Genomic DNA, 144,179 nt, shown 5'->3' with positions numbered 1-144,179 from the left:
TCTTTCTCGCTAATTAACCATCCTCATTGATGAGCATACTCATTCACGCTGGAAAATACCTGATGACTTGCTGTTAATATTAAGTCCTAGTTAGACATGTCTCTTCTAAAATGTAGAAATGTTACATTTTGGGGAAGTTTAGAAAAAGCTCAAAATTCTGAAAAGTGTTGAGGTGGTGATGATAATCAAGGAATTTCATTACTTCATTAAAATTACTCAGCACTTCAAAATATCAGATTATTTAAGTTTGTTGGTTTTGCTAAACATTACTACTAGCAGTCAATTGACAAAAATGTTCCAGTACTTCTACCCTCATAATCAAGTTTTAAATTAAGTCTTCAAATCTTTGAATCAAGTCTATGAACATGTAGAGGAAAAGTTTCAACCCACAACACTTTAAATAATCAACGTTTGATTGAAACCACTGCATTATTTCTTTTTTTAAAATTTCACAGTGGTATTGACTTGGTCACACTCAGACTTTGAGAACTAGTAGATTTCGTCTCATTTTCTTCTAAATACACACATGCAAATAGTATTTTACATAACTTTTAATTTTTTGTGGTTATCACCATTCTGAACTATTTGACCTTAGCATTTTTTCACACAACTCTCTCTTATGAAATATTAGAGGAACTAATTGCTCAGAACTGTTACATGTGAAACTGTGAGATAGCACATCCTTTGCAAATCATGGTTGGTTAGCTTGTCTTTGCTTGAAAACTGCATTCTTCATGAAACTCTAAATTAATATCCTTAATTCTAAAGATAATTTGCCACAAACATTAATTTCACTGATGAAAAGTTCCCACTCTCTTTTCAGTATTCCTCTTCAAATCCACCTGAACATCTACAGTAAGTTATTTGGACAATATTGCAAGATTTTAAAAAATGCTATCTATCTACTGTCAAAGAAATTTTTACTAATCAGAATTGAAAGTTACTTATTTTTTATCCTTTGCTTTCAGACAGCTCACATTTAGTGCAATTTGGTACAGTACACGAAACTATTTAAATATTGCTTTCAACTTTTTGGAGCCTTTTGTTTTACCAGACTTCTGTGTTACTTCACTATGCAATTTTCTGAAGGCTAGTAATTATTAGGACATGTGGTAGGCGTTTATCACCAGTAACATCACACAACCCACCCTATGATCAAGATACAATAGGGCAAATGGTACAATTAAAGGCACATTCTTTGGTGCATAACAATAGAAGCCTTGTGACATGGCAAGATTAAGAAAAGACTCAAACATCTTTAAAACTACTCATTACCACCAGTTAAAATGTGCATGTCTGACCTTTATGGTAATCAGTAGTACTCCACTTGTGCACTATAGAGCTAAATAAGCTTTATTTTAGACACACAGAATTCTTTGCGGTGACCTGCAGTTAACTTAGCTGATCTCAGAGCTGACGCTTACAATGAAACAACCCCTCAGTGGTCATAATGATAGGCCATCATCTTTGTCAACCAGTTTATGATGACAGGCAGAAAACAGTACTGTAGGTTTTCCTGCCAAGTGGAGTAGTATTTAAATGTTGACTGCTACATACATCAGATTAACAAGGTTGCAAAGTTACTGAGAATCCCGTTCCCTGAGGTGCAGATTCACCCTGTGATGCTATTATACCATAAGGTATATCAAAGATAATTGCTTAGTTTATTATCCTGTTGTCTTTTATGTCAGCCCCTAATTGTGAATTCAGAAGCCTCTTGATCTCCCAGTTCCTTATGGACCTGTTATTAACCCCAGTCATTTTAATTAGGATTTATTACTATTTTTATTATTAAAGTGCAGAATTTTTAAAAATAGATGTTTCCAAATAACCCACAATTCCTTCATATGGCTTCAGTAAAAGAGAGATTGATGGGATATTCAGTCGGCATTGTAAATACAGGTCTCCCAAGCTCCTTTTCCATCCTCTGACAAAATCAAGGTTCAGAATTTTTTCCCAGAGTTACTTTAATATTCAGTTAAAGAGCATGTAAACATACAAAGATTTCTGTGGTAAAACCAGATTATTACAGTTCTGTATGATTTTATAGAACCATTCCAACAGGAAAGTGCAAGACGGCTATGTCACAGCTGCTATATTCCCTACGGTCCTGAAGTACGTTGGTCAAGCTTTCACAGTTCTTGCGCTGCACTTGTAGAGACAGTTTAAGCACATTCCCCTAAAACACCACATGAAACCTACAGAACCTAAAAACAGTTAAAAAACTATGGCCTGGCTAGTACATATAAGTAGTCATTCATAATTCCTCCTAATGTATACAATATTAATCTGTATGTACCTAGAAAATCTGACTACTTCCTATACTTCAAAGTCATTGCCTTTGCTACGAGACCTAGAAAGTGCTTCAGGATTCATTATGACATGTGGAATATATAAGCAATAAGGCATGACAGGGAGTGTGGTTATCATAAGATAATCACACCCCTGGGTCATTACAAAGCATGAGGTGCAGCCGAGCACCTCTCATTCCCCCTGGGGTGTGATTATATCATGATAAGCACACTTCATGCAGTTACCTTATTGCTTTTATAAAAAGTCTTTGTTGGGAAGAAAAACTGTATTTTTTGCTTAAAGATGATAAAGTTGGCAGTTTACAATGTTGAGCAGTACTTTCTGCTAAGCTCAATGGTTTATATGTGTTAATCTACTCCTTTAGAATGTGCATCTGCCAAAGCTGATCCAAACTTATTAATCAAAGAAGGTTTCCATAATTCAGCATGTGTTCGAATGATCTGGCTGAAAAAGAACGTGTGCATGTCCCAGAGAATCCCATAGCCATTGACTGCTCACTGGACACCCATTTTTCTTGAAAATCACAACAAAACAAAACAAAACCCCCAAACCAAAAAAGAAGACAACAAACTAAGTTGCTTAACTGAAAGCTAAATGATGTTTTAAACACATACCTTTTAAGTAAAAGGTAGGCTTCAGTAGCTGAAAAAGGATTCAACCTGCAAAACAAGGAAAAGTTTCTAACTTGCTTTTGCCCCTGGTAGATGTTCTCCCACAAATTAAGGGTGACAATTTAATTTAGGGTCCTAGATAAACTACAAAATCCCACTGCTGTCATTCAGATTGTAGCCTAAGGGTTCTAATCTGATCTTTTGGATTTACAAACACCTGCCTTGGATTATGCCATATGTCTTCTTAGTGGCTCCAGGGGTGTATGCTCTGTCCAGTATTCGGCTCATTTTGTGCTTTAAGAATGCATAACTGCACATGGGATATGAAGGTTTGCATCCATTTATAATTTATCAAGTGTGATGGCCATGTTCTGATTTCAGAGGCATTCAATGGTCTGGAAAGGGGCATATGTATGGGCTGAATTTGGCCCTGGGCCATTTATGAATATAGGTAACACTTTTCACCTAACATGAGCAAGTCACAAATTCAACTGTTTAATTTAAATAGGTCCTTGTCACCGTAACTTCCAGATTTAAGAGGCAGGGTTAGGAACACTGTCAGTATCCTGGATGAAAAGGAAAAATTCCACTATCCTTCTATCTTCCAATATTTGGTTTGACACAGTACTTTCGCTACACAAAGATGCATAAAATTTTGCTTCTTCCAACAACAATTTGAACTCTACCTTTTTGTTTTTATATTTTAATCGTATAGAGGTACAAAATTTTTATATATTTAATGGATTATTTTTCTATCAAATGTTGCCAGTCTCTCTCTCAACTGGAAATTTGTTTCTTAATATAGAATATGATGTTAAAATTATTAAATATAATATGTATAAAATAATTTATATAAATATATGTATGTAACATGTATTATAATAAAATTATTCCCCCAAATGGAAATTATATCAAAAGATATATTTCTGATGCATTTCTTTAGAAGTCTATAGATTTATGACAAACAAAGAATCTGGCCTTTCAAATAACAATGATACTAATTACAAGTTAATTTAATAATTATAACAGAAAGCAATTGAGAAATAGCAAGTAAGAATGTGACAAACGAATAGTAAGCTAGTAATTTTTTGGCCATTTTACCATTTTTTCAGATGACATGTTTTTATATAATAAATTTTTTATTTGAAGTGATTCGCAAATAACTTTGGAAACAGATTTCTTATCTAGAATAGATGGGTTGAAAGTGAGAGTTGTGGTTACTCACTTCCTTACAATTAAATGGAAACAGCAGATATTAAAACAGTAAAGGAGAAGCAAACTTTAGCTCCTTTGTTCTTAAAGCCTTTATATAAAAATTGCAGCTAGTAAAATTACTATCTGATGGTTTCTAAAAGCATTCCTAGTATTTTATAACTCTAGAGATACTAGAGATACAGATATGGACATCTGTCAAAATATCTGTGTTCAGAAAATAAAATTTTGCTCCCAAACTCTTATTCCACATTTTAGATGAATCCTTCATTAATTAAACGAGAGCCTGAGTACGCAAGGAGTACAAATCTGAACCAGACTAATTTGGAGCGATACTGTTTAGGTTTTTTTCCATTTATTTGAAGCTATAGAAAAGGTAATACAATGCTTGTGTGTGCAGAGTCAACCTTAATTCTGCCACTGTCTAATTTAAGAGTGTTTTACTTATGGCTTATCATTCTTTTAATATAGAGCTATTGTGTATGGTATAAAATATCTTGGTTCCACACCACAGTTAATTATTCATAACTATCATGAAGCGCTTGTTGATGAATTACAGGACAGAAAGAATGGAATGGAGGAGAAAAATCAGGAAGTGGGAATTTGGGAAGAAATATGGTTTGTGTTAATGAAGTACTACATAAAATAAATGCAGTACAAGTGAAATTTATTTATTAATGCAGTTCTACATATTTGATTTGTTCAAGTCTTGATCTGCAGTGAGGACCTTCCACAGAGGGATGAAAATACTAGTATTACACAGCATAAGTGGAGGTACATGCAAGTAACTCTCAATGGATAGGTGACTACCAGCTTGGAAAAAATGGTCATTAGGATGCATTTGCCCGACAGACTTCCAGTACTTTCTGCATAAAAGCATCAGTGGGTATTAGCATATTTAAAATTTGTTCATCCCCTGGACTGGTAACCATGGCTACACTTGCCCGGATTTTCTCTCCTCCTCTGCAGTTGAAACCCAGAACAGCAGGGGTAAGTAGGCTTAGGAGTGGCTAGTAATGGCTAGTCAAGGCAGCCTTACCCCAACAAGTCCAGGGAAGGCTTGTCAGGTAGAAAGAATTTAGCAGGAACACAGGAAACATCTTACTCGATATTAGTTTGCTGAAAAATTCCCTTCATTTACTGCAGCAATTGTTACCTGACACTAGTCAATGCTACATGCCTCCTCAGAAAGCAGCGCAAGAAACTCCACTTTAGTCAGAAAGCAGATCATCTGTCCCCAGGAAAATGGCCTCTCCTTTCCTAATAGTTAAAGATCGGTATGAAGTCTGAATGTGAAGGGTTTATATAATTTCCAAGACTGGATTTTTTCTGATGAGCGGGGTTTGAGTTTTTTCTTCTTTCAGGATTAACTGGTATAAGTCTGGATGCATTTGTTATTCAGATAAATTTCCACCCCTACTGGAATTCTGTTAAACTTATGACCTCCCTAACATGAAGGGGAAAATCAGTTCCTCAGCTCAATCTATGTGCGAAGACATGTTTCTATTTACTAGATTTGAATTCACTGCCCTTTTGAGCATCCTTCTGCTTTGCAAGACAAGAACAGACCATCCCCATCTACCTTTGTTGTTTTATTTGATTCTAAATTGTTCTTTCTTATTCTCTTCTCTAACTTAAGTAACACTAAATTCTCATTGCACAGTTTTAAGATGCCCCTCTTGTTTCTCAGTGCCTTTTCCCACTCTCTAAAAGGTCAACAATGACCCTACACAGTATTTTGGATGGTCATACCGTCGTTTTATACCATGGCACTAGAAAGTTTTCTACTCCTTCTCCATCTAGTTAATATATGAATATTTGCTTCCCTTTTTAACAACAATCATACACTGAGCAGATAGATAACTTCCCTGAGCTGTCCATAAAGTTTTCAAGGTTTCTGAAATGATAATGTTTATTGAGTTTAGTCTGCCATGCTGTTTCCTATCACCTACTTTAAATAGGTCCTCTTGAAATTCCTCACAAGCTTTACTAATTTTCTGCAAAGTTTGCTTCCTTGCTTTACACTACCCCTGAGGCAATCACATCCTGATTCTATAGCAATCTTCTGTTCATTTATAATATATTTTAAATTGTAATTTATTAATAACTATATTACATAATACAGGACCACAGATTAATCCATGAATCGATTGCTAGCCTTTCTTATGGAAAAAAATAATTTCTTCCTATTCCTTTTCCTTGTCTTGTAGACATTTTTACTAAAACAATTCTTGTCTGTCATCCAACAACTACTTAGAGACCTTAATAGCCTACCTCAAGGAAGGCTTGTAAAAGCCTTTTAAAATACAGAATTTAGAATATAAACATTTGTTCTCCTTCTGAAATATCTTCCAGTAATTCTCACAGGTTAGTGAAATAATAGTTTTGCTTTGTACAGCTTGCCCTACTAGTACCTGTTTACTATCTTCCAGTGACTTTGTTACTCTTTTCTAAATTATGTCAGCCAATTAGGTTCATGAAACTTTTACTGGCCTTTAATTCTCTTTCTAAACACAAATATAACATTTGATGCATTTCAAATTTTAGTCCCATAATTGTTTCCTAATGAAAGTAGGAGACAATATATTTGCTAACCATTTGACCAGTTCATATTTAAACTCTTTCCACATTTAAAGGATTACTCCAAATACGGGGCATGCCATTCTCACGTATTCTGGGCCAACCTCAGGTCTGCAAGATATTTAGAGGTGTTGCACGTTCTGTAAGGAGAGACACCTGGTTCCACATAAGGAATAAAAGTAGTTCAAATAAAACAGGTAGATTGAGTAAATACTTACATAGTAAACAAATACAGGATTCATGAACTAAGAAACAAATAATAAATGTATACATAAATTTCTTTTACTAGTTTGAATCAAGACTGTATGGTTCGAGCCCGCTGTTGCCCACTATTGCTCCCAGGTACAGCATCCAGAGTCACTCTGCCTCAACAGCAACGCGTCTGAGAGCAAAATTATTTTTTTTCTTCTCTCAGACACAGTGTTGCTGACATACAAAATATATTCAGATTGGAGCAGAATTGTAATTAGGATAAATATTTGATGTCCAAAGTGCTATCACACTAATATAGATGGGGAAGACAGAGATTTGTGCGTAGGTGGTGTATTGTTGTTGCAGTCTTCTTACGCTTCTGCTATATTTTTAAAGATCAAACAAATAAGAAAGATGGACTGAAGCAGGCAATATCAAAACAGCTTTACTTGAGCTGAGGTGTTAAGAGAGCCTTTCAGAAAATGGAAGCAGTAAAGCAAATAGTTACACCTCGGGAACAATACAATATTGCAATCTACCGGTAATGATGGAATTAGGCTCAGCAGAAACAAATTCCTACTTTTTTACTGAGATCTGGTCTATTCGGAACATCTAGGCTGATTATAGTGGATGATGTGGAAGACATAAAGAGGCCATGAAAGATCCTATAAGGCTAGGGCTAATTTGACGTATCTTGCTTCAGTTTCAAAAACTGAGCCCTATTTCTCTAACTCAGTACTGGTTCAGTCTGGCATTCCTTATGCAGTCAAAATTTCCCCTTAAACTAATAACAGCTTCACCTACATGTGAAGCAAAGGTTTAGTAAACAAGTGAATATTATTTTGTTTCCTGAATATAGATATATTAGCAAAAACACATATCTGTGCTTTAGCCTGTCCATGATAATAAAATCTTAATAATAATTATATATAACAAAATTACAGAAGTGTTCTTAGTGATAATTTTAAAGGCAAAAACCTGCAAAATGAAAGGGTATAGATTTCTCTTTTTACAGGGATTTACAGTACTCATCAACTTGTATAGTTCACATTAGCATCCAGTGACATTGCTTTGTCTGTATATATTTCTAGCTGTCAACAGAATGTCCTGAGGCAATCGCATCCTGATTCTATAGCTATCTTCTATTCTTTTATAATACACAAGGGTCTAATTTTCCATCAGCAAAGCATGAAATCATGTAAGAATGCCACATAACCAGCATGTGCAAACAAGTAGCACTTTTTCTACGCATAAAAATGCTTCATAAAATAACAAATAAATTAAATCTTCTTGTTCAAGTAAAGTGCTTGAAAACCAAGACCCTTTTTAGAAATTAGAGTACTCTGTGCAGAAGTGGCCATGCCACACTGTTCCTCTAAACATCTGCACCACCTTGCAGTGTTATTTTGTGTGGTAAAATCATTCACTCAGGCTGATGGTGGAGCTCTCTATTTCCTGGATAAATAATACAGTTGCAAACATCAGGCATATTAATTAAATTAATATAAATATTAAACAGCTAGCAAGTTAACAAAAGAAGTGTCCTTCAATTTGATGATGCCATCTTATTGTTCCAACAGTAGCAGCCTTGCCCTATAGCTGTGCAGGTTCCTATAAAGTGCTTTTAACAGAATTCGCTGGAGCAAAATGGGTACAGTGACTCTGTCACGTGCTGCTTCCAAGGGATTGCTATGGAGTAGCCAGAGAAAACACTAAGGCTCAGCAGTTAAATGTTTTTAAAATGCACCAGAATACATGTGCATATACACTATGCAGATTCCAACTCCCTATCTGGAACTCACGTCTAGTTCTGCGGCACTGTCTGCCATCACCAGCGACCTTACGCAGCTTGTGTTTGCAGTATACTTGAACCACATTCAAGACATATGTCTTCCTTGCTAGAAGAACCATAGAGACAAAGCTCAGTTTAGCCTCAGTGTATTGACTGCAATTGCCAAAATCATATTCTTCCTCTTTGCCTCTCATATTTCTACAACTTCAGGGGATTTTTAACACCCTTCTCTACATAATGTGCAGTTTATTTAGCACATGGCTTTCAGATGTCTGGCTGCAAAGTAACCCGTTGTAATTTAAGGCAAACATGTCTTGAATAAAGTAGCTAGTGCTTTTAATCTCAACTGCATCTAGTACAATGGAAGCTTTCAGAAAAAATGGATTTTCCAGGATGAAGAGGACCACATAGCCTCTACTCATGAAAAGAACTGACCTAAAATTTACATGTATAACTTTCAACAAATATGCCTTTGTCAGCTCCTCACCATTATAGCAATACCTCCGAGACATGAGCCTGCACGCGACAGACAACATGCACTTGTTTTTCCAATACATTCTTGTTTATGGAAACATTTCCTAAACATTGAGAAGTAAAAGAGAGGCATGATTTTATTTGCCTCTTAAATACGAGGAGATAGGAGCAAGGATAGTTGTTGCCAAAGCATAACAGACGTGACTGAAGCGCTCGGCGATGACTCACTGCAAGAAAACAGCAATAAGCTTGCAGGGGAAAGTCCTGACCCCCCTCCACAGCTGGGGCAGCCCTGCCCACACTGGAACTAATGAGCATGTGAGGCTGCTGGCCAACACAGGTGCAAGGATCAGCTCTGAAATAAATCCTACAGTGCAGCAGTATTGAGAGTTGGCATCACCACAACCAAGACTAAGCACTCATTAATCAGGGCCAGGTTTTCAGCAAGTTTTCACTGTTACTGGTCCACAGAGGCCAAGGGAAAAAGACCATCTGCAACATCTGAAAATCTGTCCCTCCAACGTTCCCCTCCTTAAAAATGGAATTAAAGGAAATAATTATGTAGCAGACAAATACCCTGCAGGAAAGCAAAGTCACCCCATAGAACTGAATTCACCTCAGATTTGCATAAATTCACTTCAGCGCTAGAATTTTTCTAGGCTACATACATTACCTTGTCATCTACAATGAGCAAGCAGTCTGTGCAAGCAGATGCTGGGTAAATAGTCAAGCAAGTAGCCTGTGCCACACACATGTGCTCTTACCATGAACCAAAACACTCAGTTCAGCTGTGCCTACCAGAACTGAGGCAGAGGGATACCTCTGTTTTCACAGTCCTTCTGTCTGTATTGTAAAACGGACATAAAAGTATCTCCCTTTCTCCCTGTGCTACTACAGGAGCTGAAACATGGAAGGCTGAAAGGTTCAGCCACTGTATCTGTGGTCCACTTACCAGAGATCTAGATAAAAACCTGGAAGTGTGGTAATGCACACTGTCTCCTCCAAGCAGAGTCATGCTTTAACTTACACGCTAGGTGCATATATCTTGTCAGCAACAGCAGCAAATGTAATCTTCCTTCAGTCAGGTCAACGACAAGAAAATCAGAAAACTTGTGGTAGTAGTAAGTTGGAGAAAACAAGACAAAGGCAACATATTTACTTATGCAATCCTGTTTCTACTATTTTTCTGTGGTTTATCAGCCCTTGAATAATTTTCCATCACTCTTTAGACTGTGATGTGGGGCATGCATATTCAGAATATGTTCCTTTTCAGGAGCAAGGATTTCATCTGCCTCTGCCATACCTTCCGCAACTAATAAGTAAATGGTGTCTGCATATTCTAAACTTTCATATAAAATCTTTTCCATGAAAAGAAAAATATTGTTTCTCACTTTCATAGTCATGAAGAAAACCTGCAATTGCTAACAGACTGTAAATGGGTGCAATGCCTAAGGCTGGAAACAGATGGAAAACTGGGCTCAGGAAGGCGACAACTCTACTTCTCTTATTAAGCTGCCTTGATGTTGATATTAAAACCTAATGATGTCCTTTAAAACTTAACGTTATGTATTTTGGTGAACATTTAAATAGATAGGCAAGGAAGAGAGTGGGAATTAAGCCCTCATAAGTCATAATGGGAAGCAGAAGAGATACAGGCTGGAAAAAGGGAAAAAAACTAATATTGAAGAAACACTACTGTTTATGAAACACATGAAGAGCAAATAAGAAATGAATTATACATAAAAACAAAAGTTAAAAGAATGACAGGATTAGGAAATACAACGAGGGGAAATGTTAGCCATAAATTTACATTTCAAAATAAGAAATTTAAAATGGCTTAGATAAGCACATTATTTTGAAACATCTAATTTTAATTGTAGCTTCTTTTACAAATATTATCATATCTAAACTATCTTTTTTAAAATAGTGTGTGTGGAAATCAGCTACTTCTGACAAATATTTTCAGTAAATGGGCATCTGAAAGAGTAGGGTGAATTAGCTCACCCAAAAATTTCTAACACGCTGAAAAAATAACTTCAGCTATAGAAGGACTTGTGCAGCTTGGTAAGAGTGGATTTGTGCAGTAACACCACTGATGCTGAGGAATCAACATCAAATTGTATGTGGTTTGGGTTTTTTTACTCTGGCTGGTTGCAATGGGGCCCCAGAGCTTCGATGCCCACTGGCAGGTGGAGAACACCAGTTCCAGTGTTGCTTGTCTCAAATGAACAGAGACTGTGATCCCTGAGATACTCCACAAAGTGAATGAAAGCTCAGTAAGAGAGGATTATTAGGAAACTTGCTCTTGAACTCAACTCAAACACCAAAGTAGGTGCACCTTTGATTTGGCTGTGTAATACCGCACGTGCTGTGTGCTTCCCTGCTGTGTTGCTACCAGCCAGCTCTTCCCGTCTGCTCTTTCCCAGCTGTGAAACTACTGGAAGAACCCTAACCACTTGGCTCAGGTCTTCCGGGGCCGAAACTGGAGGGTGCAACTGGATGCAGATGTTCACTGCCTTGCTGCGACTTGGCTGGACATAGCCGTGCATCCCCAAAACACCAAAGGAACATGGTTATTCTGTGCGTGCCCTCTTCTTTCACTTAGCATACCAGGTTTTTACCCCTGCTTCAGTATCTTCCTTCCCTGTTTTCCTGCACCGACTGTCAGAGTTAGCTGCCTCTCAGAAAACTTCCTCAGCAGCCTCCTGTGTAAAGGCATAAGATCTGCTCACTCAAAGACAGCACATGGGCTACAGTTAGAGCATTAGGACTAGAAAGGGGGAGAGAGTACAGTTAGATTCCCCAAAACGCTGAAAGATTATAGTCTCAGTTCTTCATCTCAGTACAGCATGCTCCCATCCCTACCTCTCCAGAAGTCCCACCACGCACAGCTTGTGGTTTTGCAGGAAGAGAATTAACCTCTTCTCCTGTACATTTACTCAGACTTTGTTTACTCAAACCATTCACACACAAAATTCTCAAGGGCAAAACATGCAGGCAGATGCAATTTTGAGAATAACTTAATTTCAGAATTAGAGCTGGCCAGAAAACAGATTTCACGTGCCAGGAAAATGATAGCATTTGAGACATTTAAAAAAAAACCAAACAAAACCAACAAAAAACCCAGAACTGAGGCAAAAAGGTGACCTTTCAACTTTCTCTCTAAGTCTCATTAAAAAGAATATGTTGAAATAATTTGAAACATCCTATTTAAATTTGTATCTATTTTTACAGAAAACCAAATTCAATTTCAAAACAAAATTGCTTGAAGATAAAGAATTCATTAGTTGAAAAAGAGGAAAAACAAGAGCTCCACCATTTCAAAATGTTTTCTTTTCCCTCCCTGTCACCCTCCCTTCTCATAACAAAATTATCTAAAAATTGTTATGACATTATGAAAGTCTTTGTCTGTCTATATGTCTATCTGTTTATCTATCTATCTATGTATCCATCTATGGTTTTATTTGGCTCACAACCTTTCTTATCATTTACTCTCCTAATAAACCTAAGTGCAAACTGAAATCCAAACTGACTGTACATCACACCACTAGTTTTAGGAAAAACTAAAAAGGTTTAGCTCAACTCCAGGGATTATCAAGTCCCTTGAATATAGAAGTAGTTGAGGACGATTCACAATCTCAAACTCTTCAGGATTTTATATCACAAAGGAGCACAACATATTTATAAACCAACAGTGATGGGTTTCACTTGCTCTGAGTAATAATGCAATTAAGAGTGCTAATAATGCCCAGGGAGAGTCTTTTCCCTAAAACCATCTCATCTTCAGGCTTCCTTAATGATTCTGTTGTATATTTGATTATTATTATCATTCCTGAGACACAGTTTGACAGTGTATCGATATCACTGCATTTTCAAGAAACATACCAAGAAATAGCACCATGCTACCTCCAAACATATTTATTAAATGCAGTGCTAAGCTGACAAGACACCAACAATACAAGCAGATGTTCATTTCTCACCAGGTCTGTGCCATTCAAACCATTCATCCAGAAACAGAGCTGCACCAGTTTTACACTAGAACGTTTTAAAGAGACATTATGCACTTTTCCTCAGAATGGCCTAAAACCTCTTTGCACAATTTTTTATTATATGCAAATGAGCAGCATCTGATTAGGTCCTGAGGCAGCTTCACCTAGGTGTTCACAGGAATAGCAATGGGAGCTGGGGAAGAATATTTCATAACTGAAATATATTTTCCCTTGGGGGACACCACCATTTGATTTTGACATTTATTTGTCCTGTGCTGTAAAGGACAAAACTACAATTACACTTTTTTTTTCTACTGTGCAGTGGGCACAGTGTCAGAAAAAATTAAATCAAAGGTAGTGTGTTCTCACAAAAAAATAACAAGCCTTAAAACCAAATTTAAAGAACATATTCAGAGTTAAGTCACACTACATTAGAACAGCCTATTTGATTGAAAATGCATATCATAAATATGTTACAAAATAGCAGTTAGCATAAAAAGTAATATATAGTCCTGCACTTGCTTTTTGCTTAGTTTATTATTAATACTCTTAGCACTACACATTTTACTTTTATTAATATTTTTCATTGACAGCTTTACAAACAAGATGTATCAAAAATAACTCAGTTGCTTGAGCTAATTTCTATTTTATTTGTTACAATCTTTTTCATATTTGGAGAAAGTTGATGTAAATTAGTTGAATACAAGATTAAATGAATGGTACTCTTGCACCTTGCATTTCAACCACATACAAATCTATTTTTAGTATGTACATTATCATGCAACAAATCTAGTTTTTCATTCTTGAATTCTACTGGTGCAACTCACACATCATGTAATGGAATTTATTCACGTTTTACACAAAACATGCCTGGAAATTACCGATACTGCAAACAATTTATAAGCTACTATCATATCTTTTACTTCAAGGGTTCCCAAACCTAACACACATAATATTCATAAAGGGACATGACGTTTCCAAAAAAATTATAGAGTAAAATTGTTAGACAGTTAATCATAAATTGGCATTTCATCCTCAAATTGGTAATAACTACTTATTTACAAACCTCATCCAAATCTTAGTCCAAACCGGAAGGGTCAAATGCGTCATCCTGTTCTTTCCTCCCATTGAATTTAAATCCAGTTGAACATGAACAGTTCCTAGGGCAAACAAGTCTTTAGTACATAAAAATAACAGATAGTGTCTTAGAATCTTATTGAATGGCATTAGTTGGAATATATAACAAAAAAAAAAAAGCAGGGAAAAAATGAGGTACCACTTGATAAAAATGTGAAAGGTAGCACAGTAAGCAAGTTTCACCAATTTTTATGGAAATTTAAACCTGTATTTGGAGTAGAGCTAGGCTGAATTAGGACACTGTGGTTTCTGCAGAAAGCAGACATGGTCACTTTGACTTGACTATGCATCGAACCTGATATGAAAATAGGGTGAGATAAAACCAAATACATGAAAAATGGGCAGCATTTTATAATTTCATTTGTTGTGGAATCTTACATCCGCTGCCAATTTAAACAGCGGTGGTGGATCAGTAGATGGGAGCGATGACCTAGCTGATAGAACATTTGCTTCCTTCCTGCACTGGGCTCAGTTCAATGAAGAATTGCAGCACATCATTTTAAACACATGAATAGCCCCGTTAAAGAAATAATACTATTTGTATGCTTGAATTACACACTTGCATTGTAAGTGCATAGGTCAACCAGGTCACCAAAAAGAAAAGGACACATTAGTATGCAAGAATCTACCTAAGATGTGGAATATGTATTTTATATGAATGGCATGTACAAGAGACACCACACTCAAGTCATTCAAAGTACATGCTCCTTGTTTCTAGAAAGGGTGCTGTAGTGATAACACTCATAGAAGTTCTCCATGCCTGCCTGTGCCTTTAGTCCAAAAAAGAGGTGACCTCTCAAGAAGTGAAAGGCTGAGTGATTTTTATATCCACCTATTGCTTAGCCTCTGACACTGACTCGGCTGACATTGTTAAGAGGAACACTAACAGAATCTATGGAAATGTGGTTTTTGCAAAAGTTTAATCAGTGATGTTCCTTATGATTGTGTTGGATGGCTGTTGAATTGGTTTGGTAATAAATAACCAGTTTTTGAAAACAACTTTTTTGATGAACATTAGCCTTAATTTTGTTCTCAGCAGTGCAATAGTGTGGAAAGTTTGCTTACCAGGGATAGCTCTCAGTATGGCATTACTTATTATGTGATAGCTTGAAGTACAATCATCTTCAGTTCTGGAACTGGGGAGGGGGAGCATTGCTTGTTGCATACATTTATTTCTTTAAAATTTTTATACTGAAAGAAAGTAGAGCATTATTATAATTTTTCCCATAATAGTTCATGCTTTCTACTGAAGGTTTCAAAATTCCACTGTCTTTTCAAAAAACTGAAAGCTATATATTTTTATGATTTTATATAGCAAATTTAAAAAAAAAACCACATATTTGCTCTTTAAAATGCACTGGTTTATAATAATATATTATAACATTTAGGATTTTAATACCAGTGCTTTAGTGTAATAAAACTTTTAGTGATTCCCTGGCATGTCTTGTTCAGACTTAAGTTCCTCATTTACATATCTGATGTCCCCCAAGAGACAGACAAGCTTCAAGTTAATTATCCATGTAGCTGTAAGAACTCCTGTTTCTTTGGTAAGAACTCTAAAAGAAAACTAACAGTTATTAAATATTACTTTGAGTTTCAAAAAGTAATCGAATTGCATTTAAAGAGGCACTAAAGAGATACTTAAATTTAATATTCTTTGCAGACTAAATAATATATAAACCATGTACAACTCTTACACAATGCACAAATAAAACAATCATTAAAAACTAACAAGAAGCCCAGCCTTCAGTAATTTCAAGCGCTACAAATACTCAGAAGCAAAAAGGCTCTTGAGCAGAGCCTGCGCTACTCCCTAACATGTAGTCATTTTACACGAAGGCAAAATTACACCTGTTGAAAACTGTGACACATTCCCGACGGTTTCTAGTAGAGCAGGATTACATTACTAATAGCTCATAAAAACGTGGAGAGAATCATGCTCTTTACAGAAAATAACATGTGGCAGAATACATACTTCTGAAATGAAATGCAATCATTGTAAAGACACCAACATGTCTCTTGTATCTCACCAAACTATAATTACGGGGAGGAGCAACAGAGAAATACTGTATAGTCTATGTTGTCACTTGTGACCAAAAGCATCTTTAAAAAGCAATTTGATGTGTCATGGAAAAGAGGAACAGAATAACTGGCAAGCATAAAATGGACTTTAATTTTAACTGTTCTACACAGCTTCCACTCGCATAGCATCCAAATGCCTTCAGTAGGGTGTTAGACAATGTACCTAATATATGTCATCTGTGTCTCATTCTCTGTCATCCTCAGCTGCAGCTGGCAACTTACAAGTAGAGATATCAGGTGAAATAATTAATCTGAGTATTTTACAATAAATGAACATGTGCATCTATTTCCCAGAGTCTCATGATGACTTGCATGGGAAGCGAATTCATTGACTGTCTCCAAATTATTACATGCATCCTATAATTAAGTTACAATGACTGAATAGAATGTGGATGCTCTTCTCTCCACAGAAGACAACAATCTCATTCCACAAAGACCTTGGAGGTCATTCAAGAAACAATTAGATGTCCTGCTATCTATACTAAAAAGAAAGAAGGCCAAGTGCAGAAGCTTCTGTTTCCTGAAGCTTCAGTGCTTCACACATTCAAATGAAGGCAAACAATATTAAGTCACAGAGCAACACACAGAACACATATGCCTTGTAAAAAGTTGGTATTATTTCTATCCGGCAAAGTGGGGCAGGAAGAGTCACGTCTGTCATTTTACAGAAAGACATTTGTTCAGAAATTTGTGTTATTTTAGTTTCTCAGCATCACTGTGTAAGAAGTGAAAAGCACTAAATAAAACTGTTGTCATTATTCTGCTGTGTAAAGACAGAGGAGAAAACATACTAATGTCAGCTGTGTACACATTCAGCTCTGGGGGAAAAAGCATTAGCATGAGAACAGAAAAAGGTAAGACCTAACTTTGACATGTCAGCCAACAGTCTTCTATCATATGTAGAAAGCACATCTGATATTTTCTGGCACTTTACATTTGATCAGATGTTTGATTTATCGTGATAAAGACAGTTAAAACTCAGTAATGCTCACAGACTTCGGGAATGCGAAATCTTGCAATCCTTGGGCAGACAATGCTACCACTGACTTCAAAGAAGACAATAGAAGAAAACTTCAAATAGACAATGTCTATTGTCACTCTGAGATGATCCCTTCTGGCTGAAATACGGAACAATGTTGACAGACAACTGCAAAGGGAGTCGTTTCCAGGCCTCCTCAGTCAAAAGGAGGTTCACTGAGTTGCAGACCTTTAAGGGTGTTTGCAGGGCTGTATGGAACTGGTTCCTCCGGGCACCTCATCTAAATTGGGGAAATCTTAGCCTGTGAAGCTTTCCTTCTATCACTTAGTTCTGTAGTATTGAAGTACAATGCAAAAACTTACAGAAAGCACCTTCTAAGATACAAACGGTTCACAACTCATTACCCTGTAATATTTCACCCTTTCTTTCCTTCCTTTCCAGTTTTTCCCCTTGGCCTTCCTATTTCTAACAGAACCAAGAAACAATTATGGGATGAGTGGGGCAAGTACCAGTAATGAGGTAGGCTTTGCAGTTTGATCTGAACAGTTGCCTAGGTGAAGTTCAAAGAACAATGCAGGCCACTAGAAGATTTGTCACTAGAAGATTTGCCACTAGAAGATTTGTCTCAGAAATAATGGCTTGTTTAAAGTACAGCTTTAGACCAAAAATACACAAAATACTAAGAGGCAGGCATAGTCCTGGACTATCAAGGTGAGATACTTTGAAAAAGCCATTAACTTCAACCACAAAAATAAACTAAATTAATAAAGAAAACATGCTTCCAGGGTGTCTTTTATTTTCGAAATCTAAGCATTTCTTCTCTCTTCACATTAAAGTCCACCTATGTGCTTAAGAAGAAGAGTCAAACTTAGCAGGACCTGAGCACTGAATTAAGTAGAGAAATATAGAGAAATTCAACAATACAGAGGTACGTTAACAGATGCTTTCAAACAAAAATAGAAGAGGAACTGTGGTGAATATCTCTGAAAAGAAGATACGAAATTAAGAGCCTTTTTTTGTTTTTTTGGTTTTTTTTATCCGGGAGCCAGAAGAGGACCAAGAGTGATTACCGCTAGCACTGCCATTATCTAGAATACAGATCTCCGGGTAACTAGCAAGGGATAGTCTACTTTAAATAGTAGATGTGAAATAATTTTTCAAAGATGTTGAAACTCTGCCTACTTGCTATGAAGATTGAAGATGGATTTTCCCTAATCTGAACAGTGTGTCATTGCCTTTGGATTCTTGCCATTGTTTTCAGCCCATGCAGTAGTTATTTTACATGAAGAAGCTGAAGCTAAACAGAGCTTTCTATGCCATTGATCGTATTTATGACAGTCTTGATCCTGTAGTGAAATGAGTTCAGACACAGACATAGCACATTCTTGGATCTGCAACTAACTAGCTGGTATGAAAGCTCCTGATTAATAAGCACTAGGTTCCATATCTGTTCCTTTGCGTCATTCCCAACGCCATAACCCATCCCATCTTCCACAGCAAAATAAGATCAGCATCTCAGTTCATACCACAACACTAAATGTTGTGTTTGCCACCCGTTGAGTCTGCCTGGTATAGAGTACTCAACTTCTCTCTCCCGTGCTTAAGGAGAACTGGAACGTCTTACGTTGTTTTTAAATTTACGCAAATCTTGTTGGCACAAAATTTCACACACTTGGTTATAGTATGTGAGATTACTTGGGCACCATACTCAAAAGGCAAAGAATATATCCCGTCTCCTCCCTGTGGCACAGAGAGAGGCGATCAATCAAAAAGGTGCTTGGAGTCAGACAAAATGGCCGTATGGTGCTTCAGTGTTCAAATTATGTGTGTTCTTTAAAAAAATTGAATGCTGGATAATGATTTGCCACACCGCTATACTACAGGTAAGTTCAAAAGCAGTCATTGTCAGTATGCTGATTGATGTAAAGCTTTCAGTCTCTGGGGGGAAGAGTATAGCACTTCCTACTGCTTGATCCATAAAGCAGCATTTACTGCAGCCCACCTTCCTGGTCTGTGCTGCATAATACATTGCCAGATTATGGGAGTTAGGGAATTAAAAGGAAAATAAAAGAATGGATGAAAAAGCCGTGACCCCCTCCTCCACAGGTGAAATATTTAAGTCCCTGCCTCAGGGTATTGGAAGTAGACACTAATTGCCATCCAGATACCCACTACTCACTTTCACCTAAATATTTCCCACTCCTGGCTGTTCAACCAACCTAAAATTTAATTGAAAAAGTTTTCATTTAACGTTTGCATCCTGTGATGACTAGCTGGGACTGGAGGCATGCACTATCAGAGCTACAGTATAAAAAGGGAGAATAGAACGGTGTGAAGGAGCCCAAGTAAAAGGCAAGAAATGAGAAGGGTAAAAATAAAAAGCTTTTAAGGATACACACTTCAAGTTTCTTTTACTAAGAACCAACAACTAGCACTTCAAGTGATACTTCATGTGCCAGGTACTGTGCCAGCTGTTTGATGCTGTATTTGCTACTTAGTGATCACTATCTGGATTTTTGTAGGCATTTTCTCATGGCTGTTGAACAGAAACCTGCAACACTATCCACAGACAGGAAGGGGAAAGTATTATTGATCTGTGTCTGCTTTGATGTGCTGCTTTCTGGGAGTGAAAACCAATCTGTTACAATCAGATGCTGCACAGCCTGAATTATATTGAGGTTCCCATCAATATATAGAATATGTGGGAGCAAATAAACAGTAGCCACAAAAGAAAGACTTGACCAGATTATTAACCAACTGTGGGTGTTGAAAAAGGAAATTCATGTGGGATCCAGACAGGTCTCATTCTTAAAGACCTTTTGGGGACAAAAATACAAGAAAGGAAGCGTTTGATGTTGGAGACCACACAGAGAAGGCAAAGAAGAGGATTTGTGCTTTATGAAGCATTAAAGTGAGTTCTGTAATGATACTCTATTTGGAACAGAAATGCCCCATTTTAAAAAAAAAGGGACGAAAGCAGCTGAGATTCAAAACTTGCAAACCTCATTGGCAGCCTTACAGATATTTTCTGTTACAGTTGTACCTAAAAGGGGGAGACGGAGTACAGAACACCAAAACCCAAAATCCTTGCTCAAAAGTGTTTACAATCTGAGAGAAGGAACATGAGCACAAGCAGTCATGAGAAAGAAAGACTCAAAGGTGATGATTAAAGACAAGGGGAACAAGATGTGAAAGACAAAAGAGTAAATGGATTGATAGTGTTGAGCAGATAACATTCTCCCTATCTCCTTAGAGTTTGCCACCATCTGCCTATCAGCCTCCGGGCAGGGCAGGCAGGCAAAGGGGAATATTGCTTACAAACAGGGACAGATGCCAAAATGAGATTGGCCAAAGGCAGGAACAAATGACAGAATGAAATTTGTTCAGAAACAAAGTCCTTGCAATGATTAAAAGTTTAACAACAAAATTGAAACACAGATGTGTGTTTTACAGATTTAAAATAAGTTTGGATTTGATTATGCGATGCTTTGCACCTTGTTTTCTTCCTTAAACTTAGAAATCATCTGCAAATCAAAACAGTACTGATTTTTGCAGCGTTGTAAACACACAAAGTTCAAGTGTTAGGCTCGTGCAGAAACAACTTCCAGCTGCCTCTCCACATAGAGATTTCTGGTAGGTATCTCACTCTAAATGCAGAGATGGTAGCGTCTTGCCAAGCCAAAAGTATTTCATAACAGTGGTCAAATGTGGCATGAAGGCTGAATTCATCAGTAGAACAGCTAAAATGGCCAAATAAATGTTAAGTACAATAGCTGAATAGAAGCAGAATTACATAGGCCTAAGGGAAATGTGAAAATACTGGAGGATGGAGTCAAAAGGAGCTTAGAGAATATTACAGCATGACAAGTACTAGAGTGACAAAGTAATATAAGGAAGATCCTTTCATTTTGCTTACCTTATCTGATGCATCTTTTCAGCATGCAAAGGTAGAAAACAGAGATAACTGAAACAAAACACTAAAGGCAACGTCAGTACCCTAAACACTGACAATGCGTTAGAATATCTGGGACATATATGTAGGGCACAGATATGACACAGGACCCACAGAAGACTCACAACCTTGTGAAGTCAAGCAGAATACCTTACAGCATGTCAAATGGCACTTGACACCTACAATGAGGCACCTGAAATATTCTGAGAGAGTCAAAAAAGTATTTTCTCTCCAAGGAAGTTCTTAAAGAAGAAAAAGGCAGGTTTCAAAGAGAATTGAGTGCTACTGGACTGATGCCTTTGGACATGGGTTATTTTTCTTGCAAATATCAATGGTCATGACCTAATGAGTTAGATGCAGAACAGTATACTGCATAATAAAGGCAGAGGACTCTGAGGCAGGGTCTTAACTTTAATTATTTGGAGAGGTTTATGAGATTTTTCTGTTCTTGGGGTTTCAATTTCTTTTTGGAAGAGTAAATAAAATTAACTCAATTTCCAGCTGTGGACAGATTGTGGGCAGATAGATAATTACCCTGCCTTACCCGTGGGTAGCCAACTTCCCCCACTGTTCAGCAGCATTTGAATTGTTTGCTTTATCTCTTACTGGTTTTGACTTTGTTGAGAAGACTGGAGGTGACATTTATCTCTTAACACAAACATATATTAGTAAGCCATTTTTAGAGATGCAGGTTAAGTGAGGCACCATAAGGCACACACATTGCCAGACATATTACAGCAATTTTAGTAACAACAAAGACCAGAAGGGAATTGTTACATTTGGAGGGAATGTGATTGAAAGTTAAAGGATAAATTCAGGTATGTGTCACTATTCTCTCAATGCTAAAAGAAAGCAGGAAAATAATGACCTGTAATTCCAACAGGGAGCAAAGAATCAGACCTTCTACAGACAATCACCCCATACTCCTCTTTTGATTTCCACACGAAGCCATACACTGAATAAATTCCTGGCACAGTTCTGTCACATTTCCTATCACTGTAGCCAGTTATTAAATATCTAGGTTTGACAAGAGAAGTGACAAATGAGTATTACGTGAAAAGTAAGTATTTTGGTATTTTGGTGGTTTCTTGACACAGCTGCTGTGTAACGAATAAGAGCTGGATTCATCCAGATGGCAATGACTTAAGGGTAGGACTACACTAAGTGTTACAAAAAGCAGGCACCTGACCCCAATCAGGAGCTTCAGAATGTGTTACCCTGGCACCAACGTGCTCTACAATCAACAGATAGAGTGAAGGTACTTTGAAGAGACATCAGAAAAGCCCAAGGTTGGCTAAAGTTGGCCAGGAACAGGGCTGTGTCTGAGCTTCAGCCCCTCGCAAAACCTCAGGTATGGCTCTGCTTTCAGGCTCCGGCCCCAGAGCTGTTGCCTGAGGCCTGATGCATAACTAAGCATGGGCTTTTTGCAAAATACCCTAGTGACCAGAGCACTCAGAGAAGGGATACCTGCCTTCCAGCTTCTCCTCAGCTTAAAGAGATTTGATCCCCAAAACGCTGTACCCAACAAGAGTGCCCTACCATCAAACTAGAGCTAACTGCAAGAGTAGAAGAGGCTAGTGAGAAGATGCTGTCTAACCTTTCTTTCCAGGCTGGGCCACTGTGCAGTCAAAAGGGCAACAATCTTGAAGTCAAAAGACAATGCAGAATTGAGAGTCTAACTTTCAGGTGTGTGGATAGATGGAGTTAAGTGGAGTCCACCTGCGGATAGATAGGTAGAGTCCACTCCCTAGCCATTTTTAGCATTTCTTAAAATTTATTTATGGAACATACAGTGGATAAAGGTACAAACATCTTGGAAACCTCCTTTTACCCAATTAATGACCAGTCTTGTAGCTTTCAATGTTCTGCAAGATGGAAGATGACAGAAAGAATTGTATATGGTTAGCAAATTAGCCAAACTGACTTTTTTTATATATTTTGAGTCATAAGTGATGATAGAAACCAACACCTGACATGATAATGATCATAGTTTTGGACAAGTTCTTCTGAAAAATTGATTTGATTTCATAATAAGTTCATCGTATTCTGTAACTAAAAGTTTTTAAATTGTATAAAATTGCCGTATGCTATCAGTACATTATTTTGTTATTATTATTATTTTCAATTGATAAACAATGGGAAGGCAACAAAAATGCCTTCACTCTCAATTCTAGACAAGAATGTGGAGGCAGCCGAGAAGAATGAACAGAATAGGAAAACACCATGATGTCTGAGAGCTGGTTTTGACAGAAAGATTTCTAGCATGAATAGTGGCATTGTAAGTAAAATGTGGAAGACTTTGCACAGATTCATAGTCGGTACAGCAGTAATAATCCTTGACACGCATTATTTTTGTGCCACTGCTGCCCCTATGCAATGTGTTAAGACAACGAACTTCCAAACCCAATCAGAAGATGTCACAAACATTACCGCTCCACTCTGTAACACACGGTAGTGAGTCAGGGCAGGCCTCTGGGAGACTTTAAATGAGTGGTGGAGTACAGCATCAAGAGAAGCCCTTGGAGGTTTAAACTCTCCCACTTCTGTCACTGTAACTTGGTCTGACTCAGAGCCAGCAAACGCTGCAGCTGCTGCTCTTTCTCACACTATCTGTAAACAAATGTGCCCTGTGCATTTAGCAGGTCCTTGTTTTTAAAAAAAAAAAAAAAACAAACCCAAGGAAAAAACCCCACCAAAAAACCATAAACCAAACCCCACGTTTTTTCAGATTAGAAAAAATTGTCCATTTCTTGTATTCTTTTTTAACCACAGATTTTACTTCACCAAGCTTCTTTTTTCACTCTTACAATATTGTACACCACCTCAGTTCAAAAGAAAGTGAAATTGATATATACATGTGGCATATATGGACCACAAAATTTCTCTGCATGTGTTCTCTGCTACTCAGTTTACATGGGCAATAAGGATAATAGAATTTCCACAGCTTTTTTACCTTTCATACCCATTCCAGATTCTTTAAGGGTCTCCGAGGGACCGGTTTTAAGCATGCTATTTAATGGCCCATAGAAAATACAAATCCACTAATCTGATTTTAAAAATGCCCACTCACTTTGGTACATAAAGTTATTTGAAAAGTATTTTTTACCAGAATATATATGATACCGTTGCAAATGATCACAGGGAATTTGAAAACACAAATTCAAAATACCTGTTGTATACAACCCCTGTATAAATGGAGCCAGATACTGCTCCCTGCTCCCTATATAAAGTTGCCATTAACATCAACAAAAGGTAAATACTTTCAAATTACTCCATATCCCTTCTATCCTTAGAGAGCCAGAGTCCACAAGCACCTGATGCAGTCCCAGAGAGATCCAGTCTCCAGTAGCACACAACTATAGCAGCAAGTACAGGCACTGCAATATGTTGAATGGTTGAGGATGCCAAGGGGTGCGATTTCAGCCTGCAGTGAATCTGAATTTGCAGACAGAGTTTATCTCTAACATACGCTCAGGTTCAAATATATATTTATTGTAAAAATGGTTCCAGAGTACATATATGCTGAAAACATTTAGGATGCATTATTTTTGCTTTAGCTGTCTTCTGAAGACTTTGATAGTGCTCTTTAACAGACAGGAGCTTGGAGACCATCAGTCACCATTTTGATTCTAGTTGCAAGAGGTGGAGTGCCAAAATTGCAGGTTAGGAAATGCTGGACTGAGTAAAGTCCTGAATATATTTTACCACTGGGCATTAGTGGGCATTTATTACACAATATTACTCATCTCTAACACAGTATTTCCTGTATTTATAGTAAGAAACACTACAAACATGGCAGTAAACAAAATGACATACAAGCCTCACTTTACATGGACCTCAATGTTTGCATACACGAGGACGCCCTAACAAATTAAATCTTTTATGCTTCATTAAACCTAAACAACAAGAAGAACAACAAACTTCAAACAAGTGTTCTTCTGTGGGCTCAATTCTGCAATAGTTGAAGGCCTAATAGGTTTATCAATTGCTGTTTTATCTGAGGCTGAAAAGATAATGACCAAATGCCTTGCTCTTCTGCCAGTCTCACCATAACTCAAAGGAACAGTAAACCAGTTACATATATTCAAAAAACTCCTGCCCTCACAGGTCCAGGCCTTTAATGATAGTTACAGATCAGGGCCAAATTGTGGACTTAAGTGCAGGCGTTTATAGTTTAGGGAATGCCATTCTTTGCTTCTCAGTGTGGGATTTAGCCAGAAAGGGTTTTATTCAAAACAAATGTGATAAAAGGGGGAATGACAGGAGTGAGACGTGGCTCCTCCTCCTTCCACAAAAGATGCTTCCCTGCTAGCAGAATCCTCCTCTCCTTTTCCCTCCCTCAGTTTGACAATTGCAGAGTGCCAAGACGTGGAAATCATCCTTCCACTGGTGACATCTGTCTCCCCAAAGAGCTCCGGAGGCAGTTATTGTGATAGCTTTGGAGTCTGTCATATGATTAGGTGAATATCGAACAGTCTGGGACTTCATTCTCTTAATGCTAGTTCCTGTGACTCACATTTGATTGGCTGGAATTAACGTAATGTAGCATTTTATTGTAATTTTTTTGTGCTAAGAAAGGGAAGAAAAAGGCCTAAATAAATTTAAGCATAGGGCTTGCAGTTTAGGAATGCCTTCTCTTTCATTTATTGTGTGGTATATCCATAACTATCAGTCAGCATTGTCCATTTATGCATCTACTGGAAATACTGAGTTTTCATCGTGAAAAGGCCGATGCTTATGAACATGTAAAAAAGCTGTATGTGCCACTTCTTTGCAGAGACTTCAGAACACTCTCATTAATGAACCATAAAGGAAAAAGTTTTTTTAAAATAACAACTCTCGTAAGAAATGACATTTAAAAGGAGTACTGATTAATATCAGAAACAAGTCAAAACAGTTAAAGAAGTTTGAAGTATTATCCTTTTCAGCATGGCTATCAATAGGAAGCTGACAATAGTATTATTGCTATTTACATATTGGTAACACGCTGGTACGAATTTGCATAACGTATTGTGGTTCTATGCTCTAGGGAGTTGCATTGTAACATATTGGTGCTTAATGAACTCTGAAAAAATTGATTTTCCACAGAGTAAATTAAGGAATGCATTATAGCTGTTAAAGCAATCTTAAGGGAAATCTGAGGCTTCCACTGCAGCACCATGCTTAGTAAGTAATAAATTACATGTTATACTTATTTGCCTTAATTCATGCTAATTTTGTCCAATTAATGTATCACAGTAATTCAGAAGCCTGTCACAGGAGAGCTAATTATTTATTGGATTTTTGTGTTCAGCTCCCTAGGAGTCTACTAGCAAACAAACTTGCGACTGTCTTTCTGTTAGGTCCACAATGACATTTTTATGTCTTACTGTGGAAAGAAAAAGAATGTTATTATTTTCTGGTTTCAGTTATAAAATTGGATCATTATTCATGTAAGTTAGTTTTTTGTTTACAAACTGGTGTCACGTCATGACAGACTGCCATACTGATAGGATGAGATCCAAGGTTTTTCCTCTTCCTGTAAATGCCTGAATATGACATAATTCTTATTAAAGACCACGGCAGTACTTTTCACAACCTGAAAGCTTCTGCTGAGTGTGTGTAAAGTTCAAAAAAAAAAACCTTCTCATTCTTTTCTCTGAAACCTATGTTTTTCAAAATCCATTGGCTTGAAAAATCAAGCACAACATGCCCATAGCAATTGATACTCTTTCACAAAAATAGATTTTTAACTGTGGCAGAATGTTAATTCACAGCAAAAAAAAATGAATTATTTATGAGATTAATTTGTGCAATTCATACCTATAAATAATATGGCAGTTGCTAAATAATTTGCACAGAGTGATAAGATGCAGACATCACAGTTAAACAATAAGAGAGTCACCAGCTGTGAAATACCCACTATCTGCTAGCATTCTGTCATGCACAAGCATTTACAGAAAATTATTTGTTGGGGGTGGAAAGTATTAGATCTGATACTTGGCTTCTTCTCATGGGTAGCGGGAGAATACTTGTCAGTTGATTACTGTCTTCTACCCTACGTGAAAAGAAGTGATATTTCTTTAAATGTATAATGCAAAGTGACGTTACCAGCAGGCTACATAAAATCATGTGATGTAACCTGCCATAATATGATGCACATGACCGACTGTGTCACAAATTTAAAGAGACTTATTTTAGAAGAACTGATGAGAAAAAAAATATTACCCCTACTCCTTTTCAGTCAGTCACCATTGATCTGTGTTTGCCTATAGCCAAATGAATACCTGGTAGTTCAGTAAACGTCTCTGAGCAATACACCGTCATACACTTACTGTAGCTATTATTATCACTTAAAAAATATCTGTCAAATACTTCATAATTTTCTACCATTGTTTTTCAATCTCTTCATTCCTAGCAAGCACACAAAAGCTTGACAAAGAATTAATTATCCAGTCCTTGTTTCCTGGAAAATGGCTGTTTAATCGTTTATGGCATTTAGAATTTGAAATAGTTTTCTTCATTTTCTTCCTTGACTTTTCCACTCCGGAAAATATAAAGCCTACACTTAATGTTAAGCATGTCTTAAATCCCATCAAAGTCAACAGGGATAATGAATGAGTTTTCCCCTTAACTAGGAGCTTTATTTTCAAACTGCACTACCTAGACATTCTGGACAAGGGGACAGAATATAGGCACCCCTTCCAAGGGTAGGAGCACGTGTGGCCAATCATACCATGCAAACATGATGGCTGTTTTATGAATGGTTCAAAAAAAAAGGGTGAACTATGCAAAAGAGTAACAATCAACAAAGAAAACCCAAGAATCAGGAAGAAAAGACATCATGACAATGTCAGAAAATTCTTCCTGGCAGCAAATACATCGGTTTTGAAAGCCCACTTGCCTGAAAATATTCATAACTTTTTCCAACTCTCAATTCTTTTTTCCTATGAGTAGTCTGCATCATTCCCTGTATGGAGAAGTTTAAATAGCCTTTTCTCGTGAGCCAAAACCTGCACAACCTGACACTGAAAATCATCTAAAACACTAATCATATGGAACAGGTGACAGAAGGGTTGCATTGTAAAGATGTCACACTACGGATATACAGAATAGTAAAAGCCTAAAAAGTTAAAACAAGATTTGGAATCCCTAGTTGGAATGAACGTTTTAAAGTGCCCATGTTTACTCTCTTGTTAAGCTAATATGTTTGCTTCTGCTAGATGTAGCAGAAACTTATAAGCTAACTTCTGCGTTACTTTAACCTAATATAGAAACTTCAAAAAACCACAATACGAAAACACCCTTGGAGAGGGAAGGAAGGCTGGCGATAAGGAACTAGATATTCATTAGAGACTCCATTTGTAACAGAGCTTTGACTATGTTTGCTCCCTCCTTCTCCAAGCCACTCTCCTGTAGAGCCCAGCTGCACAAGGAAGGTAGAGAGGAAGGGTATTGTACTTTCCCTCCGCTTCTTTCTGGTTGTGCCATCTAACAAATGCCTCACTTGAAAATCCTCTTCTTTCCATGGAGGCAGCTGCTATTCTGCTAGTTATTTCATTGGGTTCTGTTATGGTCATTCAGAATATGAGAAAAGAAATCAAGTTTCAAACACCTTGTACCACAGAAATGTATGGAAATCTTGAGTCACACAGCAGCAAGTGGCAAAACTGCTATGAACTTCAGCAACCCGAGAGTTCATCCGCAGTCTCTTGTTACACTAAACACCTGTAGACGATAATTTCTGGATCTGTAACTTTCCCAACACCAATGTATTTTGTCATTCCTCCTGACAGCTGACATGTTCTGACATGTCATTTCTTTCCAACACAAAGACAACTCCTTTCTCCACACCTGGAATGCCTTTGTCTCACTTCTTTCCCCTCCCATGCCCTCCTGCCACCTCCCTGGCAAATATCCATCAGCAAAGGGTTTCACATCTCCCTTTTTAGACTGACGAGATTTTAGTGGTCTTTCGTCACCCAATGGATGAAGAAAGGCTTTTTATGAAAGCAGAAGTATGTACTTAAGATCACATTCACAATTCAGATTATTTGTGTAATCAGTGCCTATACAGTGTTTCCTGCCATACAAAATCTGTCCTGTTATGCCAATAGGCTGCCTTTGCCAGTCCATAAAAGATATTTAAAAAAAAAAAAAAAAAGTGACGTTGGAGCACAGTGTAATTTTGGGCAAGATCCCCACTGGAAGCAGTGTCTTCCTTCTTCTTTCAAAGGAAACAGAAAAGTTTTACAGAATATAGAGATTACCAAACCAATCCTGGTCTCGGTGGTTTCACAAAGCGGTGCTGTTCAAAATAGCTGCATCCTTCTTAGCCACAGCTGGATGCAGAGCCAGCACAAATGTCTTTCTGGCAGTTCATATTATCATGGACGAAATCAGTGCAGGTATCACTAGAGAGAGAGAGAAAGATGTGGATACACTCATAAAACTGCAAGCTTATACAAATAGCATTCATCTACTCACTGAGTTCAGAAACAGATTATTTAAAGAAATGGAGGGCAATGATAGCAAGACTTTTAAATTATAACTAAGCAGCACCTTGGCCTCAATTACAACACTAAATTAAAGCAGAAATCATACAAAGAAAAAGGTGACCCAACTCAGCATCAATTATGGAATGACAAAACCACACAGTTGGAAGGGAGCTCTGGAAGTCATCTAGTTCGACCTTCTGCTCAAAGCAGGTCCCTTGGATCAGGCTGCCCTAATGGTGAATGATCAGCTTACTGGGGCACAATGGAAATCGGAGATAGCTAGACAAGGAAGGAGGTTAGTAGTTTGTTAGAGTGAACTGTAGCAATAGGGAAGAAAAGGGAAAGGAAACTCAAAAGTGGCTGTAAAAATGAGGCTGACTATGGCTACAAGTAGAAGTTACAGGTGACTACACACCCTGCATCTTGCTCCCATGTTGCCTGACAACATAGGTGACTGAATGAGTTGTCCTACTGGACACCCACTGCAGATCTTTGCTTTCCTGCCCACCAGTGGTTGATCCAGACTAAGAATACCCACAGCCCCGCTTCCAGGACTCGCTCATGACCAGATTCCTCATCCCAAGCAGCATGAGCTGCTCCTAAGTTTCTGTCCTGTGTTTGTGACTTGCATTCCTCTTTTATGTCTCCCGAACGCTATCAAAATGAATTATAACTATTTTTCTGTAATTCGAAAGGTGACTCTCTGATTTTATCCAGAGCTTGAAAACAAGTTTATTTGTTCCTTTTGATATTATCAAGCCAGTTAGAAGAAATAGCAAGAGTTCTGCTTGCTTATCAGTATCTCATACTACTGTGGATTCCCTTCTTTTCTAGCTAGGGATTCTGGTATACATTTACATGCTTTTGCAAGAGAGAGGAGAGAACGCAGCCATTACTTCTATACTGCTTGCTGCTGCACCTGCAGTTGCCGACTTCCTACAGAACTCTGTTTCTTACAAATGATGGTTGCATGCATAAATACAGGACCTGCAGTAATCAACTTCAGTTGAATAAAATCACTTACGAATCGCCCCATTACACAAGTGATGCCACCTGATATGCAGTTGACCCAGTGGTCTATCGGAGGGTTGCACCTCTCCTGCTGCTCATACAAACCTCCTTTTTTTCAGCACACTACTACAGTTCACTGTTCTATTTTGTAAGTGTTTTATATTGTTCTGCTGGAATTAACAGAGGGACCACTTTGAGATCTTCAGGTGAAATGTATTATAGAAATGCAAATAAACTACTACCTTATTATTTGATGCAGAGGCTGCTGTATAGCTCTACCTAGCCATTACATTTACTTTCCATGCCTATCAGTATGCACTCAGAGATTGATAGATGATGGTTTTATAATTCTTAAATACTTTTTTGATACCCTAAACCTATACAGCCTTCAGACATTTTGTTCAGGAGATTTGGAATACTTTGCTACTTGAAATAAAAAGAGCTTCAATTGGCAGGGTTTTAAATCCAAACATTTAAGGCATTGATTTTACTTAGTTTTTCTAAAGTAACTCCTTTAGGAAATTGAGTGCTACATTGCTAATTTTAACTTTATTCATTTTAAAGTGCTCCAGGATACTAGCACAAAGGGCACTGTAAAAATTGCATTGTGCTGTATTAGGTTTGAATAGGATGAGTTATAGAACTGTTTGAGACTTTGAATTTCCAGAATTTAGTTATTACAATACTTATAATACTAAAGGTTTCTTATGTATGCATTTTATGTTTGGGGTTTTTTTCTTAATAATCATAATTTCTAAGAAATATCTACTATATACAGTCTGTCACTAAAGCTTTGTAATATTTTCTGTTGCGATACAGCTGTACAAAAAGATTTTATAGAACAGTTACTCACACCTACATAAATATCATTTAAAATGCAAATATTCATTGCCTGAATTACAGTGGAAACTCATTTTTCATGCAATAAATCTTTAAAATATTTCCAGTGTTGATTAACCTGCAATGGGATTTTTCTTTTGCAATACGATAAATATACTCACCTTGTATAAGTCTGGGTACAGCATGCAAAAATCTGTCTGAACATTAAATAGTGAGAGTAAGTGGTTGTGTATTTAGAGTAACCAAAGCAAAAAGAAATAATTTTTATGTATTTTGAGTTTTAGAACATTTTTACTATAAGAGATTTGGAGGTTTATGGCCTACTACAGCACAATTAAATATACGACAAAAATACAACAAAGATTGTACTCATTTTCCTTTGATGATTATAAAAATTTATTCAGGACTATATAATTGATTTCAGTAAAAACTGGTTCATACTACTTTAACACAATAATATAGTTTCATAGGTGTATTTTTCCCATAAGTATTCCTTCAAAAAAATAGATGGCATAGTGTGAAAATGTGAAAGATACTGCAAAAAGATTCTGATTTTTCCTATCTGTTTTCCAGTGATTTGTCTCAATCTCAGGTATAATGTAGCATTCACTGCAAGTGATAAATATCTAACACAAGCAGGCATAGAAAAACTTTACTTTCAAAGCAAAATTTGAAAAATACTATGAGTTAAGAGGGAAAAATAATCAAAAGTATCCAAAAAGGTAAACATTGGCTTTGGAAGAATAAATGGAACATTCCCTAATTGCTTTTTCAAGACCAGTGGAAAATATTCCTCACACTCACAGTGGGTTTTTTCCCCTGCCTCTCAACACGGATAATTTGTGAAGGGATAAATTAGTGTAGAAAAAACAAGGTGGATGAACTTAAGCAACATTTTAATAGATATACCACCAAACTTCAGCAGGTCACTGGGGAGACAGATCGATGGAATGTATGTTATCACTAACATCAAAAAGAATACATCTATCACAGAAAAAAAAGCCCAAACTATTTAAAAATTTAAAGCATTATCTATAGCATTTTTATTCAAAGGCTTTTTTGAACAATTGTGTTTGCTTGCACACTTCTTTTTGACAATAGAAAGTTCCCACAAACCCTACCTTCATGGTCAAAGTACTACACTGGCTTTTTAGATTCCATGTGTAACTAGATTTGATACATACTTCAGTTCTGTTGAGACTATGTATGCATTAGTGATTATAAGTCATCTTGGTTTTAAAGAAAGAGGGTAATAGTGCAGTCACCCCAAAGCAAAAAAAAATGATAGAAAAGTCAGGCAACGATACACATTTTTACTTTTATGTTCTCTATATTAAAATACATGTTTATCACAATAAAACATGCACTACATAGCATTTATCTTATGTTATCTGCCTGAGCCATATCCAAAAGAAATTGAAACCCATGGTTATCTTCTCATCTGTCTCTGTATTTCTTGGAGCATGTCTTTTGTATATTTTCAGCGTGTCCTTTATTCTTGTACTATAGATCCACCTTCTTCCTTCCTCGCTGAGACGAACGAAATTTGTGCTTTTATCATCACCCGCTTGTTCAGTGCCAAAGTACAGTAGACTTTTTGAACAGAAAGTGCAGTGTTTGTGTTCAAGAGACCCATTGCCCAGGGCCTCTAAAGACCTCCAGCCTGCAACGTGTTTATGGCAAAACACGACCTGATGTGCCAGGAAGAATGTAGACGAGAGCAGTCAGTAGCAGGGAGGCAACAAACCAGAAGCATCACGCAAAGTTTTGAGCGTGTACGCAACATTCACGTCCTGCTGTTCTTCCGAGGTGGTAAGACAGGGAGACCAGACTTTCTGAGAGAAAGACTAACTGCAAATTTGTTACAATTCCGTGACAACCAGGAGGGGTAATTAAGATCTGTGATGTGTTCCACAGCTTTAACTGTAAAAATAGTCTGATTAATCTAAATTAACTTAATCTAATAAACTACTTTTCCAGTAGTGAAATCTGCAGTGGGTTAGAAAAGAAGAAAACTGTTTCACACTTCTTATAAGCTGTACAATGGCCGCTCTTTGTATTTAGAAAACAGAAATTTACATACAAGTGGGAAATGTTTCTCATCCCTGGGGAGAACGATTTTCATCGAAATATTCTGTTTTTCCAATGAAAAGTCAAAACTTTGTCTAGCAAGGAGAAAATAGTTATTTAAACAACGTCTTGCTTTTTCCATCAAGAGTTTCGAGTAAGTATATTCCGTTTTATTTATATGAGTTGCTTTTCTTGGACAAAATATTTGTACAAAACAAATAATGTTTACAATAAAATCATTTATTTTGGCTGAATTTAGCATGTTTTAATGTATGAATTAGGCTTGAAGTTTCATTCATCACGGTTATTTAGGACTGGATTACAACACATACCATTTTTCCACTTGGGATACAAGGTAGAATACTGTAAAAAATTCACTGAAATATATTTGCAGTCAGAATTAGTCAGAAAATTTCTCCCATGGAAAATTCCAAATAGGAAGCAAAATGTAAGAAATGGAAATATTTTTATTTGGAAATCCTGCCATACTGTCTGCCAAGAGTTGTGCTCCAAGTCTCCTTCATTCCGGGGGGAGGGTTGCATGATCAAAATATTATACATACAGTAGTAGCCTTTCTTAGCTAATCTAACCAAAGAAAATCCCCAGAAGATGTAAGGTAGCTGGGCAATCCAGCTACCCATTTATTAGTACAGAGACAGGGAAGATGACCTACTGCTCTTCTAATCTCCACACTAAAAGCTCCTGACTGGCAGCATTCCAGCTTTCTGGCACATGGTTCTTACACTGGTTTTTAATACAAAAACCAGACCTCTTCCATGAATAAAGAAATGGGTTTAGGTCACAAACCCAGCTGACCATTGAAAACAAAAACAAATAGTGAAATATAACTTTTTGCACTCCTCTGACCCAAGACCCTCTTCATAGCTAGTGAGAGCAGCAGTCACCTCTGAGCCACAATTCATCTAAAATAGGTCAGATAAATTTCACCCCAAAGCACCTGTTTCTCTCCATGGACTCCCAAAAATGTTGGAGTAACCAATTCAGATATGGATCTCCAATACTAGGTGAGATCAGTCCCAACTCTGGTCTTCAGTCACACGCTGTTCTAGTGGAAGGAGAGAAAAGAAAGGAAAGAAAGCCTTCCCTTGGGTTAGGAAGTTACTTCTTCTCTCTTCTGACCTCTTTTTGTCTATGCCTTGATGCTATTTCACAGAGTGATTGTTGGATCTCTTTCAGGAGACTTTCACACCATTTTCTGAAGAGTGATGAAACAGAAATTTTCAGCCCCATTTCTTCTCTGTACTTTCATGTAGCTCCCACAAAATTTCAGCAATCAAAGCTACACTTATGTTTTGTAAAAGAAAACAACACAACGGTCTTGTTCTGAAAAGGGGTTTTGGTTCAATTTCCATGTTCAGCTCAGTGAACTAAATAATAAAATTATATATGTACCTTTTGATATATTCCTGCAATTCTAATTAATTTAACTGAAATCATATGTGAGTTTCAAGAAATGTCAGCCTGTGGTCTGTATTCACATCTGAAGTACAACACTTTAAATTTACATTGACTCCTTTGAAGTCAATGGATTCAGCCCAGTGTAAATGATAACTAAGTCTACTCTGTGACCCTAAAATTCTCCTAGTAGAAGGACCCCAACTGTAATCATACTTTACAGCACATTACAGTGTAGACATACAAATTTGCCGCAGAAACCCACTTTTGAGCTTTGCATTCTTTTCTTTAAACTGCTCTTCTAGTGAAAGAATTTAGGGATATTTTGCCATCAATATATCTAAAGAACAGATGAATGAATGAAACTTCACGAGCATCAGTCAGCAAGTATATTTTAATCCTTCCAACACCACTAATCAGCTATTCTTACATCTATACAATTAAAATCATAGAAAACGGCTGCAAAGATCTGGAGAGATCGTTCAGTTCACCCTTTACCCCAAAGGAGGTGTCAGCACTTAGGAGATTAACTAGGATACACAATATAGCTTTCTTTTGGCCTACCACAACATGAAGGTATTCAGAAAGTCTCTTTTCAATATTTTCAGGAGTCCAGTCCAGGAGCCTAGATATCTAAAGGCAAATGAAATATTAGTTACTTAATTGTTTGTACAATCAAGTTCCAGTTGGCAATTATCTATATCTGCACATAAGGCCTGACCTAACATCCACTGAAATCAATGTGGATTATTTTACTGTTAACTTTCATGGACTTTGAAGTAAGCCCCTATCCAGGCCCCCATGTGGAATAATTATTTGCACAACTGTAAACATACAATGTTTCATACAAATTTGACTACATAAAGCTCACTTATTTGAAAGTTTCATCCATAAATGAACACAAATCAACATAAATGTTAGAACAAAATTTCTCCAGCTAAATTAAAGCCTCATTCTTAAGACCAGAATGTATTAATTAATTAATTAGCATCACCACTAGTGAATATAACAGCATTTCCCCCTCTTCTCACGTACCTTTGCTGGATATAACTTCATACACCTGAATAACTAGCAGTTTCTTCATGCAGCTCTAATAACAGCTCTTAACAAGGCTATGAGGACAACTCACATGAAAAATTTAGATATCTACAGAGAACCTTTAAAAAACACTAAAGCTTTGTTTTACTTGTTGTTTCTTGAACAACCACCTTTTACCATTCTGAGTATTTGCTGTACAATGGAGATGTTAATAGTTACCCTCAGAGTGTACCTTATCTTTTACTGCAAACCTCTTAGGCAGTGCATTCACATTTCATGTCCTTTCACAGCGCAGTTCACTTGGAGACAAAAGCAAGAGGAATTTGTTTCAGTTGAGCTATTCCTATTTAATGGACACTTTCCAGCTCACTTGCAGAAGCTGCCAAATGGGAAATCAAGGATTGAGAATAGCATTCTTTTTTCAAGATTTGAAAGACCAGTAAAGTCATGGGGATTTTAAAATTTATTTGTCATTGATTAAAGTGTCATTAAGTATTTGCTAATTGGTGGGCTTTCAATTATGGGACAGTCCTACACTTCTAATCCTCTAATTGTATAGTCTTCCAAGATGTCATCATCAGATCTGAAACCTGTCCTGTTGGAAACTGCTTCCAAGTTTTACACTTTTCCAACCACTGCTATTGAATTTGTTTTGCTACAAGGACAATAAAAGACTAATTATGTTAGTTAAGTATTAGTCTCAGGCTGGGCATTCTAGACATAGTGGTGAACTTTCATTTGTTTACTTGCTGCTCAAATCTAATGTTATTATAGATGCATATTACATAGGAAATATTTTGGCCAAATATTTTTAAATATACTAGTAAAAATAACAATAGCAAATTTTTTTCTAAGTTTTCGTAATTTCATATGTATGTTGCTTATACATAATAAAGAATGACGTCTCATCCAATCAGAATTTAACCAACTTAAAAGTGTACATGGAATTTTTACTATTTATGTTACACAGAATATAACGGCTAAATTAGATATTACCTAAAGACCTTAAAGATGATTACCACTTTGCAATACGAAATATTGTTTCAAGCAGAGATGGACCCAGTCATTGATTCAAAGCCTCATTATGAGGGAACCTATTTCATCAAGAACTTGTGATGAACCTTTTGGCTATCACTTTCCACTGCAGAAATGCTGGAAAGCACATCATAATTCTGCTATGCATCTTTCTACCCTATTTGCAGCCCCTGCACAAAATCTCACCACAGAGGGACTGCTGTTGTTCATGGAGCCCAAAGATTCAACCGTTTTTCTTGTCTCTAAATGGAGAAGTGAAGTAAAGGTTCTCTCCAACATAGGTCTTAGCACTAGGTAAGCACAGACTAGAAAAAACACTGAGTAGAAAAAACACTGTATCAACTCCCAGTGTGGTGCTACAGCTGTTTTCACATTATATTCTCCAAAGCTCCAATAGAGTGACCTGTCTCCAGGCCCTCTTGGTGGCAAGGGCCAGTTCCCTGGCTAAAAACTGTACCAAGGTCATAACTTACAAAAGCATTTTAGTATTTCCTGGGTTAAAACATACTACAGAAATGTACAAAATTTTCAAAATTATTAAGCAACAACAGGAGCAGAGAGCTAGAAGATTACTTAAAGGTGAAGGACACAACCCTGTTGTGCCTCTGTAGTGTTTTGTCAGGAAGGAGAGTAATAACTGTTCATTCTGTCCATTGTATGGTTACCAAACCTTTCTTTCAAGAGTGAACTGCTATGAACTAATTGTGGATACATTTTACTGTGAATATGTAGATTTAAAAAAAAATTGTACATAATATAATGGTGACAGTATCTGAAAAAATAATGTATTCTTTAAAAAATATTGTAAGTAATTAATACAGTATGTTTCCATAATTTCTTTTAAGGTTTGGGACCAGATCATACAAGAGGGATTTCAGCAGTGGAAAATATTATCATTTGTATCTTCTAAACCGGGCTGTTGTTTTTTTCCTCTGGCAGAGGTCTGCACTAAGCACTACCATCAACATTCCCACCAAGAAAAATACTACCAAAACTGGTTTGGATCATCTAAGACCTACACAAGGGACAAGGCTGCCTATGGGGGTCTTTACCTTAATACTGGCATTGGGACTAAGCCTTGATTTAAGTTCCCAGGCAACAGATCTATTAAAGCTATATTACTAAGGTTCACACTGCCCCTGAAAGCTTTATTAAATGATTATTTCACAGCATGGAGGGAAATCTATTGAAAATTAATATGCAGCATCAGCCAGTCATGGCTCATAGCTGAGATGATACGCTCTTTGTGTCAAAAAAAGTAGAATTTGCCAAATAAGAAAGTGTAAGTGAAATTCCTCTCATTAACTTTACTTGTCTAATCTGACTTCTAGGGCTATAGTCAATGAAGACAAATGGCCATTTGGAGAGTTGATTTCATCTTTCTTCTTTCTGAGGATACCAATCTCGGTAGGCTGCATTGCCCTCTGGCAGTGCCCCTCTGCTTCTGCAGACCACAGAAGGAGCCCAGCTGCCTCACCAGAGTGGCTGAAGTCAAACAACATGATCCCCAGCTTACATGAAAGGAGTCAGGGTTGGTGTATCCATGCGACCCATGGGATTCTGACAGACTCAAAGAAGCATCTTGAATATGTACAGGATTTAGCGTATTAGGTTATCCTTTTTGTAGAAAACAAAATTTGAGACAACTAATACCAAGTAAAATCATACCTACACATATTTCTTCAAAAGAATTGTTCAGAAATAGTTAATTAGCTAAACTTCTACAGTGTTGCCACAGTCAGAATACACATATTTTCTTCTATAAAAACACAATTACATGTTTTATGAAGGTGATTTTTAATGAACAGTTAAGACCTCTAAATAATTTAAATATACAATTTAATCTTAACAAAATTTGTCATTTTACATTATTACATTGCTAAGAAATGTGATAATTCGGATCATTCAGTCCTATAGTTATGAACAATTAAGTAAATGGGCAAGTTCTCTTGCTGACTGCAATTACTTTGGAAGGTGAGGGATAGGAAGAGCCCAGGCAAGCAGCTCCTATCCCTGTGAGCACCAGGTGGCAGTCCGGCGTTGACTGACAGGTCTTAATTTTCTCCTGCACTCCCCAAACCAAAAGCTTTCCTTGTTACAGTACTTGTCTGACTACCTCTGTTCTGAAAGTCTTTTACACTTTTCTATCTGCTAAATAACATACGTTCACCCTGGGGATTTAAGGGCAAAAATATTTCTTGCGGAGAGTAAGATTTGTGTTTTTCATAAACTCATCCATACCACCTCACTGACGCTGAAATGCCAGGGAATTGCCCTTACATAAAGCATATTTTCACGAAATTAAGCTCCGAATTTTGCTGGTAGGCCAGACCACACTACCACCCCCCAAAAGTTTAATAACCTACAAAACCATGTACAGGAAATGAGGCATATAAATCTTTTATCTACTAGGTCACGATGTTTTTCACAGCTTATTATTTTAATAAGTATTCACCAACAAACAGCTCAAGCAATGTTCAAATTACTTGCAAAAAAGCAGGAAGTCTGTGTTCATCAGCTTGACTAGAGAACTGAAGATGTTTACTAGTCTTCTATCATATGTACATTCATTTGGTTGCAGTGGATGTATCAAGAATTTTAGCCTACCTTCCTTGTATACTTTTTCTAAATTCTTCTCCACATAATTCCAACATTTGTGAAATCTCATATTATAAATCTTATGAGATTCTACCCACAGTGGGAATACAAAATACATTTATAGAAATTACATATAATTTGTCTTACAAGGAAAAAAAATTGTTTCTTCCAGAGCACTCTCGTGTGGTTATACTCACTTCAGTGGTGTTTAAAAATTAGAGACCAAGGACAATTTTTTTCACAATTAGTATGTTTGATTCTTTCTTTAAAATACACCTGTGGAATTTTCAATGTGCACAGGCTATTCTCATCTTTTTATGCTGTTGTGACAGCATGGAAGAGCTTTATAGCCTTAGATAACTCTACAAGGGAAAGCCTGTGATGCAGACTGTGCAAGACAACTCCTGCTATAATATACAAATTCTGGTGGAGGACCCAAAGGTAGGGCAGAGTGGCCTCTCATGAAGGGGCAGGAACAAAATCCGGAAGGGATTTCAGCTGTAATCATTCTCAAAGGGAACTGGGGATAGTCTTTAAAGGTCATACCTGCTCTTAAAACCTGATCTTAAATATTATCAAAAGTAATAAAATTAATACTAACTGGTTTTCACTTGTAACCGGGGTGGGATGAAGATCATACATATGGCCCATGACCACTGCTTAGCTGATAGGCAATACCTTGCTATGCCATGGTAACTCCAATGTTTTCAGTTTCTATGTCCATACTCTTAAAAATCAGTAGAGCACAATGGTGGTGTAAAGATTTTTTCTCGCACTCTGGTTTGAAAGTTGCACCTTATTAAAGATACAGCGCAAAATTTCACCTTAGTTATCAGTAAATTGTTTAAAGCAGAAGTCTTCAACCAGTCCTTCATACACAGCTTCCTTCATAAATTTTATAGTAATCACTCCATTAGACAGTATTTTTAAACCCAAAATATAGATATATAAACTACTGGCACTTTCATGTGTTTGGGACAGTCATACTCCTAGTGTGCTGCAAAAACATGACAAAGCCATAGTTCTAGTACCACTAGCTGTGTCCTATGAGGACATAGACTTTGTAGGTTTTGCCTTCCCTGTTTTGAGATAAATTTAAAAAAAGCTCTCTACCAGAGCTGTGAAATGGCTCTTTATACACATTTAAGTGTCATGTTTCACCTATCTATTTTCAGGGATTTACAGCTTTCACTAGAGTAATTACAGTTTATCATCTTAGCAGTATAAACATCTGAGAAGCAGGTATCATAAAAAAAATCCGCTATTTGGTATCAAGGTATTCAAACATTATTTTATAAAGTTCAAATAAATTAAAAAAAGAAAATACCTGCACAAAGAAAAGAAATTAAAGCCAGATATTCTAGAAAAAGATCCTAGTGATGACCAAAAGACTAGAAATTTGACAAACTGTACACTAGCTAACATCAATGAGCCGCAGGTAAAACAGAGTAGTCCTGCACTTCTCAAAAGTCTTTTTCCCTGCCCCTACCCTGAAGTGTTACCATGTCTGACTCATAATAGCATGGTTTTATTCCACAGAGCCAGTCCTTTTGAGCATTCTGAGTGGGATGTGCTGACTCCAGTTAGGAGGAAAAAAAAGTTTTAATGCTTTTTATTGCAGCTAGACCTGCAAAACCAGCACAGCCGAGAAAGATGGATTCTGTTCCTTCTTGTTCATCTTCAATAGAATTCTTTAAAATGCCAATGAAAAAAATGCCTAGTTGTCATAGGTCATTAAATGTGTAAGTTCCCAGGCATGAACTGTGCTAAAGAAGCAGGATTCTGTGCCTGCATATAGGCTTGCAGGACAGGTGCCTCATAAATGACTTGGAAGCAGTATATACCTTCTCTGATAGAAGGGGACGCACATCATGCACTGAAAAACAGCTCACGTTCCCAAAGTCACTTAAGCGTAATCACTGGCCTTTTCCAGCCAGAATCCTGGTGGCTCTGAAGCAAATGAGGCAACCCTATAGTCGAGTCTCCTGCGCACAACTCTAGACCCGGCTTTGTTGTCCAGGCTGCCCCACGCCATCTCCATACCGTCCCACGTCCATATCATCCACAATGCTGAACACAGACTCCCCTTAGTATCAAAAAGAGAGAACTGGTGGCAGAATGCTTTTTCCAAAGCCATGTTGACATGTGAACTGGCTTTTGCCATTGATCCGCCACAGCCTTGACTTCCCAGTCTTTGATATGTAACGAAGCCTGTTTTCTTCTTGGGTCATCTTTAGTGCAACTCTGAGCTTCAGTTAGAGGGCTGTATATTTGTTATGGACTATTTTCTATTATACTTGCCTTCAAATATTTACCCATGGTACAAATTGAGACAATGACTGTTAATGTGGCTATGGAGCAAGCAGTGCATGGAACGGGCACCTATTGAGATTTTTTCACCAATCAAAAATAAATATTTTTCAAATCACACATGCAACACGTGATTTGCTGTGTCTTTTATAATGTGAACTGCTTGCTTGTCATTTTAAAAACTAGCTTTAATTGATTTTCGGATTTCAAGCATCACTACAAGGACCTATTTTCATTTTATTGCACTGGCTTCTACTTCATTGTTTCATTTTACGTTAGTCTGTTGAGATCTCTCTATATGAGGTATTTTCTTCTTAGCCATATTTTATTGAAATGTCAACTAGTACTAGGGATCTTTCCATGGTTTTTTGAAACTTAGAAACAGCTGGGCTCTTACATGATACTTTAATAATGTTGCCAATCCTCTGATAAGTTGTTCACATCAGATATTTAGCCCCAATACCTAATGCTTGAGAATCTACATTGATTCTCTTCACGTTCCGCCTCTGCATTCCAAGATTTATGAATATTAAGTTGTGCTTGCCCCAAAGCAAAAGTATACTCACTAAGATATTTGCTGAGATCAGGAGTCTCTCTGCCCCATTTTTAAAACAAAGGCATTAATAAGGAAGCACTATAAAATGTACGACACTGAAAAAATAAGGAAAATTCAGTATTTTTAATAAACTGAGAAAAAAATCCTCTAGTTCAAAGCACCCTATCTGAGCTACCCTAAATAATGCAATAGAGTAACCATTTATGAGACTTGTACAGAATTATGTCTGCTGAGAAGTGTGAATAAACCCTGATTTCTAAAACTGTTACCATTATTTTTAAAAACAGTGGTCACCTAGGGTAAAAAGATATCCTTCTCTACAATTTAACCCTTACAAATATGTGGGAAGATACTATATACAGCATCTATGGAGGTCAGTTAGACCCAGTGGCAATGGTTGCATCATTACCAAGCACACACATAATTACTTTGTGTACCAAGCACGAAAGTCATAGACCTATGCAGAGGGCACATGTGTACATCTTTCAGTGCTGAAACATCTTTCACAAGGACTCACTGAGCTTTCTAATTTTAAATGCATACATAAACATGTGAACTTTTAAAATTCCTGAAATGTCATCTTTCTTTTTTTTAATAATTACATTTCTTAAATTCTATTCCAAATGCTCTCAGCTTCCTTTGTGATTCGGTTCATTTTTATGCATGCATGAAAATAAGGAACTTATTTAAAACAAGCTGAAACTGGTACAAATGAGAAGGAAAAAAATCACAGAAGAAATGTGAATGAGGTGGTTTACTGGTTTACCAACAGGTGGAATAAACGTGGTATAGCAAAAACATCCCATTGAGATAAGTGCTGAAGCAAACCAATACTAATCATTTATGTAGGCATATATTAAGATACTCAAGGCTCAGCTTCTAAACTGTGACTACATAATATTACTTCTGCCCCTCTGCTTGTAATTACATTCCTTTCAGTTTTATATATTAAACAGTTCCCCAGCTGCTCTTTAGAAAATAATAAATTGCTTAATTTTAAGAGCAACCACATATGGTTAGGATAATTCAAGAGATACAACCCAGTAATGCAATGCATCTTTTTTTTTACACAAATCTTTATATTAAACTAAAAATAGAGCTCTAATGTGTTTATTACTGTAAATATTCTTATTGAAATCAACAGTATATGAGGTGTTCCCAGCAGGTTCTGTATAAGCCATTATTGAAATATCTCATTGCGATTATTTTTCAGCAATTTCCTCCCACTGTTATTCTATATATTACAATATATTGAGCACAAAATAAGATGTTGGCATCTCTCAGTATAGCTTCTATTGTATTATGAATTAGGATGGATATAAATTGGATTGTAAATTAGGAAACGCGAAAAGTCGAGGCACCCCTTGGATATCGAAAGCTCACTCTGGGCGGCAGAGACCTCATCTCCCCACCAGCATCAGGGCTGACACTCGAGACACTTCAGGATAACATTCTTATTGGCCACACTGGCAGAAATAAGAAATTCCCTGGCTTCAAGAAGAAGTGCTAGAGAAATTTATTCTTCTCTTTACCGGCAATTGCTATGTAGGACATTATATGGATTCCCGGATAGCATTAATGGTTCTGGTTTTTGCATGCCTCGGGCCACAGGGCTGTGATTACTTTTAATCAGTTTCAAGACTCCCCACCCTAAGCTGTGCTTTGGTTATCTTCAGACTGGATCAGTACATTGTAGCCTACCTACCCTAACGTTTGAAAGTTTCTCTGAGGCTTTCAGGCTGTGCAGAATGCAGCCAAAATGAAAGTTTAGGTCCCTTTCCTTCCCCTTCCTCTCCCTACAGGAACTTTGCTGGCTGTTCCCTGTTTCCCATCAGTAGTCCCAAGTATTACGCAGCAACCAGAAATCCTGCCCTTTCTTTTGTAAGGCAATACCATAAAACAAAAAAAGGAAAATAAAACCAGAATAGAATAGAATAGATAAAATAAAAGAAACCAAAACATTTTCCTGGAAGCTTGCAATGTTGTTTGTTATTTATAGTACTCTTAAATTCCTCCTGAATAGCCATGCAAATACATGTAAATTCACTTTACACATATTCCTGATAAAAAACAAGTCTCAAAATCATCAGCCTGTATGATCAGAAATAAACTTTACCAGTCTTCAACTCACAAAACTCAGCTTAACGAGTGCAATGAGGAGGCAATCCTTGGTATTTGCCCATAAACATAGTGAAACAGATCCTGCCACTCACACTCAGACTTGTTCCTCGCTCGTTAGCTGCCTTCATTTCAGCGAAACTTATAGCTTAAGTGTAATTGACCTCTGCCAATATAACAAGCACACTTTCTGTTTCAAAAGATCTATAAGATAACAGTCATTGCACCGGGATGCCAAAACCTAACGCAAGTGCTTAAAGAGAGTGAATATTGTTGACAACAGTAAAAAATTTTCACTATCATACGCTAACAATCAGTAGCATAACAAACACCAGATTTTCTGTCATTGTGGTAAAATCATGTCAGTGTAGCGGTTGGGGAGCAACTGGGAAGATATAGTGACAGTACCCTGTGCATATGCAATTCTTATTATTCTGGAAAAGAAAGAAGAGAAAGTTGGAGGAAATGGATTTATAAAAATCCCTGGTGAATAACATATTAATTATCAAAAAGGGCTCAGCCAAACACTCAGAAAATTTATATAGCACATCAGACAAAATACGCTACCGATTCAGAAAACCGAGGCAGATGAGATTAGGCTTGTGCAGGTTGTCTCGCTGACATGCAGCGTTCTAGACAAGCAAGTGAACATGCTACTAGACAAGCAAGTGAACATATTACACAAGGACTTACGCAACTACAAAACAATCAAAGACTGCTTCAATATCATAATGTAAAATTGTAATGGGAAGGCAGACGGAATGATAAAAAGAAGCAGATCTCTTTGAAATGTGAGTCAAGAGAAAAAAAGTGACAGGCTCATAACATTTCAGATGAGGATTTAAGATTATGGCATCTTCTGCAAGAACAACATAGGAAGTGAACACCAAAACATGCAGCTGTTAAAACAACAAGATTAGCATAATTTTTACAAGCTATCTAACTCCACTATTAGAGACCTCAGCTAATTCCAGAAAGGAAGATATCCAAGGACAGAGGGATGGAAGGTCTAATTAAATGGGGAGCAATGCCACTAAATAAAGTCTGGAGTGGTTTTCTGCCTTCAGTACAGAAACTGCAGCCTCCTATAAAATAACAGGGCTGGGCTCCACTGTTTTCCCAGCAGCAATTCCAAAAGCAAGAAGCTGCAAAAGCTCTTTCTCTTTTGGTAGTTTTGTGATGAGCAGCCATAAACTCAAGTTCAACTGAAAGGAGAGTTTTGAAATTGCAAAACCAAGAGCTGCAGTACCACCAGCTTTGAAAAGCTGCCACTTGCAGCACTGGCTGTGGGAAGCCTAATGCAAGATTAAGACTCCAGCTGCAGGAAACCATGTGTTTTTATTTAACGTTGACTACAAAACTTCTCTTTACTCATTGTTGAAATACAGGTTGCAGGAAGAGCAGTTTTGTCCTTCAACTGGAAAAGTACCCAAGTTCCAGTTAACTCCTGCCGGCGAGACTGGCTCACCGGTCATGCTGTGATGAAAAGAATAAGGGCAGAAGCTCTGTACAAATAGACAAGAGCCTGTCATGAACAGCTATGAAAAAGACAGGCCAAAACACTTCACAGTGTGATAAAGGGGGAAAAAAAATAAATAAATAAAGACAAATAAGATGATGAGACACAGCCAAGTTACACCAGAAAAAGCAAAACCAAAATCACTGTTAAACCATCCGTGGGCAAAACGTGCTTCTCATACGATGGGGAAAGGTGTACATGGCTGCCTCACAAGTCTTGTAATTCCTCTGGTTTCAAAATACCACCAATATTCCTGTTAAAATCACCAGTAAAATCAAAGGAGAATTGGGACAATTTCCCAGTTTTTGACAGATTCTTAGTTTGGCTACTTCTTACAGTACTTCTATAATATAAATCTCCATCCTGAGACATAACAAAACACCAGGTAGCAGGTTAAAAATGCTTCTAGAAGTATCAGCCAATTTGGTCCTAGCAAGTAAGATATTCTAATATATAAACACAACACTATAGAACATAAACAGCAAAACGAAGTCGCAGGTTCAGTATTAGGACCTACTGATTTCACGGTACGTAAGAAACTCTTGGTAGTAGACAGAAAACAAAGTGAATAATCACTTTATGATCAAGCTTATGGAGACAGACCAGCAGACAGACGTAGGAATATAAGCTGCTTCCGCACACAGTCTTTTGTGTCCACAAGCACGATTCAAATACTTCAGGATGAGCATTGGCTACTTTTCAAGAAGAAATATTATCTCTTTGATAAGCTCTTTGAATATCTCTTTCTTGCCTTGCTAGTGAACACTGGCTCAAGCCCAAGGTAGCTACAAGAAAACAAAGCAACATAAAAAGTAAATATTTACAAGCACATGTAACAAGGAAGCAAAAGTGGGAGAAGAAGATAAGAGGCAGTAGGTTTTCTCTCAGTGCCAGCTGGTAGGATGCATGCTGTAAGCCCCATGAGGAGGCAGGTCGCCTGGCCCACAGGAGCTCCAGCATCCACAACTGTGATTTGAGGCAGGGAGCAAAATTCCAAACAATTTTGAACAAGAGGATCAAATTCAGCCATTCATATAGTACCAATAACTGAAAAACAGAGGAAAAAAACCCAACAATCTGATGCTTATTCAAAAATTAAATATCTTTTGTTCCAGGGAGAACAGCAATTTACTCTTGCTGTGTATTTCCTTTGTATGAAGGGTGGTGATTTGCTGGTGCGTGCAGGGAGGGGGAGGAAAGAAAAGGTGTTCAAGTTTTCAAAATATACGTTTATCAACAAATGCTTGGCTTTGGTCCAATAGTCTTTTTGTTTACTCACTGTGACCTTAATACAGTCCTAAGCAAAGCAGTTCCTACAGAAGAATGTTGCATTTATAATGCGTAAAACTTGTGTATTTATGTGTTGGTGTGGCAGGTCAAGGTGGAAGGCTTTTTGGAGGCTTGTGGGATCTTCATTTTTCCTTATTTTGAGCTTAAAACCCCCAAATGTTCATAATTCTTCACTTCTGTGGAATCCTTAGAAATGTTTTTCTGCAGTTTAGCTAGTATTATGAATGATTCCCTTGCACAGCTCCACAAGCTACCCCCGTACGAGGAACAGAAGAACAAGTTAAGAAAATGATAAGAGAAGTACCTAGGGAAGACAGCACTGCACTGTACATTACAAAGATCAGAGGGAGCCCAGAAGCAGAACTAGAAAAAACTCTGTTCACAACATGCATCGCAGTGCAGAAATTCCCAGAAAACTCAAATACCATCATTGTCATTTTTTAAATCAAGAAAGCTGGGGAAAAAAATTGCAGAAGGGACGTGATAAAAGTACAAGCTAATGAGTCGCTTCTGTGGGAATATTTTATTGAGACATTTGACCTTAACAGATACAGGAGATATTTAAGTCCAGTCAAAAGACTGTCAGTCCTTGAATCCAAATCACATCCATATCTGGTGAAGAAAGCTACTAAAAATGCATATTTTATTTGCTTCTGTGGAAGGAATTCACTGAAACAACCAACCAAACAAAAAAGCTTTCAGCCTAAGCAAACAAACCAAAATCATGTTAGGAAGAGTTTGGAGCAGCATAGTCTTCCCGAAATATTTATGGTGACTGGGTAGTAAGCATTAGGTGAGAGAAGTAAAGGATGTGTCCATAACACTGAAAGTGACAGGAAACAACCCTTAAATTTGTACACACACAGCAACACTAATCCCTCAGTTTCATTTGCTGTCACCTCTTGCTGACTGGCAACCTCAGTTAATAGAAGAAGTGATAGAACGTGTTTTCCTGGTATGTTTACCAGGTCTATGACTGCAGGAGGGAACACCAAGAACAGAAACCAAGTGACTCATTTCTTAGAAATAGAAACGAAAGTGAGAGAAATGGCATTAGTGCTTTTAATAACTAACTGGAAGAAAACATGGAACAAATAAGGAATCTACCTGGCAACAGACAGAAATTAGAAATCTTCAGGATCATTTAGTGGACTAAATGACTCGGAAGACCATTCAGAAAAGGTGAAACAGACATCCGTGCTGAACCTGATCCTACTCTACATAAATTACCGATCAATAAACTGAGATCCAGTACACAGAAGCTTATTTAAATCATTTTAGTAATACTTATGCCACTCCTCTGAGAAGTATGCTGTGAGTTGGTGCAAAATCTGCTCATCAGCATAACAGGGAGAAGAAGGAGGCCTCAGCTAGTGCAAGCATTGCTAATGAAATAAAGATGAGCCTTTGTGCTGATGACTGGCGTATCATTGTAAGTCATACAGTATCTTGTATTGTCTTTTAAATGTCATCTATTGGAATAAACAGTTCATATAAGAATCTTTGTTTTCTTGACTTCTTTTCAAAGTTGTTTTTGCTACTGTTTTTTAAGGAAGCATTTAGCCTCTGTTGTTACAATGAAAAGCTTGAAAATAAAAACTGTGTTTTCAGGCATCCAACTACTGGTCTGTCATCCAAACTCTAGATAGTTGTAGATCATACAGCAGTAGATCAGTGATCTCTGTGGTTAAAGATATTCTAATATATAGCAATTCATAAACATTAGTACATAGGGATTTGTATTTCCATGTAAAACAATTCTAGACGTCACTCTAATCTGTGATATTCTGACATTTTGTTTATTTGAAGAAGGAAAAATAACCCAAACCCGAACATGAATTATGGTAAGGCTAAGTTGGGAATTACAAGGTCTACGGAAGGGATGATGAAGTCTGTGTCTGTGTCATTTGGGAAGGGCACATCAACATAAATTTTGCTCTTTCCTGGATGGCTAGACTTGTGACGTTACTACCATCCAGAGAAGTCCAAATACTACATGCTTACATGTGATATTCCCCTGATGCAGTCTCCTCCACTAATCTTCTAAGTGTTGTATGTGATTCCTTCTGTGTGCAAAAGCTACAGGGCAAACTGCGATCAATGTGTAATTTGACTTGATGCCCTTTGAGTATCCCAGTACTCTGAAACAGGCAAAATCACTTAGAGTAGCTGATTCAATTTGTCAGGCAGCCCTGTGTGTAACATGTATCGGCCCTAATTCAGCTGCAGCAGAATAGGGTGTCTTGTCAGTCCATCAGCACGTGGGGCTATTCATAGGAGCAGGGCAGAGTAGGATGTGAGCCATAAGCACTCTAAGCAAGAATATTAAGTTAGGAACTCATGTGCACATACAAATATTAACATTTACAGACACACAGCAAAACATTTTACAGAGATAAATTCAGTGATTGTAGATATTAAAAGGAAAGATCACAGGACAGGCACTTTCCCACGTACCTCACCAAAGCTCTCTGAAGGCACAAAGAAATTCTCCCGATGGCTGTATTTGAAGGCAGTTTCCAGTTTTCCAGGCTATCACCTCTCCGGAGGTTTTGAGGGTTTTCTTTGGGTTTTGGTTTCATTTTGGTTTGGGTTTGTTTTTTTTGTTTTTGCTCTCAAACTGCCTGACACCATCTGTCCCAGCACTCTGAGGCACAGTTCTGAGAAGGGAAAGGAAGAGGCAGATGCAGGTTCCTCCATTTAATAGTGGTTTCAGCTGCGAAGTTTTTTTATACAAATCAGCAAAGGCAGAAATTCCTATGCCATAGGAGACTGCTACTTTGCCATCAGACCTTTATATGCAGTGTTTGAAATCAGCTTAACAATAGAAAATTATAATAAAACAAACAACACGTCTGTTGTTTAACATATTAATGTCAGGAAATAATCATTTACACTAATTGTATGTACATGTGAGCAATCAGTTCCATTGTTTATGGTTTAAAAGTCCATTAAAGATGACTACGTGTTGATACAATCCCCTGAATTCCAGGATTTACCTGAAGGCTATGCTAATATTCATACGGGTAGGCAGACAGTGGGCCTATGCAGATGCAGATGCACATTTGTAATTCCCTTTCATAAATAATAGTTTCATAAAATATACAAATGTAGTGTTTGAGTTACATCCCAGGATCTTATCTTATCTTCCATTTGAAATATGCTAGAACACCTTTGGCCTCTATTGAAAATACAAAAAGATCTAACCTGAGAAAAAAAGTGAGATATCCTACATTTATTTAAACCACATACTACACTGAAGAATCTTTTATCAAAGATGCAGGAGTAGTTACCTTTCCTGATACACTCTTTCTTGAAATGTCAGGATCCTAGAGAATTACCATTAAGCCTCCAGACAGCATGTGCTTTCCCTGATTGTCTCTTCTGTTGTTTATCTGAGCTCAGAATTGGGCCCAAATAATTCAACCACAAGGCTTCAACAAGCATATTAACCCAAGCAGCGCTGCATACAGTGTTTTGTATATAATCAGTAAAAAATCAAGCATCTGAAATACAGCCAGTGCAGAAGACTTCACAAACAAATTGCGCCCTTTCCATTTTAATTTTAACAAAAGGCTTCCAAAAGTCTTTACACTTCTGTGCAAATTGCCTGCCCTTTGTGCGCCAGCATCCTCGCTGGGGTGCTGATAGCCTACTCAGGGCACCTACAGTCAACAGGATCTTGCTTTTCGCTCCCCTGATTAAGTAAGTAATGTTCGCTTCCCGGGAATCCCCCACGGAGCAGCAGCGTACCTACGTGCCCGGCCGTAACACCAGTAATGACTGGATTCTGAGAGAATTTGAAAACCTTCCTCGACACACTTATTTCTGTTTTTCAACCTATATTCAAAGCGGTACTTTGGCATTGTTACGTGATTTTTGACAGGGTTACAGTAAATTCATCATGCTAAACTGAAATGTTTCTGGCAGATGTCTACTCTGCAACAATCAAGCTATGTGTACAGTAAAATGTGACAACTGCAGTGCTACTTCTAGTTGTAAAACTTACGCATATAATACTTTATTAATGCTAACTGGGAGCACAATTATGCAGTATATTATTTATTGTTTCATTAGAAAATTTTTATATGGAATTAAAATTTTAAAAATTTAATCTTGAGTCTAAAGTTGTAACTGGTAAAAAGAAAATAAACAAGCATGTGTGCTAAAAACCCACAGTTTCTTTTTCAACCCTTCAGACTTTTTTTCTTAGCCACTATCAAATTATTTTTTCAGTCATTTCTAGTTTTCGCCATAAAGGCTACCCTGGAACAACAGATTTAGAAAGCTATTTGGTGGGAAAAAAACCCTGAATCACTGAAGGGGAATACCATAACTTTTCCAAAAGCAAACATTACAAAACAGGAGACCAAGAAGTAGGATTTATTTTGAAAGCAATTTAAACTATTCATATTTACGAAAGTCAAGCTTAAATCATGCAAAACAACTTGTTCCATAAGTAGCAGAATTAATTTTCATTTGCGTGATTTCAGTATCCCAGCTTGACTCCCTTGCATTTAATAAAACGTGAACTTCAGCTGTAGGTTTTTCCACAATTAAATATTTTCAGTAAGTCTCCCTTCTGTGGTTTCTCTGACAGCTTGTAAGAGCTGAGCAAATTCTGCAAGTGCACCCTCAGTGGAGTAAGAATAGGCCCACTCTCCTTTGTTAGGTTGCTTTTTTCTTTTTTTAATTGCTCTCATTTTTCACTTGGTTTAAATGGGACCTACAGGCTTAAAAGTTATTAGTAGGGAATAAGGAAATGGACAAACACACATGCAAGCATATACATCACAGTGGATTATAAAGCCCTTTTCTCTCTGGAAACCAGGCTAAGAAAAGGGGAAAATTCATTTCTGTCACTGGAGAAATCCCCACGTCTTACAATACAGTCTAACAAACTACTTACGATTTCCACAGGGGTCAATTTTCATTTTATCATTTGACTCCCTCAAGAACACCACAGAACCAAGGAAGTAACCTGAGGGAAATAAATAAATAAATAAATCTAATGGTATAGTTTGTGAGTTAAATTTCTCCTGAAGTAGGGGAATGCAAAACTATTGCTGCATCAACGTAACGCAGCATTGTATTAACCTCTAACTAAAGAGCAGGGAAGCGAAATGTGCAGTAAAGTCTCTACACACGCCTGACCTTTCCACCTGCTCTATAATTTCCTGCATTGCAACACGTGGAGGGATAGCGTACAAAAAAAGAAGCCAGTACCCACTTCTTTTCCCTGGCTCAGAGGAATTGGACCTTCTGGCTCTGTATTTTTGCTCTTTCAACATCTCAGAGCAGATTTGTAATGGTTATGATGAGCTTACAGACAGCTCACAACACACAAATCCCAGTGGTCCTTTGTTTAATACACCGGAATGCATTTTGTCTTGTAAATTTTCCATAAACTTCTATATCCAGGTGAACTTTCATGCTTTATTTCAGTGTGAGTGGACTATTTATCTTAACACTGCTGCTCATCTTCCTTTCACAGCCCATTTTATTAACTTTTTCATATTAAGTAAATTCACTTTTTATCTATGATGTTTGTTTTACAGGTAATTCATCTAATTTAAAGTATTTTCTTAGGGACTTCAATTTAGCTTTGCCCTTGAAATTAACATTTAATGTGTTTTACATTTTTGCAATAGAAATTAATCTTTATTTGAATTATTAGTCCAGAACTATAACCTACATTCACCATATTTGAATGTTGGTATGGGAAACATCTGTGACGGCCACATTATCCCAGACAGCTACCGCGAGAGAGGACAGACATCTTTGTGTTGTGGAGATCCTGCACTAGCAAAAAAGCGCCCTATTTCAAGTCCATTTCAATAGATTAAACACATGTACTGGTACTTCTCATGCTCCCACCAGTAAGGGTAAGGAAGGAAATAAAAAAAAAACACCAGATAAAACCTCAACCCACAGAGAAGTTATAGAACCTGTTACAGGGAGACAGTCAAGGAGCAGTCCACCTTGTAGACCCCGGAGACCTGTCCCTGCTTTATCTGATGCACGTATCTTACTTGTACACGAGCACAGGTAAGAAAACGTCTCTTCCTCATAGAGAATCTCACTGAATACAGGTGATAAACAGCCCAGAATACTGCTCCTTTTCTTATACACCTAGAACAGATAGAGATATTATGCCAAAGAAAGTTTTATGGAAAAACATTTCTTTCTATTCTTTTTAATGTTTGACAAAAGTAAGAATTCTACAAACCCCATTCAAACGATTAAAATAATCGTTTACTGCCGCTAGACAACAAATTCGTGAGGTGCACCACCTCATCTAACCTCTCTAACATGAAAGGAAATAAAATTCCATCCAGTTCAATATTTATTGATTATATATATATATTTTTTCTATATATATGTATGTATGTATACATATGCACACACAGCCTTTTAAAGGTAAGCGTATCTTTCAGAAAAGCATTCAGTTGTGAGCTAAGACTATCAGGAGGTGGGTAATCAAATCCTGGGTTTGGTAGCTTGTTCTACTCATTACTATCTTCACAGTTACATTCAGGTAAGAAATTGGCCATCAGTTTTTGTTTGGCTTTAGATTTTAGCTCTTTCTGCATCTCTGGCAGAATAAGAAAAGCTTCAGAACACAGTAATTTGTGCCTGTGAAGATAGCGGTACAGTGTGGTGAAGTCACATCTTGGTCTTCTGCTGGATAAACCGCTGGATAAGCTCTGAAATTCTCTCTTTTTAAAGCAATTTTATGTCTCTAAATCATTTCTGTGACTCTGTTTTGGACTCTTTCTGCTTTTCAAAACATGAAGGTCAGAAAGCAGTGTTCCGAAACTGGTTTCCTAAGTACACACTCCTCCCTGCTTCCACTCACTGCATTACCCATTTAAAAATCGAAAGGTCACCATGAAAGGCCACAGCATTTCAACTGAAAACCATTGTTCAGTACTACTTTCTTCATCATGACCCTCCAGTCTTTTCAAAGTGTTTAAAATTAATCCTTTTTTCTGCGAAGTAAATTCTAAATATTTCCTTTCCCTTTCATAGCATGGAAAAACATTTTCTCAGAGGAAGAGGTCTATCCTACCAGGTCCTGATTGCTCTAAATAAGCACCTTGTAACAAGATACGTATTTAATTTACTGTTCCATCAACTATCGATTCATCTACAAATTCTGCTAGAAATGCTTCCACATCATTGATGAAAATGTTGAATAGTGGCAGGCACAGTACCAATTTCCACAGAACCTCTGTAAAATCACCCTTTTTACAACGATTTCATTTGACAACTACTGTTTGAGACCTATCAGTTACTCAGTTTCAGTCTACATCATCTGCACATATTAAAGTATAATCTTGCAAATCAGGATGTCATATAAGTCCTAAATCAAATGTGTTAAGAAGTATATTATGACTATACAATTAGTTTTTTCAGCCAAACTTTTATTCTCATTAGTGAATAACAATCAAGAAGTATTTCCCATAAAACTATATTGATGTGCATTAGCATTTCTTCCATAATTTAATTTGTCATTATTTCCAGATCAAGCTTCCAATGATTTTCCACAAGAATAAAATGAGCTTTCCCCAAATTCTAATTACCATTTTTGAACATGAAGAATAGTAAGGTAGCATCAACCTTTTGAAATGCAGTTTATGTTAAAATCCACTCTCGCCTAAGGTCTTAAAACCACATTGTAAGGCTACCACAAACTTGCAGGTAAGTTTAATAAGCAAAACACCACTCTTCAGTAGCAGGGTTTTTTTTCATAGATAAATATGTATTAGGCATCAAAGAAGCAATGAGAACCAATAGAACTGCACAGGAAGTTTTAGGGAAAACATGGATGATGCTGGATTAGTACACAGAGTGCTGAACAGAAATGGCAAGAAGCTGAAAGCTGAGACAGAGCAAAAATACAGAAGTAACAAATGGAGATAAGGTTTAATGACATGGTAGATTCATTTTCTGTTTGTTTGCTAAGACAACACTTGCAGGCCTCCACCCTGGAAATTTAAAAAGTCTTCTACAAGTCCCATGCAAATCTTCCAAGTGTTTATGTAGATTCTTTGGACTGTTTCCTTTACAGAAGTTAAGGTGCAATTGAAATACTGTCAACTTTCTTGCCACAGAAATCCATGCATGTTACAGACATGAATATATTTCTTTCCTCGATATACCATCCAACAACTATGTTTCTCATTAGCAGAGAAAGTCCCTTCACAAGTTGTTCCCTCAGTCTTGTGATACTTTGAAATGAGAAGCATAGCTCATACTGTCTATAATGCCCGAAATTAATGCCGTATTGAAGAAGACAGGTTGAAGAAACTGGACTGGATTTCTTTGGACTAGGTAAGAGAAAACTAGACAGAAGTACACAAACTGAATGAAAGGTTAATATATGAAAGGTTATGACAAGAGAATGGTGATTGTTCTACACATCCACTGGGAATAGAACATGGATACATCAGTCTTACTTGCAGAAATAAGATTAAATGGGATGTTAGAAAAAAGCTTTCTATCTGTAAGACTACAGTAGCGCTAGTGCCGACTATCCTTAAGAGTATCCAAAATTCCCTCCATCTGAGGTTTTCAAGAACATGTTTTTAGACACTGTTTCAGCTTGGACTGCTGAACTGGAAGTTCTCTAGAAGTTCCTTCCAACCATGTACTTCTGTGTTTCCACAATATTTGTGTGTGCATTTTGGAATTAATATCTTTCACAATTAGCCTTATTTATACAAATGATTCTGCAAAGCAATTTCCAGCAAAAGTTGGAAGTTAGTATTACTCAGAAACACAGTATATTTTTGTCCTTTCCAAACAATGTGTGAGATAAAAGTTCAGTACGATATAGCCTTTTTTCCTTTACCTGTAGATACACTACAAAAATATTACAGTTCTGCTTTCAGATGCTATAAAAATTAATACCAGCTTTAAAAGGATGTGAAACATGTAAAAACATCATTTTAACACCAAAAAATACATTTTCACCACAGGTTTTTGTAACAAGACTTGCATATGCAATACATGGAAGAATTTAAAAATCATTTTGATGCATTATGAATCACCTGTAAAAAAAATAAGTGAAAACATTCTCAATTTTGGTAAATATTTATAGAGCCAAACAATATGAAGTATATGTAACAATCAAATTTCTAGTGAAAATGTGTGCAAGTAGGTTTATTTTGAAAGGAAAATTCCTACTCCCAGTGTCATACCCAATTAAATTCTCCAGGTAATGACCCCATTTGCATAGAGAGCTGAACCCACAAGTGGGAATTTTAATGGGCACACCACCTGAGTACATTAATTGAGAGTGACACTACTTGAACTAGTTTTGTGCTTACCCCACTGAAAATTCTACTCATATTATTTTTAATGTCAAGCTACAAGTCAAATTTCAAGATGATGGATTTGTTCTTTTTTAAGCATTGAATTTGAATAAAAGAAAGCTTTAATTCTGTTATGCATTGCATAGCTTTAACTAATCTGTAGTTCTGATTCTCACCACTGCTTCATTTTTTCAGTGATTGGAATTTAATTTTATTCATTAATTTGTGAATAATTAGATAGAAAATAATGCCTTCAGCAGCTAAATTGCTTTTGGATTGCTGTTTAATGTACTTTTACCAGAATATGTGTTACAGTTAAGCTGGCATAATAGTTTACTAAAATGTAATTGTGTAAATATGCCTAATTACTCTTTCTGAAGAAACAAGACTGAATATAAAATTTCAGTCATGGACACCTTAATTTTCTTAAACTTAACCCCATGAAAGCTTGGTAGTTGCACAGCAGATTACTGATGCAGAGACAGCAGTTGTCAACAGCAGTGGAATCCTTGCACTGCGTTTCCCTTTATCCTTCACACGCTACTTGTAATGACCTTGAAGTTATTGTGGATTCTAAACCACTGCTGTTAGTCTACATTAAATATGTAATCAAGGTGTCTCCTCCTCACATGAAGAAACAGACAAATGGAGTCGCATTTCCTAGGAAGGAAAGCAAACCCATGCTGTTTAAGACATTTCTTTTTCCCAGCTTGGTCTTACTAGTGTTCAGTAACCGAGAGTAGCACAGAATCTAAAAACTAGCATATGTACGCCACTGTAAAATGTATTCATTTTAAACTAATGTACTGGTCTTATTCTCATGAGTAGAAGAACTATTTTGAAGATTGCCAGTTTGCAAGACTCTGCAGAGTCCATCTCGACAGAACTTTCGGATCTTTATTTCAATGAGCAAGACAGAATCAATGTATTTTAAACTGCAAGTATTCAAATATAAAACACTGTTGAGCTACAGTTACTTAGAAATATTCCGAAGTTCCAAAGATACCACTTTCACAAGTCTGTTTGACCACGAGTTGCATATAGCAGTGAACACAGAAAAGATGAAGAAATAACTTACAATGTAACAGAGACCTTGGTATTGTCCTAGACATCTATAATAAAAGCCCTTTCTCTTCTCTTTGAACAACAAAGATTTAAAAAAACCTCACTAAAACCAAACAAACCACCTTGTGATAAAGCTAAAGAAGCAAAGGCAGGTACTGTGGAAAAAGACTGTAATGTGAAACACATACAAGTTAAGAGTACAGTGTATTCACAGTGTGGTCACTTTGTGCAACCTGGAGATGAGACAAATTGCAGAAGCTTACACCACTGATTGAAGAGGAATTGTACAGTGCTTGGGCACCAATTACATACCCTACTGAGATGATATAAAGAGCCTCAATTATTGTGGAGTATTTTGCCCATTAAAATAGCATATGCATATCAGAATAAAAATTAGTAAGATACTATTAAAGTTATAAAAGGTATTATACAATCTTTCATCTACTATCCCATTTTTATGAGTATTGAATGGTAATGTACTAACAATTGCTACAATATACATACGTAATGGAGGCAAACAGGATTGTATGTAGTGTTTTATTAAATTAAGTGAGGTGAACTCATATACTAAAAACCATATAGAGATTAAGATCACCTCATCAAACTCAATATCTGCCTGTTTCGCGTAATGGTAATTCGGAGAAATTTCTCTCTTTCCAACTATAGTAGAAATAGCCCATCATATCAAAGACTTCTGAAGAAGAGAAAGGCCATTCTTTTATGTCACTAGCACCAAATCACTGGTAAACAGCATAAGCAAGTGCTTATGAGGAGGCTGAATTTTGTACAAGCAATCAATTTCACATTCGAGTATCCCGAGCACAGTGAACAAGGGCATTATGGAAATGGGTGCAGAGTATTATTTTTATTGAACTTCTTTCAATATCCTGATGCTAAAATTCAGTTAAGGTCCCTCTGCTGTCTTTGGAAGTTACAAGAACTGGCAGAAGGGTTAAAAGGTAGGAAAAAAAATAAGAGTAATGCCTGGAGGATTCTAGAGCTACTACAGTCACCATCAACATTACCTGAAGCCTTCCAACACATGGTGTATGCGCTCACATGTAGACAGAGAGAGGTACAGAGAGAAGATACCAGGGAAGTATTTCTCTAACCTTAAATTTAATTTGGGGGCCAAGACTAAGACTTCAGATATATGATTCATTCTCTGATTCACTCTATGATGTATCTGTTGCCTTTCAGAAAGTTACAAGACAGCTGATATAAGGAGGTTTACTGTGAAAATACATCAACACAATTGGCATTGCTCTCCAAGAACATACATCAAATATTGCAGTCATTAAGACAGTTTTTCTAAAAAAATGTGTGAAGAGCTCAGAAAAGCTTCTCATTTAGCAGATTATAAAAAAAATTATTCGCCAAACTCAACAAACAGTTCTTAACATGAGTACTATGGCTAAAATAGAGTCATTATTCAATCCAAAAGCTCCCAAATGTTCCTGATCCTTCTTCACTGAAGGCATTTTTTTCTAGAAATATTATGTATTATGGATACTGGCTAAATCGCCTATAATAAGTCTCAAATGGTGCTATTTGTCTATGCATTTATTAGTTCTCCTACACGAACAATTATTTTGGCACGCGGTCTCAATGGCAAGACTTCATGGCACACACTCAAGCACAACTTCTGCCAGTTTTAACATCTTACCTCTCTAATGCCCAGAAGGGAGACGTCAGAATTTTTTTAGATCCTCTAAGGGCCCACGTATACACAGACATGGTAGAACATTCAATAAATTTAAAATAGACATAGAAAAATTAGTGCAAAAGACTGCAGACATGTAGTTTCTGCAGTTTTAAAGTAGCATAAGCATGCTCACACTCAGCTTAAGCCAACATGAAAAAAAAATCTTTGCTTAAATCACAGTTGAAACAGTCTACTCTATCTGTGTTTAAACTAACTGATTTTAAAAACATACCTTACTTTAAAACAGTGGTACTGTGTGTAAGCCTTCGTTTCATAGGCCACATAGGCCATTCACCTTAATATGTCTACTGCAATACCATGAACCAACTACATTCTTGTTCAGCTTGGTTTTAGTAAACTGAAGAGTATTGCTGCAGATGTATTAAAATAATTTTCATTTTGATCAAATTTAATCATTACTGGAATTTCACCTTATTAACACAATTTCACTAAGGAATGAATTTGCCCTCTTAATGACAAACTTTTTTACTGTTGGAGATTCATGCTAGCACAGCTTCTAGCACCTGTTTAGCTCCTGGTTTAGCTCCACCTGTAAAACAACTCATGTACACCGGCTCAGTCTCTGTGCAAATCACCCGAAGGCCAAAGCCTTCAGGAAGTGTTCTAACAGAAAAAAATCACAAATAAGACATGAAATTATCATTCAGAAGAGTAACAGGGCAAGACTAGAAGAAGAAGATATCCCAAAGTTTCAAAATAAAGATCTTTATTTCAAAATAGTGTTTGAGAATAGCACATCCAGTTGATACAAAATACAAAGAGCAAGTTACCATTTTTTCAAATGGGCCAGTTTGCAGAACTATAAACTGAAACACTGTACAAGTTCACAAGAACTATTGTAAAATAGACAGTTAAGTTCTGATGTTTTAATTTTATTTAAACTATATTTTCACATTTGACTCCTTCTAATTCTGCTTGTTTTAATTACACAAGGTGCTTACAAGATTGCCTATAGAGTGAGAATTACAAAACAGAATTTAAGAATATAAATATAGAAAGGAATTCCTTAAACTACATACTAATATTCTCTGCTACAAGATACATTTTACAAAAGTGCTAATATCTCTATGACAAACAGTAGCAGATTACATTTAAATGTCAAACAAATCACACAGTTTTTTATTTTTTTCAACTGTCTGTACTACTTTGATACTTCTAATCACTATGAGGGTTAGTTAATAAACACTATTTTCACTTCCTAGTATTTCACAAACGAAGTGGGAAAAGAAATAATATATCTGCATATGTGTGTGTGTGTGTGTGTGCATGTGTCTGAGAGAGTCTGTACACATACGCATATATGCATGAACAAAGTTCCTGTAATTATCATTTGTATTTTAACAGCACTGGAAGTAAATACTTAATAGTAAATACTTTTCCCAGGTTTTCATAATTGCAGTAAATCAAAAAAACCCTCTGGGTTCCTGTAAGTAGAAACAAGGGTTTGTGCAGAGCAAACTGTATAAACATAAAAAATAAGATAAACTTTTACACAGAAAAAGGACTCCCTAAATTGGTATCTTCTTTTTTAAAAAACTGTATCATCCTGTGGTAAAAGTAATTTTTACTAACATCCAGAATTCACTAAAAGCTTGATATGCAAATGTGCAGTTTTCCAAGCACAAAACTGGAACTGCTCCAGCAGGGCATGGACACAGGGGCAGGACAGGAGCCTGGAAGTCCTCTTCCCCATCCCCAAAAGCACAATCAGACAAGAAACAGCCACAATTCACCTCCCCATGACCAGAAGGACACGAGGAAGGATAGTTCATGGTGCTGCCTAGCCCCACCACCACGGTGTCAACCACATACCTACAATGGGCAAAGCACTGTCTAGACTTTTTCCAAGGTGCCTCAAGTCCCAGTGCTCACTGTGATGCCCCCAATTTCCCCAGAGGCATTATGCCTTACAAAGGCAAAATGCCTCCAGGCACTGCCACTCAACCAAGGCACCTCTTCCCCCTTCCCAATGTGGTTCAGACTTTTAGGAGTCATAATTGAGCCCCATGGGCCTGATTCTGAGCTCAGGGAATTTATCAATTTAACTATATGATTCCTTGTTAGCCTGCCTATTACCATAATATCTTTGTGCTCTCCAGCTGGAGCTAAACCAATGGAAAATTCTGACATTAATGGAAATGCACTTAGTTTATGCAATACAGATCTTAATCTGGTCCAATATATGGAAAAAAAACCAAAGATGTTAACAATCAATTCTTGTAGTAACTATCAAAAAACAGGTAAGAAACCCTCTGAGTAAATCTGCATTACATCAGAATACACTACAATATTGCAGATGTTAAGGCAAAACGTAACACCTCCCAGCTCCCTAATATAGTTGAGGATTCGGCTATGTTTCCTTCAGTGATAACTTGCAGTAGTAGGCACTACTAGTCAGTGTTCACAGGGAGAAGCTTTGGTTAATACCAGACCACTTGTTGACTTAGCTTCACACTCCTGTGATCTTTAGCTTGTCACATTTGCATAAACTGAATTCACTACAGCGAAAAGAGACATTTATGGTCAATTCACTCAACAGAAAAAAATTGGCTATCGATGACTCCTGTAACAAGGCCTTAATTTACGAGATCCAACAATCTACAAATGGGAAATCTGGAGGGTAGATAGGAAAGTTTAAGTATGTGAGATCAAGGTGTGTAGGTGGTTTAGACAGAAAAGTTAATGAGCTACAGACATGGAGGGGAGAAACTAGCAGATGATAAAGAAAATGGGTACCATTATTCCCTAAATCTGGGAATGCCATAAACGTCTTTATGTGTTGGACCAAATTTATTTCACAATTACAATGACAGAGAGACATATTTCTCAGAAAACATTAATGGTATAATAGGGAAAAAGTTGCCCACCAGATCCTAACTGTATTTTTCAAACATTTTAAATCCCAATCCTTTTATTTGTAAAGGATATCATACATTTTTAAAATGTTTTTTTTTTTTACACAGTTATTTAAAGATAACACTTAAAACGGATCTGAGACTAAACATTTTTGCATTTGCTTTTTGCATTCAATGACAGAATTCCTTGATCAAGTCAGTTTTAATTTGGTCTTTATATCCCATTTAAGTTCTCCCATCCTCTGTGGATCTTTCTCACACAGTGAAGAAATAAATACTAAGTTATGTGACACTGGCTCTAAAGCCACAAACACTGACAGGGCCACTTAATGTACATATTTAGATTCTTGACTTAACTTCTAATAATTGCTGTTTTATAGCCAAATTTTGAAGATTTGTTAGTCTATTAGTCTGTTAGTCTAAGGATATATTTCATGTCTACACAGATTTCCAAAGTCTCTTTCTAAAAAGAAGCATTTCAAGTAATATTAGTACTGAAATAAAAATACAAGTTCTCTATTCTGTCTTGATTGATAACAATGAAATCTTGGTACTCTAGTCCATGGCAAAACTTAAACTGAATTTAGTTTGCCAAACTTTCCCATAGTATCGATATTGACAACGGAAAATACCAGGAATCTCTCTCAAACCAATGAGATATTCAAAACAAAAGAAATATTGCCAAGGTGACCACTGTAGTAAAACCAAGCACAGATTCCTGATGCTGACTTTTGAATTAAGTTTAAAATAATAGAGCAAAGTTGCTTTCAACACAAAGAGATTGAAATAAAGACATTTTGCTTTTCAGAATGCCTGTAAAGGCATGTTACGCATGGAGGCATTCGAGCGTTTAAACATTAAAGTAGGTAAAGGCAAATACTTAAGGCTTTGCCCTGTAGTCTCTTCTCTGACCAAAACCTGTCATTCAATTCAAATGGCAATTTTGCCCTCATACAGCCTGTGGTATCAGGCCTGTGATTCGGTTTCAATAAAGTCTTCCATTTGCAAAGCCAAAAGGAAGCTGGAATGTAGCTTGAGTTTCACATACAAAACTATACAATTTGTCTTAGAATACAGATTTGAGGATTGCTTTTTAAAAAAATATTTATATATAGGGAATTAACAGTGCAATACCAGTTGGTTGTGTGAAAATCTTACCTTGTCTTTCTTCAAATGTATTTAAAGAAAAGCTCTCCAGTTTTATAGCAAATAAAATAAAAAGGGATAAATATTTCATGATGGGAAGCAGATCCCACAGCATTCCATGCAGATCTCCAAGCAATCTGAAGATTCGCAACATGCGTCCATTATGCCACAGTCCATATCGCATGGGCAGTTACAGTCATCCCCCATCTCGTCCCCACAGCAACAGCAGCAGGCCTCCGATGTGCAGATGCCACAGGATGCTTGTCCCAGAACAATGTTACAGAGGGTGAGAAATTCACAGAACAAGCAAGCCAGGATACAGTGAACGCAGCAATCTTCATACGTACCAGGTCAGCAGCATGTCATGTACGAACAAACAGAAGCAGCAAACAAACAAACAAACAAAGAGACAAAAGAAGAAATCATTAATATGTTATTCTAAATACATCACACTGTCAAATAAGTAGCTGAAAGACAATGATTCAGAATAGACATAATCTAATACCATACAGAACATGCTTCCCATCTTCAAGGTCACTTTTGCAGCCTAACTTGTCTCTAGTTCAGTATCGGTTTTGGTGCAAGTTTCCTTTCCCTGCTTCACTTCATGCAAATCCCAAGTACTAAATATCCGCTTAGAACCATTTCTCCAATCATTTATTATGTAAAATATCCATATCTATTCTCTTCAATCATAACTTCTTCCAGCAGGCTGGATTTAAAAAATCAGCTTATGAAGGAAACTACCTAAAACTATTTCCAGCCTCTCCCAGTGCATCTTGCCCTTCTGAATCTGTTTTGTTGGCTTGCTAGTTATGAAGAAAAATAAGGGAGTTGCCACAACATTTTTGCTTTCTTTATAGTTGTATGCACACCTTAAAACCAGCATAACAGCGTGTTATATGTATTTCTGTACTTTCAGCGATATATAAAATATTCAGTCAAACCCCAGATTTTTTCTATTGCCTTTCTACACAAATCTCTTGGCAATCCTTTTAGTCTACCACTTTAATCTTCAATAGAGTTCATACCTATACCCGAACATCAATATTCATCTCTCATAAGTACTACTAAATTACATGAGATAATTGAGGTGTCCCACAAACTGTCTGCAAAAAATATGGCACTCAAAGAGTAAATATACAGAATAGCTTCAAACAATTAATACATCCATGAGACATGACAGGAAAACACAAAGATTGGAACTAAACATGCATCAGTGAAAAGGAGACTGCGAGTGAGGCATATACTCACCTGTTTTCACTCTGCTCCCATAGTAAGCACGTAACATGTATAAAGCATATTGAATTTGTAAAAGGCAGTGAACAGTCATCCAGAAAGAAAATGAAAACTTAAAAATACAAGAAATGTTCACGATAGAGAATTCTTGTTCTTTCCTAGCCTCAGGTTTCATTCTTCTTTTTACTGCTTGCAACCTTTCCACTCCTTTAGCCACAGACAGTTGGAAGATTGGGAAAATGTTCTGGGGAAAATATCCTGCACCATCTCATCCTCTCCCTGTCCCTACAGTCTATCACAGGTATCTGCTTATGAGAAGCTGATAGGAAAGACAGGATATTGAGCTATATGGGCAATTGGACGTTATATTCTTACACTTCACAAGCTGGAGACTGTTATCATAGGGGAAAGCTTGCAATTACTTGCAACAGTATTACAATTACCAAGCCCCCTAAACATATTTATAAATGTCAAAAATGATGCAGTAACCGTAGCAAGTATCTTGACTGATTCAAAGTACCTCTAACATAGCAGAAACTTTGACTGCAGGATAGTGTAGCGATGACTTTACACAAGCAAGCACGAATACTTACAGCACTGCAGCAACAGAGGCTCAGACCTGCAAAACGTGTCCCAAGAAGCAACATAACCATCTGAGCTCTTAGCCCGCTCTAAACATCACACTGCGGGGGACCGATTTCTCCTACTTTCTACACTACTTAGATCCAAACTTAGCTTGGGAATACCTGTACTGCAATGTGGTCACAGTCATAACATACATAATGAACACTTATGCCCAAAAGAAAAAATAGAAATATCAGGAAAAGCAAGAAGGACAAAATAAACAACCTCAAAAACTCCCTACTACTGTGCAGGAAAGCAAAACTGAGAGGAAACGGCAGGTCAGATTGAGCTGTTTTTAAAGAAAGTTGTTGCCTGGATTAAAAGGCTGCTTTTCCCAAAGAAATACTGTCGCTAAATAAATGACCTTCATAGAAAACCCAGAAGATACGTGAAATAAAGCTGGGGAGTATCAGTTCACTGAAGAGGACCAAAGCCAGACCGATAGCGATTAATTAGCTGGTTGTCATGGAGATGGTGTTAAATTTGTTCAGGTACAATCTCCTTTCAGATTTTCTTTTAATATGAAGGAAAAAGATAAAGAAGCCAAGAGTTCTATCTAAGAAACCTTCATATTTGGGCAACTGAGGGTTTTACTATTTCGCATCTTTAAAACACAGCTGAAAGAAGCTAATACCACAACAAATTTTGTTCTACAAATGTTTTTTTAAACAAAACACCATAATAAAACTTTACGTGTATCAGTAATTGAGAATAAGATGCTCAAACAAATCTTGCCTGCTTCATGCAGGGATATGTAAAACTGCAGGGAGACAAATAAACATTCACAGAAATTATAATATACGTATTTATTGATAGGCAAGAGACAGAGTTCACAGGTTAAACAAAAGGGACTGCACTGAGACAGCACTTTCTGGACCCACAAAAGAACTTTTCCCTCCTAACCTAAAAAAAACCCACTAAATCACTACTTACAAGAAGAGGGTGTGTTGATTTAAATAATGGTATTTCAAAGGAAAAAGCTATCAAAAATGGCCCAAGAGACAGAAAGAAATTTTGGCCATTAGTGCTATGATGGAAACTCTGTGGAGGGTCTTTCTTTCCATCTTTTCTTCACTGACTGAAACGCTAAAAGAATTTATTTACGTACTGTTTATTTTTATTTCCTTCTCCCTGGATGGCAAAACTAATTTTTCATTCAGAAAATCTTTATGTAACAATTTTGCTTAACCTACACAAACACATAACATAAAGTACAGAAACCCTTTACTGCTCTCTTCATTCTTGCAATGATTCATTTGTACAATGAACATAAACTTTGATTCACATTTCAAGGACAAACCTGAAATAATCATGCTTTTATATTCTTCATGTTATTGACTTTTAATAGCTATCCGGATAGCAATTATTTAACACATGACAAAGCATGCTGTTACCCAGTCTTACGTAACTTGCTGAATTCAGAATCATGACTCTAAAGGTCTGTAATATGTTTGCATAAAATGGGTGGAAGAATAATTTCTTCCATGTAGGACTCCTACTTCTTAGCTTCTTATCTACGGATGTAATTATAAGGAAAAGGAAAAGATACAGTCATAGGAGTTTTTTGTAATAATAACAAATCTACATGCTACACAAAACTCACACATCCTTCTCTAGTACCATATTCCTACAGCAACCTGTCAGTTCCATAGAAAAAAATTATACAGCTAAAAACCTCTTCCTTTGGTTGCTCTTGCTGGGTGTCATGATCAGCAGAATCCAGCCACAAAGAAGATGCTATATAAAGCTCACTCCAAAAGACATGATGTTAGGTTTTTCGTTACCATGTTGGAGACCATAAAATATATTTCATTGCTTGCACAAGACCCTCTTAATAATTCTTTCCTGCTTCCAAGACCAAAGAGACTATTTTAAATTACAGATTATTTTAGATTTCAAAACTATTTCAGCACATTAAGAATAAAGACTATACTTAACTTCCACTCTTTGACCTTACCACATCAAAATCCTAATAGTTTTTGCAGATGAGTGAGTAGTGGAACACATTAATCCAACTGGAACTAAATTTATATATTTGGGAAGAATTTGAAAAAAAAAAAAGTAAATTTGATGATCTTAATGTCTGACGACATGTTTTCTGGAAACTTTGGATATATTTTAGTCTTTTCTGATAGAGAAATTACAGTAATATCAGTTATGACACTGTATTACTGTAAAAAGATGCTAACTTAAAATAATCTATTTCTTTACGTTCTTTTTTTTGTTTTGTTTGAAAATTAGAGGTTTTCTCATTCTTCTTTTTCCACTAGATATACCAATGCAATTAAGAACTAGGGGCATGCCTTTATCAAGGACTGAACTCCATCTGCCTTGATGTTCATGATGCAGTGCTGTTGATAAACAGTTAACTCCCAAGTTTCTTGGGGTGTAAGTTTTCATTAAATACTTTCACAGAGAAAGAAGAAATTAGTCTATGTCTCATTACATAAGCCCACCATTAATGAAGATAAGCTTTTCCTTAGCACTTCCACACTACACCACACAAGTCTCAAATTTCCATTGCTTTTCAATTCTTCTATTACACTTTTCTCTAATTAATGGAGAAATGCTGCACTACAGATCGGCACTATACAAAAGTGAGGATGTGGAGTGTCAAAGACTGTACAGAGGTATACTTTATACACAAAACCCCACCCAAAACAGTACATCTCCTTAGTTCCTTTATCAAATGCATTTGATTTCATCAAAGCACAGTATCACATTTGTTGACCACGACTCACGCTCCCAAGAGCTATGCTGAATGGCATAAATTATGATAGGCTTGGTCTGTAGGTGGTGATAGTATATTTTATTAGACCAATTCACAGCTGGGGAAAAAAAGATGAGCTTTCACACACTCCAGCTGATCTTCAATTATCCTTTCATTTTGCCTGGGATGAAAGTTAGACGTGAAGTTAAAAGGGTCATCCCATGCAGCACTTTTAAATTCCGATGTAAGTAAAGCTGTTTCCTTAGTCCTTTGGCACATCCCCAAAAGTTACAGATTTGTTAGGGAACTTCATCAAAACTGTTAAAACAATGCCAACACAAACAGAAACCCAACCAACTCATCCAAGTTTCTTCTGCTTGTATCACACACACACGTCCAGCTACTTTGTGCTGATTTAACCAAAGAGTGTATACACTACATATAACATCTACTTTAACGGGCTTATAAATGTTACCACAGACAATATCCAGACAAGAAATAGCCTAAAATCCCTTAAAACTGTTTACACACTGTTAATCAAAGCCCAGAGGGCCCCACTCTATGCCTTATCCCAGTCGTAACAGCTATGCTCATTTAAGGAAAAGAAACAGTATCAACAATAAAACAACTTCAATTTTTTCCATGTCTTTAAACATTTGCATGTGTGCACCACTTTTTATTTCTAAACTCTTTGCATACAGCTATCACCCTGATATCCAATTCCTTTGAAACACTGAAATATATATTTCTTTTATTTCAACTTCCCTTTTATCACCTCCTCTTCATTTTTACGAAAAGGTGCGGCTCTAATTACGAAGCAGACTTTTAAGAGAACTATCGACCATCGAAACTGTAGAAGGGATGCAGAAGTTAAACCGAACGACGTACAGAGAAATGCACACGCAGGCTGACCTGTGCTGCTTTTGTAATGTTTGACACTAACCTGTCACAAAATGACCCAATAAGCTTTCATACCAAGCAGGCAGGTCACATACGATAAAAGGTTTTCATGTCTGCAATGGTAAATAAGCTCACTTACAGGATGGTGACCCTGGTCAGCTTCTTACTAACTATACATTATCCGAGCGCAGACAACTCGAAGCAAATCTCCAGGCGCTCTGCTGTCTCGCAGCAAGAACCAGAAAGGGCAAAACCGCAATCAAAGCGGCAGCCGAGGTCCTCAGCGGGGGTTTACTGCGGGCCCCCGCAGAGCCCTGAACAGAAGAGCCCCAGCAGGTGCTACAGGCGTCCCGCGGAACTGGCAGCGCCGACGGCGGAGACGGCCCACGGCCGCGGCACAGCCGGCCAACGAGAAACCACCCCAGCACCAGTTTCTTAAAAAGCGGGCGCTGCACAGAGGTGGGGAGCAAACTTCCCGAGCCGCGGCACACGTGCCATCACGCCACCGCGGTTCGCGTTGCGGCCTCGGCTACCCCTCCCCTTCCAGAAAACTCGCCGCAGCCAGCGAGACGCTCAAGGAAAAATAAGAAACGCAGAAGGAACAAACGGACGTGTCGCGTGGGCTATAGTTATCTCTAGGTAACGGAGCTACATTTATTTAGACAGTTACAAAGCACAGTATACGTCGTATTTCAGCATTTTAAAATAGAAAACTGTCATCTCTATTGATCAAGAAAATGAAAATGTTGCCTGAACTGGCAAATTACACTGCAAAACACATGGAAACTGTCATCAAAGCTCATATTCTAAACTCTCGATACAGATATAACCTCAGGAGTAAAATGATCCGGTTCAAACGTACAGATACACTAAGAAACCTGCCAATTTCCAGTATCTAAGCCTTCCTTAGAATACGAAGCTTTCATTGCCGTTGCTCATCACTGCAAATACTGAGACTAGTTAGGTGCTAGCTAGACCATGACCTTATAAAATGGATACTGTGGGAAGACCTTTTTAGGTTACAGGCCCTGTTTTCCACTGAGTCCCATTACACAACATGTAAATCACCTCCCAAGACTTCTATGCAAACAAAAATATAGACCATGCTTAAAACACACCACTCTTCAAAATACCTTCTTAAAAATCACAGGTTTGACCATACGATAATGTTATTTGCCCACTGCCTGATTGACAACTGTGTTCTGATACAACCTCGTCTAACAAAACCCCCTCTGTTTAGCACTTCACGCTCAGATACAAATCCACTTTGAATCAATTTTTAAAAGATAACAATGGAAATTTGGGGCCAGGTAGAGAGATTTGCAGGATACTAAGTAGCTGCCTAAATATGCTACTTAATGCTATGGGATGGATTTCAGAAATGTATGTATGTTGACAGGAGGCGGGGGGGGAGGGGCAGGGAGAGAGAGAGACATGGCCAGCAGGTATTTCTGCAGTGTTAGGCTATTCATGGTATAATGCACATTCATACTGAATTTCAGCAAATAATACCAATCCAATGACGCAACAGTATATAAAAGAAAACTTACTGCTGCTTTTGTGGCACTCAAGAGGAAAAAAAAATAAATTAAAAAATCCTATTCAAAATCATATGCCCAAAAGGAAAGTTGACTGAAAACTATTTTGCAGTTTATACAAGGTTATATAAATCAAAGTAAGATGCTCCCACTTCAAATAGAGGTCTGCTACCCTGCTAAGAGAACTACTCACTACTTCCCATGTATATGCACCTAGTGGTTCTTAAGACCCTGGCTTAACACAAAGGCTATTTGTCTTGAGTTAAGCCATCAATATCTTGGGATACTCTAATAAATTAAGGCAGTCAGCAATGCGAGTTAAACAGGGCCCACCACCCCCATGCTTGGATTCAACACCTAGAACAGATGAAGTTGCATTATACTAAAAAGAAGGGGAAAAAAGTCTTATTCAAATGCATCCTGAAATGTTGAATTTTAAACATTGAATTTTAAAAAAACCCCACACATTGGGTGAGATTGTTCACCACATCTCTAAACTCAGTAGCACAAAATACACAGTCCAGAAGGTTGAGGAAGGTTGCTTCAGGCCTTGCTCCTACGTTGCCTGTCCCTCCACAGAGCCTCACCTCATGCTGCAGTCTTTCTTTATCTACCTCACTCCTCCATCTAGCCTTATCACACTTCCTAACACCTATCTTGAAAAAAATGCTTGGCAAGAAGATGCCTTCTAGTGCCTCTCCATTTTAGAGAGCCTGGGAAGGAATAAAGTGAAGATCTCACCATACATACAGGAGGCAGGCTCATGATCACCACAGTTTAACAAGCTACCGTTTCCAGATGAATACAGCAACTGCATATGCTCTCAGCCTTTTGAGTATGTGAAGTACCACCCTAAACTCAAATTATCAGAAGTTACTGGAGTTGTGGGAACTACTCTGACAAATGTAGTAACTTGTGAGGTCACAGCAACTTGACCAGAAGCTCCATTTCAAAACTGAATTAAAAGCTGTATTTCCTCTCTCCATCATTAACTTTTTAGAAATGACTGCTTTGATTAAAAAAAAATGCAAAACATCAAGCTTCATAAGGTTTTGGTAGGAAAACTTGGTTTGCTTTTCAGGAAATAATTAGTGCCTAGTTCATTTTGCCCCCTCCGCCCCCTTAATTAAATTCCTCTTCCACCCCTCCCACTGCCCAGTTTCTTCTTCCCTTTCCTCCTTTGACTCTGCATATGTCAGTATTACTTACCTTCCACTACTCTGATACACATACACATATGTACGTATTCAGTTACCCATTTTTCTTCATTTCCTAACATCTAGATTTCTGCTGCCTCAGCTGCCTCATTTCTGTCTGCTTTAGACCTCCTCCCCTCTTTAAGTTGCTTTGGACAGGTACCACTGCTTCCAAACACAGCAGCTAGACTGCCACCTTTTTACTCATGTACAATTGCTTTTTCAGGTTTCCAAGGTGTTTCTCTGCACTACACTTAACAGGTGCAAGAGAATGACAATTCTCTTTGCTAATGGTCTACCAACCAGAGTTTTGGAAGAACTGTGACACCTCTTGACATCAATAATTTAAAATATTATTAAAATTTCTTTGAATAAAAAAAGTCCTTTATTCCCAATATGCACTGAAACCTATCCAGTCCCTTTGAAAAAATCTTTAGAACTGAAACAGTGTTTAAAAACTGCTTTTTAAGAGAGACACTCCTACTATTTCATAATTCCTTTGTTTTTTGTAGTGTAAGTTACGGAGCTGAGTAAGATTTCTTCAGGGACACTATGGATTAATAATAGATGCAGAAGAAGAGCAGAGCTGGTGAGTGCACTCACACCCTCCTAAGCCTCACTGGATGTGAAAGTGTTTCTAAACAGCATATTCTGGAATGCTGACACGACTCCATACACTACAGGATTATTTAAAAAGGCAGTTTTTAAAGCTTTTATACTACTGCTACCAAAATGTCCGTTACATTTTAAGCACTTCCAATGCAATTTCAATTCTGGAAGCTCACAAGGTGTGATCTACAGCGCAAGTGGAGTTTTCAGCTGGAACAATTAATAAAAGAGTTGTGAACTATGGTAGGGATGATTTTGGCGGGGTGGGCGACTGGGGGGCTTTATAGCTTGTGTTAGGGCTGTCTAGTACTTTGGAGACCAGCAGGAGCAGTACTGACCTTCATGGGACGATGTGCTATCCTGGCTAAAATAATACTGGACTTCATTTAGCTTTCTGGTATATATACTGACGTCCGCAGTATATGAAGCAGCATGCTGCATTTGCTAACCATTTAAATAAGCATGAGCCCAAATACGCTCCTGCGCAGGATGGGTGGCAATCCTGGATGTTTCTTAGTTCTACCCTGCTTCAAGCACTACCAGGTGTTCTGTTCTGTCAATAGGTAAGATGTTTTAGAGCAAAATAACTACCAGACCTGGACTTATTTTGCGTTACAAATAGGTGTGGTGCTCCAGAAATACTCACATCTTGCCTTTTAAGAAGAAACAAGAAGAATGCAGCTTTTGGGAGGGAATAAAAAAAAGTGAAAAATATTTTCTCTTTTCTATAGTCTAAACTCAGCTTGATGACCAGAATTTTCACTTTTCTTCCTTCTGAGGACATAATCTATTTCTTTTCTCTGGCCACTTTGCTTCACTTAAAACCAGTTATTCTCCTGGCAATAAAGCAGAGCACTCATGGTAGAAGACAAGGCAGATGAAGTAAAAATACATGGCATGTTTTTTCAGGTTTAAAAAAAAAAAAGCTATTAATTAGATTATAAAATCCAAGGTTGTACATACGGAATAGCAAAATTAAAGTGAACTGGAATATCTGAAAGCATGCATGTTTACCTGTATTTCTTTCTACTAAAATTACCTGGACACTATAGTAAATCGAAGTACCTGAGTTAATTCGGGTGATTGATTATTCAATACTCACAGCACAAAAATTAATGTGTCTCTTTCTGCATAAGGTTACATAAGAAACTGCATAAAAGTTACATTATTACACTGTATAGATGTGCATAGACACAAATGCACACCTTCAAGTAAACTCAAACCCACTAGCTCTTCAGCAGTAACCTTCTGAGGTTAACATGGTACAAGTTAAAGCAAAGCCAAGTAGTTAAGCAACGTTGCAAATAATTTCCAATAGTTTCCTATTTTTTCCACCTTCCTGTAAACCTTTTCAATAGTTTCTACAGAAATATTGTTGGATCAGAAGAGACAACTGCTCACAAAAATGCCTCTTTGCCCACTAAAGTATGATTCATAATACAAAGAAGCTGTAGAAGTTAGGTTCAAATTAGTTTGTGTATAGCATTTTGGAAGAGTGTCTATGCAATCCTCAGTCACAGGGCTTACTAGTGTACTCTTCTGGCTTTGTATAGTTAGACGAATTCATCAAGTATATATATTGCTGGTTTAAATGCAATTAAACTCGTTTGAACAAATAACATGGCTAATTACATCAAGTTTTTAATGTGTAGCCTTCTGGAAGTAGTCATAAGGGGTTAACATTTCTTAAATTAATAAACACAATTATTTTTAAGTTACAGATAAATCATTGTTTCCTTAAATAGTGATCTCTTCTTTGTGTTATTTTAGATACTTCAACTGACCATTGCCAGAGTCTCTGTGCATCTTATCAAAAACCTGAGGGATGACAGAACAAATTAAGTACATATTGAGACTTCCTGCAAGGTAACAACTTGAGAAGAATATTACTTATAGCCTATAGTTGCCCTATGCAGCCCCAATGGGTAAGTTACTGAAGAAACTATCAGAAGGCCTGTATATGTGTGCCTGCAGACGTGTAGACACAAATATAAAATATGTCTACCAGAGAGCTGTAAAGCAAAATAATATTCAAAACCAGAAAATTATTTTTTAAAACAAATGTTCCCTTATAGCCATTATCACAATACCCTAGATATACTTTAATCATTGCACAATAAAACTTGTGCTTCACTCAGATTGGTTAACCAAAAACTTGGAGCAGCAGACATTAGCAGTGCAGGTCAAGCTATTCAGAGCATATGTCCAAGTTCCCACATTCAAAATGCAAACATTATAACGTTAGATGTATAACGTTGAATATATTCAATTATTTTAGCTATTAGGTGACTCAGGAAACTACACATGACAGTAAGGATTACCCTGTATTTCTGTACTTTGAAAGTATGTAAAATAGACAGAGTGACAACACAGTGTAATTATCTATATTCTAACCAGATATGCCTTTAAAAATATCAACATTTCTGACTGTATATACAAAATCGAATATCGGCAGTTTCAGGCAACTAACGCAATCACATGTTGGATGTTAAAATCAGACGTTAGAATTTAGAGATAAATCTGAAGGTATCTTATTAATTTTCTCCTGAATCATTCAGTAATTTGACATAATCACTGCCAAGGTTATTAAAAACAAACAAACAAAAACCACTGGCTGTATTTATTCCAATATAATTTTAGAAGAAAAAAGGAATTGTTTGCTGTAAATAATTGTATAGGGGCATGAACAGGGCAGGCACCATCTCTTTAGAACTCTGATTTTTTTTTTTTTTTTCAGAGGTTGAATTTCTTTGAATTCAGAGGCCTGTACTTTGTGCCAGTCCTGTGAACAGATCTAGGTCTCTTGACTTACAGTTTTTTGATACTGCATGAAGGAACAATGTATAAGAAAAATATCAGGCTGGAGGGTGAACTGGATTTCACATAAAAGAAAGAGGTAAAGGGAATATAGGAAGTATGAAGTTGTGATTTTGGAAAGAAATGTTAGAGGACTGAAAGTGCAACAGAAAAATAACAGTAGGTTCTTGAAGATAAATACGAAAATAAAACACAGCAAGGAGGACCAGCCCATGGCACAGTCCGAGTGAAGCTGTTCTTGATATTACTACACAAATTCACTGAGTAGGTTTGACTGAAGTAGTTGAAGTCAAGAGAAGTCACTTCACTGACATCAGTAGGCTTCATTCAGGCCACTACATGCAGTCCTTCTGATCCCTCTTCCTTTCATCTAGGCTGAGAATCCTCCCCATCTCACTGAACCGTGCCGTCTCCCATTTCTCTAAGAATCTGTGTCTGTACCCACCCCGCAGAGTTTTTTTTAACCAGTCGCGTCTATGCCTGCCTCAAACCAATAAAATTTATAGAGCCTCTGCACCCTTCTTGTAATGGGCAGGAACAAAGCCCATTGAGTATATTAGTGCTAATGGGAAAGCAGTGGATTGAGGAGAGGCTCAGGAACTCTGGGACCATTTGAGTAATTGCAAGCAGTGAAAACATACACACACAGCTAAAACATAAGGGAAATTATTTACTTTTGCTTATTTAAGCTGTGCATAGGGAGTATGAAGCTTTTTCATGCAAATTATTTACAGCCCAAATATAGCATAAGGCACGTTAAACATTGAAGCACAGGTCCAAATTTTATTATCTAGTGCTCAGACCTCATGGCTAGTCAGAGTATCTGCTAACAGAACGTTTTCAAAAGCAAACTCTGCCCTCGTGGAGCCTGCCATTACTGGATTTAAGTATTTACTATGCTTTGAACTACTGCTTTAACTTTTTTTTTTTTTTTTCTGGTGCATATGTGACAATGTTGACAGGAGTTTCTATCAGTTCAGGATACTAACTAGAAAGACTAAAATATTATCAGGCTATGTTGGCCAAATGTTTGAAAGCAAGAAATCTCCCATTGCTTCAATTTCCTTCAAATACTTGATATCTTCCTTTGGGGAAGTAACTTGTGTTTTATCATAATGATTTCTATTTGCTTCTGGAGCATGAGTCATGCTCTTCAATTATTTTCAGTTGATTGTGTAATTATTAGTGAGAATGGGGTTTGGCTAGTCTTTATTCAGTTTGGGTTTTTTTAATAAGAATTTCTGCTTACCTTCGGGTGAAGTACCTGGCTTTTGAGAAAACGCTGAGCTTATTTTACTCTTCTTGCTGCTGTTGCTGTTGACAGACAAGGTGGACTGAATTTTTCTGTGCATTTTTTCTGAAACAGGAGCCGAAAGTTTTCTGTTGTCTGCAGGCGCGTGCTTGACCCCATTGTGAATTCCACTTCCATTACTCAGACCCACGTGGCCGTTTTGGATTTTGCCACTTTCTTCCTCACCCCTTTCCAGTGCTGAAGTATTCGGCTGCGGCAAACGTTGAGGTTGTGCTTAAAATGAAAGAAAGAAAAGGTTAATTTAAATTGTAAATTGATAACTGAACACTTTAGGCCAGACTGGGAATGCAACTTTCATTGCTCTTATTGATCTAAGAATAGACTGAAAAGTTAACATTCCCCCATCAAAACAAGAAAGCAAAAAATATCTCTAGGTTAAAAACAATCATTAGGTATTCAGAAAGCACCTCATGTCTGTACGAGGCCTAGATTCCCCATTTGGCACTGCACGGAAGGTTTGCAAGACTTTGTGAATTACACAGAGAGAAAGAGTAAGGCAAGCAATTTGAAGAAGGAAAAAATCGAGAATGGGAGAAGAAGTAGCAAAACTGAGAAAAACTTGGGTTAAGGGAGCCAAATGAGGAATGAGAGAAAAAGGTATGGGAAGGAAGATACAGACTGCAGTAACAGAAGTAAAGCCAACCTGCCAGTCTTCAAAAAATAACCTGAGTGACATGGTAGGGGGCCCCCGACACTCAGCCACCACAGACCAGTATATTAGAGAAGAATAGGAGCACCCAGGTAACTAACAACAATTTGAGCTTAAATTCCTAAAGATCGTGAATTGCTGGGAAGAACAAAACCAATCGAAATCTGGTTTTGCGGACGAGGTGATCCAGTAACCAGAAGGAACATGCATTCAAACACTGCACAGCTGTGGCAAGCCAGAGTGTCCCCCCCCCCTCCATAGTCCTTAATTCAGAATCACAATTTTTAAAATGGCTGTAATGGGCCAGTTCAGGCTTTAAGGGCAACAAACTGAAATGGTCAAAGGAAAAAAATACAAAACCTGTCAAGTCAGGAATCTGCAGTGGCCTGGTTAAGACTCCAAGGTACATGTTATAAACCCATTGTAATGAGAGGGCCTGAAACTTGACCATTCTTTGTTGAGCTACTGTATCACAAAGGAGTGGGTTTTTAATAACATGGAAAATACATTGTCTATGTATTTAAAATCTGTATCTAAAGAACAGAAAAGATGCAGGGGTTTTGGGGTTTTTTTTTATGTAAAGCTTTGTAATAAAACAAGTGGTTTCCAATTAAAGATTCTTATTTAGGGAAAAAAAGCAGACTTCTTGGAAAACTAATTAAACTATACACATAGTAACACAACAAGATTTCATAATCAAAAAGCATCAGCCCAATCACCTCTCCTAATCAAAACACTACTGTATCACGCTTGGACATAAAGAGGTTTTCAGACAGCCCAATCTTCAACTATTTATACATCTAATGTCAGGGGAAAAGCCCAGATTCTACTGAACACTCAACTGAAGAGAGATTAGACAGTGCGAGCGGTAAAGAAAAACAGTGCTGCAGTTCATTCTCTTTTCAGATGATTCACATCCATTTTCAGATGATTTCACAGTACGGCTTCGTACGTAGATTACACTGTGTCCAAGATAACAACACGTATAGATAATTATAGTTAGCTTCCTCTAAAAGAAACATTTCCACTGATCACTTCAGGTACAAGTTACCAAACTTTCGGACAAATACTACTGGGACACACAGACCAACATGTTCTCTAAAAAGACTCTCAGTTCTGAATTTGCCTAACAAACCCTTAATGCTTCCTCTTTATCAAGGACACTGATAGCATTCTCAGATTGCTTCCTCCAACTATCATAAACTTGTCCAGATTAAACTTCAGACAAACCTTAAAATTTAAGTCCTGGTCACGTTCACAGGCAAAAAGAGATACTCTTCTTAGTAGTTTAAATATGAACTGGTTCATTTTTTCTTGCCATTTGATTTTTTTAGTCACAGCAACTAAGACTTTAAGAAGATACCCTAGACTGCCCACATCTATCTAGGTCAGAGTAACCCTGATTGAACCCGCTTTCCAAAAGTGATAATTTTGTGTTGCAGGAAAGAAAGGGAGGGCTGAGGGAAACATTGGTGCTTTAGCCTCCCCAAAGATGCTGCAGGGAAGACAAAGACCATTCCCTTCCATTACCAGCACCAACTGCTCACAAACCTCCAAGCCAACAGAGCAGGAGCACAACGCTATCTTGACACCTGAACGACTGTTGCCCAAAAAGTTTTTCATTGGTGATATTGAAACTCCTTCTCCTTTCAGTTTTGCAGTAGTGTTTGCAAAACCTATGAACAGAAGCATAAGCAAGGCACTTTCTTCACTCTGGAATTCAATTTGTGGTATATATTCTGTTAACATTTCCAGACTTTTGTAAAGGCCCCAAAAGAAATTTTTAGGGAGTTTTCTCCTACGTGAATAGGATTCATTAGAAGTATACTACCAGGAACCCTTTGTGTACATCATCTTTCTACGTATGTGCAAAACTAATTTTGTTAAAAATCAAAAGCTATTCCTTCCAATTTAAAAATAGTCAATGTAGACCTAACCACAGTCAAAAATAAACTTTAGCAACATCAAGAATCAAAATTTTAGTCTCGAAAATTCAGTGTTCATACCCACAGCTCCCCATAGCTTTATTTTCATTATCCCACTCAAATGTAAATTGTACTATTAGGGAAGAGTGTTTTTCTCGTTCCATGTAACAATGTTTCCTCACACAGCACTGCCTATGATTCCCAACTGTGGAGTGATACAGTTGCACCAATAACCTAGAATTACTGGGGAGGCAGTTAACTTTCCTCAATAAATAAATGCAATAGACTATACTAAAAATTCTGTATGTCTGGACATGTAAGGTTCTAAAATTGACAGTTATGACCTTTTCCAAGCCAGCTAAATTGGTGGTGACAGCTTATAATTGTTTGTGTATTTTTGGTGCTTTGCTACAATACAAAAACTTGACAAATTATCCAAAATTCAATCTTCAAAATTAGGTGTGTTTCTGTCAAACTGTGGGTGAATGGAAAGTCTTGAGGAATCTAAACAGTTATATGCTTTTGCTTTTATTATTATTTTTACTAAAAGTTTGGGGAGTTTTTTGGTGTTTTGGGGTTTTTTTTAATTTTTTATTAAATAATCCTGTTCCCAAAGTACTCTTACTCCAGTCTTTTAGCATTAACATACAACTTTTTAGCTGACTGGCTTTACAGTATTCGCATGTGATACGTAGGTCAAATCAAAATGAAATAAAACCCCAAATGGATTAGTTATCTCAATTTAAATTTATTTTAACTTTATTGATAATTTTGCACCAGGGAGACTTGAATCTTATGGTTAAAACACACTTGAAACCTATTAGGAACCATATGACCGCATTCTAGCATAAAGAACAAAAGCAATTGACAGTTCCAAGATTAAGCCACAACCACTCAGTTTAAAACAGAAATATTTTTACCTTATTTTTTAAAGGTTGTGTATATCTTAAAAAAAAAAGGTGTAATATGGGGAACGACACAATGCTTCTTAAAACACAGTGATACCCAGGGACTCTCACTCTCTCTTTAATGATCCACTGCTCTCATTCAGCTGTCTTTCTTTTTTCAAATCTTTACATATGTGACAGCTCTCAAAAGTAGACCATAGACCATCTGGCATTTTCAGAGGTGTAACTTGTGCAAATTCAGCTCTACTGGGAACACAATGCTATCTTCTGCCTGCGTTATAAAAGATACAATAGAATGTAGAACTTATGAGTTGTTTTGAATTATTCATTTTTTGCCTGTATATTCAAGAAATTTTACAAACTCTGCATTTTGTACTACATAATCACATGCGTTAAAGGTACAAAGAAACTTTTTGACACCTCTTTTCTACAGAAAGATGGCATTTTGTTTGATATGTGAACATTCAGCGCCTGTTATATCATTCTAAACAGGCCATGTGCTGCTACAAAAGATCCCATTTTACACTCTATGTATGAGCAAAAATTTTATTCTTGATATTCAGTAACTAATGCAATACACATCAAAATTTCAAATATGAGTTGGATGAACATTCAACATCTTCAAATCAGGATGGCACTGGTCACTTACTACATGTTAAAGATTTTTTTAAAAAATAATTCCTCACACAACATAGAAATATTGTCATTTCAAACATCCACAATGAATAGTTTCAAATGTCCTAAGAAATAGTGTGCTTTTTAGGTTAATATGTTTTTAATCTTTAGCAAAACCAGTAGATTTAAGTCAATATTTTATACAGTGCTAACACTAGTGGATTTTCAATAAGAATGATAAATATTGGATTAATGATTCAATAGACTGAATCTTTTTTGATAGAAAACTAGCAGATAATGTAGCTAGTAATAACTATACATGAATCTGCTGCCTGTGGAAAAGCAATAAAAAGGCAATATATTGCTATAGCATATAATCTATTAGCGTGTTTCACTGCTTCCTTGTCATTGGTTTCCTTGCAAAGTGGGCCTTAATACAATAACTTCTGCTGTTATTTAACTGGCTTTACATAATAATTTAATTGTGAGGTTACTATCTGGTGAATAAATATTCGAGTACTAAACATTTACTATGGTTTTGATGGTTTTGAAGTAACTACGCACATTCTCACTCAGACTGGAAAATCCTTAGCACAGTTTAAATGAGTATACACCTATATATGCAGACTAACTATACATAGTTTACACCTTGCAAAATAACAGCTATTCTTAGGAGAAAAATCCTGATGCATGCATTTAACAGAAAAATGCATGTCAATACAGGGAAACTCTCAACCAAAAGAGGACAGTCATCATTAGGGATTTTAGACAAAACACAAAACCAAACATACACGGAATACAGACTCCTCAGAGTCAAAGTGAATCAAAAGAAAACATCAGGAGGGAGGGAAGAATTGAGACAGCTAATTAGTAGCCTAATCACATCAAAAGCAATTCCAAGGCCGTTGATACAGATGCCCGTAGAGTTTGCTAGGCTGGCCAATGCCACCGACAGAAAAAATACTTTCCAGTTTACAGCCTGGGTCATCGGACCGCATACCAAGAGAGGCAAGAATACTGTTTTTCTTCATTTATGACACAATAGTTTATGACATCAGATCAGGCCACCAAAGCCATATTTTTGCAGGTGGACTAGGGAGGAATAAAATGCACAACTCCTGGGTGTAAAAAAATGTAACCTTTGGTATTTTCAAATATTGAGAAAATACAAAGTATCATTTCATCTGAAAATATCCTCAAGGCTCCTCTGCCTCCCAAAACAGTTGCAACCACAGTAAGAGGATGAGCTCTTTTTAGGAAATACAGAGGTCCTGCTTGGGTCCATTAATGTTGAAAGCCAAGATCTACATGCTAATTTGAGCTGCAGAAATTGTTTGATCTCAGTGGTAGCTGCTCCTACTCCCTCTGCATGGATCACAGGGAAGAGACCACATGCAAGGGAGGTAAGAATCAGGCCTCTGTTTTTTATCAGTGCTTCTTCGAACACAGACCTAAGCTTCAGGGGAAAAATAAAGTAGATGACAGATAGTCATGGATTGCACAGTAAAACCAGGGCCTGCCTGGATTCTAGAGTAAAATTAAGGTGATTCCAAATTGCTTCTGGAAAAGACGTAAATTCCTGAGATATAAAAGGCAACATTTCCAACTGACTAGCAAAAAAATCTTACCTTTTCAAAAGTATTACAAATTGTATGCATTCACATGCTCAATAAGCATAAAATTGCAGTGAAGCTGGGAGAACTCAAATATCTCAATCTCTCCCCCTCCCCACTTTTCTAACTAAAATCCTGACTAGTCTCTACATGGATCTTCAAACTACATCAATAGTTTTCTCTGCCTAGCTATCCAGAACATTAACATTCAGATTACAAGATGTACCTCTGAGTCAACCTGTGAAGTGGCTTTTGTCAGCAATTATTTTTGAATATTTTCTAGGACATAAATAGCATATACTGCAGCTTCCATATCACAGAAGGCATACATTAACTAAATAACAAGGTACCATCAAGGTACAATCTATCTTTTAAAATCAATTTTTTACACTGAATTTTTTATACCATGCTGACTTTACAAGGAAAACAAAGTACCAACTAACAGCATCAACCACCTTTTTAGAATTGCTTCTTGTAAGACATGAGGACATCTTCAAAACGAATACAATATATTATTATGAAACAGGATGTCCTTTGTAATGAAAATACTGTAGTAAAATCGCTGGTACGAGTTTTACAGGACCCACACTGAGAACACTTTGTTAAAATACGTCTGAGAACACATCCAGGGAACACCAGGTATAACAGAAATGGGGCTGGCAGGGGACAAAGGGAAAAGACATTTTATCCCGTCAGCTCTCAGCCGGTGAAGGGCTGACAAGAATGGCAAACGCATGTATGCATGTGTGTTTATGGGTTGAGAAGGCGACACAAGTGCACAAGAAGGTGCCAAGAGTACTCTTAAATCTGTGCAAAGACACCCGCAGTGCCTTCCTTTGGAAGCACTGCAGGACCTTACACACTGTTTGAAGGGCTGCAGGAATTGTATAAAGATGTCTTTGACATACGCAGAAAGAAGCCGTTACCACAGGGAAGCATGAAAAGGGCTGGTAGCCAGAGGTTTACAAAGTTGATAGGCTTTCCCGCTGAAAATGTGGAGTGAATTTCTTTATTTACAAATCCTCTTTCCTGACATGTTTTTACAAAATGAAGAAATGCCTGCTGACTTTTTTTAATGACAGCAACAGCAAATTTTTAATCATTGCTGAACCGAGTAAATCCTTAACATTTTTAATTACCTATCTTTTAACAATTATCTCAAAATCCAAATATCCTTTTGTCTTCTAATTACCACTATCAGTAAATTCTTTCTTTATCATACACAATCTTGCCATCATTAGCAATGTTTTGTGAGACTGCAAATATTGGCATCTATGATAAACTTTGCAGATGATTTGGAAATTCTTGCTAGATCACAATATAGTTAAAAGTAAAGATGATTTACATAATGCAATATTGCTAAGCCACATCTGCATGAAGGGGAATATAGTTCTTACTGTAGCATACAAACAACAGTAGCTCGCCATGAAAAATCCAAGAAAAGAGTCAAACACAAAACAGGACATTATAAGTAACAGGCACCCAGACACCTGGGGAATAAACATCTATATAAAGCTGTGTTCAAAAGTGGGAAACTTTACTGCAAGCTTTCCACCTGCAACATTTATTTATCCATTTTTCTCCCCATACATTCTGCTACAGGACTGGAAAGAATTGCAGCGTATTTGCTCTTATGTTTCATAGCATTACAACCACCTAAAGCAGGGGTAATCATTGCATAGACATGTGCAATGGCAGGTTAACTCATGGTCACCATTCCAACGTTCCATGGGCATATTTATGGTGTTTTACACATTAATTACTACTGAAGCTGATTTTTTTTTATATTTAAGGTGAAATGCCTAGTTCTTTCGTCCTATGTTTTCTACATAGATAACTTATTAGGAGGCATCTTAATCTACTTGATTTCATTGTTGCTGTTGTTAAATCTTGCTTTATAATGCACAGTGACTTGTAGAAATTGGTTTGAGAACAAAATAATAAATGCATTAAGAATCAGAGAATTGGGCTTTTTGTTAATTTCTGAAGTGCTGAAAGTGATCTATATTTCTCCAACACAAAACACAAATAATCAGTAATTTAATAAATCTGAAGACAGTCCCCCAAACTATAAAGGATACAAAGGGGTGCAAACCGAATACAATCCCATCTCACTGAGGAACAGAATGCTTTGCTTCTGGAGCTTTATTTTAAAGGGAAGGTTAATTAACCACTAGACCCAAAAAAGGTAATCCAAGCTGTTGGCATGACAATTACAGCAGTTATGCAATCAGTATCTATTACAACATATGGTTACACCACCACAGAAAGACACACTAGTGTCCCGTGGAATTTAAGACATTAAGTCAAATATGTGGAACAGTTTTGATGCCCTTCACCATTGTGTTACCTGTTCCCAAATCAAATAATAAACATCAAAGAGAAGCTACAAATAACAGGATATGGCTTGCTGGGTATTGCCTCATAAGCAGCACAGCAGGATGTACCAGACAGGAGAGATAACCTCAATGTCATTAATAGCTGTAACCTGGGCAAGTGCACAAACAGGTCCTCTTGGCTCCAGCATCTCCTGCTCCCTTCCTCAAAACCCCAGCGACTGCTGACAAACTAGATGTTGTTTCACTGCAGGAAAGAACGTGGGACGGTGAGGCAAATAGCTTCTCAGCCTAGCCTGTTCACCATTCGCCTCCGAGTGAGAAAATACTCAAAGGACTGGTTTATTCTCCACTGACCATATATATACACTGAGTTTTCAGACAACGAGATTACAGTGTTCAGTTAAACTCATACAAATAAAAAATGTCTGTACTTGGTTTTAAAAAGAACATGAAGGCAAATGCTTGGAACAAGCAATTCCCTTAATGTTCACCTTGATTTCTAGTCTTCCACTCACCTAAGTGACAGAATTTCAGAAGACTCCAAAAAGTGCTCCACCTCAAGTAGGAATCTGACCCTCTGCTCTCAGTGCTCTTTTGGCAACTCTATAATTCTAAGTAATACCCAATGCTACTATTAACAAACCTAAGAAGATGCAGAAATAAAAATAGGAGTAAAACCAGAATGACAGCAACAAAGAGAGGGTAATGTAAAAAGGTAGCAGGAAAACAAAGAATATCAGTACAAAAATAGTAATACATACATTGATAACTGAGTTTCTGATCCTTTTGCTGCACTCATTTTCTCTCTGCTATTCTTTCTCACAACCTAGAGCTAATACTAAGTTTGGCATCAGCTGATATCAAGTACCAGAAAACCAAAGGAAGAAAGAGAGAAAGCACAGCTGCAAGGAAAATGGAACAGGAGAAGCAAATGGGCAGTAACCACGAGGAACAAGCTAAAACTCAGGATTTTACATTATTAAAACAATAGTAGGGCAAAAACATCAAAAGAAAAAAGAGCAGATAGCAACCACCAAGAAGAAGACAGCACTGGAGGGGAAGGAGACAGAAAGGGAAAAAATACATAGTGAGCTGAGCCACTGCAGTCTGTGAGGGCAGAAAAGAATAGGGAAGAAGAAACAAAAAAATTCACAAGTAAAATCCCACTAGAGCTGAAGTATTTGCTACAAATTTTACATGTAAGAAAAGAATTAAATGATAAATCACTAGTTGATAAGCAATGAAATAAACTAAGATAAACACATTGTACTTATACAGTGATCTAGTATTGAAGCAATAGTTCCCCTTCTGCTCAAGGTCAGAGAGGCTCCTGGAGCCCAGGCCAAAAATCAGCCACATTCAGCAATTGCAGCGTGATGGAAAAATGGAAATTCTGTGTCAGAAAGCAGGGCGAGGACTTGAGGTCCACAACAATAACTCTTCATGACCCAGCCTGTTGTTACTGCAGACTGGATAGCTAATAGAGTGATTGTCAGTCAGAGAAAAAAGATATGGAAATGTAGTAGAGAGTGGAATAAGTGTCCATCTATTTCCCGATCCTGAAAAAGCAAAGCATGAGGAGAAAGAGAAGCAACCTGTGTCTCTGCACGGACAACATTAAACACACTGAGAACAACTAGTCTCTGCTATGGATGTCCTTCAGCTACGGGAATTCTCTCAAGACAAGCAGGGTCTAGGAGATGGGCACAGGACCCCCGTCACTGATCCACCTCGCTGCTATGCCCATGGACTTGATGAGTGGGGCTTTGCCATCCCAAAGCACTCCAGGGTCCCCAGGTCACCAAAGGATTTTTGAGTCACACACAGAAAGTCCAGGCAGAGCTACCACAACCGAAGCTGGCTCTTGGGCTGCTTTATGCCACTGACGTGCCAGTTTGGCATCAGGATGACCCAGAAATGAGAGTTCTTGTTCCTTTTTTGAACTAACTGTTTTGGTGCGCCTTGAAGACATATGGGACAATCTCACCCAAGATTTTGTGCAAGCTGTATAAATCAGATTCTTGAGAATACACCTTGAAAAGTCCTCTTATCAGAGTCCTTGAAAAACCTGAATTCTCTTTTTTCCTTCCCTAGATTCAAAACTGCAAGCAACCATGGACTAACGGCTGCATCTCTGCATCAGAGCTCACTGTCTTTTCCCTTCCCCACCCCAGGCAGTTTTTAAAGTTTTTTAAACAGGCAGTTTAACTTTGTTTTTTACACTAAAACAGTAGCTTCATAGGCTGAAGGGAAATGCAACGTTGTATTTCAGGATGTAAAAATTTATCAGCTAAGAGATTTGTGTGTTCAATTCAAAGCTGATGTGCTTAACACGCAATCATTGTCACCAATACTTAGCACAAAGGAAAATGTTTTTTACTTACTGCTTATTTACTGTATTCTACCACAATGATCTAGGAAGTCCTCTTTCTGACTCAGCTGGACAAACCCACCCATCCTGGCCAAGCTTTCATACACGACCTCCATTACATGTATTCAATATAGTAAAAAAAAAAAATATGCTAAATGAATTTTTGCCTGCTGCTCACACACACATCCCTTAGAGCAGTGCAAAAGTCAGATTGCTGACCATGCCTGGTGAAGACCGAACTTCCTGTAAAAATTATGCACTTCATTTCCTGAAAGGAAGCAAAGCATAAGCTGCTCAAACAATTCACAAGAAAGCTCTGATATCTGAGCCACACAGTTACAAATCTGTCCTGCTAGAAAAATACAGCGTCACATCAGTGACCAACAGCTACAAGCACAAAAATTCAGAGAAACAAACGCATTAAGACAAAGGAGAAAGCACCAGATTATCTGAAGAAACAGGTAAATTGTCTTAACAGGATGAAATTACCTGTAAAACTTTTTTCTTTCGTCCCACAACTGAGCTAAAATTCTGATTCTCCACTCTGTTCATAAACAAGATATAAATCTCTATGAAATCATTGTGCCCAAAAGATTTCAGTGTAGTAGAGGCCAGTAGCACCTGCAAGTCCTTATACTGCCGAAGTGACTGAATAGAGGCAGAATACTGGTTTTTATCTCTTAACGTACAGAAAGGGAGTATTCTTATTTCAGCATGTTTAAAAATATTCAACAATACATATGGAATAATTTTCATTCTCTATTAAAAATATAAAAAATATTTCTTTCAACTTATAAAACTACGTAATTTGGCCCACTGAAGTTTCTTTAGTTTACCTTTTGTTTAAAAATACTTCTAAGTAGCATTTAAATTTGGACGAGGCCCATGCTTTGAATCAGTGCTTCTTGCAACAAGGATCTTTTTTCTGAAAACCTTTTGTTTTGTCTTATTTAGAAGACATACTTCCTTTTACTTGTGTAGAAAAAGAAAATCGTCCTGTACACTAACAAGAATTACGTTTTTCTAAATGGAGTGCAGATACAGCAGTGAAATCTGTGCTATGTCAATGTTATTCATAATACTGAAAAGTGTCCATTTTTACATGTAAAAATGTTTTGTTACAAGGTTTTGCAAATAAGGTGAAGGATTTCACAGAAAAGAAACAGCATTTTAAGTGAAAGCATGAGAACTTAGTTACTTTTTTTTCTCCATCCTTTTTTGTCCTTTTACAATTCAAGAGCTTTAAAAAGCCACAGCTGAGGCAGCAACCTCCTCCTACCCAAAAAGATCCAAAGTACAGCAGCAACCCTTGTCTCACAGCAGAGACATGAACTACATCACGCGCAAACAACTTTCCTTCGCTGCCGACACAAGCCTTCGGCCCCACAAAAGCATTCATGCCATCAGCAGCAACAGCAGCTCGACCAGGCTGGTGCTGGGTGAGCCAAACCGCTGCCTCTGTCCCTTTGTGCTATGCAGCTGTTCCGTGCTTGGGAAACATCGCAGTCGCACTTCTTGCATTTCTTGGCCCCGAACAAAAAAGCTCTTAGGAAACCATTCAAACAACTGCCAAAAGGACAGAACAACGCTTTTTTTGGATACATCCTTATCCACTCTACTAAAGATTCGTGCCATCTGCCATTTTATTTGCACTGCTGCCATAGCCCTGCCACTTGATTCCAGCACCCTTTTCTTTCCTGTTCTTTCAGGACAACTAGCTACATTTTATTGTGCCGTATCATTTTCTTAGGCTGCTGGAATTAACAACTCACAATGGGAACATCTCCCTGCCACCTTATATTTAATGAGTGCTACGCTAATTTAGACAAAACTCCTTGCTTCTGTACAGTGCGGTACTGCCAAGCCAAACTACTCAAAAATCATCAATATTTTATTTTTAAATACATCCTTTTTATTGGCATTCTCTATTTTGAGTCTTTAACTTTCAGCTTTTGTCAGTAGCTACAGATGAAGACCAGGTTAGTTTTTTGTTTATTTTATGAAAATTTAAATCTCACATAATCACATGACTCCAGAAGCTAAGATTTTCATAGTGTGTTGCAATATTTAACAGTTGTTTTGGTTTTTTTTCCTGAATGCACAGTATCTTTTCATGATATTTAATTTACTGTTAATTCTCCAATAGTCAAAATAGTCATTCTAATTGGAAGGTTCACTGCTACTTACAAAATAGCTTAAATGTTGATACCACACGGAAGCTGAAGTGAGCAGGCCTTTATACTGAAGCACTTTAAAAAAATTTCCAGTCAGCCTCTAAGCACAACCTTCCTGTCATTGCTTACAGATACATAATTGTAACAGAGAAAGAAGTGGGGAAAGAGGAAAAAGGACTGTTCAAACAAACAACAAAAAGAGGGAAAGGGGCACTAGAGAAAATTATGCAAACAGCAAAGAGAAAAATGGCTTAGACAGAAACTATGATAGGGATGGGTAAGTCTTTTCTCTCTCTTTTTACTTTATAAAATAAATATGGGAAAGAGGATGCAGAACAATTTATTAAGAATGGGAACAAACCTTTAGCACTCTTCCAACTTTGACTCCACCACGATAGCCACCGCTTCTCTTTCTATCATATCACCAATCCATATACTCTACTTTCTTCCAAAAATACCATAATTTCTAAAGGACTTTTTTTTTTAATGATCAAAACTTTGAAGTGCCATTCTGCTATAGTCATTGTGAAATGGATTTCTAACTCTGATTTTAAGTTTTGAGAGCAAAGGGGATTACTCTACAGGAACCTTCCCTGCGCTATCAAACAAGTCTTCTCTCGTTTTCCATGAAGACCTGTTCCACAAATATCCAACAAAATATTAATAACGAGACCTAAACTTCTTGCCCTATTCCAGCTATCCCAGCAGAATCCCTGGTGCGGATGCAGACGTGATAACGAATGCAAGCTTTTGCCAGATTATTTTCTGTTGTTGAAGGAGGGAGCATAGCACAGCAAATGAGGTCTCTCTGTTAGGCTGTTCTTCTCACAGAGCTAGAGTAGCAGATGCCCTGTAATACACAAATGGTTAAAGCCAAACAGCGATTTATTTAAAATTAAGATTGAGTTTATCGATTAAATTGTAGGGAAAAGATTCCTCAGGTCTAACACTACTCTACAGATGGGAATCAGAAAATCAAGTGGACAGAGAAGTACGTGAAGTAACAGTCAAAGGAAAGGAAAGAGAAGAGGAAGGGAGAAAAAAAAGATAACTTTTATTAGAATTCCTCCTTTAAAATGGTGTTGTGCACTGTTTTTTTCCCTTCCATATCTTTCCAAAGTTAAACACTGTCTTATTTGTTGTAAATATAAAACTCACACTAGTTTCAAGTTTCCAAGTCTTGATCCAGCACAGAACAGTTTACAGAATGGCTGTGATGAAGACTGTTACAAAACATGTAGATCTTTACAACTACTTCAGATGCATGAATGTAGACTGCTAGATACGTTATAGAGTGATTAGTGTATAGCGCCACTGAAAGATCTATTCCCATATAAAAATATTTGTCAATACTAATTTTACTTTATAAATATGACAGTGACTGATCAGTAAAAAGTCAGCACACAGTAAAAAGAATACATATTGAGGTAGGGAAATAGTTACAAAGTGAGGTAGGGAATACTGAATTGTTAAATCAGCTGGTGTAATTTAATAAAATTACATATATGAAAACTACGTGTACGTTACCCAAAGTTAGCTCTGTATCCTGCCTCACCATCCAAATACTTTTTTACATCACCTCTGTGAAAAACTCAGTTTGATCACGCAGACAAACGTTTCCAGGCAGGCTGATCCCAAATCTTCTCACCAAAACTTAATGTTTCCTTCATTTTGAAATGCAAGCCAAAATAGTATTGTTCACTAATCTCCTGTATTTCTGAATTGTACAGTTCTAAAAGATGTTCACTCTGGTTTGACACTGCTTTTATGGCCAATTTTGGTCAGCGTAATAATCTTTCATTGCTTTTCTGTTAAAATGTGAATTTTATTTCAACTTGCAACTTACAGGTAGCAGTTAAAATATGCATCTGTCCTAATAAAGATATGGGAAAAGGCACATGCCTTCTACCTGGCTAACAGGTTTTATTTTTGAAGAAAGATGTATTTTAGAGCTACCCAGAGAGAAGGCAGGCTTGCTCCTGCTCTGCCGAGGAATGGGCAAACGCATTATGCTGTCTCTCAGAGGCAAAAACTTGCCCTGAAGGTCAAATCTGACTCATAGGCCACATATTTTACAGGCTTGTCTAACAGTTTGCTCTACTTGACTTGTCTCAAAAGCAAACTTCATAACATTTTATGCAAACATTATACAACCTTAAGTCTGAGCTGTAAATCAGTAAAACTCACTTAAGCTTGAGGAACCTCTGCAAAAAGAAATAGTCTCTTAGTTGAAATTCTGCTGTAATTAACATTAGCATTGCTAAATCTTACAATTTTCTCTAAACAAGCGTCATAATATTTATACCTTCAGATTAGAGTAAAAAATTGATAATTGACATACTGCATAGAATTTGAGGGAAGCAGGTTTAAATGTAAAATTTAAGTCTCTAAGTGTCATGGGTCCAGACACAAAACTCAGAATTTGAAAGCTCTTGTGTTAGAATGCCATGGGTTTGCATTTCATGATCACAAACTTCAAGAGCAGTCTCATACAAAAACATGTTTCTCACATGCCAGAACACTACAGTTCATTTAAAAACCGTTAGGCTCAGGTGGCAAATAATTCATCATTCTCTTAAATCAAGCCTCAATATTTCTGGAGGCCTACCTCATCAGTATAATGAGTTAACAAAACCTGTATTAGAAATAGCCTGAGTGACCACAGCTGTGTGACATTTGAATGTTTTTCAAAGGGATCCTTTGGGTTTGGATCATGAAGAAATTTTTTTAATTTTTTTTTTTTAAAGGGAAAACAAAAAACCACCACCACAACACGCAAATAGGTCATAGGCTCCTATTCTTCCTTATCCTTTACAAAAATACCTTCAGGGAAAGGTACTTGTGGGTCCTTTTGCACTGCAGATATTACCAGAATGCAGAACAAATAAGTAGTATTCAGACCTTTCTTTCCTCTGGATAGCTATATAAAGAAGAAAACTGTTTAACCATAATTACTTAGCTAAGCCTTCTGCTGTGACCATGAGCCCCTCTTCACCTTTAACTTTTTTTATCAGTAAATACAAAATTCAAAAGATTAAAAACTATTTTGGCTTTCTAAATTCTGAAGAATTAATTTAATTATTTTGATGTACACCCAATATACAGTACTACTTTTCAGCTCTATAAACTTATTCCAAGCATTCCACGCGACACATGACAGCAAATATAAAATAAAATCTAAAAAGAAAAAAACTACGAGAATTTTTGCCATAGTGTAAGTTCAAGACATTTTTTGCCAGAAAACAGGTTCCTAAAAGTACAACTTGCATGACGTACTTTCATGCGCCTTGTAATTTGGTGTTTTCTTTGCTAAAAATGGCTAAGTGAACACCGTTTGTACTGAAAATAGCAGACTAAAACCACACTGACTCATTGGGTTTGTAGTATAATATTTCACATAGAATGCAGTCAGAGTTTTACTACTCTTCCTCTTTAAGGAACCACTACAAATATATTGTACTTTTTCCCCTATAGGAAGAACTAATCAGGAAAAGAATATAAATATTCTTTCCCATCTAGGCATAACAGCACATTAATTCTGAGACAGTACCAGTACAACAAAGGAAAATATTCTGAAATTAAGATACAATTTACTTCAGGCTCAAACACAGCAAGCACAGTAATCTTCACGTTAGTTGAAGAATTTCACCTTTGTGTGGTACTGATGATTACTGCCATCCAAACTTCCCAGCCTCAGACCATAAATTCAGATGATGTTCTGAGAGTCAGAAGTAAGGTAAAACAGAAAATGAGAGGCTCCAGGTAATTCTGGCTACTAGTGATATGCAGAATACATGCATCTATCTTGTGGTCATCTGGTGTAGTTTAAAGTTCTCATTGAAGTTTGACTACTGTTCTGTAAATGGATCAACAACAGCAAGAAGTTTATTTCTCCACATGGAGTCACCACAGAGTATACAATTTCCTCACCTCTCGCACCTCACCATCATTAACTGCATTGCTTCAAAACATTCAACCTAGAGTCAAAGGGAAGATGCTACAGAGAAAACATCTGCATCCCACAGCAGCTCTGTTTACAAGTGAGGGACTACTAACTTCAGCAACACTCGGGTTGTTCCACAGGCGACTTCTGTAAACACCAAAGACCCAGTCTTAAACTCCGAAGATTGTAACTGTAAGGTTACAGCTATACGTGAAAATGTACCTCTGCCCAGGAGAGGGTGAAATGAAAATTAAATGAAAATACTATGGTTGTGCTACAATGAGGTGTGAAAATCCCTGGATGTAAAATTGTCTCCGTTGAGAGTTGTGTTCCCAGAAATTCCTAGGGGAAATCAAAATGGTGAGAAGATGGATAAACTTTCAGCAAGAAAAGCCCTAACTTTCTGCAGAAGTCTTCCAGGTAGAGACTGCAAAGAGTGCATCACCTTTACGCATTAAAAAAAGGAGAAGGGAAATCTAAACAACGCCAGCTGAATCATCAAGAATCAGGTGAACAGTAGCAAACACAAGCTCCAGTTGCATATGTGTGCACCAGCTGCAAACTCCAGTTAGTTTATTTGGAATATTGAAAATATTTGGTCTCTTGGTATCCTGATAGCACTGGCTTCTGATTTCTCATTTGTATTCCTCAGCCTACTGCAAGAGCACTAGTATTCATTCTTCTTGGCTTCAACTGGTGCATCACCAGTAGGAGGAAATCCATGGGTCCTTCCCAGGCCCTAGTGCTTCTGATGCACAAAACACTGGCCAGCCTGTAAGCCAACGGAACTCCAAAATTTTGTTAAACAGCATAATTTTCACTACCGCCTTTATGAGATGCTTTATCTTGACTGGCATGAACACTCTGAATATGCTGTACAACTTGCTATACTTAGTTAGCTTTCTTCCAGTTTATGTAATCAAAGTCATATTTCACTATTTAATGGCTGAAAACCTGCCACAGTGTAACGCGGGTAAGCAGCTATGAAGAAAATTAACTCTTTCCCAGCCAAAAACAGTACAAAACTATTCTAATAAATCACATTTTACCACCTGTGTTGTGCTAATGGAACTAGCTGATGCATAGTATTTTTGAAGAATGTTTCAAAAAATGCGTGTGTTGTCAGCCATGTTACAGCTGGTTGGGAAGAAGTTAAAATCCCATCAGGCACCTCAATAGGCATGAGAGGAGGTTTTTGAGGACTTTTTTTTGAGGACTTTTGGAACAGAAGTAGTAAAAGATCTGCTAGGTCGGGGAGAAACAGAAGTAACACAGGCTAGTTCTCTGCTGGGGAGAGGATGAGAAAATCTCTCTGAGAGAGGAGTTCGCAGGGAGGACCTTCGCACCTCCACTACTTCTACTGGCCAGATTCCACAAAGATTTATCTTTTTTAAAGAAGGATCTACATATCAAATAGTGCATTCCTGTATTTAAGCATTGAACCGATTAAAGTTTTGTTCAGTCATAGGCTTACACTTTTTTATACCTGAGTATTTTTGGAACATTGGTACATAAATCGCTTCTTTAACTAAAAGAATACACCTTTCAGACTCAGCAATTACTCTGAATAATTTCCATTAATCTATTCTGCACGATTTCTGTACCCACACACTCAGTTACGCTGCAGGAAGACCGCATCTGTCATACTTTCTAGCTTTGAAGAGAACCGTTTAAATTATCTCAAGCACTCTGCACTATTTTTTGGACAGAATAAACACAATCATCTGAAATCACAATAATTGTAAGATGACTGTGTACCATAAATGATCCAAGAAAATATATTTGGATTTATATAAAACAAAAAGAACAGTTCTAGCAGCAGATTTTCTTCTTCTTGTTGGGGAAAAAAGTCCCAAACCCAAACTGCATAATTTAAACTAAGGAAATCACTCACTTAGCCAGAAGGAAAAGAGAATCTCCAGACGTTAAAATTAAATAAATAGTCATGTAAAGTAAAAATGTCAACATAAAAATACAGAAAACAAAAATAAAAATATCTAGGTTTATATTTCAATAAAACAAAATGCAATAAAGAAGAACGTAGTAAATAAAATAGTGGGCACAAGAACATGTAAAATCGTTTAATCCCCACAGAGCTGAATGAAGCATCCCTTTCTCTGAAGAACGACTCTTATCAGGAGGGTTTTTCATGGAGGAGAAAGAGGCAATTGAAGCTAGGAAATGATGGATAGCAATGACCTTTCTATCTGTAAAACATGGGCATATTTTAGGTATTTAATCTTGAGAATTGGATTATTATTAATCAATTATTCATGACAATTTGAATCTATGGTAGATGTTTTTTGTTTTCTTAAATATCACATAGCTAAGGTCCTGCTTGAGAACTGGAAAGGAGATTAAATCCTCACAAGCAAATAGTGTTCAAGACTGGCATTTTCCTCCCTCCTCAACATTCCTTCCTCTGCATAACAGCACACATTGATGACAACCCAGTACCCTCTGTAAAAATTCTGCCTAAATATTCTGAAATCCACCTTTTTTTTTTTTTTTTTTTAAGAGGGGAAAAAAAAATCCCCAACCTTTCCCAAAGAACAAAGCAGGGCATTGTGGTAACATGGAGCAGCAAAAACTCCTATGGCTTCATTCCTATAGCCACAAGTTTTAACATCCCTGCCGCATGTTTTAACATCCACTCTTCCTCACTTGCCAAAGGTGAATGATAACAGAAGCAGAACGTCTCCATTTCAGGCCACCAGATCATACAATGAAAATAAGCAGAAGGTGTTTACAGATATTTAAAATGCACTGCCGAAGACAGAAAAGCAGATGGAGCTATTCTAAGGCTAAGCTCTTTTGAAAAGTAGAACCTCTACAGCGTGAAATAAAATACAAAATATGTGTGCATCTGTGAAGGGAAAGGAATAGATCTCAACATTGCCTTGAAGAATACCTGAGCTAAAAAATATAGAGGTTATCCCAATTTAGGGGAACCGCTATGGAAAAGAGACTCTCCCTTACTCAGGTTCTAAAATTGAAGGATATGGATAGCAATGGCCACCTTGTGAAGAATAAAGCCAATTTAACACACCTAAAACCACCAACTATTTGGCAGCTCTTCCTGTTATCAAATACTCTGTTAAAAAATGCACACCTTATTTCTAGTCTAACTGAACTTCCAGGTATTACATCTAGTTCTCCCTTTGTCTGCTACAGTTGAAGAATTGTCTTACCAAATTGCCGTTCGTTGTGGTATCATGCTTCTTAGGGACCAGGCAAGCCCCTCTTTACCCTCCTTGTTAACACTAAACAGACTGAATTCCAGGAGTTTTTCCAGAATAAGGCATGTTTTCAACTACTCCAGTCATTCCTGAGGTATCTGTGGTTCTCCCCTGAACCTTCTCCAGCTGAACGCAGTATTCCAGTAACAGTTATGCAAGCGCATTAAACAATTAATACAGAAGGGTAATATAACCATTTTCTTCTTATTTAGCTCTTCCCTGTTTATATGTCAGCGTACAGTAACCTTTTGACTCTCAAGCTCTCTTCAAAAATGATTAATTCCTTGGTTGAAGCTTCCCATAAGATTACCCATTTACCCCAGATATTATGAATGTTTTCATTCGGGGAGAGGAGGGATGCTCCAAAGGAGGTGAGGAAAGGGCTAATCTGGGGGAAATATCATCATCTAGAGATTAAAAAAAGAGGGCTTGAGAAAAGGACTGCAAGGGCAGGGCAACGTGAACTGAAAACATCTTACTGTGGAAAACGGGGGCAGCATTTGAGTTTATTGATGTTGCCTGGTAAACTGAGTTCACAAGTGCAAATGAGAAATCATACATAATGAAGTCATTATAGAGTCTCTAACACTGGACTTCGTTGTTGGCGTGCCAATAAAACTGATTAATCTACGTCCATATAACAGCAGGATAAAACAGCTGCAAACAAGGAAAACCTTGGAAATTAAACAGTGGAAACATTTATAAAGTGAAAACTAAGGCTAACACAAATGGAGTATGTATCAACTCTGGGGGTGGAAAACAATCTGTATGGGAAAAAAAGAAACTGAATCATTAGGATAGTGGTGAATAGTTGTTAATACCTGAGAAAATTGAAGTATGCCCTGTTTAAAACAATTTAAAGAAACAGTTTTAAAATAGACCGTAATAATCATAACACTGTTTATTTCTAACCTCAAGCTTCTTTTAATATGCAATATTCTGCAAACTTTAGTCTAGTGGGGTAATAGATCTGGTTGAATCACAGCCATTCTGAGCTACGATACCTGTTATTTAAGATTAAATACCTAAGCAATGCTTGTGATAAACAAGCTTCTCTTTACTCTACTTGTACTATTTTTCAAACTTTAGTTACTAGGTCGATCAAGCTGTAAAACCTTTGTAAACTACAAGAAGTACTTGTAATTGAGCCAAACACTGTTCCTCAATTTTTCCAAGTAGAACAGACTTCTCTACTCATAGCCACAGCCCCCAAAAAAGAAGAAAAAGAAGCTCCTTTAATTTCATCTTTTTTGTTTCTTCCATCTAGAAGACTTTAACATTAAAGGTTAATAAAAATCATGAATTTGAAACAAAGAGAGGATTGCATCATAGCACCTACTCAAATAAAGCCAATACTTCCATAAAGCCACTACTACACAAAATTCAATTATTAAGATTAGGAGTTTTAGAAACTTCCAGCTTTCAGCTTTCACCTGAACTTGCTTTTCACAAAGTCAAACGTAAAACTACTAGTGACTCCAGGAGGAGCACAGTTATGCACACTGGAGCAGTACATTATACCTGCGAATTTTATCCTATCTTTGCCCTTTTCCCTGTTACTTTTTTAATTCAGCAGCAGATAACCCTCCCATTGCAGAGACATATAACTGCATATAACTGTCAAGTCACTTTAGCAGGGACTTGCACAACCTGTTGCAATTTCTACTATAAGTTGAAAAAAATTATCTTTTCCTCTCCCACCTCCTCAGTGCAGCCACTACCGTATGTCCTTGCAGTGAATGGGTTAGAGGAGGCACAGCACGACCCTACTGTCCTTGCTCCTTTCCTCCATAGTTCAGGCATGCTGCTAACTGCTACGAAATAAATCTGCTTTCCCACCGGTCTGGGCATAAGGAAGCCTCTAGGAAGAGGAAATGAGAAGGAGGCCACTCCAAAAGCTGCAGATGCCATACGCACCTTCCCATGTCCTTAACACAAGCACAAAGCAATTGCTTGTCCAGGGACAGTTAGGTGTAAAATAATAATCTTTTGGGATTAAGCAAACTCTCAAGCTGTGCAGGACAATTCTCCCTCTTTACAGCCCTTTAAGAATTATTTTTTAATTGTCAGATAAACATCTGACATGCTAAATTCAAGTTTCATGTAAAGGATCTAGATAACTATTCAATACATTGAGGGTGTAAGTATTTACTGGGATTCATTATTTAGAAAAAAGGATTAACCAAGATTTGAAAAGAACTTCTAATGCTAATACAAAGTTCAGGAGAAGTTGATTGTATAGAGAAGATTAAAAAAAAAAAAAACACAAAACAACCAAAAAAACACCTAAAAAGAAACTACCTCTGGAGGTAACTCCAGAGAATATCACCAGTTATGACAACAGCAGGTTCAGAAATATCAATTTACCCCACTGTCTACAGAGCAGTAAGTATGCAGTGTAAAGACAGACTGACCCTGAAGCATGTGGTCAGACAACGATCTTGGAGAGCTGGAGCACCACTCAGCATTTAGTCCATTTGCCTTCTGAATACACCCTGTAATTAGAGAAGTTTCTCATGCTGCCCCTCCCTTGAGCAACTAACGTTCAAGTATTCACATAATTTTGAAATAGTATTAGCTCTGGCAGTTGACAGAAATATTTTCACCTCAGGAGGGTGCAATTGCGGAGGATCTTTTGGACAGCATATGATCTTCAGTTCAAGACAGAAAAATGGGAATAATCTCACATACCTTTTCACGTTTTAAAGCATCCAGGACATACAGTAGGAATGTGGACTTGTAAAAACTAATTAAAAACCCCCACAGATCCATAGCACAGGTCTAAAACGTTGACCTTGTCTTACAGCATTCTTCTAGTTTTCAAAGGAGTAACTACTTTAGGATTCAAAATTTTTTACAAACTTACACCTGACCGGTACTCAGTGCATCTGGAAGCAACTCCTCTCAGCATAGTTTACTCTGCCACTTAAAAGTATAACCTGAGAAATTAAGGGTGATGACACCTAGCAGAGTTGCATACTGCAGCTCATGTACCTAAAAAATATACAGATCCCATTATGAATGATAAGAGAAGAATATAACGTTAAAGCTTTAAAATGTAGACGCTACAGAGGTCTATATTATACTTGCACCACTCAAATCACACCTTTCTTTGAACTTATTGCTTATGCATGCTGACAGGAGTCACTCAGAAATAAATTCGGTAGATAGGCATTACAGTTGCAACACAATTGCATTTGACACACATTTAACTGAGTCAACAGGCAGTATCTCGCTACACTTCGAAAGCAAGCCTAAATGACAGCAGTTTGTTCTGGAAATACTTACTTCTGATGAGGTCACCATCAGTGCGATTTCCCCAGACGGACTGGTCTTGTATCTCTGATTGTATACTTTGGTTACTGGAAGGCTGTTTTATGTCTTTATCTCCTGCCACAGTATTCTCCTGGTCAGTCTTTTCTAAGTCAAAAGAAATGTGAAGATATTAGTTTCGGTGGTATTTTTCCTCTATGTAAATAAAACTCATCTTTGAAAATTAAAAACAAGAGAGCAAAAAATCTAACTTGTCTTAGATTCTCATATAGTTACCTTTGAAATAATTCCTAATAAAGTTGATTTTCAATTTGTTTTCTTGTCTGGACCAGAATAATTCCTCTTTAAAAAAGTCTTTTAGTCATATTGTGTTTGATCATGAAAAATAATACTCAGCAGCTTTTGTAACAGCAATTTACAGTTGAGTTTGTTTATATTTAGTTACCTTCCACAATATTTTCAGATGAAAATTTGAATCGCTTTGTCACACAAAAAACCATTCTTTTTTGCCCATGTACATGTGGCCCTGGCATACAAAAGCCACAAAAATTCCACAAAAGTCTGTTCTCTATTATTTACAATTGAACATATAAGACAAATATTGTTGAAACTTCAAAACTGATTAGTCCAGAAATTCAGAAAATTTATTATAACACAATTACCTATTTCTCATTGAAAAAAATAGCCTTTTAAAAGCCATTCCTGAATGGAAGTCAACATTTAGCCTATGATGAAAGGAAAAACGATTTCTTCTCTTCAAGTAGATACAAGATGCAAGGAAATAACCGTAAGGTTATTTGATGGACTCTTAAGCTTATTTCTCAAGATAGTAGATCTTGTTGTTTTGATGATTTCACCAGTTAACACACGCAGACCTGCATTTTCTCAGACCAAGGTAAGTGACAGCTTTCATTTTCGCTGTCATTAATGTTTTAATTGTCAAATTCACACACAAGAATCTTTCTGTTCTTGATTGCTACAGGTTTTTCCTACTGGCATTCAAGGAAACATTTCCAAGTCTGGAATTACTTTGTTCATTATTCACAGTGACAGATTATCAGTTTATATCACTTACTCGAGGGATCTGTAAAACACTAAATATTTTCAGCCTCAAGTACTTTTTGAGTATACATAAAACATTTAATATTTACAGTAAATCTAAACAAGCAACTGTTGAAAAGTCTGTTAGCTCTATTTATTTGTTTCAAACAAGAACGTGTTTATAAACCACTTATCCCAATGTAATGATACTATATCCTCTAGTAAAGCAATGATTCCAGTCGAGACACAGAAAAAAATCACTTATTGCTACTGCAACACATTAAAGGTTAGTTTCTTTATGTAACCAACAGCAGTTTGATTTTAAATCCTAACTTTCTGCCTTTGTTATCCACCCTATTAAACTGAGGCATTGAACATCACTCAAAATAATATATGCTATACTGTATGTATAGCAGCACCTGCCTTCAAGCACTGCTGCTCCCCTTCTATTAATTTCTGCCTCTGAAATGTCTGACCCAGCTGCATCCATGGTCCTTCTCTCTCAGCCCTCCCTCCCGTCACCATTTCTTCCACAACTTGTCAAAAATTCCTCAAGCCCATCCTGAAATTAATCGTTTCACTGGGATTGGCATAAAGTTACTGAAGTAACTCGGAAGATATCCATTGGCATCCATGAGTTTTGCATCTTGCCCTGATGACTTAATCTCACCTAGATACTCATCCTATCCAAAAAAACCCCCAGATTTTTTCAACCCCTTTGACAGACATCAGAATCAAATTATTTCTACCTGCTATGTATCAGATACAAATCTGACTGTATTGAAGTCTGATGATTTTGCCTGTGTAGTTAGGTATTAGGTGCAAATGTGTTTCAAAAGTGTTTGAAAAGTGCCCTGAAATAGACTGAAAATAAGTAGCATCCTGGAGAGAGCTAGTGTAAAAGCACTCTGCTTTCCACATAGAGTAAGCTTAAATGAGCTATTTTAAGAGATTTTGCTCTTAAATTACTTTACTGCAGTTAACACCACCAAGATTACAACAATATCTACCCGGCAGTGGTAGGACAAAACTGCAGAGTTACTGTATACAATTTTCTTGTATAGGATATGACTTTGCAGAGGCCTACTATTTCATGTAGTAAACAATGAATGGCTCTAAGGAAACATTAGTGTTAGTATTATGGGGCCCTCAGTGTTCTAGACTACATTTTTTTCTAACAAATCTGAAGGAGTGCAGAATACAACCAGTCATCATTATTCACAGGGATTTAGTTTTCATTCCTCTGCTTGGTTTTGGTTCAGTATCTTTTTTTTTTTATAGTAAAAAGTATAGTATAGCTGTATGTGTATTTTTCATGTTTACTTTTATTATTCTAGCTGGCTATGGTAAACGGCCAGTCAAAACCATGTAAACAACAGTTATCAATAAAGAAGTAAGAAAGAGGCACTATCAAAAAGTAAAAAAAAAAAAAAAAATGTTGCAATTGAACACCAAACAGTTTCAATAGGAAGTTTACAACAACCAACATTAATTGAGTGTCTGTTCTTTGACCTATTGAATTCACATGAAGACTTCCCCACGTCTGTGCATAACACAAACCTGCACCATTAGACACGCATTTGGTACCTTAGTTTGCACTCCAGGATCGCCCACTGGAGCCGCGGATCTCCCAGCAGATGCTGCTCCATGGGTGCGGTAGGCTGACTGTGGGCAGCAGCTAAGGACCCCGCGGCAGCTCCCTCCCTCCCCAGCCCCCAGCAGGATGAGGGGAGAGAACAGAGAGAGCGCAACTGAGGAAGCTCATGGGTCGAGATATACTTTAATAAGTGAAGGAAAGAGGAAGAAAAAACAAAACAAGGGATGCAAAGGCAATCACTCGCCACCTCCCACAAGCAGACCGATGCCCAAGCCAAGCTCTAAACAACGGCTACCTCTCCCAAAACCTCCTCCCCTCAGTTTTTATTGCTGAGCCTGACATTATATGGTGTGGAATATCCCTCTGGTCAACCAGAGCCAGCTGTCTGGGTTGTGTTCCCTCCTAACCCCCTGCCCACCCCCAGCCCACTCGCTGCAGCGGTAGAGTGGGAAAAGAGAAAACCTTGACACCGTGCAAGTGCTGCTCAGCAATAGCCAAACAACTGGTGTGCTATCAACCTTCTCTGATGTGCCATGCTTGTGGCACAGCAGCTTTAATAAAGCCTACAGCTGGCACAAATACTAATGGCTGGATCTGGCCATAGACGGGTATGGCTTTTTTCTACTGCATCTTCAAATAAATTTGTAACACTTCTCTGTTTTATTCAAGCTTAACCTTAAGAATCTTTATGTAATACTTCCTTAGTATTTTAGCTTCTGCTTCCTTTAGTACACCCCTTCCACTCTCATGTGACTAGCCTCCAAAACTGACAGCCAAGAAGAAAAAGAGATGCTCTTCCTAGCAGTTCAAATAATGGAAAGAAAAGACTCATTATGCTCTGAGTCTGGCAGGGCTGAGGTAGAAATCCAATATCTCTTCAAAACCACAGTAAGTTACTCTAGGTCATGTCACAAAAGCAACATAGTCTTCTTACCTACACGGTTCAGCCCCCCAGAACAGCAACGTGCATGCCTATGCATCTCTCCTAAACTAACAGCAGTCCCTGGGCTGAAGAGCTTCTAGCCAAAAGCCCTGCAGGAGTGACACCCACACAGAGTACCCTGTGATTTATCCTGAAGGTAAGCATGGGCACAAACTCTACTTGTGTAGAGATTAATGCAAACTTAAGGTTTAAATAAGGAAGAGATACAACACACTGGCAAAGTATAGAATTGAGATGGCAACAGCCCAAATCATATCTGTATTCCAGACAACTGGTGACCCACTTAGTGAAAAAATTTGAAATTTTAATCACATCTCAAAATCACTGTTTCATGAAATAAGCGAACAGTGAAATCCTATTTTTTTGTCATTTGAAATTATTAAAGTATATATAAATCACTTTTATAGTACATACATTCATTTTACCATGATCATCTTATATTTGGTTTTAAAATTACACAGCAATACATGCATTTCATAGAATCAAAACTTGTTTTCACCATTGAGACTACTGTAACATTGATTGTTAACTCCCATTTTAGTTTGGAGTATGTGCCTCTGGTTACACACATTTCTTTGCATCATGACAAATACATTTTACAAGATTCCACCAACAGAATAGTGGCAGCAGTCTGGGTCAGCAACAAGGCTACTATTACAATAGCCCTATCAAATAAAAATTTAACAAATAGCCAGAACTGTCAAGAAAGACTTATGTATAGTTAGGCAAGAAAGGTATACAAGACAATCTCTCCAGATCCCTTCCAATCCTGTCTTCTATGCCTTTATAAAGTTGCTGGGATATAGATCAAACTAATTCTTAAAAATTTCTTAGAATATCCCAGTGAAGTATCCCTCTTTTCAGAGCTATATTTATTCTTTCTCTATGATAATGTAGAGCATATTGAGTGGATGTCAAATACATAGACAAAACTGATAGAAAATACAAAAATATAGGTAATGCATGTACATTTGCAGGACACACCTCAAAGATCAAGTCTTTGACAAACAACCAACTTTACATCTCCACGTGCTTGTCCATTTGTACATTCACACTCCAGCTGCCCCCACACGTCCCGCTATGTCTCTTGAGTTTACTCAGAAATGGGTCTCAGCGTGTTCAAACATGGCATCGTACCTTAATATATCAGTAACTACGTAATATTCAATCTCTGAACACGCAAAACAAAATGGAAACAAGTACCCACATTAAGTGGGTTGCACGTCCTCGGAGTGTGATTGGCAGCTGATTTCTATTCATTAGATAACACATAAGCCTATATACTGACTCAGCCATCTCTTCCAAGTACGCGAACTGTAAGAGTGCTTGACCACCAACATGACAAACTAGACTTGAGAAACAGTTTTTATAGTTTGCCTATTGATACAGGGATACTGTGGATGTAAAATGAGTTAAAAAATCCTGTTGCTGCAACGACAGAAGGCTTTGTTGCTAGGACACATTCATTTTCTGTTCACCAACAATGTGGCGCACCACACCAAATAACAACTAAAGCAAAAGCACATGCTGAGAAAGGCCTCTGGAAACCTGAGAGCATCATTCTCATGGAGGAGAGAGGGACAAGCAGAATGGACTGCCACAGTGGAGCCATTGTGATCTCAAAAAATGCAGAGTCAGGAACAGTCCAACAGTTTTACTGTTTAAGCGAAGAGGAATGATGGAAGGACAGGGCAAAGCTTACTTCAGCACCTAAATTTGACCCAGCTGCTGGGATGCAAACATGAATCCTTGGGAAGCCTGAGTTATCCCTGAACAAGCAGACGCAGATTTAAACATACATGTGCAAAGCTCAAACCATCCCAGATGGAATTTTGTCCTTCAAAGCAAAGAGAAATTACAAAAGTGAAAAAAAGAAACCACCAAAAACCCAAACACAAAAGTAGATCTATGAGGAACAAAAAAGTTGAAGAATGGCTCCAAAAGGAAAGACAACAAAACAGTTCTCTGTCTCAAGCCTACAGCGGTTGTGAGGGATTGAAGAGCATGTGGCAAACACTGCATTTCTAACGCTTCCTTTGTTCATTAATATCCTTGCTGGCAAGGAACCACTGAGGATGCTATTTCCTACCAAAAATTCCACTGTTCAAAACAATAACACAAAGGAACCGTGATAATACCAGGTTTCAGAATGCAAGCATTAACAGTAACACCCACCAGCTACTTCATGAAATGCCTAAAACTTTTAGGCATTTCACATAACAAGCAAGTTCAACTGTGCTGTTCGTGTAACAGAATGCCCATTCCAGTTCATGATTTGCCTGAAACGATCTCATTGCATTAATGACTGGTTGTACAATCTAATTAATATTGATAATCCACAAATTACGGAGTTGGAAGCCTCCATTTGGATGTTTGATTGCTTTAAAACTAAAATAACTAATTTGTTTTTATTTCATTTCAGTGGCTTTCATTTAAATGTCTCATTGCAACTTTCAATGGCCTCAAAAATGCCACTGAAAAAAATCAGTCTCTTAAAATTAGAGCAATTCAACTGAACTTCTTGGAAAGCTCTTTTTCAGGTGCAAGCTATGGAACAATTATGAAGGTACTATACAAGTTTGACAGCCCTGGACAAATTTTAGTTGTGATAAATTAAAAATTAATAGCAATATGCAAATAGGTACTCTGCACTATTTAAAGCATTAAAAAGTTCAAATACATAAGTGAAAACTTCTTTTCACAAATAATCATACTAATTGTCATGCGGTCAGTTATAAATTTATGTATGTCATTCATCCAACAATGTTTCACACGTGTACAAAACTAGTTTCATATAAGTGCTAAGCAATATTCAGTGGCTATGGCTGTATTAGCAACAGCGTGGGCCAATAAAAATGGGCCCGTACAGTGAAAGAGTTGATTTTAAGGACACATTCCATATTATACATGCTCCAGGGGCTTTCTACTTTGGACTAGCTCTCAGATTTAATCTCAAAGACTGAAGGCTTATTAGTGGCTGGAGTGCATTAGGCACATTCCTGCAGTGCATCTTTCAGATTATTTTGTCCAAAAGGAATCCATTCCAGGTCACTCCCCAGGATCACTCCACAATGCAAACCAAAGCAGGGGCCGACAGGAGATTCACTTCAAAACTGCACTGCTGATCCAAATGAAAACACTAGCATAACACACTCATTGCTGGATGCTACTTATTAGGAAAAAATAAGTGTTTAAAACAAAGAGAAATCTAACTTCTGAGGGCCTGGAATGGAATTTGAGAATTATTCTGATATAAAATTAGCCTACGAGATGAAACACAAGTATTTCAAATTTGATGCAAGACCTTTACAGTCAACTCTATGAAATACAAGTCTATCACACCCATGTGGACATGAATCACTTTACTGGAACGGCACGCACGTGAAACTGAAAGCAGAAGTATATTTTTATGACAAACTGGAGTTAGATACTTATGAAAGTTTTAGGTATTTTAGTCAGTAACGTTCAAGAATCACCTCAGTACTGACAGACAGTGACAAAACAAATTAACACAGATTCACTCAACTCTTGTCAGATTGCAAGTGGAAACACAAATACAGAGGAAGTAGCTGGTAAGTTTGAGCAATCTGAGTGCACTGGTTAACCGTTAAAATAAAAATCCATTACTCATAACACTGAGGCACTGCTGGTAAAGTGCAACAACTATGGTGATAGTAATCGTCGTTGCCTCAAGAATGTCCAAACATTCCCCACAGTAAGTCCTCTGTCACCCCATCTCATCTAGCCAGCACATTCCTTTAGTGCTCCTCATCATGAAAACAGTTAAGCACAGAAAACATGAAGAGGTTTGAGTCACATTCTTGAAAAGGAGCACATGGGTTTTGTACTTTTCTGAATGGAAGTAGGAGTTGCTGAATATGGTTTCTTCAGACACCAAATCAGAACTGCATCTCCATCCAGCAACACTGACATGATTTGCACCAGAGAGAACGGTCACTTACAGAACTTGGCCCTTAATATTTCTACTAGACTCCTCCATCCTCCTCCCCCACTCCACTGAAAAAAGATAAATTCTAGTGGACTTCCATCATCTGAAGAGTTATTAGAAAGTGCTTATAGTTGAAGTACAATTATCAGTCTCAATTTCATAATAGGTTTTCTATTATTACTATTATTTTATTTTCTTTCTAAATTGAGAATGCTAAATATTATTCACTTGTTATTCTAGGTTACATTTAGTTACCAACAAGCAAAGGTAAAAGCATTCCAAATACTTTATGGATGACAGTCCTACATTTTCTAAAATGTGGCCTGATTCTCTAAATATAGTTCCACGTTTGTTGAATTTCTCTCTCATATTCCACGGTTTATTCAAATGCAGAGGATTTAATGAAAAAAGTCTACCCATGGCCCAGGCAATAATCACGACACGAGCCCTAACATATGAAACGCTTTCCTTAAAGCAGAGAGACTAATGGCCACTAATTGTCACACTCCTTGCTTAGGGACATTATTTTGGTACCTACCAATGGAGAAAATACTTGATCGCAGCCAAAGTGAAGTGGTCTGAGCATAGCGATGACACTATTCACTGACTACATTACACAGCACACAGGTAGAAGTAGCCCTAATTTGATTCCAAGGCCTGTGGAGCTACAGGAGAAGAGAGACGGCACGACCAGGATCTTGAACAAGGGTGCACGAGTAGGGCTACACTTTTGGAAGGATGTGGCAAATATTAACTGTATGTTTGCAGAAATTAGGTTAAACCTTTCATCCTGTAGCCTGCGCCTTAGAGCAGCAGACTCGGTTGGCACAGATAATGGTTCAAAGACCGAAATTGAGTATTGACATTGCCACGAAAGAAGACGCTATGATTTCATTTGCTCTCTCTCATAGCACACTAACGGTGGAGGGGCAAAGTCCAATAATCTCACTAATATTTATGCATTAAGTCAAAAATGAACTAACAAGAACAGTGATGGGGGAGATGTTGAGAGAGCATGTTGGTTAGAGTAACACACAAAAATTCTTTTCAGTTGCAAAAGCCAGAGCATGCCACATCTGTAGGCCAAACCATGTCTCAACCCACAGTTTTCACCATGTCCACAACTGATGTATAACCGTGCAATCTGCCTAAACTTTATTACTTTTGTCTGTTTTTTAATTAGGTTGTGGGATAGATATTTGTTGAACATTTAAAATTCAGTTGAAGTTTCTGTTCCTTTCATGGAAAAATAAAATTCAGCTTCAGCTCCTGAATGTATATGACAGCAAGCAGAAGGAGCACTTTGAAGATCTGGATTTTTTTGGTGATACCTCACAGAACTACAGAAGAGGAGAAGTTTGTTCTCAGGATATAAGGTATCTATACCAGTTAAACAAATAAAGAAAGCACATTAAAGTATGCTGTTACGAATCAAAAATTCTTCCTCACTAGAATGCACTTAAGATGTTATTATACATACAACATAAGCCATTTTTTCCTGATTAAAAAAAGTCTTTATTTCTAGGTGGACACAGATTTAAAGTATCTCACTGTAAATATATGGAGTCATCACATAAATATGATGAAGTGTTACTAAGTAAAGTAGTTATCATTTCAAATTATTCCAGATTTTTCCAAATATCTCTAGCCTATTTCCAGAAATAATATGAATTTCAACCACAGCTTTTAAAATTATTGCCAAATTCTAGAGAATTCAGTGTACTTTTGGATGTCCTGGGGATAGTATAGAAAAAGTAGGGGCTACTGAAAGTCCCAGACATATTATCTTAGATCTTTAGTCCTGGAATATCTGGACTACCTTACCCTGTAACCACACACTGCAAAGCTGACAACAGAAATGCTGGAATATAGACTGGAAATGTTATGAACTCACCTCTTCCTCTTTCCACCCCCATTTCCCCAACAGACTTAGGCTAGAAAAGAGCAACAACTATCCACAGTTATCCTTAAATCTAAGTTCATTAGAATAAAAATTATGCACTTGAAGGATGAATTCTGTAAAAATCCACCCTTGTCTTTCTGTGAACTATAACATACGCTTTAAAATTGAGCGTGTGCCTTGAAAGGTGTGGCCAGTGAGCAAACCTGAAACAGTATGTACCTTACTGATCCCTAAGAAAGTTAACTTTATAATCCTCCACCTCAACAGCTGTGATTGTGTCAGTCAGATTTCCTGCACATAACTTGTCCATGGACAGGTCAATATTTGTTTGCTTACTTTCCATAAGAAGAAGAGCATGTATTGAAAATCTTACAAAATGGAATCCCATAAGACTTTACTTCATAGTGAATACTCAATTTAAAGTGGCACTGTAAGAGTGAGACCACTTTCCAGCCTAGTGAGTTCACTGACTTACAACTTCAGTAACTTTTATGTATGGCCTACATGCAGGATTTAACCAGTGTGGCCACTTGATCACATGACAGATAAAACCAACACATTGAAAATAAACATGTATCATGGATACTGATGATTCTGGCAAAAACATGATTCTAACAGTTCAGTTCTGCATGCTTGATCTTCTGTATCTAATCTTTTTTTATTATTATTTTTTACTGTTTAGAAGTTATGAGTCATTCTCTAGGACAAAAAAAAAAAAACAACAATAAGATAAGTATAAGCCAATTTAATATGTCTCCCTGCCAGAACATTTTTTACTTAGCTACGGATACTTTATGGTTTCTCAAATGGGTCTTCAACTTTGATTTCACATAGCTATTGATTTTCCAAGTTACAAAACCAAGACTGCATCTTTAATCCACAGTTGCACAACTGTGTTACCAGGCTCTGCTCCAGTTAACCAGTTATGAATAAAGTTACAGTTTTTTAACAAGCTTGAACAAGCTTATTTGTCTGTTCTTCAGAGACTTTTTAAACTCCTGTCAGAGTTCTGGAAAACAAAGCTGTAGCTGTAAACAGAAAAAAAAAAAATTAAGTCTCATCTTCACAGACCAGGACTCAGGAGGCAAACACACTTCCCTATTTTGAGGATAAGCTGCAAGACACCTTGTCAAACTTCCCCACGTGAAGGTGATCAGAATGCCAATGTATTTTGTGCAAATGCAAATAAGACATAACTTAAAAGAAATTCTTTTTAAGACGAATGTACTTTTAAACAACCTTTTGAACAGCTGACACGAAACAAGTTAATACTCTCAGAAACGCGTTTTAGCTGCAGCATCACAGAGTAATCTAAGAAAGAAACAGCAAAGTGACCTCCAACCTGAACAACGCTCCTGCTCCTGGATCAATCTTTCCCAACTTACTGCAAGACCTGGAAGGAGAGCCTTACGGGAAGGAGCTTCTAAACACAAACACAAAGCTGAGAAAGAAGCAAGCTATTTTTAAGGAGCAGCATGTGCCTCTGAATGACTACAGTTTTTCAAGTACTGAGAACCGGTGCTGACAACAGTGCATCTTTTTTTTTTTTCTTGGTTTTTTGCATTTTCTACATAGGAACTTCTGCTTGAAACAATAACGAGGTGGAAGCGAAAGCGTTACAGAGTCACAGCAGCTAGGGGAGGTCGGGGGAGGGGAAAGAGAAGAGGGGTTAAAACCCACAAAACAAGTCAGTAAACGCATCATTCAAATAAAAGGCGCAAAAATTACAGAGGAACTTTAAAGCAACTTACCTCGAGGGAGAGAGATCAAAGAGCTGTTTTCAGCCGGAGCTTGCTCTGGCCCTTCAGGCCCCGGAGGAAGAGGTTCTCTCACTTGGGACATCTGCCAGCTCTCTCACCGAGTAACAGAGAGCCTGCACCCCCCCTCCAACAAAACTAACACGCCACCCTGCAGGAACAAGCAAACGAAAGGGCTCGTTAACGCACTTCACGCAGAAAACTCGCGGCCCGGGGGCGAGGGGCTGAGGAGGGACAGCAACGAAGCGCCGGCAACTTTGCGGCACGGCGGCGGCGGGCGCGCCGTCCGACCCCGCCGCCAGCACCCGCGGGGCCGGGGGGCGGCGGCCGCGGGGCGGGGGCGGCGGGCCCTGAGCCGGCCGCCCGCGGGGGGTGCCCGGGGCGGGGAGGGAGGGCCCCGTCCGTTCGTCCGCCCGCCCGCGGCGGAGCCGGCCGGCAGCGCGGCGCGCCCTACCTCCGCATTTCCTCCCGCTCCGCCGCGGGCGCCCGGCCTCAACCTCCGCGCCGCTCCCCGCCGCCGCCGCTCCGTCTCCCCCGGCGGCGGCCGCCCGCCTGCCTCTCCCGCCGCCCGCGGGCCTTCCCCCCCCGCTCTCTCCCTCCCGCCCCGGGCAGGGGCGCGCACGCACTGGCACTCGCCCCCCGCTGTCCCCCCGCCGCCACAGTCACTCCTTCTCCATCATTTCCGGACAATGAAACATCCCACTGCGGCGGGCGGCCGCCGCTGTGCAGGTCCTGCCGCCCGCCCGCCGCGGGCCCGCGGGCTGGGCTGGGCTGGGCTGGGCCGGGGGCGGTGGGGACGGGGGGCGGCTGGCGGGGCGCCTCGCTGCCCCCCCCAGCCTCCAACCGGGCCTCCAGCCACGGAAATTCCCCCAGGAGGCCGAAACCCGTCAAGCAGAAATAGGGAAGAAGGGGGGAGGGAAAAAAAAAAACCAAAAAAAAACAAGGGGAAAAAAAAGGCAATGTGAAAGGGAGGCTTTCATGCCTGGACGGGGCTTGCAGCTGTAGCGCTTGGCAGCGATGCAGGGGCACTTTCAGGGGTGCAGCCGCTGGCTCAGAAGTTGCCGGCTGCGGTGACCGCTTGCCTTCCACCAGTTGCGCCTCAGCAGCGGGTGAGCAGGCAGGTGAAACGCCGTGGGCCCCCACGCCTGTCCTCCCGGCCCTTCCACCCCTCTCAAAGACCGGTTCGAACACAGCCTAACCCTCTCGGGTAACCCTAGCTGGTAACACACGGATACGTGTAGAAAAAGGACTTTGAAGCGGGCGCACACAAATATTCAAAGGAAGAGGAGGGATAGAACAAGCATTTTTCAGAAGTAAAACCCTGGAGTGCAAACTACTTCCTCCAGTGCCATCTGCCAAGCGGTGTTACCCGTGCTTTCTCTACAGAGGAAATACATATCTTTCCCATGGCACAGATTTATTTGGTCGTCAGCCTCGCACCCCGTGCTTGCCCACACCATGGAGTACTGCAATTACTGCTCGCTTGTGGGCCGGTGTCCATAAGCTACGTGATTTAACCTTGCTTACGCTATCGCACTGTATGTCACCTTTCTCTGTCAAAGTGCGTCCATGTTTGAACTGTAATTTCCTTAAAACTTACAAGCAGATTTTTTATTATGGTTTAGTAAATATACTTTACTATTACGTCTCATTACAGTCTGCAGCCAGGTATTTTTGGGGAAACAAAAGTAGGAAGACAAAGTAGCCAAGTTATAGACTATCTACGTCCTAACATAACAGACTGTAACTGATGGATATTTATTTTGATACCATAAGTGCTAAAGAATACACTCAGGTATTAGAAGTTCACTTCTATAAAGTTTAGCATTTCCCTGCAAGGCTTGCAAACCAACCAGGACGGAGTGTAAGTACCTGAGCAGGAGCAAGTTCTTTGTGAGACTGCACACGCTTCAGGGCCTCCTTTTATTTGAAAAGTCATCAATAATTTTTCACCACTGTATAGCTTTATTATTGGTTATTATTGGTGCAAAATTGAACAGTGTGATGAAAGGTGCATGTACTTTCCTCTGAGAAAGACAATCATTTTTAAGTAAAGTATTTCAGTAACCTAAGATGTTCTTTGGTACAACATAATCTTTCTTTAAACTTTTCCATGACAAAATGGGAAAAAAATGTTTTATGTGGGGAAGAAGCTATGTAAAAAATCCATTTTGGGCACACAAAATTATTATCATACTGCATAATAATAACATTGGTCTCAATATCTACACTTTTCATCTACGAAAACATTGCATAACTTTACATAGTTCCTTCTCGCTTTGCTGTCCTGGGGTCAGAGCCATTGAGACATAAGGTAGAATGACTTACCTCAAACTCCCAAGTGAGTCAGTAGCAGTAGAGAGGTTATGACTCATACTCAACATACAAGCTTGTGTTTTTCCCTCTGAAACTGGAAACACAGAGAAAACAGTGGGAGGAGCAATAATTTAGCCAACCACACCCTGCCTTCAAAATATTTCATTGGATAATTACTGCCTATGAAGAGCAGATACCATCCAGGGTTGGTATTTGGGTTGGTTTTTTTAAGCTTATCTATGAAACCCACACGGTAAACTCCACGGCACTCAGTTTATCTCCTTAAAAAAGCTGATGGGATAAGCTCACCCTGCCAAGCTTCAACTCTGTAGCAGCCTGCATAGAGTTTAAAGCAACTAAATGAATGGAAGAGGATCTTCCGCTGATATCGCAACTGATGCAGTGGGAGATAACCCTAAGCAAAATCAGATTAAAAAAAGGTAAGAAAATTCAATACACCAAAAGCACAATTCACTGAAATAGCACATTAAAAATATTGTGCAATACATAATACACTACCTACCAAAGACTGTGATGATTGTAAAAAGATCAATCCAGATGTGGCCACTGTTAATGAAATACCACAGATAACCAAAGTTCATTGGCATAAGCCAACCGTACAGCGCTTCCTGACAGTACAACATCGTTCTAACAAATACACAGCTAATCTAAAATAATTGCGTTATTACTTTCCTTGAAAATATGTATCATTCTAAAATGTTATTGAAAATTCTCAGGAAGTGGGCAGTTCAGACATTAACATCAGCAGCCTTTCAGGTGGGCTACAAATATGAGATATGCTGTATCTTACTACAGCAACTGAGTTATAGGCTGTTGCATGTATGTATTCCAATACACTCTTCTATTGCTAGATCATAAAATTCAGGTATGGTCTTCTAGACAATTAATGGCAGATTTGGGGACGGCTGCAAAGAGAAGCTCAAAACACTTGTAAAGTGGTAAGTATAGTTTGTAGTAGTAAGTATAGTTTGTAGGCAGGTAAAAATTTCCTGAAAGGAAAAAAAAACCAACCAAAAACAAACCCAAAAACAAAACAAGATTTTTTTTCCCTATTAAAAGTTTTCTGTAAAACAAATTTCCTGTCAGAAGTGCACAAAATGCAGAATATAATCCTGTGTCTTCACAGCAAAATTGGTCATCACCATTTTCTAATCTGAGGTCCTACCCAAGCCATACGATAGATGTTACCTCCAGCCAAAATGGGCCTGTCATTGAATGAAAGTGGTTTAGAAAGACACAAGTTGTTTATTCAAAGTAAACCCATGATATCCCAAAATTAACTGCTGCAAAGGTTATTTACTTACATTATTAAAGACTCGAGCTATATTTCTAGCTTGAATTTTCCAAGGCAAACTTTTAGTCTTTGAGGTTTTTTGGATATCTGATAGTTTCTTGTGAAGGAAGTGTTGGATAGCAGAGTTGCTTACCTCAACAATGCTGTAGAAAATTTGTACATAGCTCTTCAAATAAAAAATATTTTATTAAAAATATCACTGCTTACACAGTGAAGTGATCAATAACTATTTATTACTTATGGATCAATGCAGGTGTAGGTACCCACATTTTCTCCCCATCCTAACACTTACCTTTCCCTCCTCAAGGCTACTCTTTAACTGATGCTGACTTCCTTCCATGAGCAGGAACAGAGGGAACTGGAAATATTTTACGTCCCTGGATCACTTAAATGTTCCTGAAAGATGGACAATAATATTTAGTAAATCTTTTTGTGATTGATTGCTTGTACCTAAGTACCTGTGAGTTAAAGTTATCCTTCTGCTATGTCCAAGAACATGATTTTCAACTTCGTAATATGCATTTTTAACATATGTGTATTACTCTAAGCTTCATAGCTCTTTTCAGTATGAGGATCATGGCAGGATCTCTGTCCTAAGTATTTTAAGTGTGGCAACGCTGAAATGGGAAGACTGTTATAGTTAAAAGGGCTAAATAAAAGACTTGCAGTTAAAACCAAATTGTATTATAAAATAAAAGTGAAGCTTACAAATTGTTGGGCTTTTTTAAATTTAGATCAAAAGCAGAAATACATGCAGTATATGCATAAAAGCACAGTAAAAGTGAACTTGAAGGCCAGTACCATGCCTGGTTTGGGGTATTTTTGGTTCCTGGTGTTCACGGCCCGGCTTGTGTAGTACCCTTCTCCAGAACATCCCGTTTAAAGCCATGTAAATTGTCAGGTGCCAGAACAGAGCTGGATGCAGCTGTGTTGTAGGTGAGGATTTGTAGTCTATAAAACAAACATTGAAGGGCTGTCAGGTTGACAGTGCCTTAGACACCAGCTGGTCCTAACAGAGCAACCAACCCCTTCTAGTCCAAGGAAATCCACCTCCAAAGAGCACAAACATAGAAATAAATAAACAGTGGGATGCCTAAAATGAAATTAGAGACATGCAGATTTAACTCCTTCCATAACCAGAAATGGAATAAAGAAATCCATTCTCATTTAGAGAAGCAATTGGTTCCAGTAATGCTGTACATTGCCTTGGGAGCAAGAAGAAGTCTTTCTACCATAAATGATTCTTGCCCAGGTTTGAAGTTTTTCTGCCACGGGATGGACTCCACGGTAGGGAGAAAAGGAATATGAGGCTTAATGACTGCTTTGTGCTGGCTCAAGCTGGCAATTAAGAATTAAACTCAGTGTAAACATGGACTTAAAATATGAAAAGGTATTTTTCTCCATTTTGTTTTTCTGTTTATAGTCAGTATAACAGCATAAGAAATATTTTGTTTCTGTAAAATATTTTCTAACACAGATGGCAAAGATTTCATTAAAATTGATAAATTATGTAGTAAAACAAAATAAAATATTCTGAGGTGAATTATTTCTGATCTAACTCCAATGAAGTCCAAGGAGTTGCACGAAGATGAATTCAGCTCAACAAGCTTTATCCTACCAGGACAAAACACGTCACATGGCATGGTTTATGGTAGTTTCAGCTATTCCTTAGCAAGCTCAAGCAAGTAGCTCACTCAAGCAGGTAATAGATCTCACATGAAAAAGTAACAGATCATATATTGAGGCATGCAAAATGACGTCTCATCACAACAAAATGTCAACTAGTAATTCATTGCATTCCTACAAATAAGTCAAGAAGAAATATTCAGTATTCAATTACAACTAAGTGTGCTGGATTGCAACACTTAATTTAATTGCATATATTCCCCTCAGTTATTCAGCTTTTCACTTTGCAGTTAATATTGCACCTTAATAAAAAACTTATTTAGGACTTCAGAATAAAGTTGAAATTCAGCAAAAATGAGTGTTTCAAACTCTGTACTGATATTTTAATGCATTCAAGATTATTTGGAACTTGCCTTGACATTAAAGATCATCTCAGCAAAGACAAATGATGGACAACAGCATCTTTTGAGTTAACGGGACGGGAAGTTTCAGGGAATTATTGATTAAAAAAGTGTGGCTAACTGAACACAGAATATTGTAACATGAACTATATAGAGAGTTAGTAAACTTAGAATAACTTAATGAATTTATCTAACCACTTAGTCGTAATAATCCTAGAGGCTGTGTTTATAGCAAGCAAAAAAAAACCTAAGCCAAATATTTCTGTTGCTTTTGAGGTTAACAAGGCTCCTTTTGCTTCTGCAACCAGAGCAGTATCTGGATCTGGCATTATTCTACATTAGTATTTTATACACATTCCTTACAATTGTGAGTATTCATGAAATTTACATTATCTTTTCTCAGCAGTATCAAACTAATTGCCAATATCAAATGACGTTTGCAAAAATACCGTATGTAAAATAAAAATATTTCCATATGAAAAGAATACCTAGTCAATCCTTCCCAAAAATGTTAAAATGAAAAATACTAAAACAAGCATATTATACAAATAGAATAAATAATGCAGTGGAACAGAAGACTGTATGTTATATTGCTGTGTGAGATCATGTTATCACATCCAGAGCTCCATAAAAATTTAGTTAATTTTGTGCATCTTCAATATGAGTTCATAGTGCACAGTACAGTTGCTCCTTTTGAGCTGCCAGAGAGTACACTATGAATAAGTATTAAAAATATTGTGCATTCTGTGTTATATTTTCATAATATAGAATGCTCTTACTTACATATTGTGTATTATTCCTAATACATATTCAGAGCATATATTGTAACAAACAGCTCCTTTGGAACCACTAACATGTATGCTGTGAATGTGTATTAACAGCAGAACGCATTTGCATATTATGAGTCCATAATACTGAATGCACAATCAAATCTTTGATAAAAAGTCATTGCTATACAGACAAGCAGAAGTTATTTTCTCATGCTTCTCACTCACAACTGTGCCATCTTGCACAGTCATTTCTCACCCATATCTTTATAACTCACAAAGAAAAAAAAATCCAGTACTGCAACAGTTCTGTGAATTATAGTTTTCTTGAAGTAAATATTTCATGAAGTCTTTTTTTGCTCTCTTTTTGTTCTATCTCATAATCAATACTTTCTTTGATTGCCTGAATAGATTCTCCTGGTTTTTCATTTCGGCATGCATATAAATGACTGGAATGAGGTCTTAGCATCATTTGGATGTTATATGTAAAATGCTCATTTGGATATTATATGTAAAATATAGGTCATAGGAAAAACAAACATAAAAATAAACCTTAGTCAGTTCTACTGGTATTTTTAACTATCATGATTTTGTTTGTTTGTTTTTATATTTGCCTAGAATAATGGGGGGGTTGCCAGCCAGGAACATACAATTCTCTAGATGGGACAGAAGTAAAATTACAAAATAACATTACAAAATAACATGATTACAAAACTTGATTTGGATCAAAAAGTTATTGTTTTTCTACATGGACAGATGAGCATCCTGGCAACCCGTGCAAGTAAAGATGGAAAAAGGCACCGTTACTTGTCTAAAACAGGGAATTAAAGAAAAATAGTCTTCTGCCTCCATTTCTTGCTTAGCTAAATGAAAGTAATGCAAATCTTGGGTCCAGGTCTGACATAGTTCTGTGTCTTTGCTCCTGGGATGAGAATTTTCCCCAGGAAGCAAAAGAAAAACTAAGGACAACTTGGCTTTTGCCCAGTTCCCTTCCACATCCTATAGACCTGCTGGAATAACTAGAAAGACACAAGAGGAAATTACCTATGCCATTTCAAGGACTGCATAGTGACCATACTGACTATTAGTTTTAAAATACTCAGTTGTATTATTTTAATAAGCAGTACTGAAAGGTATTTCATAGTTCTGATATCACCGCAGAGACATTAACTCCAAAAAGTATTCAGATAAGCATTCTGGCAATTAACGGTGGGTATAAACTACCAACTATACAAGAACCAAATATTTATGCGTGACTATTATAATACCTCAGCTAAAATATTAATAAAATCTGAAAACACAAATTAGATTCAAAGGGTCCCCCACATAGCTGGTACTTTTGGATCACATATATGGGGATGCAGTCCTGCCCACTGAATGATGGACACGATTATATTCTCCATTAATATGTGTAATATCTGCCACATATCAGAGAGAGAGAGAGAGAGTGTGTGTGTGTAGGTGGACATAAAGTCACTGGAATTTTAGTGTTTTTCCTTTAAAAGAAATGGTTACATTTTAGTTTAGTGAGGAAGCCTATTACACTGTACAAATTCCTTAATTTCTCTTTTCCTTTTTCTGTGTTTTATTTCAAATATTTTCAAGTATTAATGAAAATGCTGTAAAAGTCATAATGTTAAAGTATAATTTTATTTAACATTGTTTTACATTTTAAGAGCAATAAACAGGCTTCTGTAAACTTATACGAGCAGTTATTTTGAGGTCAGAGCTGTTTTTTTTCTTTTATGATTGTAAATAAAAGTAAGATAGTTTGTACTCCATTATTTTATAATTCTAACCTACTAGCTGCTCTCTCTCAGAGATTGTTCCAAGGTAAAAATGCCAGCAGTCCATAAATTACCTTGATCACCAGTGATCAACAAAAACAACTTAAATACTTTTCTGTGGTTTTCCAAAGTGAGCTTTACATCTTCTCAATAAATTATTTGGATTTTCAATTTAATACTCTTTATTATAATAAAACTAAAGTTCTGATAACCACAATCTACAGCCAAGTAAAATTTGAGCAACTGTGATGTGGGTGCTTTCACTGTAGATTCTCTCATGTTCCAGTCCTGGATCTCTGACCAGTTCCCTGATTTTTGCCCTACTTTATAATGTTAGTAAAATAATTTTTTTTTTAAAGTCAGATTTTTTAATGTAGTAGTGGTAAACCAGTCCTGAGTTTGATCCAATACTCTCCAGAGTCTAGTTAAGCTTTCGAGCACACTTTTATTGTGGGCTTCAAGAAGATTTGACACCTGTTTTTTAGGGTAAAAGGTATACTTTTAGTTAGTTTACACCATAAATGTAATGAAGGAGTAAATCAAGAGAGTAGCACAAATGCTACTGCCGTTTTTTCTCATGTATTTGTCACTTGTGGCAGGGACAGGAGGCATCCTAGCCCACTCCATTTTTCCCCACCTCAGCATCGGTCTGTTGTGAGTCTGGGAATGGGAATGCTCCTCCTATGGTCACTCTACATTCTCAGCCCAAAACAATTAATACTTCCCAGAATAAATACTTACCAGAATTGTATCTATCATGCCTCTTTGTATTACCATTTGTGGGTAATTCTGAAAAAGAATCATACAAAATTTAGAAAAGGGTTATTGAAGTGCTCTCTCAAAACACCATAGCATCACCAACGTCTTATTTTCTTGAGGAAAAAAAATACAATTTACATCTGGAAATTTATGTGAAGGAGCACGCAAGGCCTATATTCAATAAGTATCTCCTTCTGCCTGCCATTGTAATGGGATCAAATATGCTAAGAATTACAAAAAACATCTTAAATAATTTGTGACAATGTGAAAATTATGCAAGTTATGCTGTAAAAGCTTGGTGCCATATATGAAGAATTAGTACAAAAAGCCTAAATCTTCAGAAACATCTAAGTTATCAGCCATTCAATTTTCTTTTTATAAAACTGTAGCTGGAAAAGACAAAACATGAGGGTAAGCAGAAACACAACAGTATGCTATTTTTTCAGTTTTAATACCAAAAAGAACTTTCTCTTATAACATCCACAGCTTCTAATATCTTGTCACACTTTAAATTCTTCTCCTTTACGAGATTTGTTATGGAATGAGGAGCGGTGAATAGCACCAACAAGCTCTCATGACAAAGGAGACAGTATAATACTTTTTAAAATAAAGCAGAAGATATTTGATCTCATTTTTTCAGCGTAAATGAGTGAACGTGGGAACAATTAGGTGACTTTGGCCTCACATTGATGCAAACGATATCAGAATCTTGACCCATGGATACAGCAATCTGTAAAATACTGCATTCATTTGCTCTGCAGTTTGCAGGGAAATACACAATTTGTGAATTTGGTAAATAAAGTGAAGGTTTTAGAAATACACAACAGATTTCTGTACACATACATTAATGTTTGTCGAAGTATCTCTCTAGACACCCGTAGTTAACTACACTCACAATGTGCATGTGTAAAGGATATGCTACAGTAGACCGTGAGATTATACATTTATCCTCATTTGTGAAGGTGGATGCCTAGAACTCATGAATGGAAAAAGATATGTTATAAAGTATTTAAACCTAATCAATATTTATTAAAGGAGACAAAGTAACAGTAAAGCAAACCTACAGTACTTTAGAAAAAAAGCAACAAGCTGGATTTCTTATCTTGCAATAGTTAATGAAGTTTTATGATTTATTTTAACCCTGAAGTGGGTTTTAAAAAACCCTAATTATATTAATGTACTAAAAGAAATACAATTGTCACTTAGTTTCATTAAGCATGACAGGTGACAGTTCCAAAGATAAATGCTGAAACTTGTGAAAATTGCAAGTTCAGGTTGAAGTGACAATAATATGGTAGCAATGGGACGGAATTGTGCTGCTCACTGCATTAATCAATACTACAAATTATTTTTGAATGTATAAAGAATGTTTAATTTCATTAATTTATGACTAGGTTCTTTCTACTTAAGTCTTCCTTTCAGTCTTTGGATTTTGGTTTCATTTTGAAACATTCTGGCTATTTATAAATCCACAGCCAATCTCATAAAATATCACTGTTGGGAAAGAATCAGTTTTCTGCATGCCATGTGCAATCTGGGAGATTGATAATATAACTAAATCAAGTAAAGGGGCTGTGGCTCTATTAAGACCGGAAAAGTTGTACTATTGTCACCTGTGCTATACTCTGTGCAAAATCAAAAGATTTAAATTTTTTCAGTTTATGATACCTCACTTATCTTTGCAAACCACAGGCTACACCTGCAATCCCTTAGCAAAACATAGCTTTTTTGTTTCCAGTTGTGAATACATACACTACTGTACCAAGTCAGTGTTATATTTAGATTAGCAGAGCCTGTATCATAGTGTCACAGATCTGAAGCTCTCGAACTGGGACTGAGAGGATACTACCATAAAATATTTTCATTACAACTTTATGATTCAAAACACAAACACACGCACACAACACACACTGTGCTGCCGTGCACAGACAGGGTTTGCTTATGTTGTACTTTGTGATAGCCCCCATAGTTGAGTTTTAGTACTTTAGGATAAGTGAGCAGTTAAAATCTTTAATTTCTAATGCAGTTAATGAACAGTGGTAAGGTGTGTGTACAGTAGACAATTATGGACAGCTATCAATCAGCAAGAATGCTTACAGCCCTAGAATAAGCAAATACTTGGACTATTTTCTTTAAGTATTGATAAATAACTTACAGATGGTAATTGATACATAAGTTTAAACTTCAGAAATGACAATAATGAAACCATTTAAGCAATCTCCTTCATAGTACTATAAAATCAATATGTGAAGGGTTTCTGGAGCAAACCTTTAGCTCCAATTTGGCATACAAAACCCTTTCCAAGTAAAAATACACTCAGTACCGAGTCTCAGACAGTACTGAAAACTACCTCTGTCAACAGGTCTAAGCTTGTCTTTGACACCATCAGGGACAAGAAATAATGTAAACATTTTCACGTTGAATGTAAATAAATATATTAAGCATAAATGACCATGAACCTGTTAGTAGCTTTCTCTGCTAATATCATGTATTTCTGCTCTCTGCGTGTTATATAAGCTTTAAGTTATGGACTTGCAACTTACATTGCTCTTTACATCTCCTGTACATCTGGCTCATTATTCTCATGACCTACCAAAATTCACATATAAATGCATAATGTCTCTTAAACTTATTAATCCAGTTTGATTAAGAGACAATGTTCATAGTGGAGGAGTATATGAGGCAATTTATGGCTTTTGAGGGTGATTAAATGCTGAAGTAGAGCCGAGGCATTTGATAATCACAAGAGCTATTTATTGCTGGAATATTCCAGCCACATGAGCGTTTTTCCCATCAGCCAGTAAGAGAAGCACATTTAACAAACAACATTAAAAAGACAGATTTTTCTAGGTAAATGAAGGTTTGAAAATCTGTATGTGACTGCAGTTGAGAGCCCCCGCTCATGTCCCATGAAGGGCAGGTATAGGTAAAGCATATATAGAATTCAGAAGGAGTATGTTCCTCTCCCTAAGAGCAGGGCTAAGGACAAATAATTGCATGAGGGAGTTACCTGTGTAGAAACTGAGAGCTGAGACTGAAGTGTGAACATACGTGATTTGAGTTAGGATTTATGACTCATTTTCATATTGCTACTGTAAATGAGTAACAGTTATCATCTGCCAAACTGGCCTGTTAGCACATGTCGGAAACAAGTCCGGAGTGGCTGCAATTCTCTGGTCTCATGGGAACAGGCCTGTTTCATTTATACCTCAAAAAATATAAATGAAGTAAGGAATGACGCCTTAGGAAGAGGCCACTACGGAATTAGGAGAAGGGAGGTTCTGGTGGAAAACCCTCCTAGAGCTTGGAGAGGAAGTAGGAATTGAGGGTTTGGGGAACTTCTTTTTTTTAATTTTTTTTTTTTTTTTTAAGTTAATGCTGTAAGTCACAAGTAAAAGGCCAATGCAGGGATACTACTTCATATTCATTTAGACAGTGAATACCAAGAGACTCAAATCATTCACACATCCCATACAGTAGTCTGCTATATGCAAGAGAGCCATGTTCGGTTATTTTATTTTTTTAGAAAGAAGGTGTTACTGGTACTCATGTAAAAAACAGGTAACATCTGCAGCTGAACTACTAAACCCAAGAATGTTAGGCTGTAATCTGGTGAATTCCAGAACTGGGGAAACCACTCTGTACACCCCCGGTGACATTTCTGATCATCATTCTCCTTCATCCTATTGTTCTGAACTCATATGCATCAGTCTAAAGCTGTATAAAATTCAACCCTCTTTTCATTTAGTGGAAACAAAGAAGGAAGGTAGAAGGAAGATGCCAAGGAGTTGAGCAGGCAGGTTTGGAGAGTCTGTCCAAGCAGACTGCACAGAAAGCAGGTAATTTGCTTCCACTGGCAAGCTGGCGCTTCCTTAACCGTTAGTCAGAAAAGAAATACGACGTGTTTGTCCTTCTCACTGACTGTTATGAGGAAAAAGAAAAGAAGGCCTCATTTGCCCCAGCAGTTTTCTGTATTCAGCTTTCTGACGTTCTCACTCCATATCCACTAGCAATGATTCACAGAGATAAAAGGGAGGAAACCCAAATTGGTGAACATACCTAATAGTCTTTTTTAAAACATCCTGGCAAGGGCTGGAGATGGACTATTACTGCACAGTAAAATACATGAGTACTTTTTTTTTACAGTTGCTAGATGTCTAATTTCAATGTCTAGTTTCTTCTCCCTAGGTAATTTCAGAAGGGAGAGAGGAAGGAAGTAGGAACACTGAGGAGCACAGTGTTGCAGGGGGGCACTGATTTTCACTCCCCTTTGCTCACAGATGCCCTATAACTCCCATTACACACATGGTCTCATGTGGTGACAGGGCAGAACCGAGGAACTGCGGTGCTGAGTCACTCCGGAGACTCTCCTAGAGCAGTCTGTCTCAGAGAGCAGGCAACAGCAGGTATTTCAGGGAAAAGTACAAGAAGTGAGTAATAAAAGTGTGGAATAGTTCCTTCACATCTACACATGATGGGATCTTATACTAATTTGCAAAGAGCTGCTTTTTCTTTACCTCAGACATCAGACTTTGTTCATACAAGAGACCATCCCTACGCATAAATGGTTTATACAGCTCAATCATTACATTCTGTTCTTCACAAAGGAATGTGTAAAATCTCACTCTAATGTGAGGAGGGATTCTATCTTTTTCTCTAAAAATCACTCAAACCTCAAACTGAATACTGTGTCAGTGCATCCACATTCTGAGTCCCAGCTGTGTTTCTTTAAACACAGTTTCTTCTGCATCTACCATTGCCTTTTTTTTTTTTTTTAATGCAGGAAACCTCAACGCTTTTCTGAAATCTACCACAAACTTTCACTATGTCTACAAGCACAGCACTTAATCTTTGCATGCCTTCTTTTTATTATCTATGAAATAAGAATGGCAGTATTTGCTTCCCAGGAAGGTTTTATTCGCCTGAGATGCTGGGATGGCAGGTACCAATGAATTCGAAGCGGTAATTATTTGTTAAAAGTCTCAAGACAAGAATTTGGAAAATCAGCAAATATACGTGTCAATCGTCTCCCCTAGGACCATGTCAGGAGGCTCCATTAGGAGTTACCATATTACCAGATTTTCAGTCTTGCCCGACTATCAGCATTCGAGTTTGGCCTATCTCACCTGTGGTATTATTGACAGAGATGGCTTTACCCACTTTCGCTTTCCTCAGGCAGTCAGAAAGGATGTGATGACAAAATAAGAGCTACCACCGAGATAGCAGGGTAGTTATCTCTGAAAGCATACTGGGCCACAGTTTCAGAACAATCCCACAACACTATTTAGAAGTTGACTGTCTTCTTGTTAAGGACATAACAGATCAGTTTGTTCATTCTTGGGATGATAATGCCGTTTCACTGAAGTACAACTGAGTTCCTTTTCCATTTTCTGTGTGCAGCAAAAAACCCCATAACAATACTGTTGAGCCTTCTGAAATGAATACCTCTTGAAGCAATAAAGCTGTTAAAGGAAAAAATGGTTTCTGGGCACCAGGGCTATGTGTTTAAGGATCTGAACTTTCTTAATGCCTAAAACCTGGAAAAAAAGTCCAGAAAGGACACCCAATTAGAAGGATATTGACTCATCCTGACAAAGAAGGGAGGGAGGGAGAAAGGGAGGAATGAGGGAAAAGATCAAGGCTCACAACAAAAGACCTATTCATTTATAACAGCTTGGCTGTGGAACCATTCCAGCATGCTTAAAAATACTTTATCCATTAGTTGGGAACTATTTTCTAAATGACAACTCGCTGCCCACATCTGACCACAACCAGCTCCCTTTTCACATTGAACGTAGCGAGGTTCACGTTGTCAAAAGCAGCTTGCCACCTCTTCTGGATGTTGTAGGGGGGTGAAGCAGAGTAAAGCAGAGGTGCCCTGTGCAAAACAAAAATCCCTGACCTCCAGCATATAAAGAGTGGAAGTACCACGCCATTCAGTTCCTCCCAGGCTATTTTAAGAAAAGAGGACAAACGAATACAACATTTAACCAGAGTTCTCCTCACACAAAAAACAGGAAAAGCATTTTAGGTTATTGAGTTATTAAAAATAAGATCATTTAATACCTCAGTATATGAGCTCAACAATAGTCCTTAGCAATTTTATATGAGGCTGCTTTATGTTAAACTCTGATGACACACCTGAATAAAATCATCAAACATATATCACCAATGTTCCTACGTATTAGCCAACAGATAAACATTTTTAATTACACATACTATATACTTGTTGAACAGCAGGACTTTTTTAATCAGATGATTCTCTCCCAGAAACACTTCCTCCTCAGTTATAAAGTGGTATAGCTGGAACTATTAATATTTTATGCTGGGGACTGTGGATACAACTTCATATAAAAGCTTTTCTTTATCTGAAATGTGACTGTTGCTGTAAAGTTGGCATTTCTACCTCTTCCCAGTATTTTGTTGCATATGCTTTCAGAGCTTAGTTTGAGGAAAATGAATGTCTGGTTTAATGTGTGTTTATTTCTCTTGACACATACGTTGCATCCTTATGTTAGTTTGCATTGAGACTCTGGAGAAGATTCTGGGAGAATATTGTGCAGTTGATCTTCTCATCAAAGTATCAGCTTTTCTAAACGTGTCACTCAGCTACAGCAAAAAGTACTCTGTATTACAATATATGCTATCTGATTCACCTTCTTACAGGGATCATCTTTGTAACCTTTTCTCATGTGGATATTCTTAATAACACCAGCCCTATGTAAATGCAAAAAGACTACATCTGTATCTACAGCATCTGTTTAAAGTAAAAATGCAGTGAACAAATGCTTAAGTTCTTAAAACAAAGTATTCAATAATTTATATTTGGGGGTTAGATTTCAGATATAGAGCAACAAGGTTTGTAAGAATTCCTTGCTTTCTTTTCTTAGTTTAGTTGATTACTTTCAAGCTAGGATAGGGAAGTGGTGATGAAAGTTGGCATTGTAAATAAATATTCATATGTGTCCAGTTGCTCACGAACATGGTTGTATTGTGCAGAACTCAGTGAGTGTACAATAGCTGCCTTTTAACTTCCTGAGACGTGATAGCTCTTAACTGAGGTTTGCAGGTACCTTGAAATATTTATGAATAATACAATACAGACTCTAAAATATATCCATCTCCTTTTATGAATACTGGAACATTGTAGCCCATCTCTGAAGAGGGCCTAGGAAAAATGGCAGGGCAAGATCAAACATTTGTTTACAACTCACCTCCAACAAAATATAATTTTACTTTAGCTGACCTTTAAGTAGATGTAACAATTACGTAATGAAGTAAACCACAAGCCAAATAGAGAAACAGAGACCACAGGTGACACAATCCAAAATGTACGAGAAACAAAATCTGGTTATGGTTTTATCACGAGAAGCGGTATCTTTTATGTGCAATGCTGGACTTGTAAATGTGTCTAATTTAACGGGGAAATGTATCCAGATTTTAATAGCTCATTTCATTTTCTAGGCTACATCAAAGAGCGAGATGACCTCAATGCAATACCAGGAATGAAAAGAATTCCTGAATTCTGAGCCCAGCCGCAGGGTAATTTCAGAAGCCATCCTATCACTGCCTGGCTCCTGTCTTCTGACAAGTTGGGTGGCTGGGTTTTTTTATTTAAAAGCAACATTTACCTACTGCGTAGGAACACTCTGAAGATTAATTCATTTGCGTGCCATGTGAAATGTGAAATGTGCTGGGGAACAGATCTCAGTCATGGAAGTGCAAAGGGCTGTTACAGTGCTGCTAGCACGCTGTTCGGCAGAAAGTACCTGCTTGTCTCTGTTGACTTTAAACTCCTTGCCCTGTCACTCCTCAGAGAACACATCAGGGCAGAAAGGAAGGGGTCTCAGGGACTGGCTCGTCTTTCCAATCCACAGTGGAAAATACTCCGTGGCCCTCAGCCCAAGCCGGTGCAGACCGCTTCCATGTCCTTACAGCAGGTCAGGCGTTGAGCTTTGCATAAACTTCTCTCTCATTCATGCCTGGGCTTCTCTGCCAAAAGTGCTTTTAGCTGAGGTTGGAGCTTAATGTATATGCAGAGTTGCTAATCAGACAAATTTGACCCTCAAGCAAAACAGAGGATGATCAACTTGGCTACACAGGTGTAGCCCACGTATCATGTTCCCCTTGATTATTGAATTCTAATTTGTGGGGCTAGTGGACTCCTTAAAAAAAGAAAGGCTTAGAAATCCCTGTCTCCTCAAATGTGAGCACTCTTAAGCGAGATCTTAGCACGACAAAAGCTAATTATTAATAGCAATATAATATTTTTACAATGAGTACCTCAAAATCAAAATGTCACTGTTCTTCTGTCTACAGTAACAATGTCCTGTGCTCCATCCATAGCATGAAAATTGAGGTATGTTTGCATATCTTAATAACTTAAACTTGTCTACAGAGAAAACTATACCAAATACAACATGAAGCAGAATTAAGCACTCGATAATTCTGTTTATAGGGATATGTAAGGAAAGGAATGTTTGTTTAATGAAATATACAAAACCCAAGTAGAGAACATAATAGACCACTCATCTCTGTACCAGGTAAGACCAAGTTCAAAGTAGCTCATTACCTTGTCTCTGACATTAGCCAGCAGCAGATGCCTATGCAAGAACAATTGTATTTCCTGAGTCTACTCTTCCAGGCCACACATATTTGCAGTTCAGAACTAGCTGAACTAGATAATTCTTCTTATTCAATAGCTTTTTTGAGTAGTTCATGGATTTTTCTTCCAATTCTTTTTCAAACCTCTACCAACTTTTAATACCAAAAATGTCCCGTTGTAACTTAATTGCATGAAGAGGGTTTTTTTTGTTTTGAACTTGCCATATTCTAATTTCATCTGATAGATAATTTTTCTCTCAGTGCACAACCATTCCCTGTTTAACTCCTCCATAACCTTGATGATTTCATAAACTGCTGTTACATCCTTCTTCACTTGTCTACTTTTCTAGCCTGAAGACTCTTAAGATGTTTAATGTAAAAATCATATTTAAAGTGTTTCATACTTTTGATCATCCTTGTCGCCTTGTCGGTATCTTTCTGACTTGGAAGGGGAGGGCACACTGTGGAGTTATAGACAGGCATAATGATATTTGCTGTTTGGAGCTGACATTTTCATAGAACTGTTTCTCTACAGTTACCCACTATTTATAACCTGAAAATCTCATTCCTAAATGACAGGTTGTGTATGTTAAGTTAGGATTTATAAATAATTACAGCTGAGGTTATTTTTCCCTGTGGACATCCCTTAACATTTGTTTACATTTCATTTCACTTGCTTTTTTGTTACCAAGTATTATGTTCTACAACTCAGTTGGTCCTCATCCTGCTTGTTTTGAATAACTTCGTAATACCAGCAAACTTTATCATCTCTCTTTTCACCCACCTTTCCACCTCATTTTCTTCTATGTTGACAAGCACAGGTCTAGCACACACTTTTGTAGTCTCTGCTAGTACCCTCCCTCAACTGAGAAAATTGCCTATATAAACTTACTTTGTCTCTACATTTTGAGCAATTATTCATCCATTCAAAGACCTTGTGTCTTACTCAATGGCAGCATAGTCTGTTTTACAGGAACATTGTATAAAGTACAAGGAACACTGTAAAAAGCCTTTTGGAATTGCAAGATGACTTTGGCAGCTGGATTACTCTTGTCTATGTGATTGCTGACTCCTCCAGCAAACCGTACTCAAGGTTTTAGATGTAACTTTGCCTTACAAAAGCCACACTTCTTCCCCTCACACAATAAATCATATTTATTCCCATGTCTATTAATTCTCTTCTTCTCTTCATATTTGCCAAGTTCACATGGGAACAAGTAGTTTCCTTGATCCTCCTTGGAAATTTTTTTTTTAAATCAGCATCATATATGCCAATACATTCCATAGGTATCAAAGCAGTTTAAAGCAAAAGGTTACATGCTGTAGTAAATAATCTGGCATCCTCATACCTAAATTACTCTAAAGTTCTTGATTTCATACACACTAAGTTATCTTTTAATCTTAATTTTGTAACTTCTTTCCATGAATTCTTTTGTTGAAACAGGTGCTTTGATGTTAGAACCTGTTTTTCAAGAGCTTCAGACATGGGACCCAAGTTTCTCCACAGTTAACAGAGATACAGAAAAAATGCTTGTAGTTCCAGCTTTATCCTCCCTAAATCTTTTTCGCATACCTTGATTATCTAATGTCTCTGCAAACTCTTGTTTCCTTCTTGTAAGTTCCTTGTTCTTCATGTGTTTGAAAAAAAACCCTAATTCTCTTTTTATATCTCTTGCAAGTTTTTCCTCAATTCATATTAAGGCTGTCCTTTCCAGTTTCTTCTTTAAGAAGTTTCTTCATTCTGCTGTAGTTCCCTTTTTAAAAATTAATGGGATTTTTGGCTTTGTTTTTCTGGCAACGATTTTGAAATTAAGTACATTATTATGGCCACTCTGTCGTTCTAACCTTCCTGTGTTGATTGCAAACCAAGATTAAAAAACTAAAACCTGCTATAGCTCTGCTTGCAATAACATTTACATTAACACCTTTTACTTTAATGTAGAGGAAATGAAATGAACTCTTGATGTACCTAGAAAAGGTCATGCTCGTAGTAAAGAAACAATTGTAGATCGTGGTACAAAGCTATTAGGATAGCACCTTGGAATTTCAAATTGTTCTTGATCATCCCAAAGATAGAGAGTGACAGTAGCCAAAACCCAGCATGACCCAGTGCAACTGACCTTCGCATCAGCTCCAGCCAGTGGCAGCTGGACGACGTCCCGTGCATATTGCTGAGCTGAGGACCACTGTCAGCACCAGTTTGCAGTTCCATGGCCCAGGCAGAACAGATGATTGCTCCCACAACAGGCACTGGGATATTGCCTCACACGACAACATATTCACCTCCTTCCCAGAACTTCACTTCTTTTTGACACCTTTCTCTGATTTGTATTGTCTTGCCACAGTGTAGTCAGGCAGTCAGGTCACTGTGGTGGTGAAGAGCAGCGACAGGCAGAGCCCCTGGGTAGAGCTGCTTGCTGAAGGTGATGGGTCGTACCTGGTGCAGAAAACATGGCTATTAAAAAGAAATAAAGGGCAGCGTGTTAGGGCCGCAACCATTGTATTGGGCCTTCCACGAGTACCTGGTGGCAGCCAACCTGCAGTCCAGATGTCAAGATGATCCTCCAACCTAGAACAGTCTGTGTGTGGCCTCTGACCCCCCCAGATGGGAATGTGACTGACCCCCACAGATTAGACTAAATGGAAAAGCCCCAAATATTAAACCGAATACAATAGGCAACGCTGAATAGAAAGAGAAAATTGGGATAACATTGGCAAAAATGACATTAAATGGGACTGAGATGGTGACAGATTTTTATACAGAATGGTTAAAGAAAAGTGAGGGATGCTACAGTATGGTCAATACCTGACAGGGTGGTAAATTTTGTTCGTGTAATAGGTAAGACAGAATTTGAACAAAGAAGTTTGAATAATGTGATAGCATTCAATGCTAACAGCTACGCAGTCATTCCCTATTTAGGAGGGCTGCCAAAGAGCAGTTCAGAATTTAGTCAGTCATGGAGCGTGTTTAACATTTGGCTTACAATTTGAAGGATCCCAGCCAGACCTGCAACAGTAGGCTCTCCATGACTTATCCGTCTGGCTGTTACCTGCAGCATTTGTAGTCTCAATCAGCTGTTAATGCTTCTCTTGTAAGATTATAAAATAATTGCAAGTAGCTTAGATTAGGAGGTGTGAATGTCACTTAAAGCTCATTTCTGTTTCGTATGCTATCCAGCATTCTCTGTAGGCAGCAGATGAGGGTCTACAGAAAAACAGGAGCCTAGAAACAAACAATAATAACAAGCACTAATCAGAGTGTAATAATCTTTTGAGTTGCACTTATGTTAAAAGGTAATCACTGATATTCACACGGCACTGAATAAGTAGCATTTCATATGGACTTCATAGTTACAGAAAGAAAATAAAGAATTTGATTTCCTAAAGGGCATCAGGAACAAAATATGAAGAAAACACCACTTTGAAGTTTTAGCTCTGGCTTTCAGGAGAGCTGCATTTTCTCAGTTATGGCATAAGATCCTGTGCAAGCTTAAGCAAATTTTGCATCAGTTCTATATTAATGCTGCGATTGAACACATTTTTTCAGTTGCGATATTGCAGCAGATGGGTGTCCACTAGGTCGACAGTATAGAGACAAGCATGGCTGGATGTACTTGAAAACAGGTGCCTAGGTAACTTAGCTGGTGGAAACTTCTATTAAAAAGAGTATAATCACCACCCCGATTAGATGGCAGACGAGGGAATGGTTTCATGACAAAGGGTCTCAGGAGACACCACCGATGTAAGGAGTTGCCATCCCTATGTCCCCTGTTCCAGTGGCAGCTGGGACAAGCAGGGTTTGCCGTACACAGGAGAGCTGCTATTGCCACAGCCGCCGTATGCGAGCGTGTGAGCCGAGAGGGCTGTCAACATAGCGATGCAGTTAGACACCGAGATCTGTGGATCTAACCATATAGTCCTCCCATGTCTCACATTTCGTGTTTTTAAAATACAGGAGTAATATCTACTTCACCAGAGTATGCAGACATTCATTTCCAGCGTAGATGAGGTACCTGAAGAAAGGGTGTTGTTGAACAAGGGCTTTACTTTTTTATTTCTGTATCAAATGCAAGAAGGATGCCATTCTTCTAAGCACTGTTAAGATTTCTTCACAAAATTGAGATGCCTGAATAAAATAAGAAATTAATAGCAAAAAACTCAACACTAATTCCAAATATAGATGAACAGTATTTTTCACAACATAATTAATACAGAAAGCAAATAAGACTTCAAACCTCTACTTTATTTTATGCGGTTTTATATGTGTATACACTAAACCAATATAGATAGATACATTATATACATGTGTGGGCATAATGCATGTGGCCTAGCCACTTGAAAGCTTTTTATCTGATGAAAAACAAAGTGTATCTGCAATATGATACTGAATGCATACATTTCATATGGTTTCATTTCTTTGTTTGATTAAGATAAAAAAATTGTGTTATGGGGTCTAAAATATAACAATTATAAATATCAGAAAGGAAAAAAATAGCCAGTAAATTACTTATATATTTATCATATTCCATCACATAATCTTTGCATTCATAAATATGGTAATCAAGAGCTGTGGACTTTAAAATCAACGATATAGTAGCATGTGAAAAGTAGTATAGTAGTTTTTCAGGATAGTAACCTTAGTGATATGAGATTCTATATATACACAAATATGATCTTTAAAATGGCCTCTATCAGCTTAAAAAAATGGACAATATCATGAAACTTGTTAAAGGCAAGGTGAACTGTGGCACCATATCCAAATGCAGAAAAAGACAATCACATTTTTTGACATTTCTACAGCTGATGGCATTGAAATGTCAGCAAAGCTCAAAGCAAAAGTACACAATAAATTTGATATTACACCACATGTTTGATTAAGCCAAAGGGTGAAATTGTAACCTGCAATTTTATTCTGAGTCAGTAGATTTCTAACACATTTTGATTTTTAACAAAGGGAAACTCAGTCTTAAGGCTTCACAGAATTCAGCAGGACTGTCATTGTTTTATTCAGACTCTCCTAGAAATTGGTCTTTACAAGCCCAGTGGACACAAGTACCTTAATAAATTTTAGTATTGTAAAAACTGTTCCTGAGGAATTGTTTCAAATAACAAGGCTATGACTATACTCAAAACACAGACTATTAATTAATGGCAAGCATGTGGTGAAACAGCAACAGTATTTTCTGATGAAAATTATACTATTTTCTACTTCAGATTTTTAATACATTAAAAATAGTTTTATACATGTACCTGAAGTTGTTCACATTTAAAATGCAAGAGTGTTGTCTACGAAAACTGCAAGGACTTTCTGACCATACTTGGTTATTTTTAAAAATCCATTTACATTTACTATAAAGTATAGGATAATTCCACTAACAGTTAAAAAAACTCAACCTGCCTCACAATGAAGACACAGAGAAACTGTATCAGTTATTGTGACAGGTCTTGGAGAAGAAACGCTTGACTACAGATGAAAGAAATACAAATGGTGAAATCCATTCTGGCTTATGACCATGGAGCATGGTAATTAACTGACACATATTCAAACACTTTTTAAGAAATAGCCTATTCAAAAGCCTCGCATTGTTTTTGTTGTTTCCTAATTTTTATCACACTGCTGGATGGCTCAGAAGTGATGCTGTCAAAGCGGCAGTCAAGGACCGAAGTAATTGGAACTGCTGGGTGAAAAGACAAGCTCCGTACAGGAATTTGCTGCCACTCCAGTGACTGTGACAGAAAAGCTCTGAAAATGCCGGTAGAGATTTAGAATGATGAATAGCTGCTACGGTTAGTGAGAAATCTTGGAAGTTCAGTTTTGTTTTATTTGCTGAAATATTACCAAAGAAGGCTTGAAGCCTGTGACTTGTAAAATGTGACTCCAGAATGACCTCTGACAGTTGGGGTTGCTGTGGATGTTATGCTTCTATTTATCTGTGAGTATTGTCAGGTCCTTTGTCTCATTTCTCAAAATAAAAGCACAACCTTTGTCCCACTGTTTGTCATTATTTATACACTACAAGGTCAATTCCTTTATTTTGAGACCTCCTAATTTTCCTGACATTATTTGTTGGGGCTGTCTTTTCTACCGTTCTTGATAATTATCCCCGTATTCCATTCTCCAGGCTTTGGAGATAAACTAACAAGGCTATGTCCATGTAATGGACTTCAGAGTAAATTGTCGCAACAATGAACATAATTACCCTGCTACTCGGTGGAATCTGTAACCCCGCGACAGGCACACGATCTGCTGCTGCCTTGAAACTCCCAAGGAAATAGGCTTGTGGGAATAACATCGACCTAAGGCAGGGAAATGACACAAAGTAGGAAACGCGAATAAGGATATCCATCAGCATTCCCAGGCAGGGAGCCACCCATCTCCTGGCTGGACACTGATTGACTCTTTCCCCTGCTGAGGTTCTTAGATGTGAACTCTCTTCAGCTTTTAGGTGCTTAATCCCCATGCCCACAGCAGAGACCCAGGAGCAGTATGTTAGAGTATAAGTAACACAGTAGACCCAACTAGAGCATTCACCTGCAGGAGACCCACACTCAGATCCCACCTCTGAGGTTTTAAATTCTTCCGTCTCTCAGGTCTTTGGAGAGCATTCCCCATGGTGCAGTAGTTAGGGTATCAACATGATTAGATGTAAGAGACAAAAAGATGAATTTGTGAAATCTTAACCATTGGCCTGTTTGGCACCACTAGGACTGTGGTTGTGATATCCAGAAATGTATGTCGAGTGCTTTATAGACAGCACCTTGGACACATACAGCAGCAGTAGAGCAATGGCTTTGAAGAGCTACCTGAAAATATTAGGCACCTGCAAGTTATTTGAAGTGAATGGGCCTTGACATGATTTCACCCAAGTAGATCTAACTGCAGAAGTAGGGCCCGAAGACTTATCTGGAGAGCCTCTTCCAGAAGCATTAAAGCTTAAGACTGGTGAAAAATCCATTGGTACTGAGAGAGTGTCTGCTAGACACTCTTAGATATAAAACCAATACCCAGAATAAGTGCTAAAACAATTTTATTTTGTATATGATTTTCCAAGATAGCTACAAAACATCGCATGAAGCAGACAAAATGAAAGCAATAATCTTCAAAGCCTAACACCACATCCTTTTCCTTCCTGGCATAAGTACAAAAATGCAAGCTAAAAGAAGATAACTTCTTGCTGAATGAAACTGCTTTCACAGAGACTGGATCTAAACTGCTTTCCTCTCTTCTGCTAAAGTCTCTTTAAAAAACAGAAATAAACTAATCTGAGGGAGCGGGGGAGAAGGACTCCATCAAACCTAATACAAAAAGAAAGAAAAATATTACATGGAAAATGTAAACTTATTGGTATAGTTGAACATAAAGTTCTTTCATAACTTCTTTTTAGGAATTACTGTAGTCAAACACTTCCAAAAGGAGAAGTTCACTTCAAAGTTATAAATGCAAATATATACAACTGATAAAGTTAATTGTCAAATATGTAGACTCTCACTTTCTGTCTCAATTGTAAGATAGAGAAATAGAAAAATATACACTTTTCACAAAGCCATAGTGAAATGAAGTTGCAGGCCGCTCAAATACTTTTGTTCTAGTTTCTCTTATTTCTGTTGTGCTATTCACATGGCATTCTTTTTCCTATACAACTTCTCTTTTCCAATCCCACTTCTATTGTACTGTATCCCTATTACATTATAACAATGAACTTTTAAAAGACTACAGTAAGCCTCAAAAATCATCTACCTAATAAATTAGAAACAAAAAACCTACAAAATTATTATCCACTTTTATTTACTTATTATTATTACCTTGGTTTAATTTACCTAATTATAATGGGTCCTGTGCTATACAGCCAAACAAAAAACACTCAGACTGTTACCCACCATTAATGCCACAACCGATACAACCAAAATAAGAAAAAAGAGTAACAAGGATCAATACAATCAACGCCTACCACCACCACTAAAAAAATCCTTAAAAAAAATGTTAACTAAAAAAAATACTTTCTAAATTTAGGATGTAATAGATATTGAGAAGATGTGAATTGAAAAGTCAGCGTAGCACTACTTCCAGGACACTTTTATTATGGCAGTGCTCAGCTACTTATCAAAACACCAGATAAACAGATGAGAACAGAAAACATTTAAATACTAGCCTAGTGCTGCTCTTCAAGCTACCAGTCATGCTCTGAGAATAACGTCCCAACTTTACCATTGCTTTCTTTGAGACCCACGTCCTCACTCTCGCCAATGTTTCCAAACTGACTCTTGTGTTTTCTCCTGGGCGTGCTGAAATCATACAGAGCAATCCCTTGCCAACCTTGGAAGAGTTACTAGTAATGGGAACACGGGTCTCACTTTGAGCTAGGTTGATATGTTCATTTAGTCTACACACACGTGTATATTTTGAGCTGTCCCTTTGTCTTTGCCCAGTCTGATGGATTACCTAGGATTAAAACAATGCCATGGCCAGCATAGTCTTTCTTTCTGCTCTCAGCCTGCTGGAGCTGCTTTTTGGAGAGAAAGAGTCACAAAACATCCTGGTACTCTTATAAAGGTAAATGCTCCTTGGCCAGTGGAAGAACAATAGACAGTTTTCCATTACATTCATATGATGTCTGTAAGTTATTAAAAATGCTCTAAGGCATGCAAGTCCCAGGAGAAGTGCCAGTTGAAGGGAATATCATTTATATTGTGCCTATTTAAAATATGTTCAAAGAGCATTAAAGTTGAATAGCCAGCATTTCAGACAGGATTCACATATTAGGGAATGCCAGATGAAAGGCTATCTACCTAAATTTGATATGTATCTGTATGTCCTTGGCTCCTCAATCATGCATTATTTTCCACTTCACAGAACATCATCTGGACCTTATGAGGAGCCTTTAGACCACCAACAAAAAATGGTTAGTCTTTAAACAGGTTTAAACACTCTTTGCCAGTTGCAAGGCAGGCTATGGAACAAGAGTGAAATGCAGGTCAGTTCTCATCCATCTTCCAGGAAGAGGTTGATCTGCTTTCTACAGCCTCTATTAGCTAATAAAGCCAACCACGTTGATTTGGCACATTTGTTCTGAAATGCATTATGCATTTAAGTCTTGATTCCTTAATATTAAAAATCAGTATTTTACTCTTTCTCCTAGAGCCCTGTTAGACTGATCTAGCTCTCTCAGGTCCATGCAGTTTTACCAGAGCAAAAAGTTTATTTCAGGGTTGTCTCATCCACATCTTTGTGATTTTACCTACAGCATGATCAACTGTGACAGGGATGTCATTGGTGTGAGCAGCATATGAAATCTGTCTGTTCAATGCCAGATACTCAGATGTGCTTACTCCTGCCATTTTTTGTTCTCTTTGACCATCAGGACTTTGGACCATCCAAAAACCTTATCCTAATTTTAAAAGAAAGCTAAAGCCCTAGATGTTCTTTAATTGCTTTTCATTTCTCCAAACAATTTTCTGGTTATATTCACTTTCTCAGAGAAGGGGAAATTCACATCCAGGTAATGCCAGCCCTTAGGAATTGGTATAGTCTGAGGGACACAAATTTCAGCAGAGAATGTACATACACTTTCCAAACAGAAGGTTACTAAAGAATTTTATTAGACTTCTCTCCAAATCATCCTTGTGCTGAGAAGAGACTCAAAGCCAAAAGGGGAATATTTAGAGAGACAGCTGTCATTAATTTGGTGGTTTTAATTAATGTATATCATCAAGTATCATTATCACTTAATAGCTTGATACTGTGGTCCTGTAATCAGCCATCTCTGAGTCCCGACAAGCCAGTGACCATAGCTACACTTATGTCATTTCTGAAAGCAGGCAGTCTTAGCAGATCCATAGATCTTTGTGCGGCTGTATAGAACACACAGCTGGAAACTGAGAAAAGCCTTTAAAATGTCCTACTGTACATTTTCTCCAGTTAAAGTGAAGGGAAATGAAATATTCATATGATATGAAACTTCCTAGGCTGGAAATAGGGTTTCTCTTGCCAAAGGAAGCAAGCACCTTCTATAGAATATTTTGCTTGCCAGAAATATGGAATAAGCATTACCTGACTTCTTAAAATCACCCTTTTATTTGATTTCTTACCAGACTGAAGTGAAATGTGAACTGTAGCTTTAAGGCCTCTCCCAGACTTAATAAGCTCCAGGTGTACTTGGAGCAGTTAATTGCTTCTGAAGGGAGCTAAGAGAATATTGTTCCAAGAGCCTGTTATTTCTGAAAAGACACTAAGATCAGGGTTTGCTGCCTCAGTGAGTTCCTATGGTGAAAGTTATTCATGTGCAGGAGCTATCAGGCTTGAAAGAAAGAGCTTTTATGGAGAACCTCTTTGTGGAAGGATAAATGCACTGAAGATTCTCTACAGAAGGCTATTTGAATTACATGCATCTTAAACAGTGTATGTTGAACTAAATCACTCCGAATTTTGTGGAAATGGGCCCAAAGTGTGAAGCTGGGCTCATGATCCAGGTTTTCTCCTAATAGAGAGGGCTAAATTCAGTTTTTACATAAGGCTCCTCTCCAATTCTAATAACAATGAACTCTAGATGGCTCTTTTGACAACTGAACTGAAATTTCTTGGTGTAACTGACTTTCTTTTGAGAAAAATAAAACCTTCCCTGACAGTAATTCTGCAGCTCTATCATGTTCTGACACAGTTTCTATTTTTCCAACACTGTACAATTAAAAATGCATTTGCAGTATTTATGGTAATTAGTAATAACAAGATATACATGAAGAAAAAAATCTTCAAGATCAATTCCCTCCTTTCTAGCTTCCGCATTATCACATCCTGATAACTAGCAACATATTGCAGCCAAGAGATGCCATAGGTACTTAGTTATGCTCTTGCAATTTTATGTGACTATCGTGTTTAAAATGTGGAGGGGTTAATACAAAAAAACAACTTTGGCAAGTGCTTGTCTCCAGGGACACAGATTTTTAGTAAGTCACGTTGAATTATGAAACATACATATCATGTTGATTTGTAAAGAAGAGCTACCTTGTGACTGAGACACCATGCTACAATTTCTAAGGTGCAGGCTTAGTTCATCTCTTTCAATTTTCCATTGTGGCCCTGGATAAGTCATCACATTTTTCAGTCTAATCTTGTTCTTGGAAGAAACTTATCTATTGGGATTGAAATTTTCCAAAAATTCAGTCTGTATGGGAAATTTTAGAACAGATGTTTCAGGCTTGGCAAAATTACAAGTAAAGAAAACGGGCTTTTATTTGGGGAAGCATGAAGCAATTTTAATGATTGATGAGCTTGCTCTATTTGAGTGTAAACAGGTTGTACACGAATAACTTAAAAAAAAAAAACTGACTGACTTTGCCTAATTTTTTACATCCCACATACTTATCCTTACACTTCTGTCTTTATTTTTCTGCACTAGGTTCTTTACTTATAATTTCAAGATCTCTAACACTTTCAGAAGACATGAAAATGTCATCTTCAAATCTGGCATGACTCAAGTACTATAATATTTGTGTCATTTTCTTCTTATTTAAACTTCCTAAAGACCTTTTCCAGGCATGAGGTGAAACATTTCAATGAGACACTATCTCCATATCTAGCTATTCTTCAACTCAATTTCTTCACTCTTCTTGTCATGCTAAACTTAAACATTTCTGTCCTAATAATATAGCTGTGTTTCTGGGTTATTATATATATGGCCCTTCTACACCTTTCCTTTCCACAGCTTTCAACACTACTTGAATTTCCATCAAGTCAGAAATCTGTTCATAATTCCAGGAAGGTATACACAATCTCATGTTTTTTCTGGCACTCTTTCTCAGGGGTTATTCATTGTTTGCAGGTGATTGGTGGCTGAAACATTATTTCTAAATCCAGGCTACCCTTGAGCATGATTAGAGTGTCATTAAATATTTTTTAATGTACATAAAGTGCTGGCTATAAACCCCAACCATCTGGCATTGCTGTGTCCTGGTGGTTGGTAAGACAGTAAAAGAATACATTCAACCCATTTTGCCCCTAGAACAACAATAATAATCCAACAGAAACCCAGGATTTGTTTGCCAGAGAAGGAGCATTTCAATGCTGCTGAATATTATTGTAAAATCATTATTATTATTATGCAGTATAAATATAGCTGTATCTTGGAATGCCTCAGTATCAAGATTTCAGACACGCTCTGTAGTATCAGTAGTTTAAGGCACACTCTACTCTCAAATGATATTACAGTTAAGAATCTGGAACACTTTGGATTTCCAGGAAATTCCTAAAAAGCCTCATTCTTTGTTTACTTGGTTTTAAAACTAGCAAAGTGTGAATATGTTCAAGATGCAGGCAGAGTGTGCTTGACAAGGAGGAGTGTGAAGATGGAGGGGACATGCTGGGATGTCACAGCAAAGCAGCCATGCCACTGTACGTGTCATACCCAAGAACAGTAAATGTGGGGAGAGGGCCTACAACCCCCTTACTCCCTCCCCCCTTAACTTCACTTTAAATATATTTAAACTTGAGGACCTCACCTAACTTAGACATCTCTTTATCTTTTTTGTTTTGATCTCAAAGAAAAATTCTTTAAGTGCTTCCTCCAGAACAGGTATAAGGAAGTCAATAAGTGATACTATATTTTAAAAAAAAAAACAACAAAAAACAAAAAAACAAAAAAACCCCAACCAACCAAAAAAACCCACCAAAAAAATCCCACCAGTTTTCTATCAGACCTTAAAGTACTGTTCCACATCATAATTTGCCTTCCTCGGAACCTAAATAAGATCTGGTCTTCCTGCGTTTCCTGTAAACTGGTCTGTTTGGACTATTTCAGACCGAGGCAACAAGCCAGTATGAAGAACTACTTTGGAGAACACCAAGTACCAGATCCCCTGCTTATATGAGTAAACTTTACTTTAAACATCCTTCCAATTGCAGTTTTGGCACTGCATCTCACAGAGAGATAAAATCCTCACAAATAATTTGTTTTCAAATTGTTTAAGTTGCATAACCCAAACCTTTAAATTCTACCCAAAACCAAATAGGAATCAGAAACCAATTAATCTCCTGCTTTACTTAACAACTTGATTTAAAGTGTATCTCCCCATAGAGTCTCTGAAACACTCCATAGCTGAGTTGATGAAAGCATGGATTTCGGTAACATCTGAAACAAAACAAGACACGTTGCCATTTCAGGAACTCAGCAACATGGACAACCATCCTGGCACTTTTAATTTAATTGACAAGTATTGTGCCCTTTCTAGAGTCCTTATACCCTCACATTACGACAGTAGGTTGAAATCTTAGGATGCGGCAGCTCTGTCCTCGTCATAGGATTTCTTAGTATCTCTAAAATTATGCCATCTCAAATTAGTCATGAAGCCATGAATGTGCCACCCAGGAGAATTATTTTTTTTTTTTGATAGTCGTCTTGTTCTACTAAGATATTTTAAGCCCTCCAGCAAATTATTCAAAAAATCTCATTGCCTTTCCATTCTGCCTAGGCTGTATTTAAATGCAAGTAACTGAACTGAGGCAAAACGGTGTGCCCAGTGGAGTCAGGCTATGACTTCTAGCAACAGCACTGACCAGATGTGTTACAGGAATTTTACAATATAATGTTTGAAACGTATGTTACTATTCAACCTGCTCTGTCAACGCTCGAATCCCGCTGTACAGTGTCTGCTCCGATCATGAATCTTTTTTCTACATGTCCTGTAGTGGGAACGGCAAGCAAATGAACAGTGTCTGTGATGCTAATGCTATCGCACACATAATAAAGGACAGTCTGTTTGCCAAGTTGGATGGGGTAATAGCCTTTGCACAGCACAAGAGGCAGGTTCAGAAACTGGTTTACAGTGGTACAATTTGTAATGTTGCCATTTCCATCCATGGCAGTGGCTAGTAACACTTTGGGATTCCCTATGTGTTACCAGGCTGTGTGTCTAAGAATGGAAATCTTTGGGGTGAGGTGGTTCATAGGCATTTCTTAGCATTCTCCTTCCATTCCAGGGTGCATGAAATACAAATAAGGGCTATTTAATGGTCACGGAAATTGAAGAGTTACGCTTTCAAACAAACAACAGAAATCTATTTTCCGTAATAGAAACCGCATCCTAAAACCCAATACGAAAAGGCTGATTCAGTACTAATATTTTTTACCAGTTTGTTGACATAGAAGGTACACTGAAAATATATAGCGTCCAGTTTACAGGTCTGACTACTAACTGACTATTCTAATACCAGTTCTGTAGTTATCCAATTAGGTAGAGCTGGGAAACACACATCAGACATTCACATTCACATCTGTATGTGACAGACAGAACTTCTGATAGTCAGTGAAGCACACGGAAAGTGGCTGATTAAATTCTTCCATCTGAATTTGTAGGCTGAAAATCTGATCTCAAGTTTTTCCACACTTTCTAAAATCTGACAGTTCGACATCCACCTCCCCAACTTCAACTGATTCTTAATGTGATTTAGAATGACATGAGGCTGCATTTTTACTCGATGAAATGTGCACTGTAATTTGTTCTAAATGTTAAAGGAGGAAGATTAGTTAGATTTCTGTATTAATAACCACTCAAACTAAGCAAAAAATCAGTGACTTCTACCTGTTTAGACTTAGGTAAAATATGGAAGGATTTTTTTCCTATAATAAAAGCATTATAATTAATCTTTCTTTTAACAAAAGTTAAATTAATAAGCATAATTAATACAAATCAGCTTTCATATGTCTTGTTATGAGAACGTACACCCCTATCCTCTTATTGTTTTTGTTGAGGAAAAGCGAGGAATCCTTTAAGAGGATTAATACATGCAATGTGCTTTTAAATGATAAAAAAACACAACATTTGAAACATTTTTGAGCAGAAAGCACTTAATAAAATCTATTAGAAGTAGTAACAAAATATTCAAAAAGTCAATTTGTAAAGCATTTACTTATATTTCCTATGTGCAAATCATTTTGTATGGACTACAAGGATCAGAGAATGAAGTGTCAGCAAATAACTTCTGAAATACAAGATACCCTTGTAGTTAAATATTTCATTTCTGCATGAGTGGTCGTGAACATCTATGGATTTACCAGCCTTTTGTAGCCTATATAGCAGGATAATATGAGAATACCTTCTACAAGTGAAATTGAATTTTAAGATATTCAGATAAAATGGGTCAGAATAGTATGGAATTATCAACAAACTTAAAACACTTCATGTCAATTTTTATTACATTCAGTAGAACAGAGCTCTCAAAAATGATATAATCTAACCTTTTCAATAATAAAAAAAGAATACTCCTTCTTTAAAAATCTGATCTCACAAGTATTTTTCTTTAGGGAAATACAGCTCATCTCAGAAATATCCCTCTCTTCCTTTCACTGTCATTTATCATTGAATTCAACTGAATCTCTTTCACTGAGACTTTATAATTTCATCTTTAATACCCCCCACTAATCTCCCTCATGGTGGCCTTCAGCCAACAAATGTTCTTTACATTACAATACCCTCATTTATTCAATTCCCAAGAAACAGATCTGTGAAAGGGTTAACCATTTGATTGTCAAAAGCTTTGGGTTCTGCTGAGCTACTAAATTTCATGTGCACTTATTACCCAGGTTAGGTTCAAGCCATTGCTGGGCTGGCACAGCGTTTGCCTAACAGGGATAGACCCCTGTAGGGAAAACTAGACAATTAGATGATACTCTGCACACCTAGCATTTATTCAGCCTAAGCCATACTGGTATAAACTCAAAGGTAAA

General features: G+C 37.5%; 1 protein-coding gene across 2 annotated transcripts; it reads right to left on the bottom strand.

Annotated features, from left to right (window-relative positions):
• Positions 1-60,392: 60,392 nt before the first annotated feature.
• MDFIC (MyoD family inhibitor domain containing) lies at positions 60,393-113,313 on the bottom strand. Of its 2 annotated transcripts, none has more exons than XM_052789132.1 (5): positions 113,217-113,313; positions 110,883-111,039; positions 99,714-99,845; positions 76,587-76,862; positions 60,393-64,039 (listed from the first exon to the last, which is right to left on the bottom strand). In XM_052789132.1, exons 2-5 carry the CDS (start codon positions 110,971-110,973, stop codon positions 63,792-63,794), a joined length of 747 nt encoding a protein of 248 aa, XP_052645092.1. In that variant the 5' UTR covers positions 110,974-111,039; positions 113,217-113,313; the 3' UTR covers positions 60,393-63,791. The 2 variants fall into 2 exon arrangements, with proteins under 2 accessions (XP_052645092.1, XP_052645093.1); XM_052789133.1 differs by lacking the exon at positions 113,217-113,313 and adding an exon at positions 111,343-111,359.
• Between the last annotated feature and the right edge of the window lie 30,866 nt (positions 113,314-144,179).

The sequence above is a fragment of the Harpia harpyja genome, chromosome 6 (assembly GCF_026419915.1).
Source record: "Harpia harpyja isolate bHarHar1 chromosome 6, bHarHar1 primary haplotype, whole genome shotgun sequence".
Classification (NCBI taxonomy): Eukaryota; Metazoa; Chordata; class Aves; order Accipitriformes; family Accipitridae; genus Harpia; species Harpia harpyja.
The sequence above is the reverse complement of the archived record's forward strand: the minus strand, read 5'-3'. Positions and strand labels throughout refer to the sequence as shown.

Bases quoted from the DNA above. Each gene is read 5' to 3' on its own strand.
- MDFIC (XM_052789132.1), bottom strand. From the start codon at position 110,973: ATGTCCCAAGTGAGAGAACCTCTTCCTCCGGGGCCTGAAGGGCCAGAG. The intron at 76,863-99,713 runs GTAAGTATTTCC...TTTCATTTTAAG, and splicing joins TGATGGTGACCTCATCAGAA to CACAACCTCAACGTTTGCCG. The intron at 64,040-76,586 runs GTAAGCAGAAAT...GTACGTATGAAG, and splicing joins GCCAGGTACTTCACCCGAAG to ATTGCTGCGTTCACTGTATC.